General features: G+C 48.7%; 4 protein-coding genes, 1 long non-coding RNA gene and 1 other non-coding gene across 28 annotated transcripts; 3 read left to right on the top strand and 3 right to left on the bottom strand.

Annotated features, from left to right (window-relative positions):
- Positions 1–24131: 24131 nt before the first annotated feature.
- On the bottom strand, positions 24132–31310 carry PLA2G2D (phospholipase A2 group IID). The gene is made up of 4 exons (XM_001501688.4): positions 31133–31310; positions 27844–27988; positions 27028–27134; positions 24132–25670 (listed from the first exon to the last, which is right to left on the bottom strand). Exons 1-4 carry the CDS (start codon positions 31170–31172, stop codon positions 25525–25527), a joined length of 438 nt encoding a protein of 145 aa, XP_001501738.3. The 5' UTR covers positions 31173–31310; the 3' UTR covers positions 24132–25524.
- A 14436-nt stretch (positions 31311–45746) lies between these two features.
- On the top strand, positions 45747–55855 carry PLA2G2F (phospholipase A2 group IIF). Of its 2 annotated transcripts, XM_001501686.4 has the most exons (5): positions 45747–46019; positions 46718–46767; positions 50159–50303; positions 51229–51338; positions 53462–55855. In XM_001501686.4, the coding sequence occupies exons 1-5, from the start codon at positions 45904–45906 to the stop codon at positions 53671–53673; spliced, it is 633 nt and encodes a 210-aa protein (XP_001501736.1). In that variant the 5' UTR covers positions 45747–45903; the 3' UTR covers positions 53674–55855. The 2 variants fall into 2 exon arrangements, with proteins under 2 accessions (XP_001501736.1, XP_070108239.1); XM_070252138.1 differs by lacking the exon at positions 46718–46767 and having other exon boundaries at positions 45791–46019.
- A 13363-nt stretch (positions 55856–69218) lies between these two features.
- PLA2G2C (phospholipase A2 group IIC) lies at positions 69219–139266 on the bottom strand. Of its 16 annotated transcripts, XR_011432787.1 has the most exons (8): positions 86807–86977; positions 86580–86720; positions 83130–83244; positions 80614–80758; positions 80093–80194; positions 78735–78838; positions 69861–70144; positions 69219–69405 (listed from the first exon to the last, which is right to left on the bottom strand). XR_011432787.1 is itself a non-coding variant. In XM_070252092.1 (7 exons), exons 2-7 carry the CDS (start codon positions 83167–83169, stop codon positions 69389–69391), a joined length of 558 nt encoding a protein of 185 aa, XP_070108193.1. In that variant the 5' UTR covers positions 83170–83244; positions 91421–91560; the 3' UTR covers positions 69219–69388. The 16 variants fall into 16 exon arrangements, 11 of the variants coding, with proteins under 11 accessions (XP_070108193.1, XP_070108197.1, XP_070108225.1 ...); XR_011432779.1 differs by lacking the exons at positions 86580–86720; positions 86807–86977 and adding an exon at positions 91421–91560; XR_011432782.1 differs by lacking the exons at positions 86580–86720; positions 86807–86977 and adding an exon at positions 90377–91075.
- UBXN10 (UBX domain protein 10) lies at positions 90842–100982 on the top strand. 6 transcript variants are annotated; one of them, XR_011432771.1, is made up of 3 exons: positions 90842–91214; positions 96384–100648; positions 100767–100982. XR_011432771.1 is itself a non-coding variant. In XM_005607393.4 (2 exons), the coding sequence occupies exon 2, from the start codon at positions 96399–96401 to the stop codon at positions 97233–97235; it is 837 nt and encodes a 278-aa protein (XP_005607450.1). In that variant the 5' UTR covers positions 91077–91214; positions 96384–96398; the 3' UTR covers positions 97236–99351. The 6 variants fall into 6 exon arrangements, 5 of the variants coding, with proteins under 5 accessions (XP_005607450.1, XP_014592890.1, XP_070108182.1 ...); XM_005607393.4 differs by lacking the exon at positions 100767–100982 and having other exon boundaries at positions 91077–91214; positions 96384–99351; XM_014737404.3 differs by lacking the exons at positions 90842–91214; positions 100767–100982 and adding an exon at positions 93079–93181 and having other exon boundaries at positions 96384–99351.
- Positions 106507–113765, top strand: LOC138920869 (uncharacterized). 2 transcript variants are annotated; one of them, XR_011432797.1, is made up of 3 exons: positions 106507–106642; positions 112552–112674; positions 113341–113765. It is a non-coding gene; the product is annotated as an uncharacterized lncRNA (long non-coding RNA). The 2 variants fall into 2 exon arrangements; XR_011432798.1 differs by lacking the exon at positions 106507–106642 and adding an exon at positions 107110–107237.
- MIR9067 (microRNA mir-9067) lies at positions 110520–110664 on the bottom strand. The gene has a single exon (NR_128090.1). It is a non-coding gene; the product is annotated as a microRNA mir-9067 (primary transcript).
- Positions 139267–140941: the final 1675 nt, after the last annotated feature.

Here is a 140941-nt window from a genome sequence, read left to right as displayed (position 1 = left end):
AATAACAACAGACACCACAGAAATACAATGGATTATAAGAGAATACTTCGAAAAACTAAATGCCAACAAAATGGATAATCTATAGGAAATGGACAAATTCTTAGACTTTTACAACCTCCCAAAACTGAATCAAGAAGAAACAGACAATCTGAATAGACCAATCACAAGGAAAGAGATTGAAACAGCAATCAAAAGCATCCCAAAGAATAAAAGCCCAGGACCAGACAGCTTTCCTGGGGAATTCTACAAAACTTTCAGAGAGGATTTAATACCTATCCTTCTCAAGCTATTCCCCCAAATTAGGGAAGATGGAACACTTCCTAACACACTCTATGAGGCCAACATCACTCTGATACCAAAGCCTGACAAGGACAACACAAAAAAGGAGAACTATAGTCCAATATCGCTGATGAACACAGATGCAAAAATCCTCAACAGAATTTTGGCAACCCGAATACAGCAATTCATCAAAAGAATCATACATCATGATCAGGTGGGATTCATACCAGGGACACAGGGATGCTTCAACATCTGCAAATCAATCAATGTGGTACACCACATCAACAAACTGAGGAATAAAAACCACATGATCATCTCAATAGATGCAGAGAAAGAATTTGACAAAATCCAACAGCCAGTTATGATAAAAACTCTTAAGAAAATGGGGATAGAAGGAAATTATCTCAACATAATAAAGGCCATATATGACAAACCCACAGCCAACATCATACTCAATGGGCAAAAACTGAAAGCCATCCACCTGAGAACAGGAACAAGACAAGGATGCCCACTGTCACCACTGTTATTCAACATAGTAACTGTTATTCAACATAGTATTGGAGGTTTTGGCCAAAGTAATTAGGCAAGAAAAAGGAATAAAAGGAATCCAAATAGGGAGTGAAGAAGTGAAACTCTCACTATTTGCTGATGACATGATCTTATATATGGAAAACCCCAAAGAATCCATTGGAAAACTAATAGAAATAATTAACAGATACAGTAAAGTTGCAGGGTATAAAATCAACTTACATAAATCAGTTGCTTTTCTATACTCAAATAACAAACTTACAGAAAGAGAACTCAAGAATACAATTCCATTTGCAATCACAACTAAAAGAATAAAGTACCTAGGAATAAGTTTAACCAAGGAGGTGAAGGACTTATACAATGAAAACTAAGATAATACTGAAAGAAATTGATAATGACATAAAGAGATGGAAAGAGAGTCCATGCACATGGATTGGAAGAATAAACATCGTTAAAATGTCCATACGACCCAAAGCAATCTACAGATTCAATGCAATCCCAATGACATTCTTCATGGAAAGAGAGCAAAGAATCCTAAAATTCATATGGGTCAACCAAAGACCCCGAATTGCTAAGGCAATCCTGAGAAAAAAGAACAAAGCTGGAGGCATCACAATCCCTGACTTCAAAATGTACTACAAAGCCATAGTAATCAAAACAGCATGGTACTGGTACAAAAACAGGCACACAGATCAATGGAACAGAACTGAAAGCCCAGAAATAAAACCACACATCTACGGACAGCTAATCTTTGACAAAAGTGCCAAGAATATACAATGGAGAAAAGATAGTCTCTTCAATAAATGGTGTTGGGAAAACTGGACAGCCACATGCAAAAGAATGAAGGTAGACCATTATCTCAGGCCATACACAAAAATAAACTCAAAATGGATCAGAGACTTGAAGATAAGTCCTGAAACTATAAAACTCCTGGAAGATTGTATAGGTAGTTCACTCTTTGACATTGAACTAAAAAGGATCTTTTTGAATACCATGTCTTCTCAGACAAGGGAAACAAAAGAAAAAATAAACAAGTGGGACTTCATCAGACTCAAGAGCTTCTGCAAGGCAAAAGAAACCAGAATCAAAACAAAGAGACAACCCACCAATTGGGAGAAAATATTTGCAAATCATGTATCTGACAAGGGGTTAATCTCCGTAATACGTAAGGAACTCAACAAATGAACAATAAAAAGCAAACAACCTGATGAAAAAATGGGCAGAGGAGATGAACAGACATTTTTCCAAAGAAGATATCCAGATGGCCAATAAACACATGAAAAGATGTTGAACATCACTAATCATCAGGGAAATGCAAATCAAAGCTACACTAAGATACCACCTTACGCCTGTTAAAATGGCTATAATCACTAAGACTAAAAATAACAAATGTTGGAGAGGGTGTGGAGAGAAGGGAACCCTCACACACTGCTGGTGGGAATGCAAACTGGTGCAGCCACTATGGAAATCAGTACGGAGATTCCTCAAAAACTAAAAATAGAAATACCATACAACCTGGCTATCCCACTTCTGGGTGTCTACCTTAAACAACTTGAAATCAACAATCCAAAGTAACATATGCACCGCTATGTTCATTGCAGCACTATTCACAATAGCCAAGACATGGAAGCAACCCAATGTTGGATAAAGAAGATGTGGTATATATACACAATGGAATACTACTCAGCCATAGAAAAAGACACATTCTTCCCATTTGCAGTAACATGGAAGGACCTGGAGGGAATTATACTGAATGAAATAAGCCAGACAGAGAAAGACAAACACCAGATGATTTCACTCATATGTGAAATATAAACAAATACATGATGAAGAAAACAGTTCAGTGGTTACCAAGTGAAAGGGGGTAGGGGGTGGGCACAAGGGGTGAAAGGGAGCACTTATGTGGTGACAGACAAGAAATAACGTACAACTGAAATCTTGCATCGATGTAAACTATTATGAACTCAGTTAAAAAAAATAAAAATAAAATAAAAAACAAAGTCGGAGCAGGGCCTGAGAGCCTGTCACCTGCTGGCTCACCGCGTCGGTGTCAGGGAGCAGCCAGAGCGGCACCACGCCAGGTCCTGCCAGATCCCCTCCTTGAGCTTCTCTTGTTGAAGATTCGCCGGTGGTGAGATGCTGAAGGGTGTCCTAGGCTGTCCTCGTGGGTTCCACTCATCCTTGCAGTTCCAGTCTGCCCTGCCACTTGGGCCGCAAGACTTCAGGCGGCAGCACCAGCACAAAAAGAATCAGCCTCTCACAGACTTTCTTACTGGCTCCTGCAATCATGGAAAGTCAAATCTCTATAAAAGATCTCTTATTTTATGTGTAAGTGTCTCCTGGTGGTTCTGCCCCTCTGATCAAACCCTGGTTGATCCAGCAGGCTTCCCATGGCCTACTGGAGTGCTTGGCACATGCACGGGCTCAACTAGCGTTTGTTGAGTGAATAAATGACTGAATGAACAAATAAATGAATGAGACACAGTCTCTGCCCTCAAGGAGTTCACAGACCAGTATGGGAATCGGAACTGAGGAGTTGGGCAGACGATACAGTGGTGGTAGCATTTAGATCTCAGTCGTGGGGCAGCTGGACAAGCATTGGGCTCACCCATCAGCCTCCCAGTCACTGATGTCTCTCCGTCTGGGCTTGTGCTGTGTGAGGGGATGGGCACTTGGTTAGGCTGCCGTGCTAGGTGGTGTCCTCAGGGGTCCACAGGGAGATAACCCAGTGCCCTGATGTCCAGCAGGGGGGCGTGGACTTCCTGCCTGTCTCGCTCCTGAAGATGAGTTTCCAGCCAAAGCACGTGTCCAGAGGCTGCTGGCCAGCTTGAGGTCACACCTGCAGAACTGCTTCTGGCATTTGCTCCCAGGACCTGTACCAGCCCGGGAAGGAAACTGGAGCGCTCCCCTCTGGTTAGTGAGTCAGAGAGACTCATCGCCTCCCATCCCACCCAAGTGGCAAGAGCCTCTCTTGGGAACTTCAGAAATCCTGCCACCTCCTAGAGCCTCCCAGGATGGTGGCGGAATCCCCGTTCCTGCTGAATTCAGAAAGCCCCCGACTATAAAAAAGGTAAACCGCCTGGCAGGGTCATCTAGCCACCTTTCCTTTCATGCACTCCAGGTGCACACTCCTTTCCTCAAAGGCCTTCAATGGCTCCCCATTGCCCAGTTCTTTAGCTTGACATTTAAGGCCTTTACCCTGGTGGCGGTACCGTCTTTCCAGTTTGCTCTTGCAATTATTCTCTCCCTCTGAAACCCTCTGCTCCTTTGATCCTGCCTTGTGCTTCCCCCTCTGTCTCCGCTCATGCTGTTTCTTCTCCTCTGGGATATTTGTGCCCTTTCCTTACCTGCGAATTACATTTTTTCTTATCAGTAATAATAATAACAATAAAAGGTACCACTTACTGACTGCCTCCCATGTGCCAGGGACTTTCATACAGGTTATCACATTTAATCTTCCCCACAGCCCAACAGGTAGGTATAATTATCCCATTTAACGGGTGAGTAAATTAAGGCTGAGCATGTAACCTTGGCCATGCAACTGGAGAAAGGTCGAGTGGGGATTTGAAGCTGGGTCTGAGCAGATCCAGAGGCTGAGCTCACAGGGGCAGGGCTGGCGCCTCACGGCTCTCAGCACCCACTTCCTTCCTTGGCACAGGGCCTGGCACAGAGGGAGCCCCCGGTAAGCGTCCCCTGAGTCAGGCCCCCTGCATGCCGCGCCCTCATCTGTCTCTATCAGGGCTGCCTTAGATCATAGACGCCCAGAGAGCGGGGTTCACGGCTGTGTCTTCTCGGGACTCACACCCAGGAGCCAGAATTAGGAACTCAATACAGGAGACCTGGTTTGGGGGAACCTGGCCACCGAGACCCCTGGTGGCTCAGCGAAGACCAGGGGCCGCTGTAGTGAGCCGGAGGCACTGCAGGGCTCTGAGAGCCTTCTGAGCCCGCAAGAGCATGGAATTCGACTCCATCTAGCTGTCGGGATTCTGTCCCCCGAGAGCGGCCAAGCCCCTCCCACTGCTCAGCCGGGTTAGCATTCTGTTAATCAGAAGTTTAGGGAACTAGAAGTATTGGGAGCTAGACACCGGGTTCTAGTCCTGCCTTTGCACATGTCCTGGGTGACCTTGGGCAGACCCCTTACCCTTCCTGACCTCGGCTTTTCCATTTTACAAGAGCAGGTTTGATGGATAATTTTAACTGTAGCCCTGGTGCATTAGAGGATCAGGAAATCAGTTTAGAGGGTTGCATCTGGTGCGTGTGCGTGTGTGTGCGTGTGCGTGTGTGTGTGTATGCATGTGTTGATATAACATAAGTAATAAAGTGCTGCTTCAGCAAATTGTGTTTCTGTCGTGGTTGTGTACGTGCGGGTGGACTGGGTCCAGGTGTAAATTTTATTACATTCTGTGGGTTGCCATTAAAGTCTTCGAGCAACTCTCATTCACATGACTTCTTCAGGGCCCACCCAGCTCTGAAGTTGCAGGCATCTGGGTGGCTTCCGTGTCTTAGCCTTAATTATATGAAACCCCAAAGGCTCCCCTGGGGCTTGAGACCCCCGGACCCCTCAGCCTTCTCTTCAAACATTAGATCGGAATTGGGCTTCTGGCTGGGGATCTTCAAGCCTCTGGTGGCATCAGTTCCTAAACCTTCAACAGCCACCCAGAAGAGGAACTGGACATAAACACAGGTGTCTGGCTTCTCATCAGGAAACAGAGACCCAAGCCACTGAGTTTAAATGGTGGGGAGCTAGTGTTTAATGGCTTTGGAGTCAGATGGGGTCTCATACTGTAGCTCTGTGGAGTTCCTCACCATGTGACTTCAGGCCTGTGATTTGCATTCTCTAAGCCTTTGTTTCCTCAGCTGTCAAATGGTCTAATAACACCTTCCTCACCAGGTTGTTGGGAATGTTTGATGGTACGATGCACGTGAATTACCCACTGCCGTGCCTGCTTACAGTAGGCACTCAGTAAATGGCATCTGTCATGGGAGAGGACCACCAAAGCCAAGCCCAAGGGTTTTGACTCGAAACACAAGCTCAGGGGCTGAGGTTGGTGTCCAGAGCAGCAGGTGGCCCCTCTTCTCCTCGTCTTCCCAGGTGGCCCCATGAAGCACTTAGCACGTGGGATGTGGCCATCGGTGTTGCTGTGGCTGGAGTGGTCCCATTTAGGGGAGCACTGGCGAGCTGTCAGGAGGGTGTAGCAGAAGTTACGGGCAGGGCAGCGCCTGTGGGGAGATCCACACCACGCCCGGGGCAAGTGGCCCTGCAGCCAGTCCGGAGGCTCTGCCTTTCCACAGGTCTGGCCTCTGACTATGCTGTGCCCTGAGCCTGGGATGCCTGTCCTCTTCCCTTCCCATCTGCAGAGGCCCAGCTCAGATGCTACCTCTGGGTGACGTCTGTCCCAGCTTCCCCAGCAGAGGCCATCGTTCCTCTTCTGAGCTCCCACAGAGTACCAGTCATTTGTCTACTCCAACACCCACCATTAATCGTTCAATGCGCACTTATGGAACACCTACTTGTGCCAAGATGGGTTAGGCACTGCGGACACAGAGACTGAACAACAGCAACAAAATATAAATCTCTCCCTCAAGAACCTCGGACGAGGGGAGGAGAGAGACATGCAATAGACGAGCGCTCGGCAACACGAGGAGGGTGGGATAGCCGATGAAGGAGTTTGAGTTGAACCAAGAGGCTGTCATCTAAGCAGGAAGGGGGCAGGCTAAGGCTGGGGGCCAGCTCCTCCTCACAGATTCTCTTGGAGTCCCTTGTGGACTACTCTACTCTAACTCCACCAGAGCAAGCAAGGAGCCTGTGCACTGTGCATAAGGACCCGATTCATACACTCTCAGGCCTTGAAGAGGTCACTCGGCCCCATTCGCCAATGCAGGGGGGTCCTGTGACTCCAGCTCCAGACCACAACGTCCCAGTGTCATCCGCATCCTCTGTTGGGGTGGAGGGTTAAGAGTTTAGCTCTAGTGGAGAGGGCCAAGCTCTGCACAGGTGGACCCCGATGCATTTGCAGGCGGCTCCAGGGGCTGACAGGTAGAGCCTGTTTCAGAACTACCTGTTGTTAAAACTATAAAGCCACGAGCCGAATCAGAACCTCTGCAAATCTGTATTTGTAAACAAGCTCCTCGGGAGACAGAAGTCAGGAGCGGGGACACAGGGAAGCTGTATAGGTCACAAAATGTGAGCAAAGTGTCCTTGATCTATTTGCACATATCCCTGGGTGTAGACCAATGCCATCCACAGAGACTGGGACAACCTGTGGTCCTGGTCCTAATTTTATACATTTCTAAATTTGGGACGGTGACCCCAGGGGGAGGTGTGTAAGAGGTGTGTCCCCCTAATAAATACAGAATTATATATCACCATGATCATCCACTTAACATATGTACATTTTATAACTTTCTCTTTTAATTAAAGAAATTATTTATATTTTATGATAGAACAAAGCCGGCCCTGGTGGGTCTAGTGGTTAAGATTTGGTGCTTTCACCCCTACTGCCCAGGTTCGTTTCCTGGTCAGGAACCCACACCATCCATCTGTTTTTGTTGTACCGTGGCAGCTGTGTGTTGCTGTGATGCTGAAAGCTGTGCCACCGGGATCTCAAATGGCAGCAGGGTCGCCCATGGTGGACAGGTTTCAGAGGACTTTCCAGACTAAGACAGACAAGGAAGAAGGACCTGGCCACCCACTTCCGAAAAAACTGGCCATGAAGACCCTGTGAATAACAGTGGAGCTTGTCTGCTACAGAGCCGGAAGGTGAGAGCATGGTGCAGAAAGACGGGGCAGGGTTCCACTCTGCTGTCACAGGGGCACTAGGAGTCAGAATCCACTCCACAGCACTAATGACAGCAACAAAACACAATGATAGAACGTTTTCTCAAAATGTGTTACTCACCTCTCTGCCTTTTAAACAGAGTACAGGCCCTGTAACTCTGTTACTGGCAGACTCTCCTTAACCAAACTGTAGTCACCCTCTTCCAAGCCCTTTTCTGACTGGGCCTTGTCCTTGGGGCTTGTCCTCAAGAGCAAGAATCTTATTCAGTCAGTTTCGGCAGATCCCTCCGACCCTTACTGCTCTCAGTTTCCTCTCTGTTATTTTCCTCTTGGTAATTTTCCATCCACTGACGCCACCCTGCTCCTCGGCTGTAGATCCCCACTTGTCCGTGTGGGTTCGGAACCGAGCCCTGTTTCACTCTGAGGTCCCTTTTCCTCCATTGCTGTCATTCCTGGTTAGAATCAGCTTTTCGCATTTTAACTACTGCCTGGCTCTTGTTTTCTTTAACAGTTATGTGCTCGAGACTCAGATAGGATCTGATTCATCAGAGGATACCGGACCTCTCACCCAGGACCCCAAGTGTGCACCGTTGAAGCCCTTGTCTTCACCTCCGACTGCCTGATCGGGGATCTGTTGGTGAGTCCGACTCCTGAGCCAGTGCTCCAGACAAACATCCGGTGTAGCACGGTAGAGACACATTTTGATTCCTAAGGCTCCGAGTAGTCTCTAGAAGCTGGGCTGGAGCCCCGCGCACACAGAGGCTGGGTTGGAGTCCTAGAGCTGCTTCTCTGTGTAAGAGGCTACTTTCTGGAAGGAACAGATGCTGGGTTAGAGTCTTGAGTGACTCCGTTCGTAAGTGTAAGGGCGCCGTTAATTAAGAACGTAGGAGCTTCTCAGTCGACTGAAAACTCCCTTCTCGAACCCCTGCTGACTGTACGCTCCGTCACCTCTGTCTGCTTCCTTTCCTGGTGGAGCAACTTTACTAAGGATAATATGGAGCTTCAGGGGTCTCTGGGAAACTCGAGATCTCCCCACACTGGCTCTTCTAAGACTTCTCTCCTCTCCCATCTCCCCCGCTCACCACCTTCCATCTTCTCTTCAGTTCCCGTGAAACCTTTGATTTGACCCCCTTCAAACCCCTCCCTCCTCCATCCTTCTGTCCATCTCTGCCAGAGCTTTTTTCCTCCCACTCCAGCCCCTCAGTTACTTGAATATTCGCCCCCTGGCCCCCACTGGGGGCTCTCAAGGGACTCAGGGGCCCCTCATAGCACTGCCTGAAGCTGGAAAGGAAAAGCCTCATTGGAAACACACTGGATCCTGTGTCCACTCAGATGGACTTTGGAGACATCCGGGTAGCTGCTGGACGTCCCCTCGGTCCCTTGTCTCAGATGCAGGCCACAGCCTCCTTAAGGTGACCTATCAGGGCAAACGCAAATCTTAAAAGTCTCCTCCACAAATATTGGTACAAAGCTTTAGCCTCGCACTGAGTATGTTGCCTCAACTTGTCCTGCCTGGTAGAAGGGCAATTCAGATAAAAATATAAAGGGGAGCAAAGATGAGAGTGTATTACTGTGTTTGTCTGGCTCATGGCTAGAATTTTAGAAGGAAAGCTGTAAGGTCTCTATTTGTGTCTGTCTGTCCGTATGTGTATATATGTGCATGTTATGTATGTGTGATATCTTTCCACCTCCAGATGGTATTACCAAATTCACTTATGAAATCCCTTAAAAGAGTTCTATTCAAATTGGCTTAGAGATAAACTAGCACTTACATAAATTAAACATTCCTGAAACTCCCAGAATTGTGGAAATGAACCCAAATTTTTCAAGTTCACGTGTGTTGAGTAAATCTTCGGTAAATAAGATTAGCAAATATTTCTGGTTTAACAAAGATGGCTATATATTCTGAAAAAAATCAGCATTAAGTATAAAACGAGCACACATGGTAGTTTTATTTGGGTTTACTAGTCATCTAAGTTAATAGTATATCTACTAGATAGTCAAGATTATAAAATTATAAATCCAACCTAAGAACAAATGTAAAGAAAAGATGCAATAAAAATAAATTGCTTGGTATCCCTTACTTCATACATATCAAGCACAGCAGTAAACAAAAAATTCAAGTTCTTAAATAGTTTTAGGTTTTTGGTGGGTTGTTTTTTTTCTTTTGTAATACTTGCCTAATGTGCGTGGGCTGTAAACATAGCTAACAGGGAAATAACTTGAGATTAAACTTTGTTTAATATTATAACATATCTGCCTAAAAACAGTTTTCAAAATCATTTTGGTAACTTGCAATCTTAGACCTATGCTAAGTTAAATAGATAGTTATTAAATATCTAGATCATTTGTAAGCAAGATAAATTACTGAAACACTAATTATTGAAGATAAGTTTAAGTCTATATACTTTTGGCTTCTTATTTTTCCATAGTATAGAGAAGCTAAATATATTTGGGTCTGTGAATAAACAGGTTCTTTTTGCCAAGTTGGTAAATTGTGCTATAAAGAAACATGTCTCGGGAAATTGTGAGATGTATTCATAAAATTTGCTCGTCTGCAACAAAATGCTAGTGTGTGACAGTTCACAATTGTCTACGTCCTAGTTTTCTCTGGAAAAGAAAGGTTACTAATGGCTAAAAATTATAATCAAAATATGAAAATAAAATTACTAAAAATAATAAGAGAAACAAGGTATACAAGGAAATTAGGATGTGTTTTAGTAAGGAAAAGTATTCAAGGTATGAAGGATGTGTTTTTGTTAAGGAAAAAGAGAGTAATTTTGTCATAAAGTAAGATGACTGATTGTTCCAGAACGAGAAAGTGGAAAAGATAGGACAAAACCTGAATGGAGGGGCTGGTCCCATGGCTGAGTGGTTAAGTTCGCATGCTCTGCCGTGGCAGCCCAGAGTTTGGATCCTGGGTTGCAGACATGGCACTGCTCGTCAGGTCACGTTGAGGTGGCGTCCCACATACCACAACTAGAAGGACCCACAGCTAAGATATACAACTATGTACGGGGGAGTTTGGGGAGATAAAGCAGAAAAAAAAAAAAGATGGCGACATTTGTTAGCTCAGGTGCCAATCTTTACAAAGCAAACAAACAAACAAAAAAAGCCTGAATGGATATAGGAAGTTGTGGGTTTGCTGAACAAACATTTTATGTGTGGTCAAGCTGGCTAAGATTGAATTGATTTACTTATAAATTTTTTTTTAAATGAACTTGATATCAAAAGTATGCTGATGCAAAACTAGAATTTGGTTTTCTCTTTGTTAAAATGATAAAGAGTTCTTAGACTATTGCTCTGCTCTTAATAAGAGATTGTAAAAAGCAATCTGCCTAGGAAGCAAGATTTTGTCTTATCAGAATAATTTCCTATACTTTATATTAACCTTTATTATGTCCTTGATTATACAAGAGCACCGAGACTTCTCACTTTTAAAGGATCTAAGGGTTTTTACATTTTGACAATCTAGCCTTCTTAAAATCAAATCCTAAATGAAATCTTTTTGTACTAGACCGACTTTGAGATTTCTCAGGAGATCCTTGGAAAATCTCAAGTAGTTTATTCCCTCATTTTGTAAAAAGAGAGATGTTGAAAATAATTCAGTTTATTTGATATATTAAGTTGCATGGAAAGCATTGTCAAATAAGGAGAAATACTTAACTCTCCCTATGTTACATTTGTGTGGGTAAAACGTTATTTCATAAATTTTATGAATTTTCTGGAAATTTGTGAACGTCCTTGCTGTCCACTCTATCTCCTGATTTAATGTTATCAGTCATAATTCCAGTTATTATTTCAAAATGTTGGGTGCCACAGAAATTGCCAAGGCCTTTTGTCAAATGAGCTCACATCAGATATTTAAACACAGCCATTTCAAGCTTTTGTCAATCACAAATAGTTATTGTTCTATTCTGATTCTTCTCTGAAAACATTGCAATCAGCTGTAGGCCAGAATCCTTCATGGTGGTATTGCTTAAACAACTTCGAGCCCAGACCACTCGACTGAGTAAGGATTTCCAGAATTAATGGAGAAGCTGATGGGTTCATAAAACTGCTAACCCAAGGTCAAGCAGAACAAGAATTAATTAAATGGGACTGAATGAACTGATGAAGAGTGATTATGGTTTTAATCTGGAACATTCCTGGTTCTTTAATGTTCTATTTTTCAGATATAAGGAACCTCTTTCCTTTGTCTCTTAATGTATCTATGCTTATAACAATTTAGTAAATTCTATTTTTGTAAACATAAAGGAAACATTTATGTTTTCTCCTTACCTGATCCCTCCAAAATCCAGAAACTCTTCCTGAGTATTCTTATTTTCATGGCAATAAAATTTGTTCTCCTTGTAACAGGAAATAATTGGAAACGTTGGTTATATTACCAAGACTTTGACTGAAATGTCTTATTTGAGAATGATGTGTGTAAAATCAGATATGACCAGATAATTTTAAGGAACTAAGGTTGACTTTATGGAGCCAATGCTTACAAAGCCCTCTTGGAAAAACTAGTCTGGTACTCAGCCTTATAGGTGAGTACAGAAGGTCACTTCCTGGCAAGCCCAGGAGCCTTAGGATATCTTGGGGACCTCAAGAAGAGAGGCATTCACCCAAACCTATAGGCACTGAAGGCAAAGTCTGGTAGTGAGTTCTTGGCTTGTCGTCTTGGCCTTGAGAGGCTTTTAAAAGTCGAGCCTGAGGTTCCTCGTGAAAGGTTCCAGCAAAGCAGACTGAAAAAGGCGTGTGTGGTCAGTTATCATTCTTGCTGCCCTTAGGTAAATACTCATGCCAAATCTAGTGAGATCAGACTTATTTTGTAAGCAGGAATAACCTTACTTTGGTCATCTTGGATGAAAAAGGAGAGTAGCTAGCCGTAGAGAGAAATTTTGTGTTTCAACGGAAAACCATAGCACACCCTTGTGTGTCCTCCAATACCTGACTACCACTCTCCAGATTAAAGTTTCCAATTATTGTCCCACTTTCCTGACTTGGCATCACTGAGAACTAAAACTGAAGCCTTGCAAGTGGAAGTTGGGTGACTTTATCTAAACTTTGGAGAAATCACCCCAACAGACCACGTATGGGCAACCTTCGCACTTGTTACTGTGTGGACCACTCAGAAAGTTCACGGGAACACCTGATGCCGTCCCCAAAGGCATTCGAACTGCAAACCAGGAAATTTGTTAGATTGCCACTGCCATCCTCACTCCATCGTCTGAAGCTGCTTCACCCTCACGTCTAGAACTCTTCTCGACTGACTGCCCTCTGGACTCAGAAACCCGGTATCCAACCTCTAATCTTTGCTTTACTTTTATTTTAATAGAAATTCCCCCATTAAATGACTTACTGCTAGCACCATCCAGCAAATTTCCTCCATGACCAAGTTCCAACAGATGGTTTAGCTGATCTTTTTTTTTTAATTTTTTTTTGTTTTTTTTTTGAGGAAGATTAGCCCTGAGCTAACTGCTGCCAATCCTCCTCTTTCTGCTGAGGAAGACTGGCCCTGAGCTAACTGCTGCCAATCCTCCTCTTTCTGCTGAGGAAGACTGGCCCTGAGCTAACATCGTGCCCATCTTCCTCTACTTTATATGTGGGACACCTACCACAGCATGGCTTGCCAAGTGGTGCTGTGTCCGCACCCGGGATCCGAACCGGTGAACTCCTGGCCGCCAAAGCGGAACATGCGCACTTAACTGCTGCGCCACTGGGCCAGCTCCGGTTTAGCTGATCTTTAATGAACAAAAGGCGATAAAATAAGAAATTCACTTACGTTGTTCAGAGGAAAGAAGAATGTCTCTTCTGGGACTGACAAAGACTCCCTCCTTGACCAGACTTTAGTCGGGTTCCTCTAAGACCTTTTTGGACTAGGCTTCATTCTCAAGAGCAAGAATCCAGACAAGTCAGTTTTGCAGAACCCCCACCCTCGATATGTGATCAAACTCCCCATCCGCACCATCCTCCAGGCGATGTCCGATCACCCTGACCTGCCTTCAGCAAGAATCCTGTTGTGTCTGTTTAGCACGAATTTCTCTTTACCCCCAATGTTTCCTCTTAGTAATTTTCCTCCCACTGAACCCCACCCTGCTCCTTGGCTGTAAATCTCTGCCTGTTTTTGTTGTATTCAAAATTGACCCAAGTTTTATATGGAGGTCTCTTCCCCAGTTGCAATGTTCCGGGTTAAAAATCTGTTTTTATGGCTTAAACTACTGCTGTAGCTACTTTATGGTTCAGCTCTGTTTCCTTTGAGGTTACTGTTTTCTGGAAGATTCCTGGTCATTGTGTTAATCCCTCTGTACTTCAGCTGCCCAATTCCTGGTCCAGTAAGGAGCTGGGGAGAAAATGAGATGAATCTTGCAGAAAGAAAAGTCACGTCTCAAAGTCACTGATCCCTCAATTCTAAAATGATAGATTCTGGGAATTGGGAACAACTTAAATTATCAAGTCTGAGAACCTGGATCAGAGACTCTGAAAAGTTTTGGTTGCCATTTCTAAAACTCCGTGAATCATTAATTCTAAACAGCTGATTTAATAAATCTGGAATGTTGTGTAATTGGTTTTCTATAAATCAAAGTAAGCCAGCTGCTGGACGCTGAGATTACTCAGGTTTCAAAAGAACCTGTTGGTTGTAAACCTGGAGCCTGTTATTATCTTCTCTGAGGATCTATTTATCTAGAAACAGCTGCGCTATCACACTGAGCATCCAGTCAAAGCTCTAACGTGTTTGAGCTTGCAGACTTCCTTTCTATGTAGGACACCCAAGACCTTTTAATATTTTATGCTATTTGAAGTGTTTTCAAGTCCATGATCCAGTAGGGCCTCAAAACATCCCATTTTACAGACTGGGAAAGAGAGACAGAAAAGGGTCTTGCCCAAGGTCACACCCAAGCTGGTGGTGCAGGACTTGACCCAGGCTCTCAGACCCTGAAGTTTGGGATGGTCTCCCCAGCCTGAGCTGGTTCCCTGTAGCAGCGTTAGAGCTCCTCATAGGAACGGGAACCTCCTGACACCTGGGGCTGGGACTCCTTTATGAGCCCCACTGCCTTGCCTGGTGCCTGACACAATGGAGCAGATCCCAGTGTGGATGGTGGACGGTGTCCTGAGTGTCCTTCCCCAGGGTTCCACTGAATCCTCATATTAACTCATGAGGGAAGTACCACGAATGCCCCATCATCTGCATGAAGAGACTGAGGCACAGAGAGGTCAAGGAGCTTATCCCAGGAAACACAGTTGGTGACCACTGCAGAAGGCTATGAATCCCAGAGCCTACCCTCTTTTTGCCCAGGAAAAGTGAATCAAGGCGGCTGCTCCCTGCTCAAGATGACGCCCAGGTGAGGCTTCAGTTCAGACCTTGGCCCGCCCGCCTGCTGTCCCAGGAAGGGAGAGTTACAGTTGGTGGCATCCACAGGCTGCCCCTGGCCCGCAAGCCACAGTGACAGACATAGGTGAGGTAGCTGAGGAGGGGCCACGCCCCCGTGGCCTGCTTGATTATGCTGTAGAGCTCTAACAGGCTGACCTGGGTGAGGACCAGCCCTGCGGGAAAGGGGGAAAACGTCAATCAAGTGATGATGGTGATGCTGCTGCGAACATTCATTCAGCAACAGCCACAACAATTGCAACAATTGCAATGACAGCTGCTCTGTGTCCCACAGGCTAGTCTCTATATGCCAGGCAGAGTGCTAAGTGCTTTCCAGAGGTCTGTCATTCACCCCTCACGATACCTTGTGGAGACCATATTATAATTCCCATTTTATAGACAGAGAAACGGAGGCTCAGGGAAGTTCGACGACTTGTGCCCAAGGTCCCACATCCAGGAGTCAGGAGGCCCCAGAGCTGGCAACCCTTGTGTGTGGGACTCAGAGCCCACACTGTTGCCTATGATGTTAGAGCATTTCTCCTGCCAACCTTCCATGCAACACATTTTCCCCATAGAGTCAAGCTGGACCTACTGTTGTCATCATGTTTTATTTATTTTTCCTTTTAACATGAACTTTTTCACCTGGGCCACTTTGGGGTCAATGGGGAATTGCAGGCCAGTGTTGGTGAGGAAAAACTTTTCCTCTACCCTCTTATGTTTAGTGAGCAGAGGCCTGTGAATTAAACCAACAAAAGACAGATTAACGGGAGAAAAGGCACAGGATATTATTATTAATATTAATAATAAAAATATTATTAATTATTAATATTTATGTGCACAGGAGTTCACAGGAAAGAAGTAAAACTCAAAGAAGAGGTTGGATTCAGGAGCTTATCCACCTTTTTAGAAAAGGAAAGAGGGTTTGGACTTCAGGGGATAATAAACTGTGGGAAAATGACTAGGAAATATATGGAGGAACCAGTGGATGATAAGGGCTATTTTAGTAACGTCTGTTTATGCAAACTCATCTTGGTGTTGATGTCCGTCTTTGATGATGAGTTGCTCTTCTCTCCCTAGTACCAGGGCCACAGGGGCACAGTCCAGAAAGGGAAATTTGTGTCCTGCTTTTAGGCAGATAAGGGGAGGGCAGAGAGCTCTTCCCGCATGTCAATTCTCAGTTGCTTTCAGCTCAAAATAATTCTTACGCCAAAGTGGCATATTTCGAGGTGGCATATGCTGATCCTTTCTGAGGCCATGGAACAAAGGAGCGACAGGAGCAGACCTAATGTTGGGGTCTCCTGCTCCCAGCCCAGCACTCCTTGGCTGCCCTCTTCCCTGTCATGCTCGGGCTCCCCAAGAGCAGATGCCATGCTCTGCATCCCTCGTCTCCAGCACCTTCTGTGGTATCACCCAGCCCGGCGTTTCCCCTGGTGTGGGACTCCCCAGAGAAGAGGACAAATAGTGCTGGCTCACAGGGCGCCTGAGTGATTCCCTTTCCAATCCTCTTCAATTCTTCAGGCTACATCAAGGCGAAGGTGGTCTCAGCCTGGAGCCGGGTGTCCTCGGCTCCCCTCCAATGCTCGCTGTACTCGCTAGCTCACCCAACCACCGTCGATCATGCACCGCCTCTGTCTAATAGGAATTTTCTTTTCTTTGCCTTTATTTTTATAGTCACCCTCTATTTGTGACAAGCAATTATTGTTTTTCCCTAATGCCAGAGTGGTATGTTTCCTTCTTAAATAAATTTATTTAGATTAAGAAAAGCTAAAAAAAAGTAAAGTCAAAAAGTGCAATGTTGAACCAAACATGAGGGAGATGACGTGTGAAAGGCTGGAGTTTGGGAAGCATAATCCTCGCCCCCTCCTACTCGCCGAGGAAGCAGCGGAGGCCGCTGGAACCCGGCTTGCAGGAAGACAGAGCTGGAAGGTGGGTCTCGAATCTTTCCGCCCAGGGAGCTGTGGTTATACTTCCCTGCCCAGCCTCTGCCGCTCGCTGGGTGAGTTACCTTGGATGTTTCCTCATCTGTAAACTAAGGTCAACTTTACCCACCTGGCAGGGCCATGCACAGTGAATTGTAAATGAGAAAATGTATGTAAGGTCCTTAGCACAGCAGAACCCAGAAAATGGCATTTTCCCCTCTCCCTCTTAAGAAGCCAGAGCCACCATGGCTGAACGCTTTCCTCCTCCTTCTGCTCTGCGGGTCCCAGACCTGGGGTGTTTGGGGCCGAGGAGGTGCACTTGCCACAGGCCGTCGGCAGAGCCAGGACCAGCGGCTGCTTCATTTCGAGGCTGGGTCTTTGAGGTTACAGCCTCGGCTTCTGATCGCCCCAGCCCAGCCCGGCCCCGTGGAAGGGGCTCCAGAAGAGCCCACCCCTGGGGAATGACCTTTGACCCCACTTCCAAGGCCTCCTGGGAGTAGGGGAGTGTTTTTGGCATAGGGTGGGGAGCTGCTTTCTGATAGTCCTGAGCGAGAGGGCTGGAGAGTGATAAAACACGTCCCCTTTCCAATCCGCCCACCCTGGGATGAGATAAACAAATGCCTAAATGAGTAAGTGATGGAGAAAACTATCAGAAAGTACAAAGCAGAGAATTAAAATAAGGCGGGGTACATCATTTTCAAACATCTCCTCCCATTCAGTGGGTTGCCTGCTCATTTTGTTGATGGTCTCCTTCACCGTGCGAAAGGTTTTTAGTTTGTTGTCGTCCCCGTTTGTTTACTTTTCCTTCTGTTGCCTTTGCCTGAGGAGATAAATCCAAAAAATATTGCTAAAACTGATGTCAAAGAGGTGACTTCCTATGTTTTTTTTTTCTGGAAATTTTACAGTTTCAGATCGTACATTTAAGACTCTGAACCATTTTGAGTTTACTTTTGTATGTGATCTAAGAAAGTGGCTCAGTTTCATTCTTTTGCATGTAGCTGTCTAATTTTCCCAGCATCATTTGCTGAAGAGACTGTCCTTTCCCTACTGTATATTCTTGCCTCCTCTGACGTATATAATTGATCGTATAAACATGGGTTTATTTCTTGGCTCTATTATGTTCCATTCGTCTCTGCATCTGTTTTTATACCAGTTCCATACAGTTTTGTAGTATAGTAGTATAGTATGTAAGTCTGTAGTATAGTTTGAAATCAGGAAGCGTGATACCTCCAGCTTTGTTCTTCTTTCTCAAAATTGCTTTGGCTATTTCAGGTCTTTTGTGATTCCATACTAATTTTAGGATTATTTGTTTTCTGTGAAAAATGGAATTGGTGTTTTGATAAGGTTTGCATTGAATCTGTAGGTTGCTTTGTGTAGCATGGACATTTTAACAATATTAATTCTTCCAATCCGTGAGTATGAGATATCTTTCCATTTATTTGTGTCATCTTTAATTTCTGTCATTAATGTCTTATAGTTTTCAGAGTATAGGTCTTTCACCTCCTTGGTTAAATCTGTTCCTAGGTATTTTATCCTTTTTGATGCAATTGCAGATGGGATTGTTTTCTTAATTTCTCTTTCTGAGTATTTGTTATTAGTGTATAAAAACACAACTGATTTCTATATATTGATTTTGTATCCTGAAACTTTACTAAATTCACTTATTAGTTCTAACATGTTTTTCGTGAAGCCTTTAGGGTTTTCTATATATGTCATCATGTCATCTGCAAACAGTGACAGTTTTACTTCTACCTTTCCAGTTTACGTGCCTTTTATTTCTTTTTCTTGTCTAATTGCTGTGGCTAGGATTTCTAATACTCTGTTGAATAAAAGTGATGAGAGTGGGCATCCTTGTTTTGTTCCTGATCTTAGAGGACATGCTTTCAACTTTTCACCTTTGAGTATGATGTTAGCTGTGAGTTTGTCATTTATGTCATTTATTGTGTTGAGGTATGTTCCCTCCACGCCTGCTTTGTTGAGAGTTTTTATCATAAATGGATGTTGACTTTTGTCAAATGCTTTTTCTACATCTATTGAGACGATCATGTGATTTTTTATCCTCCATTTTGTTAATGTGGTGTATCACATTGATTGATTTGCAGATAGTGAACCATACTTGCATCCCTGGGATAAATCCCGCTTGATCATGATGTATGATCTTTTTAATGTATTATTGAGTTTGGTATGCTAATATTTTGATGAGGATTTTTGCATCTATGTTCATCAGGGATATTGGCCTGTAGTTTTCTTTTTTTGTCATGTCCTTGTCTGGTTTTGGTATCATGGTAATGCTGGACTCATCAGATAAGTTTGGAAGTGTTCCTTCCTCTTCAATTTTTTGATATATCTGATAAGGGGTTAATATCCAAAATATACAACTCATACAACTCAACATCAAAAAAACAAATAATATGATTAAAAAATGGCAGAGGACTTGAATAGACATTTTTCCAAAGAAAACATACAGATGGCCAACAGACACATGAAAAGATGCTCGGCATCACTAATTATCAGGGAAATGCAAATCAAAACCACAATGAGATGTCATCTCACACCTGTCATAATGGATATTACCAAAAAGATAACAAATAAGTGTTAGTGAGGATGTGGAGAAAAGGGTACACTCGTACATTGTTGGTGGGAATGTAAATTGGTGCAGCCACTATGGAAAACAGTATGAAGCTTCTCAAAAAATTAAAAATAGGAATACCATATGATCCAGCCATTCCACTTCTGGGTATTTATCTGAAGAAAATGAAAATACTAATTCAAAAAGATATCTGAAGCCTTAAATTCATGGCAGCATTATTTACAATAGCCAAGATGTGGAAGCAACCTAAGTGTCCATTGATAGATGAGTGATAAAGAAGATGTGGTATATATGTGCAATGGAATCTGACTCAGCCATGAAAAAGAACGAAATGTTGCCATTTGCAGCAACGTGGATGGACCTATAGGATATTATGCTAAGTGAAATAAGTCAGGCAGAGAAATACACCTACCATATGATTTCACTTATATGTGGAATCTAAAAAACAAAACAAATGAACAAACAAAACAGAAACAGACTCATAAATACAGAGAACAAACCGGTGGCTGCCAGAGGGTAGGATGAGGGGGATGGGTGAAATAGGCAAAGGGGATTAAGAGGTACAAACTTCCATAACATAAACGAGTCATGGGGACGTAATATACAGCATAGGGAGTACAGGCAATAATGTTGTAATAACTTTTTATGGTGACTGCTGGTTAGTAGACTTGTCGTGGTGATCATTTCATAATATATACAAATGTTGAATGTTGTACACCTGAAACTAATAAAATATTGTATGTCAACTAGACTTCAATTAAAAAATCAACTCATATTTTTAACCTGAAAAAATAATAAAATAAAACAAGGCAGGGAGACAGAGGGTAAGTGAGGGCGGGAAGGTGGTTAACTCAGGTTGGGAGGGCAGGGCATTTTCCTGAGTGACAATGGTCAGCTGAGCCCCTGACAGAAGGGGCCGGTTTTGCAAAGGGCCCAGGGAAGTGTCTTCCAGGAGAGACCCCAAGGTGGGCAAGGCTTGGCCAGGAACCTAAAGCAGAGAGAGAAGAGCGAGGAATCCCTCTGTTGCCTTCTCTGAACTGCTTTGAGTTTTTACAAACTGTCTTGAAAATCTCTTCTCTATTTTAAATGAAAAAGAATAGAGGACCATGAGCTAGAGAGAGCCAGCCAGGTTCTGACTCTGGGCTGTCAGGCTGCCCGGGGTCAGGTCGGCTTTCAGGTTGACCTCAGAAGTGAGCAAGGATACCAGGGACCCCAAGTGCAAATGCCCCATTCTCGCTCAAGGGGGCACTGAGACAGAGGGGCAGGTGGGGCACAGGAGCCCCGGCTCCACCTGCATGTCACAGCACTGGGGAGCACGTGAGAAAGGAGTATGGGATGTGGGGGCAGGATCCAGCTGGACAAGTAGGCAGAGACGTGAAGACGTCATCCGCCCATCCTGGCCCTGACCTGGGGCCCCGGACCCCGAGGCAGAACCCTGGATCCATGCGACCGGAGGGTTGGAACAGCCAATGGTGAGAAGGGGCTCAGTGCAGGATAAAGTGCCCCAAATGTGAGGGCTCTACTTGAGGGCGATTATTATTGTTGGTATGATTATTTCTCACTACTCCTTTCCCCCAGGATCCTGACTGGCCACACCCACCCTGACATCCTGGTCCCTGGGCATGGCTATTCCCTGCCAAGGGGCACTCAGGGCCGAGTCACCAACTATCCTAGTAAAGTGTGTGGGAGGTAGGGTGAGTCATTGCTTGGAGCCAGAGAAACCTGGGTTTGAATCCCAGCCCTGCCACTTATCAACAAGTGACTCAATCTCTAGTTTTAGTTTCTGCAGCTGGAAAATGCAGGTGACTATACCAATGTCCCGAGGGAGTTGAGAGGGGTGGGTGAGTGGGCACCACAGGTGTTCACTGTCAGGAGTTCAATGTTCGCTCTGCTTCTCCCCAGCGGGTGTCCCACTGCAGAACCTGACCCCAGAGGGAACAGGAAGCCCCGTCACTGCATCCTTCTGCTGCCTCCTACATCCAGTGCTCTTTGAGAAACAGAGGCCGAGAGCAGGAGCTGCCTGTCTCTCCTTTCTTTGCGCCTCATAATCAATTTCAGTAATTGGAAACTGGCCCAGGATGAGAACTCACAGGGTGGGAGGGTCCTGCTTTATTTGGGGGACTCAGTCCTGGCTGCCCTGAGACCCCATCTGCCCATCCCACTCCTGGTCCAAAGTCCCGAGTCTTTACCAACTTGGGATTCATTCATTCATTCAACAAATACCTATTGATCTCCTACTATGGGGTCACCAGGCCAGTTACCAGGTGCTTAGCTCACAGAGGGATAGCTGCAGGCCCAGCCCTGCTCCTGCCCCAGCCCCGGGCTTGCCCATCCTATCAACAACCCCACCAGCCTCAATTCTAGCAGCTACCTGCCCCTCAGAGACATCGACCCTGTCCTCTCTCAGGGGTAGATAAACCGAGGAATCTAGACCTACCAGGGTAACCCCATCACCCTGGGCCACCATGGTTTAGGGTGGCCAGACCTGAGTGGGAGGGCTGCTGGGTGGTGGTGCTGGGCTTATTAAAAAGAGGCATGGAAGAGACAGCTGGATGTTTCTCTGCTGGCTGGTATCATGTCCTGGCTTGAGGTCTGGACCACGGCTGCCGTCTTGGAGCAGGGAGGGGACCCACCCAGAGGGCAAAGCTGACACAGTGAGGGTGGCCGAGCCAGGAACAGGAAAGAAACCAGGCACTGATGACATCATCAAGCCGCTAAAAAGCCACCTGGACTTCTTGCCACATGAGATTATTAATGTCCTCATCACTGAAGCCCGTTGAGTCACAGTTTTTGGCTGGAAGCTTCCTGACCAGTAGAAATGGACCAGAGTGCCAGGGAGCAGAACGGGAAGAGTGTGGGGCGAGTCCCGGCTCTGCCTTTTGCTGGTTGTGGGACTTCAGGAGGTTCCTATTCCTGTTCTGAGCCTCAGGCTGCTGATTTATAAAATGGGGATAATAACGCCCATACCTGCCAACACTGATGTGGTCACAAAGCCACTAAGCCTGGCACACAGGAGCTCTTAGGGACAACTAGAAGTCACCAGCTCTTCACTGAGTGTCTTGAACAAATGGACGCCGTGCATCATTTAACCGACACAGCTTGCACAGTGGCGTAGAAGGGAGAGAGGAATGGGATGGAGAGAGGGGAGCGTGATGAACTATTTTCTCCCCCTGATTTATCTTGGGAGTGACTTCAGATTCGGTCACTACATAACAACAACAACAATAATAATACCGTTAACATTTAAAGAGGGATTACCATGTGCTAAGAGCTTAATACACCTTAATCTTCTTTAATACTCAGACTGACCTCCTCTTGTTTTCTTCTTAATTTCTTCTATGCTTCACAAAAGAGGAAACTGAGAGTCCTCATGTAAGGTCACAAGGCTGGTGAGTGGTACGGCTGGAATTTGAACCCAGTGCCCATAGTTCTTAATTCCTATTACACTGCCTTGCTTGAGCCACTGAGCGTCACGTAAAAGGAAAACTGCTCAGTCAACTGTGTCATAGATGTGTGTCACAGGCTAGAGGGTGTGGGTGGCTCCAGGTGCTCCAGCCCCACTGCTGGAGATGTGGCTAATGACATATGAATGAAAGATTGTGGATCCTTATATGAAAAAGTTATCCATCCACCCATCCATCCATCCATCCATCCATCCACCCATCTATCCATCCACCCATCTCTCCATCCACCCATCCATCCATCCATCCACCCACCCATCCATCCATCCATCCATCCACCCATCTATGCATCCACCCATCTATCCATCCATCCATCCATCCATCCACCCATCCACTCATCCACCCATCCACCCACCTATTCATCCATCCATCTATCCATCCACCCATCCATCCATCCATCCATCCATCCATCCACCCATCCATCCATCCATCCATCCACCCATCCATCCACCCATCCATCCACCCATCCATCCATCCACCCATCCATCCACCCATCCATCAATCCATCCACCCATCCATCCACCCATCCATCCACCCATCCATCCATCCATCCACCCATCCATCCACCCATCCATCCATCCACCCATCCATCCATCCACCCATCCATCCATCCACCCATCCACTCATCCACCCATCCACCCACCTATTCGTCTATCCATCTATCCATCCACCCACCCATCCACCCATCCATCCATCCATCCATCCATCCACCCATCCATCCACCCATCCATCCATCCATCCATCCATCCATCCACCCATCCATCCATCCATCCATCCACCCATCCATCCACCCATCCATCCACCCATCCATCCATCCACCCATCCATCCACCCATCCATCCATCCATCCACCCATCCATCCACCCATCCATCCACCCATCCATCCATCCATCCACCCATCCATCCACCCATCCATCCATCCACCCATCCATCCATCCACCCATCCATCCATCCACCCATCCACTCATCCACCCATCCACCCACCTATTCGTCTATCCATCTATCCATCCACCCACCCATCCACCCATCCATCCATCCATCCATCCATCCACCCATCCATCCATCCATCCATCCATCCATCCATCCATCCACCCATCCATCCACCCATCCATCCACCTATCCATCCATCTATCCATCCATCCACCCACCCATCCACCCATCCATCTACCCATCCATCCATCCAAAGTCAGTTCCCCTAGAAGCCAAGCCTGAGACAAGGATTCTTGAACAAATGAATGATTTATTGAGGGAGTGCTCTCTGGAGACACCTATAAGGGAACATGGGAAACAGGATAGGCCAGGGGATGAAGCTAAGCAAAGAAGTGGTTCCAGATGTCTACCCTCAGCCTGATCCCACGAGGAGCTCTGGGGCACACAATGTGCCACCCTGATGGTCCTGCACAGAGGCTGGGCAGTTCTACCCTTGATGGTGTTATACTCCCTAGTCATTGGTTAGAGGAAGTTGGAGTGGGGAGGGGTGATGAGCAGACAGGGGCAATCCTTAAGAGAAGGAGGCAGATGTGAGCATTAGCAGCCAACACCTGGCTTAGCTGGGGTTTGGGGGCTGGGCTGGGAGAGGATTAATTGAGCACCTATTGTTAGGGGGGAACAGAGGAAATAAAGATGAAACAGACACGGTCCTTGTCCTCCAGGAGCTCCAGTCTATTTGGGGGAGCCCAGAGAAGTCTGGACAATTACATACCACTTGAGATAAAGCTTGGGAATTGCAGACCCATAAAGTGCTCTGGGAGCTCGGAGGACAGAGTGAGTCCTTGGAGCCAGGAGGAATCAGCCTGGGGAGACTTCTGTAGGAAAAAGACTTTGGACCCTGAGGAGCCTGAGGAGAGCATTTCTGCAGAAGGCCCTGCCTGAGCAAATGCCCAGAAACAGGAAAGGAAAGCCAGGAGGACATGTGGCATGTGCTCAGGGACCTGGTGCCTGGGGAAGGGGAGCAGGCGGCTTTATCCAACCCCTCCCTCAAGAGGCGTTGATGGAGCCCTGTCTCCGTTCCAGGCTTTGGGCACCAGGGAAGCAACTGAGTAGAGACAGGCCTGGGCCCAGCCCGCAAGGACCTCCAAGCCTCGTTGGGGACGGGGACACAGTGCCAGACAGTGCGGGTCCCCAACTCCTGTGAGAGGCCCTAACCTGGGGCGGTGAAAGTCTTTGGGGTTTTAAGAAGTAGAGTCACATGGACAGAAAGATCGGTGTCGCCCTCTAGAGGGGCCGCTCTGGCTGCAGTTGGACAGTGTATTGGAAGGTGGCCTGGGTCAGGGAGGCCTGGTGAGTGGCCCTGTCAGGGAGAACCTGCCACACCTAGGCCTCCAGGCCCCTCCCCCACTGCCTGCTGCCCTCACTCTAACACCATCCCTGGGGGTTCCCAATCCACTCCCAGGGGAGACAGCTGCTGCCTCGGCTGGGAAATTTTAGAAGGTCCAAGAGACAAGATGGGGGGTGGGAGGGAGGCCGAGACCCTCCATCCTCCCAGGAGTATTTTAAAGGATCCAGGCTGGTTCAGGGGGGTAGACACTGGGGGCGGGGGTGTCAGCAATCCTACGGGACTTCCAGAGCTCAAGATGCCAAGGGGCGGAGGGCGCGGGACAGCTGGGGCTTCTCCTAGCACATAGGGGTCTGGCCCTTGCAGCGGGGCCGCCAGTAGAAACGCAGATGATTCTGGTAGGTGTCCAGGTTACTCTTAAGGCAGAAGGCCAGCTCCCTGTCACAGGCACACAGCTGCTGCTCGCACCAGCTCCCCTTCTCAGCTGTGGGGTGGAGGAGGTGGGCTCAGTGTCTGTCCCTTCCTGAGACAGAGCCAGGGGTGGGTCTAGGGCCCCTGGAGGGAGCCTCTGAAGACAGCGCAGTCCTTGCTCAGCTTTAGGGTACCCAGCCCAGCTGCTTTGACTCTAGCTGTGTGACCTTGGCACGTACCCCGGCCTCCCTGTGTGTCTTTGTTCCCTTACTTATTTATGCATCCGTTCAATCAACAATCCAGCACCTATCCTGCGGCTCGCCCTGGGGGACAGGACTGAGCAAAACGGACACACGCATGTCAGATTCACACTCCCATGGGGGCGGCAGATATTTGAGAACCACGGAATGAATATCACCGTGCTACACGGAAGCAGGGAAGATGCGGGGCCACGAGAAGTTAAAGTAGGGGCACCTGACTCCATGCCAAGAGTCACTGGAGCTGGGAGCGGAAGGGCCCACTCCCCCACGGACAGCCAGGCTGGACAAGGGTAGGTATTCCAGGCCGAGGGAACAGCAGGTGCAAAGACAGCAGGGACCACAGGGCTTTGGTTTCATTATCCTTAAAATGGGGACATTGGGACATTGGGAAGTGCTGCCTCTGGGGGCTGTCATGAGAATTAAAGTAAGAAGGCCTAAAGTGCTCAGCGCGTAGTAAGTGCTCAATAAATGTTGGGCCTGCTGTTATTATTATTAAGCTCTCAATTAACTGGGGCTGCTGTAATGAGCCCTGGGACCTGCCACCTTTCTCCCGTGCAAGGACCCAGGGGCCAGGTGACCTGGGTTCCAGCCCGGGCTCTGTCCTTTGCAGCAGTGTGACCCCAGGCAAACCCTTCATCACTCTAGTCAGTTTCCCGGTCTGTAAAATGGAGATTGGCAGAGCGGTGCCGCCTCCTGGCTGGGCTGCTGTGTCCTACTGTGGGCGACAGTAGGAGCAACAATATGGGCGGCCCGTGTGATGGATCAAGCAGGCGCTCTGCAGCAGGCATCTGTCATCTCTTGTTTTAGTTCTTGAATTAACTTTATGGCGTAGAAGACTGTTATCACCCTGAGTTTCCGGATGGGGATACTGAGGTTCAGAGAGGTTAAACACTGTGTTCAAGGTCACACAGCTGGTTGGTGGTAGGCAGGGAAATAAGCTGAGGTCCACCAGCCTTCCAGATCCTGAAGAGGTCAAAGCCCCTCTCGGACCTCTCCATGCTCCCACCTCCATTCCTGCCCCTCCTTCACAACTCAGCCACCACCATTGGACACATGAGAAAAACAGAGAGGTCGGGCAGCTTGTGCATCATCACACAGCACATGAAGGCAGTGAGTGCCAGAACTCCCTTCCTCAGCCTCCAACTCCAACCCCGAGGCCCGGGCACTCACGGCACTGGACGTCCCCCTCGGAAAACGTGTAGTGGTAACGGTCCCAGCGGCGACGGCATTTGTGGTACTTCAGATGAGTATAGCAGCAGTCATGGGCATGGCAGCACCTGGAGGGAGAGGACAGAAGGTGGGACAGGCAGAGAGCACAGCTGCACGCTCCTTGGCTGACTCAGGTCTCTGGCTGCCCCTGCTCCAGAGGAGAAACCTTGGAAGAGCTAAGTCCTGCAGAGTTCTAGTCCTCTTTATGGTCATGCTAGTTAACACTTATTGAGTGCTTCCTGAGTATCAGGCACCTCCTTTATGTCTGAACTTTCTCTTAATCCTCGCTACTCCCTATAATAGAGATGCTAGTATTATTCCCATTTCACGGATGAGGAAACTGAGACTCAGGGAGGCCAAGCCACTTGCCTAAGGTCACACAGCCTGTAAGTGGTAGATCAGAGAAGTGACCCTGGGCCTGGCTGGCTTTCATCCTTCCTCTGGCTCATTCCCAGGTTCGTTGTGAAGATCACATCAGATAATGGCAAAAAGAGGTGGGACTTTTTAAAGACAACATGCAATGGCAGTGGGGAGTGTGTGGGGGTATTCTATCTAGATTAGAGATTGGAGTGCAAGGGGGTCCTTCAGAGTCTCTGGGGAGCCCTCTAGAAGGCAAGATCCAAGAGAGATGGAACTGTGCCGGAGCTCAGCAGAGTTCCCAGCACAGAGTACAAAACGAATTTGTGGAATGAACAAATGAACAGAGAGGAAAGGGGAGAGTCCCGGGGAGGGGGCAGGACAGGATTGCCACTGTGGGCCTGCCTGCGAAGGGGTTACCAGTCCGTGGCGTCTTTGGGCTGGCCTTTGCCACGGAGTCCACAGTGACAGCCGTAAAACCAATAGGAGAAGAAGGGTGTCTTCCCGGTCACTTGGCGGATCATCTTGTTCAGGTCCAGAATTCCTCCCTGGGTTGGAATCACACCTGCCAAGGAGCCCAGCAACAAGGAGAGGACATGAATCTCAGGGGAGGCCAGTGGGCCACAGGCCTGGCACCTCTGTTCTGCCCAGCTCAGACTAATGACCTTGATTAATAAAATAACATCACACACAATAGATATTAAAAATATAATGACAGTTGGTGAGTGCTTACTATGGGTCTTTTCATGTTGTAATTTATTGACTGCATCAATCCCATGAGGTAAATTCTTTTTTTTTTTTTTTTTTTGCTAAGGAAGATTCACCCTGAGCTAACTTTCACTGCCAATATCCTTCTTTTTGTATGTGAGCCACTGCCACAGCATGGCCACTAACAGATGAGTGGTGTAGGTCTGTGCCTGGGAACCAAACTGGGGCTGCCAAAGTGGAGCATGCTGAACTTAACCAACAGGCCGTGGGGCCTGGCCCTAAATACTACTTTTTAAAAAATAAATAACCTTTTATTTTGGTGTATTCTAGGTGTATAGAAAAGTTGCAAAGATCATTCAGAGAATTCTCATATACCCCTCACCCAGTTTCCTCTAACACTATTATCATCTTACATAATTGTGGTATATGGAGGAAAACTAAGAAACCAACATTGGTATGATAAATAATATTTTTAATCCCCGTTTTAGAGATGAGCAGACTGGCGCTCAGTGACTTGCTCCAGGTCACAGTGGCTGGTAAATGGAGGAGCCAGGACGAAACCCAAGGCGGTTTGGCTCCATTCCATGTCTCTGGGCATTGAGTTCCCATTCTATTATAGGAAGGATAATCAGCCTCACCCTTCTTCCTACACTCCCCACACTCCCCCTCTCCCCCCTGCATCCCATAGAGAAGTCCGCTTATTAAAGATCGTGCACAGCGGTCCTGGGAGGCAGTGTGCTTTAGAAATCAATCATTTTCATGGATGTTTTTCCATTTCAGTTATAGCAGCTGCGGTTAGAATTGATCATAAGGGAAATTTATTTTATTGGGAGAGAGGAATGCATTATGCTGAGTTAGGAGGAATAAAGTATATTAAGTCCATGAATTCAGGGGAGAGTTTGGGAGAAACAGACAAGATAAGAAGGAGACGGCAATGTGTGTGTGCAACCACAAGAGATGATTCGAGAACACAGATGGAGCCGAGAGTTTCAGCAAGACTGGGCTGGGGAGGTCCCTAGTTTTGGAAGACACGTACCCCCCATCCTCTGGGAAATGATGTTATAATGAAAGCTCCTCACACAAATGAAATAGGGTGAGCCCCACATTGGGGGTCGTTGCGGTGGGAAGAGGGGGTTGGGAGGGACTCGTACAGTGGACTCAGGGTGAGATCACAAGCAGGTGGTCTCGAGCTGCACCTCCAGGGACTGGTGGTGTCCGGTACTTGCAGGCCTGTGTCCCCAGTGTGTCCCTTCAAGGTTAGGGAATACACGTCGTCACTCCTTTGGCTCTAGCTGCACTTGATATTAATGGGAAACCTTGCTAAGCTTCCGCAGTGCTAATGACCGATCCCAGGCCCTCTGGATTCCCAGATTCAGTGATAAGAAACCCAAAGGCAACCAATGGCAAAGAGAGTGACAGTCCACCGTGCGGGCCAGCCAGGGACCTGGATTCAGAATCTTGTCTCTTTGGTATTCCTCCACCCCCTTTTCTGCCCTAAATCTAGCCCTTTCCATTGCATCTCAGAAATACCCACACAGATACACTCACACCTGAATGGTGCAGCTCTCTCTTTCCAGGCAAGCAATAAATTCAGCTTTGATTCAGAATGCTTTAAGATGGTCTTATTTCTAACAATTTTAGAGTAGGTGAACCCAGCCCTGAGAAATTGAGGCACTCAATCTGTGGATATGGGGCCTTTGGGGAACTGGCTTAGCTCGTCAGCAATTCCTGTCTTGTTATTTTCCCAACCTTGGCTGCCATCGGAAGGGGATGGAGCCCCTTCTCCCAAGGGTTAATCACAGCCATGGGAGGCAACAGCGCTCCCACCTCTTGCATGTGCTGCGTGTTAAGCTATTGCTTGCTTAATATTACTCACACTTGCTAAACGCTTTGTATATATTTTCTCATTAGAGTCCTTCTAACAATCCTGTGGAAAAGATGCTATTGTGCCCATTTTACAGATGAAGATATAGAGAGATGGGGTGACTTGGCCAAGGTCATACTACTCTGAGATGGTCGGGCTAGCGTTTGAATGCAGGTTCATCTCTGTATTCTATCTCTACACTGTATTGCCTCTTTACGTCTGAGAGATGAATTTCGGTAGTGGATTGCAATTTTCCTACTGGTTTTCAGTGTAACCCTGGAGATCAGTTCCTCTCAAGAATTTGGGAGCCCCAAGATAACATAAAACCACATTTAAAAATGCCAATCCTTCCTAAAATCACATATTTTGAGATGGGTCAAGAAACAAAACTGCCAGCTTGCTAACAACCACATTCTTTTTTTTTTTTTTCTGCTTTATCTCCCCAAACCACCCCCCTGTACACAGTTGTATATCCTAGTTGCACGTCCTTCCAGTTGTGGGATGTGGGACGCCGCGTCAACGTGGCCTGACAAGCGGTGCCATGTCCGCGCCCAGGATCCAAACCTGGGTTGCCGCAGCGGAGCGAGCGAACTTAACCACTCGGCCACGGAGCCGGCCCCTAACAACCACATTCTGACATTTGATCTGCTAAAGACCGAATGGACACTGCTCCATCTCCCTCTGACAGTCAACAGAGCCCTCTTCCCAGGGTCAAGGGGGAGAATGAAGACGAAAGGACTCTAGAAAGAGAGAGAGCTGTGCCTATGCCAAAGGTCGCTATTATTCAGTCAAATGAAGAGAGGGGTGCAGGAGGCGGTGGGAGATCCATTTCTGTAATTTGTGTCCGTGGTACTATAGGGGTCAGCTCAGCAGGCCCCCAGTTTCTGAACCTCTAGCTCTCCCCTTCACAGCAGTCCAGGGGCATGCCACATAGCTTGGCTGCCCAGAGCTCTCTGGCTGGAGCCCCCATTCTAGGTGCCTGGGAGCCGCTAATGGCTCCTTACAGGAGGTGGAAGGGTTGAAGCCTGGGGGGCCAAGGTAGTGGGGATCGGAGCAGCAGCTCAGTCCAGGAAGGAGATAAAGGACCTCCTCACATCCTCCCTCACCTTCTCAGCTGTGGGTCCTGCCCCCACTCACCAGCAAACACCACCAGCACGCACAGCAGGGGAACCTCCATGGTCCCAGCGCAGAGCGATGGAAGCAGCTGCTGGAAGTCCCCTTCCGTGTGGGCAGCTCCTTATATCAGCTGGACCCCCTGCGCCCACTCCCACTCAGTCCAGCTCCAGCTCTGGTGCAGCCCACTCCTGCTCTGTCTGTTCCTCTTTTCTGCCCATTGGGAACTTCTTTCTTTTTGAAATATCTGGTTTCTGGGCTTTTAAAAAATTTTTCGATTACAAAACAAACATACATTCAGTATAGAAGATTTGGAAAACATCAACAACAAGAAAAAATTTAAAGTCACTGTGAATCCATTAAGCACCATTAACTTTTTAAAATCGAAATATATTTGACATATAATATTGTGTAAATTTAAGGTGTACAGCATGTTGATCTGATACATTTGTATATTGTAACATAATTGCCATGACAGCAACAATTAGCACCTCTATCACTTCATATAATTATAATTTCTTTTTAGTGGTTGACATGATTGACATCTAGTCTCAGCAAGTTTGATGATTACAATACATTGTTCCTTTGTTCACTGTACTGTGCGCTAGATCTCTAGGACTTATGTATTACTTGTTGCAAGTTTGTACCTTTATACAACAGACATCCTGTGCCCTCTCACCCCCCCATCCCCAGGTAACCACGATTTTATTCTCTGTTTTTATGAATTTACCTTTTTTAGATTCCACATGTAAGTGATGTCACACAGTATTTGTCATTCCCTGTCTGACTCGTCTCACTTGGCATACATAATGTCCTCAAGGTCCATCCACGTTGTTGCAAATGGCAGGATGTCCTCCTTTTCATGGCTAAATAATATTCTATTCTAATATAGTATAATTATATATATATATATATACACACCACACCGCATCTTCTTTATCCATTCATCCATTGATGTGCACTTAGGTTGTTTCCACCATTAACATTCTGGTGTATGTTCTTCTGGTTTTATTGTTGTATGTACAACAATATATATTTCCATACTTTTCCCTGACTAAATTGGGAAAATGTTATAGGTCTTTGCAGTCTGTCTTCTCATTTACCAATATATTGGACACATTTCTAAGTTGTTAAATATTCTTCTGCAGTAACATATTGAAAGGTAATCTTGTATTCCATTATACATCTATGCCATTCATTTAACAAATCCCCCATTGATGGATATACCGGTTGTTTTCGATTTTTCACTATTCGAGACCGTACAGGGAAAGGAATCCTTGAGGCTGAATCCAGTCCATTTCCAGAATTGTTTCTGTAGAATGTGCTACTGAAGCGGACTTGCTGAGTCAAAGCACAAGCCACTTTGAAGGCAATTGATGTGCGTCGACACCTTACTCTGCAGAAGTTCCGCCCCATTTCACGTTTAAAAATCCTGGTGAGGCAAACAGTGTGGACGCAGCCTAGCTAGGGTGGAGGTGCTGATGGCAGGACATACCGGCCTTACAAAGAGGCATCTGCCACAAAGGCTCCACCGGTAACCTTTCAAGGTTTAACAGCGAGTCCCTTGATAGCAGAAATTGCTTTTCTTCCATGCCTGTTAGATGGCTGTTCAAGGACATGGTGCACAGGCTGACCTCTTTGCTGCCAGCTCATCGGTTCCCCCAAAAGAGTGTGCCAGCAAGAGCCCCTGCTGGGAGTTATTCCCTCTGTCCCTCTCAACTCTCTTTCCTCTCTCTGTTAAATCTCATTTTTGCCTTTATCCTTTGACTCAGTCACCAACTGACCACCTCATGTATGAGAAAACAATCTGCATACAAAATAAACAGCAGGCAAAGTAAATGTCTCCGGCATGTTCTTTGACATACCTCCCCCATGCACGCTCTTACCAGTGTAGGACCCTACCCTACAAGAGATCTTCCACGTCTGGGCCGTTGATAGGGGCACAGAGCTACTTCCCAGAGCCCCAGCTTCCCCTGATCTGGTACTGTTTGGGCAGGAGGAAAAGCAGCCAGGACCACTTGTTGACCCCAGAAGGATTTTCCCTAGGGGGAGAGAAGACAGGCTATGGATGCTGCAAAGGGACCTCAAAAACAGTTGTCCCTGCGCCTCGAGAGGCCCCAGGGCACATCTGAAAGGCTGGGTTTGAGCTCAGAGGGAACTGGTTCAAATTCCGGCTCCTTTTCAGACCAGCTGTGGGACCCTGGGCAAATCTCTTGACCTCCATGAGACTCGGTTTCCATATTTGCAGAATTGGGACAATATGGGGACAACAGTCCCTCCGTCCTCTGGTTGCTGTAGGGTTTAGAGGTCACATGCATACAGCACACTGCACCAAGCTTCACCTACACAGAGGATGCCATTGTGGTGACCGCCACACGGGCTGTGAGCATCACGCGGAGGTGAAGAGGATGGGGAGGTGGGGGTCAAACCCAGGTCGCCTGGATTACGCTTGGGCTCCCTCCTTCCAGCTGCTTCACCTGGAGAAAGTTGCTCAACTCTGTCTTTCATTTCCTCGTGTGTAAAATAGGGGTGGCAACAGTAACTACTTCACGGGCTTCTTGTGGAGATTAAACGAGATGGTATGTGAACGGGGCTTGGTCCACAGCTAGAGATCAATAAATGTTAGCTTTGGTTACTCCCATCGTCATCATCTTCATCCACACCGTCACTGCTTAGAATAAATAGAATAAATGAGCATTTCTTCTGCGCTGCCCGATCTGCTGTTAATCCCATCTGCTGTATCTTTCATCTCAGGAGGTGTATTTTTTCTCTCTAGAAATTTGATCTGGCTCTTTTTTACATCTTCTATGTTTCTACTTAACATTCTCAAGCTTTCCTCTGTCTTCCTACATGTATAGAATACAGTTATAATAACTGTTTTAATGTCTTTATCTACTAATAGTCCATGATTTGGGCCACTTCTGGGGCCGTTTCTATTCATTGATTTTTTTCTCACTATGACTTTAGGTCACCAGCACTCATTGCCATGGATAGCACTATGACGATACAGCTTTGTCTATTTTGAAAGGGTGGTTTCTTTAGGCTGGATTCCAGAAGTGAAATTGCTGGGTCAGAAGATAGGATTTGTAAGGCTCTTCCTCTCTCTGAAGTCTGTGGGAAATTAGACGCCCGTCTGCTTCTGCCTCCATCAGCAGCTCGTGGGTACTCCTTGGATGTGGTGGGTCCTTGAGACTTGTCAGCAAGTCTGTGTGTTTTTACTTCCCTAGAAAAAAAAAACACATGATGATACTGTTAGGCCACAATCTGTCAAGATCTCCAGGTAATGGATGGGAAGGAGCAGGAGGGGGCTTAGGTGCTGGAGTACAAATTCTATTAAGAATAGTCACGATCGGCTGCGCCTTGACCACATGTCCAACAGTGGGTTGATTTTTCACAACCACACCATGAAGGAGATACTGCTATTCCCGTCTTACAGGTGAGGGAACTGGAGCTCAGAGAGATTGGAAACTTGCTCAGGATCACATGGCAGGTAAGCAGCAGAGTTTGGGTTAGAACACAGGTCGGCCAGAGCTCGCCCTCCCTCTGGGCTGGGCCTTGTTCTAAGTGGTCCCACATAGTAAATGTGAGTAGAGGCTGCCCTAATCCCCATTTTACAGATGAGTCACTGTACCCAGGGGCTCTGCCGGACTTTCTTGCCCTCTCATTATAGATGGAGGTAGAAAGGAGAAGAGCTGGCAGAGCCTGGAACCTGCTGCCCCCATCCTCACTGCAGAAGAGAAGAAACAGGACCCTCGTCATCGAGATACCCCGATGGGTGGGAGCGCGTCCTCTCAGCCAGCGGACAGAGTCCTCCCCCTGACCCACCCCTCCCTGCAAAGCCCCATTTACTGGATGGTCCCACTGCCTGGACTCCATGTATGACGTCACCTGCCAGAGGGTATTGGAGATGAAGCTCAGAATTACTGAAGGTTTGCAGGATATGGGAAAGTAAAAGGAGCTGGGCTTCCCCAGGCGTTCTGAGCTTCAGATCTGAAACACGCTGGCAGGGGAAGAGGAGGGAGGAAGAGATTTGAGACGTCTCTGTGGGAGAATGACCCACTTTTCTCCAGTTGCACCCAGGCAGAACCAAAGCCAGTGGGTTAAACAACCAGAAACCATCCAAATGTCTGTCACCTGCACAATGGATAAATGATGGCAGAGCCACTCCGCTCTTGCTAAGAGGGCTTTGGGGGTGCTGCTCATGTGTTCCTTTGACTGGGTGTTGGTTACACTGGGGTGTTCACATTGTGAAAATTCATCCAGCTATTTTAATTTGTGCGTTTTCCTGTCTATATTTTATACTTCAATACATTTAGGTAATGATGACAATAATGATAAAAGCAAATGGGCTCAAACTTCAGCAGGAAGTATTTCAGATACCCTTCTAGATGATCAGACAGCCTTCCAGATTACAAACTGAGGTTATGTAGCAGAAAGAAAAGCCCAGCTTTGATATCAGGCAGATGTGGCTTTGAATTCTAGCTTAATAATGGCATCGCCTTGATTACATTACATTTGTCTCTCTGAGCCTCAGGTTTCCCATCTGAAAAATGGGGCAATTTATGGATCCTCTGCAGGCTTGTTGTCATGATTTCAAGTGGAATGATTGGCACACTGTAGGTGGTCAGTAAATGCTTGGCACCTGGTGACCTCCCCCCAACCAGGAGGAAAGAGTAGAAAGTTCTGACCAAAGCAAGAGGCTGGGCCAGTGGACATCCCCCCCAGCCTCAGGCCCAGAGACTCTTGTTTCTGAAGGAGGCAGAGCTGGTCCCCCACCGCAGGGGGATTTGCACTTTGACCTCTCAGTTCATTCAGAGGGATCCAAGTTCAGACATGAGGCCACAGAATGTACTTTCAAAATCACTTGACACTCCCACACCCTGCAGCTTCCAGATGGTCATTGCCCAAGGTTCTTCCTGTTTTGAGACGCCCCAGCCCGCCGCTGCCTTCCTCAAGTCACCTTGGGCTGTGAGGCAGCAAAGCCCGGGCGTTCAGAAAGAGACTTGGGGGTCAGACGGACCTGATGTGGACCCTGACTCCCCCTCTGCTTTCTCATTTGTTAAATGGGGTGGAGGAAAATGGGAAGGCCCAGCTGTGAGGACTCCTCTGAGGGTTCTGAGACATGGGGCAACATACACCGTGCTTGGCTTGTACACAGCAAGCGCTCAGTGATGGTAGTGTGTGGTATTGTTATTAGTAATAGCTTATGGGAGGCAAAGACTACGCTTCCAAGAAATCCCACAGGAGCCAGCAAATGATTCCATTCAACAGGCCTTTCCGGAGTGCCTACTACATGCCAGCCCCTAGGCAGACCCAGCACCCTGTGTACGGTGCAGAGAGGAAGCAGTCAGACCAATCATTTTCAGGCTGGTTGGAACTGGGGCTGTGCAGACCCCCGGTGGCCTGTCCGGTGGGTGGGGTGGGGGGGGGCTCACACTGATTTGCACAAGTGGATTTGCATGGAGGTGGGTTGACCTGCCTGAACAGTCAGAGTGAGGGAATGAGTGTGGACAGCAGGATATTTGTCTGGTGGCTTTAGCCTGAGCCCTGCGGAGAGAGCCCTGTAGAAGCTCCAGGCACAGGCTAGGGTCACCCGGAGGGGCTCTGCAGGGCCCAGGGGACAGCCGGGTGCAAACATGGCAGGGAATGGGGCTGAGGGCACGCCCCCTCCTCTGTGCAGAGCACAGTATGCTCTGAGGCTGGAAGGTGGGGGAACTCCACCAGGCCCCCGAGAGCCTGCAGCTTGGGGCGCCGAGTCCTCTGTGAGGTTGGGGGGGGGGGGGAGTGGGGCAGGGCAGAAGGCTTCTCCCAGGGCTTCTCTGCAGGCTCCCAGAAATAACAGCAAGACTTTGTTTTGGGGGCATAGGGGAGGTGCTGACTTGTGTGGGCTGGACAAGAACCCAGAGGTGTTTCTTACTGTGAATCTGATCCCCCGGGGGGCCGCAGCCTCTTGAGAGCTGGGAAGGGGCTAGCCCAGAGGGATACACCCCTGACTCTGCGGGAAACAACATGCTCAGGCTCACACCCAGCCTTTGATCTCACTCCCTCCTCAAAGCACAGCTTACACGGTGGTGGGTGTTATTTGTCACGTCTGCACGTGGGATTGGCGTGGCTCCAGAGGGTCAGCCACTGCTCAAGGAGAGGACCGAGCAGACTAAGTCTTTGCACTCCCAAGTCTGATTTTGGTCCAGTGGGCCACAGCCATGGGCCATACGCCTATTGCTATGGGCTGAATTGTGTACCCCTCCCCAAATTTGTGCGTTGAAGTCTTAGTCCCTAGAACTTCAGAATGTAACCGCATTTGGAGAGAGGATCTTTAAAGAGGTAATTAAGTTCAAATGAGGTCATTAGGGTGGGTTCTACTCCAGCATGACTCGTGTCCTTATGAGAAGAGGGGACTCGGATTCAGGTACGGAGGGAAGACCGTGCGGAGGAGAGAGACCTCAGAAGAAACCAGCCCTGCTGACACCGTGATCTCCGACTTCCAGCCTCCAGGACCATGAGAAAATACATTTCTATAGTTTAAGTCACCTAGTCTGTGGTTCTTGGTTGTGGCAACACAAGCAAACTAACATAGGTGTTAAGAGAGCCCAGAAAAAATAAGGGATGCTCTGGCAGGCTTCCTGGAGGAGGTGAGCGGCTGTTAGTCATTGTCTCTTTCTTCTGCTTGCTCCCCTCCCCTCCCCCTCAGTGCACACACACGGTCCCTGCAGTACAGAGACCTGGTCTGAGGGACTGGCCTGGTCTCTCGGGCCTCCTGACTCATGAGGCTGAGACACGTGGCTTCCCAGCTCGGTGCCTCAGTTTCCTCCTCCATCAAATGGCAATAATGTCCTTTGACGCCTCCCTCCCCCAGAGTCAACGGTTTAATGATTAGGAATTATTTGGCAAAACAATCATTATATATATGTATATATAAAAATTTTTGTTATGAATGTTTTAACAATAGGTGTTTCTTATAAACCTGTTTTGTTTCTTTTAAAGTCAACTTTAGTGAGGTATAATTTATATAAAGTAAAATGTAACCATTAAAATTTGGTGAGTTTGGACAAATGTACACACTTGTAGAACCACTTGCCCAATTGAGATAGGAAACATTTCTGTTACCCAAAAAAGTTCCCGTGTGCCCCTTGGAAGCCAACTCTACTCTGAGTCCCAGCCCTAGACAACCAGGATCCACTTTCCGTCACTCTAAGTGAGTTTCACCTTTTTCTAGAATTTCATGTAGATGGAATCACACAGCACGTAGACTTTTGTGTCTGGCTTTTTTCACTCAGCAAAATTCATTTGCAATTCATCCATGTTGTTGTATGTAACAATAGTTCATTCCTTATCATTGCTGAGTAATATTCCATTGTACGAATGAACTTAAGTTTATTTATCCTTTTTCCAACTGATGGATATTTGGATTGCTTTTAGTTTTTAGCTATTATAAACAAAGCTGCTATGAACATTTGTGAATGAGTCTTGTATGAACACATGCTTTCTTTTCCCTTGGGTAAATACCTAGGAGTGAAATGACTGGGTCATATGGTTGGTGTATGTTTAACTTTATAAGAAACTGCCAAACTTTTCTCCAAAATGGTTGTACCATTTTACATTCCATTCCCACCACAAAAATACAAAAGTTCTAATTTCTTCACCTTGCCACCAAAATTTGGTATGACCAGTCTTTTTAATCTTAAACACTCTAACAGGCATGCGGTAGAATTTCATATGGTATTAATTTTCACTTCCCCAATGGCTAATGATACAGGGCCCCTTTTCTTTGTGCTAATTTGATTTATTTTAGAATTTAGACGTATCTTCTTTGGTGAAGAGTCTGTTCAAATCTGTTGCTTATTTTTAAAAATTGGGTTGTTTTTCTATTATCGAGTTTTGAGAGTTCTTTATATATTCTGGATACAAATCCTTTATCAGATATGTGATTTGCAGATATTTTCTTCTGGTCTGTGATTTGTCTTTTCCTTATCTTAGCAAGGTCTTTAAAAAAGCAGACGTTTAACTTTCACGAAGTTCAATTTATTGTGCTGTTTTCCTCTTACATATTTTGTTTTTGGTGTTGTATTAAGAAATCTGCCTTATCTAAAATCACGAAGATTTTTCTCCTATGTTTTCCTCTGGAAATCTTATAAGGCTTGGGTTTTACATCTAGGTCTATGATCCACATTTTTCATATTTGTTTTTAAAAATTTTGGTAATACATAACAAAACACATAACAAAATTTCCTGTCTTAACCATCATTAAGTACATTCACATTGTTGTGTTAGCATCACCAACATCCCTCCGTCCATCCACGGGACACCTCTCATGGTGCGAAACTGAAACTTTGTACCCCTTAGACAGTAACTTATCATTCTACCCTCTTCCCAGCCCCTGGCAACCAGCATTCTACTTTCTGTCTCTGAATTTGGCTACTTTAGAGACCTCATATAAGCAGAATCATACATTATTGGTCCTTTTATGACTGGCTTATTTCACTCACTGCCCTCAAGGCTCAACCATGTGGCATGTCAGAATTTCCTTCCTTTTTAAAGCTGAATAATACGATCCATTTTTAAAACAGCTGTATTGAAATATCATTTGCATGCCATACAATTCATTCATTTAAGTGTACAATTCTCATTAGATGTTTTTTTGTTTATTCACAGTTATGCAACCATGATCACAATCGAATTTTAGAACATTTTCGACATCTCCCAAAGAAGCCCTGCCCATTAGCAGTCACTGCCCAAACCCCTCTTCCACACGCTCCCTCACCCTGGCCCTCGGCAACCACTAATCTACTTTCTGTCTCTATAGATTTGTCTATTCTGGACATTTCATATAAATGAAATCGTACAATATGTGGCCTTTTGTGACTGGCTTCTTTCATTTAATTTAATGTTTTCAAGGTTCATCTATGTTGTAACATGTATCAATATTTTAATCCTAATCGTTTAATCCTTTTAATTGTATAGGAATACCACATTTTGTGTATCCATTCATCAACTGATGGACATTTGGCTTTTCCCACTTTTTGGTTATTATGAATAATGCTGCTATGCACATTTACGAGCAATTTTTTGATGTGGATGCATGTTTTCATTTCTCTTGGGTAGAGACCCAGGAGTGGAATTGCTGGGTCATAGGGTAACTCCACGTTTAACCCTTTGAGGAACTGGCGAGCTCTTTTCCAAAGTGGCTGAACCATTTTACATTCTCATCAGCAATGAGATTTCCAATTTCTCCATATCCTTGCCAACACTTGTTATCATTTCTCTTTTTTATTACAGCCATCTTCCTGGGTGTGCAGTGGTATCTCATTATGTTTTTGATTTGGCCATTTGTTTATCTTCTTTGGAGAAATGGCTATTCAAATCCTTTGCCTATTTTTAAATTGTGTAAACTTAACCGCTGCGCCACCGGCCCTGCCCCTCTTTTTGCTTTCTTGATGGTATAGTTTGCAGCACAAAAATTTTTAATTTTGATGAAGTTCAGTTATCTTTTTTTGGTCACTTGTGCTTTTGTTATAATATATAAGAAACCATTGCCTAACCCAAGATCACAAAGATTTACTCTGATGTTTTCTTCTAAGAGTTTTATAGTTTTAGCCCTTACACTTACATCTATCATCCATTTGGAGGTAACTTTTGTGTACGGTGTGAGGAAGGAATCCAGCTTCATTCTTTTGCATATGGGTATCCACTTGTCTCAGCACCATTTGTTGAAGTCTTCTTTCCCTGCTGAGTTGCCTTAGCGCCCTTGTTGAACTATGATCCATTCTGATTAATTTTTGTATGAAAGATGAGAAGTATGGATGGAAATTCTTTCTTTCCTTTTTTCTTCATATGATAGCCAACTGTTCTAACAATGTTGTTGAAACATGATCCTTTCTCCATTGAATTTCCTTTGCATCTTTGTCAAAAATAAATTTTCCGTATATGTGTGGGTCTAATTATAGATCACCTATTCTGGCCCATTGATCTATTTGTCTACCTTTATAACAATCCACACCGTCTCTTACAGTGACTTTATAAGTCTTAAAAATCAGGTAGTGTAAGTCCGCAACTTTGTTCTTTTTAAAGTTGATTTGATATTCTAGGTCCTTTTCATTTCCATATGAATTTTAAGATCAGCTCATCAATTTCTACAAGAAAAGCCTACTAGGATTTTGACTGAGAGCGTACTGACTCTGCAGAGCAAATGGCAGAACTGATGTCTTAACGATGTGGAGTCCTGATTCATGAACATGGTATGTTCCTGCATTTATTTTCATCTTCCTTGATTTCTCTGAACATTGTTTTATAGTTTTCAGTGTACAAGTCTTCCAAATATTTTGTCAGATTTATGCCTAAATATTTCTTAGTTTTGGATGTTATTGTAAATGTATTTTTTTCAATTTCAATTTTCAGTTGCTCATTGCTAGCGTATAGAAGTAAAATTATTTTCTTGTATTTTCAGCTTATATTCTGCATTCTTGCTAAACTCAGTTATTAGTTTTAGCAGGTTTTTTGCAGATTCTACAGGACTTTTTACATGGACTGCCATGTGAAGTTTCAGGTGTACAGCATGATTCAATATTTGTATATATTGCGAAATCATCACCACAGGAAGTCTAGCTAACATCCATCACCACACATACTTACAAATCTTTTTTCTTGTGATGTGAACTTTTAAGATCTACTCCCTTAGCAACTTTCGAACATACGGTACAGTATTATTAACGATGGTCACCACGCTGTACAGTACATTCCAGGAACTGTTTATTTTATCTCTGGAAGTTTGTGCCTTTCAATCCGCTTCACCCATTTTGCCCACCCAACCACCAATCTGTTCTCTGTATCTATGATTTCACTTTTTTTTTTTTTTAAGATTCCACGTACAGGTGAGATCATGCGGTATTTATCTTTTTCTGTCTGAGGTATTTCATTTAGCATAACGCCTTCAAGTTTCATCCACGTTGTCACAAATGGCAAGATTTCCTTCTTTTTTATGGCTGAATAATATTCCATTGTATGTATATATACATATATGTATATGTATATATACACCACATTTTCGTTATCCATTCATGCGCTGATAGACACTTACTTTGCTTCCATGTCTCGGTATATTGATCAAGTTCAATATAAAACCAACCTTTTGTTTCTGGGATAAACCCCATTGGGCCATGGTATGCTTTCCTTTTTACTTATTGTTGGATTCTGTTTGTTAAGAATTTTTGCATCTAAGTTCGTGAGGGATATTAGGCTGTAGTTTTCTTTTCCTGTAATGTATTTATCTGGTTTTGGTATCAGAATCATGGTGGCTTAACAGAATGAGTTGGAAAGCATTTCTTCCACTGAAATTTTCTGCAGGAATTTGTGTATAATTGCCGTTATGAACTGAATTGTGTCTCCCCCAAAATTCGTATGTAGGAGGCCTAAGCCTCAGCATCTCCGAATGTGACTGCAGCTGGAGACAAGGTTTTAAAGAGGTGAGTAAGTTCAGATGAGGTCATTAGGATGGTCTCTAATGCAATATGACTGGTCTTCATAAGAAGAGGAAATTTAGACACATGAAGAAACAGAAGGGATGTGCATGTACGGAGAAAGACCATGTCAGGACACAGTGAGAAGGGGCCACCTGAGAGCCAAGGAGAGAGGCCTCCGAATGAACCTGCACCTGCCAACACCTTGATCTTGGACTTTCAGCCCCTAGAACTGTGATAAAATAAATTTCTGTTGTTTAATCTACCCGGTCGTCGTCCTTTGTTACGGCAGCCCCCTAGCAAACTGTTACAGTTGGTATTATTTCTTCCTTAAGTATTTGGTTAAATTCACCAGTGAAGTTATCTGGAGTTTATTTATGAGAAGGTTTTAAACTACACACTTCTTTAACAGACGCAGGGGCTGTTTCCAGTTGAGTGAGTTTGTGTCTTTCAAGGAAATTGACCATTCCATCTTCGTTGTTGAATATATTGTCTTACATTCATTTAAAAACAAAAAAAATTACAAATAAGAAAATAAAACTACCAGTTATCCTACTGTCTAAAAATAGCCATTACTAATATTTGGCTGTGTATCCTTCCACATAATATTTACATGTGTGCACACCAACCTCCTCACTACCCCCCCACCTTAATATCCAGACTTTTTTTGGTTTGGTTTTGTTAAAGCTTTGAAAACATGATTATGGATAGATGGTTAATAATTTGCCTAGCTAATTTGGGGGAGTACATAAAGAATGCCACAGTCTGCATCCTTTTTCATCTGTCTCTGGGAACAACTCAGGTTTACATCTCGGTTTATAGTTCCCGAAGTGGAATTACTGGGTTGACCAGTTTACTATTGACTTCTGATATTGAGCACCATGTGCCTGGTAGGGGGAGGGTGGCGAGAGGGAAGAACGCATCCCCCCTCAGGGATCTACCTCTCTGCAGACCGGCCCAACCAGCTCAGCCAGCGGGAATGCGAGATAAGAACATGGCAACAGGGCTTCTCAGGTGCTCTCAGGGGTCCTGCGCTCCAGCCGTGCCCTCCTTGGCGTAGATCTAAGTGACTCCTGGTTACCTGCACGTTGGAGGCTGTATCTGCAGTGTGTGGGCTGTACTGGGCCCCACTTCTTGGTTCCTCCTCCTTTGGAGTGAGTGAGGTCATTAAGAGGCTTGTGCAAAAACTCAGGTGAAGACTGAAGCCAAGCTTTGTGCAGACAAGTGAAGGCAGAGCCCAGCCTTATCCGTCCATCACTCTCAGTCCTCAGGGAGTTCCCAGTCTGACGAGGCAGGTGCAACCTCTGTCCCATGGGGAACCCCTGGGCTTTGGAAGGAAGTTACTGTCCCCTGTTCTCCGGGAGCCCCAGTCTGAGTGAAGTGTCAAGGTCCACAAACCAAAATGTGTACAGTCACCTACGAACGGCCGTACAAGCAAGTGCAGACCGACGCCTTCCGTGCAGGGGTGTGACTGCACGCAGGGGGTGGTTTCCTAGGATAACTTCCTGGGAAAGAGAAGGGCCTGGCTCCAGAGAGAGGAAGCTGGGTGGGGGAAGGACGGGGCCTGGGAGAAGGGGGAATGACCGGTGGGATCGGCCACCTGGCTGTCTTGCCAGGGCCAGAAGAGGAAGTTGGGAAAGCTAGAGGGAGGATGGGAAGTCCCAGGGGGTCTCTTCTGTCCTTGTCAGCAAGTTGGGGACATTAGGAGAGAAGGGCCAGTGTGAAGGGGGGGATTGTTTGGAGTTTTAATTTCCAAGAGTACCTTCTCTCCCCCTCCCTTGTTCCCCTTTCCACCACCTCAAGGCTGGAGAATGGGCTTACGCTTGACAACTATCAGATCTTTATCTGAACACCTACTCATCACAAGCCCCATGCCACAGGACACCTGCCACCTGTTAGCATAATCCTCACTCAGGAGGCCTGGTCCCATCCGTGCTACGGCGGAGGACACAGAGGCCAGGGAAGAGAATGATCCTGCCGGGATCTCACAGCCAAGAAGTAGGGGTGCTGGGATCAGAGTCCCTGTCAGCGCGACAGTGTGAACCTCCAGGGGCCCTGGGGCTCCAGCGCCCCCTGCTTCTCTCCTGTCTGTCTTTCCCACACACATGCCACCTGCCAACAAGAGGCAAAAGGCACCGACTCCCAGGCCACCAGGCTCTCAACCAGAGGTGACTGTGCACCTCAGGGCACATCTGGGCGATGTCTGGAGGCATTTTTAGTTGTCACAACTTGGAGAGGTGTGGGGAGAGAGAAGCATGGGGAGGGAGCTACTGCGGGGTCTAGTGGAGGAGGCCAGGGATGCTGCTCAGCACCCAGGATGCCTAGGACAGCCCTCCAACAGAGGGGTGTTGGGCCATAGGACAGTGGTCCCGGGCCCCTCCAGTCTCAGCCAGATGTGGGCACCAGCATGCTTGCAGATGTGGGCAGAGAGTTCTCTGCAGATTCTGGATTAAAGCCCTTCCAGATGTGGAGGGGTGCCTTACAGACACGGCACATCCACACGGAGGGCCTCCCTGACAAAGATTCTGTCCTGGACCAAACTCTACTCAGGCTTCCTCGATCTCTTTTTCAATTAGGTCTCAACTTTTGGACTCTGGGTTCCTCTCTGCATTGTCTGATTTTAGCAAGAATCCTGCTGTCAGCTCAGCCAGGATCCTCCTCAACATCTGGTGGTGTTCTTCACTCGCCACCCACCGTAGGTGTTGTCTGATCACCCCGACCCACCACCAGCAGGAATCCTGGTGGGTGGGTTTAGCCAGAATCCCCTCTGCCACCGATGTTTTCTCTTGGTAGTTTTCTATCCACTGCCCCTCACCTGCTCCTTGGCTATGAACCCCCACTTTTCCTCGCTGTCTTTGGAGAAGAGCCCAATCTCTCTCTCCCACTGCCAGACCCCGTTGTAGTGGTCCCCACACACATCCGACGGCCCCCCTTGAACAGAGTCTGCATCACTGTATTACTGTGCTTCAGCAAGTGTCATTGAATAATTTTTCTTTACCACCCCTTTCAGATGGAAATAGAGAGGCCTTTGGGCCAATTTCCTTCCAGATGCCCGGGGAACGGTCAACTCCTGGTCAGGTGCTTAAACTCGTACTCCCTGCAGGCCAGGGCACCCTGGTAGGACTGGACCAGGTCGCTGTGGGCAGGGTGGTGGTGGTGGGAGGAAGGGGGTGGAGCCTCCTTTTTTTAGGGTGTGTGTCACCTGCCTCCTACCCAGGGGCATCGCCCCGGCACTACTCTGCCAGTGTGCGTGGCAGCGAGCTGGGGCCTGCTCCCCAGGGCCTTCGGAGCAGATTGCGGACCTTGCGAGCCCTATGTTGCTGGCCTCTAGGAACCCAGAACATGGCAGATGGGGCGCAGGCCAACCCCAAAGGGTTCAGGAAGAAGGTGCTGGTTAGCTACCCCTCTGGGCGGAGGGGCCCAAGTCTCAGGGCCTCTTCGCCTTCGAGAACCTCCAGGTACGTGCCTGCTATCCTGGGACGGAACCTCCATAGAGTGGTGCAGGGATGGGGTGGGGAACTGACTCCCAGAATCCCTTTCTCCAGAAAGGAGAGCTCTGAGTTTCTGAGCGATGGCTAAGATATGTCACTGCAGCTTTAGCTCTAGAAGGGCCTGAGGCATCATCTAGTCAACCCTCAGAGGGCACTGGAGACCCAAAAAGGCTAAGGGATCTATCCACAGTCACACAGCATTTTGGAAGCAGAGCCAGGATTAGAACCCAGGGAACCAGGTCTCTTGGCTCCAGGTGCAAGACCTAGCCCCCAGATTGGGTCACGTGACTCCCTGCTACACATGTGGAAGAGAGGTTGGTTCCCATCTGCGACAGTGGCCCAACCCCGTGAGACAGTGAACTTCCTGTCTTGGACGCTGATGCACGGAGGGGATTCCTGCTCAGGGTGGGAGGGGAGGAGGCTCCTGGTGGCTCCCGGTTCTGCCATCCTGGGGGTGTTCCTCCCGGAGGTGCCGGGCAGGCGGGAGGTGCTCAGATCTTCCTGGAGGTGCTAATCACAGAGAGGGACAGTAGGGGAGCAGGACCCGAGGCATCAAGGGACAGCATTGATGGCACCTATAATGAGGCCCAGGAGGGAGCAGCAGGCCCAGAACAGCAGGCAGGTGGAAGGGACCGACTCAGGACTTGGGTTTCCTCGTCTCTCAGATCTAGCCTGGCTGCGAAGTTCTGCGCCATTGCCCTCCTGGCCGGCTGCGGTGAGTAAAGGCTCTGGGGAGATTCCACCTCCTCTCCCCCCTCAGCCTTTCTCCCATGACCTTGGGCGCCCAGGTTCTCATTCCACTGACTGGTGGCAAGACCTCGGGCCTGTCGTTTCTCTCTCTGGGCCTCCACTTCCCCGCTCAACCCCTTGTCAGGCTTCATCCTCTCTCCGGGGCTGTTTACTCCTCCAGCCACCTGTAAACACGCCAGGGGCATCCGGCTTTTATGAGCCTCAGGTGGGCAGGGCTCAGAGCTGAGCAAGCCTCATAAAGTGGTGCCATTCGCTGGGCGTCTGGGCACCACAGCAAACCTGGGTGTTTGCGTAGATGGGAATGCATGTTTGCATATGTGTGTTTGTGTAGACAGGAGCTAATGAGTCTGTGTGTGGATACACACATGTATCTATGTGTGAACAGGTGTGTCTGAGCATATGGTGATGTCTCTGTGTAAACATGTCAATAAGATGTCTAAGTGTGTGTTAACTGCCGTGTGTATGTCTCTAGGGTGCATTTGAACCTAGGGGTGCACATACCTGCAGACAGTGTGCGTAGCAGCGGTGACTATGTGTGAGTGTACAAGAAGACGGTGGAGCAGGTCTGGGGACGCCTTTCCCAGGCATGGCGCTCCCGGGCATGTGGATCCGGGAAGCTGAGGCTCCTGACACAAGTCTGACCCTGCCCACATCCAGATGTTCCAAAACAGGTGCCTCAGGTGGGCGCAAGGTGAACCGAGCCCCTCACTGACTTTTCACGGAGCCTGGTAAACATCACCGGACCACAGCCGGGCTTGGGGGAAGGAAAGAAAGTCCAGAAATAAAAGAAGGTTAAATGTGGCCAGACGCATTGGTTGAATTCAGGCAGTGTAGCCTGTTATTTACAGAATAACCACTTGAGTTCAGCCCAAACCACTGGCGGGGACAGAGTCTTCGGCCTGACTAGACGCAGATGTCATTCCTGTTGCTTGGAGTGGGAGTGCGGACGTGGCCTCAGCTTCAGGCCACGGATTCCACTCTGGGTGCTGTGTGTGTCTGTGTGCGTTTGTGATGAGTGTGTGCACACATGTGTACAAGTGTGTGGAGAGTGTGAGGTGGGTGAGAGTATGTTTATGTCTGTGTGCATGTGTGAGTGTAAGAGCGTGTGTGCACGCATGTGCTCATATGTGTGTCCACCGTGTGTATGCCTAGATGAATTTCTTCTCGCAGCCTGGGAGCCGATCACTGGGGGACCCTGGGGGCTGAAGCTGCCCCTCGGGGGTAACACCTGCACAGTTAGCAGGTGGGTGGGGGGTTGGAGGTGGAGGGCTTCAGGCTGGGGGAGCGAGGAGGCCAGGACTTCACCGGGGGTGGTCCCTCCTCCAGGCACCCTCCCCGGGGTGCCCTGCAGGGGAGTGTCATTTACTGGCCGTCCTCAGACTTGGGAACTGAGGTCACAGAGGTTATGCAATGGCCCACGGCCTTAGGGTGCTGATGGAGAAACCTGTTGGTCTGCCAAACCCGGGTCTGTCTGCCTCCCAAGCTGCTCGCACGTACATTTTCCTACAGCAACAAGAGCCCCGCAGAGTAGGAGGAAAGGGTGGAGAGGAGCCAACGTGCCCGGGAGGGTCCCCTTGGCCCCTGTCTCCTTCTCCTTCAACAGCCATCAGGCCACATCTTCTGTGTGCAGCTCAAGACGCTCCGGCCCCTGGACTCAGGTCCTCTCTCCCTGCCCTGGACCCCAACGTACACATTTAGATGGCTCTCAACCATCCTCTTTGATCTGTCATTTCTCCCTACTCCTGCCTCATTTCCTCTCTTGTTTGTTCCTTATTCTCTGTAATGATGAAAATCCCTAAGCCAACAGACAGGAAAACTCAAGTGGAGCAGGATTCCCAAAGTCAACCCACTGACAGGGAAGGCAGCCCTGGCGCAGGGTCTCCACAAGCCCCAGGAGGTGGCGCCGTGGAGGGATCGAGCATCTGGCCCAGACGCTGAGCCGGCATTGGCCTGCCTGATCTCTGGCGGTCAGGATTGTTATTCCCATTTTACAGAGGGGAAAACAGAGCCCCCGGGAGTTTTAGTTATGGGCCCAGGTCTGTCTGACTCCAAAGTCTGTGCTCTTCCCTCTAAGGCATGTTGAGGTGGTGAGCTCCGCATCAAGAGAGATGTTGGACAACCACATCTCAAGAAGTGAGTCTCTGCGGTCTTTGGGGTTCTACCCAGGTGCCAGTTCCTGAAATTCTTGGTTTCCTCCCTCTCACAGTACATTTCCTCTTTTGGGCCATGGAGGAGGGTGGGGAAGGTGGAGAGAGTAGGGGCCAGGATGCTGAACTGGGCACCGAGCCCTGTGCACAGCTGGCGGAGCCCCAGGGAGGGGGAGGCAGGAGGGAGCTGCACCACATGGCGGTTAGCATCCCAGCCCTGGGGCACGCAAGCCAGGTTCAAGGCTGGGCTCTGCCACTTCCAGGCTGTATGACCTGGGCAAACCTTTACCTTCCTGAGCCTTAGTTTGCTCATCCGTAAAATGGGGCGAGAGAGGCTCTCCTGCCTGTGTGTGGGGAGGCCTCGCCCAGGTAAGGATCTAAGCACAGCCTCCGTGTTCACTCAGCAATGAGCCAGGAGGCAATGTGGGGGAAGCACGGGCCGCCAGCCCAGGAGGCAGGGAGCAGGGAGGGGAGGCAGGCCTGCCAGGCACCGGGAAGCTGATTCTGCTGGTATGGGAAGCTCGGTTGCACTATTGTTTCCTGTGAGACGGGGACAAAGGGAGAGACGTGTGCGTGTGCACGCGTGCGCATGTGTGTGTGAGGGTGTGTGTGTGTCTTCATTGAATGACCAGAGCATCCTATTGTCTCTAGATTAATCCTGAGATGCACCAGCCCCAGGACTGTGATGGGGACATTGAATCACCATGGGGGCAGAGGGACCAGGCCAAGCTGGAAGGGCCTAGAACAAGCCCCTGTGTTCAGAAGAGCACGTGGCCTTTGCAAAGCTCCTTACAGTTTACCGGGCTCTTGGGCTCTCTCTGCCCGGGTCCAAGCTCTGTCTCCACGGCTTTTCGACAATGTGTTCTTGAGCAAGTTACTCCGTGCTCTGGGCCTCAGTCTCCTCATCTGTAAAATGGAGGTGATAACGGCACCTGGTAGGTTGCAGTGAGTGCTCAGTGAGTTAATGCAGGAAGCAGCTGAGGACAGCGCCCGGCCAGGAGAAGCCCTCCCCAAATGGTAACTACGATTCCTTTCTCAGGGCCGTAGGGCTTACTGTGAGAATGTGGGTAACGCACCATACTCCATGCTTTGTAGGTTCCTTCCTTCCTTCCTCCTGCTCTACCTCCCTCCCCCTTTCCCTGGCCCTGGGGTGTGGGGGGCCGGTCAGTGAGATGGCAGGGAGCTCACAGCACCCCTGTTCTCTTGCAGTCCTGCCCGCTGCCCACAGCAGCCTGCTCAACCTGAAATCCATGGTGGAAGCCATCACGGGGAGAAATGCCATCCTGTCCTTCGTGGGCTACGGCTGCTTCTGCGGGCTGGGGGGCCACGGGCTGCCCATGGATGAGGTGGACTGGTAGGTTCCAGGGCACCTGGGCTGACGTTGGGAACCGGGTGGGGGCCGCGAAGGTCAGACTGATCTCCATCTCTAGGAGGCAGGAGAGGGCCCTTTCCCCAGAGGATGGGGCTCGTTCGATGAGTTAGTGACCAGGAGCCTGGCCTGTAGACACTTTCTGTTGTCCATCTCCAAGGTCTTGGGCCTGGAGACATTTGAACTCCCATTCTCATGGGAAGGAAACTTTGATCTGCTCCCAAACACATATGAGAGCAGCTGCCACCCAGCTCATGCTCCACGAAGGTGAAGGCTGTGATCCCCACCCCCTCCGACTGGAGGCTCAAGAGGGGGGACCATGCTTCCTCCATCAGACTGGGACTTCCCAGAAGCCATGGCTTGTCTTCTGCTCCTACTTCCCCAAAAGAAGCCAGCACCACGTCTAGATCACTGGGGCCTTAATAAATGCATGTTGACTAACTGCCCTCCCTCCACTGGAGGGGATGGGGACAGTTACATCGCATTTGCTTCCTGTCCCCCACCCCCAACCCCCACTCAACCCTCCAGACCTTCATCCGTCTCTGGCCATCGTGCACAGCTAAGCATGACCTCTGCAGATAGCTGGTCTCCTCTGATGACTTAACCCTAACCCTCCCTCCCACCTGGACCACATTGCCTGACCTCCCCCGCCGCAGCTGCGGCCAGGGATCCAAGAGTTTATAAAGCTGGGAGCCTGGGCGTAGGACAAAGAGGCAGGATTGTGGACAAGAACCTGGAGCACAGGCCCAGCTCTGCCTGGCTCTCCGACCTCGGGCAAGCAACTGGCCCCCTTTGAGCCTTCGACTGAAGGTCTGACTCGTGAGGACCTGGAGCAGATGATCAGTATCTCTGCCCGTAGGAGACGGGCCAGCCTGGCTACACCTGTCTGCTCTCCTCTACCCGCCCCCAGGTGCTGCCACGCCCACGACTGCTGCTACCAGAAGCTCTTTGACCAGGGCTGCCACCCCTATGTGGACCACTACGAGCACACCATCGAGAATAACGCCACGATTGTCTGCAGTGAGTGTCCCGCAGCCGCCATCCAGCCCCAAGAGAAGGGCGTGGAGCGCCAGCCCTGCCAGCCTGTGCTGGGGGCTGTGCGCAGGGTTGCCAGATGAAATACAGGATGCCCGGTTCGATTTGAATTTCAGATGAACAACAAAAAAATGTTTTCACATAAGGCTATCCCAAATATTGCACAGGACATACTTATACTAAAAATAAAATGTTAGCATAAAACTCATTAGTATAAAATTGAGAATTAGCATGAGTATGTGCGGTGCAAAATTTGGGGCGTACTTATGCTAAAATATTCATCATTTTCTGAAATTTGAATGAACCAGGCTCTTGTTTTGTTTATTTGTCTGCTACATCTAACAACCCTTGCCATGGTTCTAGCACTTCTCTGTGATGTGCTCTGGTCCTGCAAACTGAATTGGTACCTTGGTTCTCCAGTCCCCAAGATTCTTAAGCTTTGGGGAGCGATGCTGATTCAGCGGGTCTGGGTGGGCCCAGGAATCCGCTTTCAGCCAGATCCTCAGGTGACTCTGAGACTTTGTGACCCGCTTACCTGGGAGTCAGGAGACCTGGGTTTCAACCTGGGTCCTGCCAGCACCTCCTCATGTTGTAACCCTGGGCAGGGTCATTCCCCACGTGGCCTCAGTCTCCCCATGGGTACATGGAGGGGGTGTGGATCAGAGCAGATCTGTCCCCTCTTCATCTGTCATTGGGGCCCCACCAGGCGGTAGCCCCACCCCAGGATACGCAGGGTCTCTGGGCATTGGAGGGATGGGAGCCCAGCCCGGTGGGGTCCCTCCTTTCCCACGAGCTCTTCATGGTCGTCCCCCAGCTGTGGGGTGCGGCATCCAATCTAATAGCCCAGGTGTCCCTGCCCTGTCCCTCCGTGCTGCCATGGGTGGCCCGGGGCTCCCTTTGTCTCCTTGTCTCTCTGTACGTCGTCCATCCCTCACTGATAGCGAACAAGCAATGCCAGCTTTGCAAAGAAACTCTCCTGTTCTCTGGGAAAGAGTCTGGTGGGGAACTGGGCACGCCTGGGGCTCCCTGGGAGCCAGGGCCCTGTGGTCTTCGTATTCTGCTGCTCGAATGTGGGGTGAAGGACTGGCTTGAGAGAGGGGGTGTCACCCCAGGAAAGCAGTTCAAGGAGAGAAATCTGTCCCCCGCCCCAGCAGGCCCTGGATGAACCCAAGAGTGGTTTTCATGCTGGTTCTGGGGATTCTGGGGCATTGGGTCAGCTGCTGCAAGATTGGAAGGGGTGTCCCTGAGTGGTCCAGTGGGCTCTGTAACATATACTATCGTTTAAGTGGCTTCTCTTTCTGTTTTATTTGATATATTAGCCTTACTGCAAGGAGTTTCGTTTAAGAGAAGGGATTCTGCTGATGGGAAGTTTGAAAAGTTTGCAAACCATGGGGCTAGTGGGTGATTCTCAAAGGGTGTTCCCCGAACCCACAGCACCAGCATCATGTGGGAACTCGTTAGAAATGCAGATTCTCAGGCCCTGCCCAGACCTGCCGAATCAGAAGCTCTAGGGGTAGGGTCCACAGTCTCAGTCTAAACAAGCCTTCCAGCTGATTCTAAGCGCACCTAAGGATGAGAACTATCGGGTAGGTGATTTCTGAAGGCTGATAATAATACCACCAGCAACAGCAATGGCAGTTGCTAGTTATTAAGCATTTGCTTCATGGCAGGCACCGAGCCAAGCTCTTTATAGGTGCTTTTCTCACTCATCCTCACCACGAATTCCCTCCAGGATGGGTGTTCTGTGATTTTGTGACTTAAGAGAGGAGGCCTGGGGTGGTAGAAAGTAACCGGCCCGGGGATGGGGCGTTCCTGACACCTGAGTTCCTGTCCCACCTCTGCCTGTGGTTCTGGGGGACGTAGATAAACCCATCCTCCTTTCTGGGCCTCAGTTTCCCCAATTATACAATGTCCTGGTGGACTTCAGTGGTTCTCCAATTTTAACATTCTCCAGAGTCACCTGGAGGGCTACCGACACAGACTCCTGGGCCCGGCCCAGAACTTTTGAGCCCCGCAGGTCTGGGGTGGGCCTGCTGATGCTGCTGGCCCCAGGACCACATTCCAAGGGCCCCTGGAACCTCAGGGTCCATGTGCTCTCCTCCCCATAGGTGAGCTCAACAAGACAGAGTGTGACAAGCAGACTTGCGAGTGTGACAAGAGCCTGGCTCTGTGCCTCCAGAGCCAGACGTACAACGAGGAGCATCGCAACTACCTCAACATCTACTGCCATGGCCCCACGCCCAACTGCAGCATCTACGAGCCGCCCCAGGAGGAGGCAGCATCCATACATATCTCCCCGGAGCCCTCTGCACCTCCCTAGTGCCTTCTGGGGTCTGAAGGAGAAGAGGGGTGGAGGTTCAGGCTCTGGGGACCCGAGGGATGGAGCAGGTGGAGTTGAGGGCAGATGGGGAGCCCACGGGCTGCCTTCACCTTGCCCTCTAGCGAGACCTGCCCCCAGAGGACTCAGGAAGGCCTGGGCCCTGACTGTGGCCTCCTAGCTCCTCCAGCCCAGCACTGGGTGTGGCTGCATCCTGGACTTGGCAGGGAGCATGTGGCTTGTTCGGGTCTCTCCTGAGTGTGGAAGGGGAGGCCTGAGAGAGAGGAGGCTGGGGGCTTCTGTTGCTGGCCCTAGCTTGACTTGCTCAGCTTGGGCTTCAAGGTTGGGCCCTGGTGTCTTAGAGACCAGACCCTGAGCGGCCAGCACAGGCCCAGAGCTTGGTGTGTCTGAGGACCAGGTTCCCAGGCACACAGACTGCTGGTCACGAGGCCTGGGTTCTGGGGGCCCCTTGGCTGCTCCTGCAGGATGAGTCAGGATGATCCCTGCTTTGGGGGCCTTGTGGCTCTTTCGAGCCCCATTAGACAGCAGGTGGCCTATCCTGGCCTTCGTCAAGGTGGCCCAGGAGTCCAGGTCCAGAAACCACAGGATAGCAACAGTGCTTAGTGACCCAGCTCTGCAGTCTGGCCTCAGTTATCCCAGTTGTCTCAGAGCAGGCTCCTGGCACTGACGGAACCCACATGTGCACCTGTCGGTGCACAGGGACCAAGATGGGGCACACTCGCAATGCCCCTCACACTCACAGGTCTTCCTCTGCCTCCCCCACTGACCCTCTCACATAAGAGTCACATCCTGGCCCTGCAACATTGCACTGCTCCGAGGGGCACCCCAACCCCGGGATTCCCGGGTCCCTGACAAACATGGGAGAGGGCAAGGCCCAGGCCCCTCCCCATGCACTTCTCCTCATGCAGCTGCTGGGCCAGTGGGTGGGAAGACCCCAGACTCTGCTCTCCCTGGGCAGGGAGAGGCGAGGCTGCAACCCAGCATCAGAAGCCCTCTCGACAGGAAGGAGGCTGAGGGCTGGGACCCTCCTCTGTGAAGAGGGAAGCAAAGCAAAGAGACGGGGTCCAGGCAGGAGGCCGCATGGATGATTCAGGAAGGCAGGAGGGAGGGAGCAAGATGCAAAGAGGGAAGGGAGAGGAGAAGGTTGGAGAGAGGTGAGACCAGGTGAGGGTCGGACGTCCAGAACAGAGTGGTCTTGGCAGGGGAAGCGGGGTAGAGGAGATTTGGGGGGCAGGGACCCCTGGGATTGTGGCCAGGGGTGGAGGAGGACAGGCCTCAGTGGGCCAGCTTTCTTGTCTCTGCCCAGCACTTGTTTCTCCAGGTGCACCTCCCCCGTCTCTCTTGCCTCATCTCTTGACCTCAGGGTCCGTGGCCTCCAAGTAGCCAGTGTGCCTGCCTCACCCCCACCTTCTGCCTTCATCTGGTGTCAACCTTGAGGACCTACTGACACAGCGCTGCGACCCTCCTGGACTCCATGAACAGCCACCAGGAAGCTCAGCCCACCCCGCCGGTGCCCCGTGGACCACTGTCACTGGGGGAGGGGCAGCCAAGAAGGACGGAGGCAGGGAGAGGAGTGGGGGTGGGGAGAGAGCTTCTACGGAAAAGATGGCAGGACTGGACGGAAACAGAACACGGGCTTTGGGTACTGAGGGTGAGGCTGCCGGCTGACGTCAGCTGTCAGTGTGTGGGAGGAAGCCCTTCCACCGCTCACCTCCTGCTGGCCGGCCATGGTGGGATGGCTGGGTCCTCTGTGTGCCCTGACCTGACCTGTCCAGTCACTGAGATCTTCTTCTTCTACCCTCTCAGGAGCCCAGTTAACAAACTACCTTCTTTTCGCCATTCTGGGCTGGCCCATCATCACTGAGCAAAGCCCCCACCAAGCAAGCGTGGAGCCAGCACAGTGCACCAGGCGTCGCCCCGGAGCGAGGACTGCGGAGGCCTCGGCCCCTCGCCTGTGGGAGCCCGATTTCTGCTGTGCCCCTCCGCACGTGCACACATCCTCATCTCCTGGGAGTCCGGCCAGTGTGTCGGGATGAGACTCTGCTGCTAAGGAGTCCTGCTGGCCTGGATCTCACCCCAGACCCTCCCGGATGCTGCAACCCCCAGAGATTCTCCACGGGACTCGGCACCCCCTCTGCAAATGAATAAAGGCCTCCTGCCTCAACTCCCCGCTGCTGGGTCCTCCTTGGCATGCACTCAGTGGCCCAGCATCAAGGGAGGCTGCAGTGACTCCCTCTTGGGTCCCAGCTCTGGGGAAAGCAGGTTGGCTGACACCCAGCATGGCCTGTCCCCTCTTGTCCCTGGCCTGAGCGAAGTGGCCCTGCTCCAGCAGAGGCAAATGTTGGGAAGGTTGGAAAGTGGCACTGAGGCTGCAGTCACTGTGGTCCAGCAGTCAGACAATGATAACTACTGCTAGGCTGAATGTTTGTCAGGCGTCAATCACCACAATGCTCTCCCTCCACCCCGCCCTTCGCTGTCGAACCCCTGAGGCCCGGAGAGGGAAAGTAATTTGTTCAAAGTCATACAGGTCACGTGTGGTGGGGCTGGGATCCGAATCCTCAGCATCCGACTTTGAAGCTCCCCTCCTCACACCTTCATAATGATGACTTGGGCAGCTGGGGGCAGTGCGAGGAGCGACTGGGAGTCCAGCAGATCCTGGGGCCCAGTCCTGGCCCCTTCTCCGACTCGAGTCTCTTCCCTGTTATGGGCCTCAGTTTCCCCATGCGCAGAGTGAGCACAGCGGCTGTTTCAGATGCTCCCCAAGCCATGAGTTTCCCTGGAGACATCCAGGGGAGATCTCCAGGGAAGGGGAGGCTGAGCAGATGGCACCCTGCCTCCCTCAACTCAGCCTTCAGTGGAGCAGCCCTGCCGTCCCTGTCTTGTATGTGGAGCTTTCACCTGAGTTACTGTGAGAAGAAAAGAGACTCTTCAGCTAAAATTGTTTAAAAGTTTGAAAACCCTAGGACATGATTGATCATCCATTAGTTCATTCATTCAACGGACCTCTATCGATGGTCTCCTATGGACCAGGCATGGTGCTGGGCTTCAGGGTGGACGCCACTAATCAGACACAGCCTCTGCCTGCGGGAAGCCCACAGCCTAGGGGGGGAGGCAGCCATGTGGACTGACAGCCTTGACACATGTGCCAGGTGGTGTCAGGGGAGCGCAGAGGATGAAGCCCCAGTGCATCCATGACAGTCCTGGAGAAGGTTTCTAAGAGGATACGGGGGGGGGGGGGGGGGGTGGGCGGGGTGGGTAGAGCTAGGATGGTGTATTGAGGTCCCTGGAGGTGGAGAGGAGGAGCAAGGGTCACATTTTCTGAGAAAGGGGGCTCTTTACTTCTATAGTCCGGGGGGCCTCTCCTTCCTCAGGGCTCCTTCCAAGTTAGTGAGATCTAAGGCATGAGTCTGTGCTGAGGCTTGAGGAGGGGGCCGAAGATGCTCTGGTCTGGGGGCTGCCGCTAACAGACTCCCTCTTTGACCAAAATTTAGTCAGGCTTCTCTGAGACCTTTTCTCAACTAGGCCTCAACCTTTGCGTTTCCACGTCCATCTTTGCATCACGCAGTTTTAGCAAGAATCCTGCTATGTCAGTTTAGCAAGAAGAAGGCTGAGGCCCATGACTCAGCCAGGATCAGATTCATCACCGGCCCCCAGCCCTCTGACCCAGGACCCCAGTGCACATCTTTGACGCCTCTGTCATGGCTCCTGACTGACTGATCAGGGATCCCTTGATGAGTCTGACTCTGAGCCAGTGCTCTGGACAGATGTCTGCTGAGGCACCGTGAGAGCAGCTGTTGATTCTTGAGATTCTGCGCACACTCTCTGAAGCTGGGTTAGAGCTCCAGGCTGCTTTGTCTGAAAGATATCCACTGGGCTGGAAGTCTTTCTTCTTGCCTCTGTCTTTTGAGTGAGGATTCACTTCCTGACTCCCTGGACCAGAACAATTTCCTGGCTCTTTGGGAAGCCTCTGTTCTCTCTATTTGATCCGGTTTCTCCCGAGAGAACTTCTCGGCCGACTGAAAGCCCTGTTCTCGAACTTCTGCTGAATTTGGAACTTCACTGGCTTCTTTGGGAAACCTGAGATCTCCCCAAAGTGGCTCCTGTAAGACCCCTCCCCTCCCATCTCCTCTGCTTACCACCTTCCACCTTCCCTTCAGTTCCCTTGAATCCTTTGATGTGGTGGAGGAGGAGGAATCTGAATCCTCAAGTCCTTGAATCCATCCTTTTCCGCCCCTGCCAGACCTTTTCCCTGTCCGCTCCAGCCCCTCAACTCCCTACAGGCATTTGAACTCTAGGCTCCTCGGTCCCCCCTCAGGGCTCTCCAGGGACTCAGGGGCCCCTGAGAGCAGCTACCTGAAGCTGAAAAGGGAAAAAAAGCTCATTGGAAACACATTGGATCCTGTGTCCACTCAGATGGACTTTGGAGACATCTGGGTGGCTGTTGGATGTCCCCTCAGTCCCTTGTCTCAGATGCAGGCCACAGCCTCCTTAAGGTGACCTATCAGGGCAAATGCAAATCTTAAAAGTCTCCTCCACAAATATTGGCACAAAGCTTTAGCCTCGCATTGAGTATGTTCCCTCAACTTGTCCCGCCTGGTAGAAACACAATTCAGATAAAAATATAAAGGGGAGCAAAGATGAGATCCAATTGTTTTATATAAACCAGTGAGTTTGTGTCACTCTGTTTTACTCATTCATGGTTAACATTTTAGAATGAAACCTATTCAATCTCTATTTGCATCTGTCAGTAGGTATATGTATATACGCATGTAACACATATGTGATACTTTTCTACTCAAGATTGTATTACCAAATTAATGTATGAAATCTCTTAAAGGAGTTCTATTCGAAACGGCTTAGAGATAAATAGCACTTAAATAAATTAAGTATTCCTAAAACACCCAGAAATAAGGAAACTAATCCAAATATTTTTCAAGTTCATGTGATTTGAGCAAATCTTTGATGAAGAAGACCAGTTTAACATCACTTGTTTAATGAAAACAGCTATGTCTTCTGAATTATCAGCATTAAAGTATCACGTGAGTACACATTTTATTCTACTTGGGCTTAGTAACTAAATAGGGTAGTGTCACACCTACTAGAAGTTTACGATTATCCAAGTTATAAATTCAATCTGGGAACGAATGTAGAGATGAGGTAAGGCAGTAAAAACGAATTGCTTAACGTCCAACACATCGTACAGATCAAGCAAAGCGGTAAAACAGGAAATCCACGTCTTTAACTTTTTTTAGGTTTTTACTTTTATGAAACTTGCTCAACATGCGTGGGTTGTAAAAACAGGTAACAGGGAAATAGCCTGAGATGAGGGCTTAGCTTTGTTTAACGTTGTAATTATGTCTGCCTAAGGACAGTTTCCCAAATATTGTTAGTAACTCGCAACCCTAGAGTTGTGCTAAATTAAATGAAAATTAATATGAAATGAAAATGAAATGAAAATTAAATAAAGTAAATATTTATTACTTCATTTAATTTAGCACAACTCTAGGATTGCGAGTTCTAGATCACTTCTAAGTAGGATAAACTACTGAAAAAATAATTACTAAGCATAAGTTTAAGCTTACATACTTTTGGCTTCTTGTTTTTATATGGTATAGAGTAATATATTTGAGTATGTTAATAAACATGGAAAGTTGTACCAGAGGAAGCATGCGTTTCTAGAAATCGTGATATGGTATACCCATAAAACTTGCTAACTTACTATAGAATGTTGATATGTGGAAGACAGTTAGCAATTGTCTACTTTCTAATTTTCACTGAAAATTAAGGTTACTAAGGGTTAAGAATTCTAATCAATATATGTAAATGAAACTACAAGGAATAATAAGGATGAAGAAAAAAACTATATGTAAAATAGGCAAGAATGTAGGATATATTTTTGTTAAGAAAAAAAGAGTAATCTTGTCTTAAAGTAGTTGTTTAGAGGTTGTTTAAAAGTTGTTCTAGAATGAGAAAGGAAAATACAGGATGAAAAAATTTGAGTGGATATAGAAAATTGTAGAGGGTTTATGGAGAAAGAATTTTATGGGCAGTCAAGCTGGCTAAGAGTGATTTGTTTTTAAGGTTTTTAAAAATGAGCCTAGTAGCATACTGATACAAAACTAGAATTTGGTTTTCACTCTGTTAAAAGAACAAAGTTTTCTTGGATTATTGGTCTGCTTTTAATAAGAAATTGCACAAGGTTTTTCTTTACTTTTTGATTTACTGCCTAGGACACAAAAGTTTTCTGTTTTAACAGATTAATTTATATTAATCACATCACGTCATTGATTATTTAAGAAAACCCAGACTTCGCACTTTAAAAAAACTTGGGTTGGGCCGGCCCAGTGGTGCAGCAGTTAAGTTGTCACGTTCCACTTTGGTGGCCCGCTTTGGTGGCCCAGGGTTTGCCAGTTCGGATCCCGGGTGTGGACATGGCACCACTTGGCATGCCATGCTGTGGTAGATGTCCCACATATAAAGTAGAGGAAGATGGGCACAGATGTTGGCTCAGGGCCAGTCTTCCTCAGCGAAAAGAGGAGGATTGGCAGCAGATGTTAGCTCAGGGCTAAGCTTCCTCAAAAAAAAAAAAAAAAACACTACGGTTTTTTTTGTTTCATTTTTACATCTTTGACAATTTCACCTTCCCAAAATCAAATCCTAAATGAAATCTTGATCTCAAACTGACCTTGATCTGGCCCTTTTCAGAGGGCCCCTGGAACATCTCAAAGGATTTGTTCTTTCACCTTGTACAAAGAGTGATGTTAAAAACAATTTAGTTTCCTTGACCTGTTGAATTGCATGACAGGCATTGTCGAATAAGAAGAGATTCTTAAACTTTTTCTGTTATATTTGCATGGGTAAATATTTTTAATTAATATAAATATTTTAGAAATTACATGAACTTCATAGAAACTTGTCAATGCCCTTGCTATCCATGAAATGTTCTACCATAATATTATCAGTCATAATTCCAGTTATTATCTTAATATGTTGTATGTGAGAGAGACAACCAAACTTCCTTGTCAATTGTATTGTAATGAACTCTGATCAGATCTTTAACCACAGCCATTTTAAGCCTTTTGTCATTCACAGATACTTACTGTTTTCCTCTGATGCTTTCCTGAAAACTAATGCAATCAGCTAGTTGGTAAAGTGCTTTGTCTTCATCAGAAAGGACTATTTCAGAGACCCAGGGAAAGGACAATGACAGGTATTCTGGGGAACAGACTTCTGATGACACTGGATAACTCTGATCATACCATGACTAAGGATTTCTAGAACTAGTAGAGAGGCTAGTGGGTTTATAAAACTGCTAACCCAAGGTTAAGCAGGTCAAAAATTAATTACATGGGACTGAATGAACCAATGAAGGATGATTTCAGTTTTGTGTGGAACACTGCTCGTTCTTTAATGTTCTAGTGTCTGGATTTAAGAAACTCCTTTCCCTTTTATCTTAAGTTGTCTATAACTCATCAGAATTTAGTAGATTATACTTTTGTAAACATAAATGAGACATTTCTCTTTTCTCCCTGCCTGATCCCTCCAGAATTTGGAAACTCTTCTTGAGTATTCTTATTTTCACGTCAATATAATTATTTGCATAAGTTCAATAAGAAGATGCTTCCTTAGAATGTAATTGGAAACACTGATTGTGTTACCAAGGCTTTGACTGGAATATCATATTTGAAAATGATGTGCATGGAATACGATTTAAGCAACAAGGGTTGACTTTATGGCACTAGTGCTTACCAAGCCCTCTTGCAAAAACCAGCCTGGTATCTGGCTTACAGACTCCCAGCGTTACAGGTCAGGAAGGTCACTTCCTGGCCCACCTAGGAAGGTTAGGATACCTTGAGGTCCTTGGGAGCAGAGGAATTCACCCGATTTATAGGTATTGCAAGAAAAATCAGGTGGTGAGTTCTTGGCTTGGCTTCCTAGCCCTGGGGGATTTTTAAAAGTCTAGTCTGAGATTCCTTATGAAAGGTTCCAGCAAAGCAAACTCAAAAAGACCTATGCGGTCAATTATCATTCTTACTGCCCTTAGGTAAATAGTCATGCCAAATCTAGTGAGATTAGACTTATTTTGTAAACAGGAATCTAAAAGGGAGGTGATTATAGAGAGAAATTTTCCATTTCAAGGGGAAACTATAATGTACCCTTGTGGGTTATTAAATTATAGTCCTCTTCATTGTCTTTGAGCTATTTTTCACCTCTTGGTTAAACTCCATTCTCCTTTCTACTTTGTTATCTGCCTGTAAACTGGACTGGATCCTGCCGTCTTGCACATTTTCTCACTTCTTCTAGTTTCCTCCAAGATCTGGCTACAACTCCCCAAATCAGCATTACAATTTTCCTCCCACCCTCCTGACTTGGAATCACTGAGAACTAAAACCCAACTGCCCCGATCCTTACTGGGACCATCTAAAGAGTCCCTATGAGCTGAAGCTGGACGCTTCCACATTCTTCTCTGAGAAACAAACCTGACTGTGACAATGATGACTGCGCCATCAGCAAAGACATTCCAACTACAAACCGGGAAGTCTTTTGGCCTGCCCCTGTGGTCCTCACTTCACCATCTAGAGATGCTTCCAGCTCAAAACTAGAAATCTCAACTGGCTGCCCTCTGGACTTAGAAACAGCAAGAGGGGGACTGAGAAAGACTCCCTCCTTGACCAAACATCAGTCAGGCTCCTCTGAGACCTCTTCTCAGCTAGGCCTCAAACTTTGGGCTTCTGTGTCCATCTTTGCATTGCCCAGTTTTAGCAAGAACCCTACCATTTATGTCAGTTTAGCTAGAATCCCCACCCACCCTCAATATCTGATCAAATTCCTCAACCTCCACCATATCTGGTTACCCTGACTTGCCTTCAGAGAATCCTGTTAGGTCAAGAGTCCCCTACCCTCTTAGCAATTTTCCATCCATTGACAGGCCCCCACCGCCTCCTGCTCCTCAGCTATAAAACCCCTCTCTTCTTTCTTCAGTTCAGAATTGAGCCCGGTTCTGTACTGAGACCTCTTTTCCCCTATTGTGATAGTTCTTGAATAAAATCTGTTTTTACCACTTTAACTTCTGTCAGCTCTGATTATCCACAACATCGTCTCTGCCCAGGTCGAGGTCCTTCCTCTCCATTTGGAGAATCACCCCCCAACCCGGCCACTCTTCAGACTCCTCCAGGGAGCAGCCACCAACTCTTTTTTAGAACTTGGGTGACACCTAGTGGTCATGATAGGTCACCACCAATGCTGTGATCCACACTTCCTACTCCTCTGCTTCTGGACCTAAAATGAGAGAACCCGCCCCAGGCTGGCAATGTGTGGGGAATGATCAGCGTCACCTCCACCATCTTATCATTGCCGCCAACATCGCCTCTCACAAAGAGCAGACTGGGTGCAACCTCTGCTCTGCCACTCGTGGGCCACGTGGCCTTGGGCCCCCACTTCACCCTCCCAGGCTCGGTTTGCCCCTTCCGTAAAAAATGGGTAATAATGAAGAGCACGGTGCACGGTTTGAGGATTACATGAGGCCACGGATGAGCACATCCCTAGCACAGGGCCTGGTGTGGAGAATGGAAACTGTCAGTGCTGGTGACTGGGGCCCTTGGCCGCATGTTGGGCCAAAGGTCCTCAGGGCCAAATTGGCAAACAGCCGTAGGTAGAAGGAAGGAGGAGCAGATGGAGGTGGACAGCCCGTGGCATTCTCCCCAAAATGGGAAACTGGCAGAAGCTAAGCTGTGGTTCAGCGAGAAAATCTGGCCCCCTGCAGGCGGGTGTGAGGAGAGAGGCAGGAGAAGGAGGTGGGGAAGGAGGCAATAGGAGGCTCCAGGGGCACCTACTGCCCAAAACCCACAGCTGGGCACCTGGCACCTTGCCCACCTGGTCTTGGCTCGGCCGAGGGGCCGCCGCTCCCTTGCACTCAGGACTGACTATGAATGCAGACAGGCGGCTGTTTCCTCCCCAGAGGATGGCACAGCAACACTGGCTGTCAGCTTCCCCAGTTGCAGTTTCGTAACAAACAGCTGATGCCACTAAGCGTGACAATAAGCAAAGTTGGGCATCGGGAGGCAGGGGCGTACAGTACAAAGGCACAGGCATGTGGCCCCGCCAACAGCAACCCTGCTCAAACACCCATGCTCCGCCCCGGCAGGCAGTCCTGGATCTCAGGACATCAAGGCCCAGTAAGAAGAGCAGGATTTGTTAAGCACCTGCTGTAAGTCGAGGTTTGTGTGTGCCATCTGTTTAACCCTCTTAGCAACTCCGTGAAGTGGAGCTATTAATAGTTTGTTTATAAAAGGAGGAAACTGAGGCCCAGAGAAGCCAAGTAAATTACTCAAGGTCATGCAACGGAAGCAGAGTTTGACCCCCAATTTCAGAGCCTCCGTCTCAGAGAGCACCCAGTCAACTCCCTCATTTTGAGAATGGGGATGGGAAACAAAGATTTAGAATCAGAAGACATGGGTTCCCATTCCAGCCCCACCTGCCCTCTTGGACCCTCCATTTTCATCTGTGAAATGGGGATGAATAATTCCTGGGATCCCTCTGATGACCAAAAAGACAATGAATGAGAAAGAAGGTCAGGAAGGGTTTTCTTTATGACGATGAGGAAACCAGGGCCCAGAATGAGGAGGGGACTTGTGTGGAGTGGCCTTACTCCAGCTTCCTTCATGGAGCCCTGGGCCTTCTCTCCAGCCTCTCTCTCCCTCGCCTCCCTCCTGGCCTCTGCTCAGCCCATTCCCTCTGCCTGGGGCACTCTCCCCTTCTCTCTGCCGCCTTGCCAACTCCCACTTAACCTTCAGGTCCGGAAGCCTTCGCTGACCAGGAGGTCTGGGTGGGGTGCCACCCAGGTGTGCCTGCATCCGGGGCTTCCCACTCTGCACCATCATCACCTGTTTACCACTCTGTCTCTACCTGGGCTGTGAGCTTCAGGTGGGGCAACCTCTCCTACTCCCACGGGATCCCCAGAGCCCGGCCCAGTCTTGGCACCCTGGATATTTGTGCAACAGGCGGATGAATGCATGAGTGAAACCACACGACAATTTAGCCGCTTAGCCAGAACCAGAACCTGGGCCTCCCTCCGGGGCAAGCATTTAAAGCCTTGGAGCAGCCTCCTTGCTTACTGCCTCCCCTAAGACTCCCCAGCATTGGGTTCCTTCTGAGACAAGCCTGCGGAGGGGACTTTTAGCGTGAAGGGAGTCAGACAGTCTTGGACTCAAGTCCCTGCTCCGCCATGTGCTGGCTGTGTGGCCTGAGCCGCAGCAAACTGGGGGTTTTAACAGCACCTGTCTGAAGATGGCTCAGGTAGACTATGTAGGAAGGTAGCCCTGTGCCTGGACAAGGTGAGTGCTCAGAACCTGGAGGCTGCTCCTTCCAGCAACTAAGGCTTGGGGGCGCGTCTGGACTCCCCTTCTCCCTACTCAAGTTCTCGGAGCCTGGAACCCCACCCTCCAGCTCTCTTTGTTCTCCCATCTGGACACAATAATGCCTGGCCCATGCCAGAAGCCAGCAGCCCGAGCACTCACTGACCTAGAAAACCAGTCACTTTCCTCCCTGCCACACCCCAGCCGGCCCCCCAACCCCTGGCCCCCGGCCCGCAGCCGTGCCCAAGCTGCCTCACACCATACTCCCCACATCCGCTCATCTCCGTGCCTTTCATCGCTTTGCAGACACCCCAGGAATGGGAACGGGGGACAATGATTTTGCCTGCCTCAGCTCACATGCACACAGTCAGCCCAAAGCATGACAGCCTCTCCCCCATGGGGCACTGAGCCCAACACACCAGCCCTTGGTGGAGGTGCCCATCGCGCCTCCTCCCTCAACGTCTGACGGCTACAGCCAGACAGCAGGAACCATGGCTGGTGGAAATCTAGAGAGCTGCTGTAGAAATCTCTCTCCTTCAAAGGCTGTCCCCTTTGGGGCAGGTCGCACGCGCCAACAACAGTGCCAAGTGGCGAGGGGAATGAACATCGAGTCCCTATGATCACCACACATATTAGTTCTCACGTGCCGTGGTCTCAGCTTTCCGTTTTGCCCACAAGGATGCTGGGGCTCGAGGAGGTTGAGCTGCCAAGTTCATGCAGGTGGAAAGTGGTGGGCTCCTCAGAGCATGGGACCCCCACTGCTCCCAGGATCAAGCCAGACCTCAGAGTGGCCACAAGGCTCTCCTTGATCTGGCCCTGCCCATCCTGTCTCTTTGGTTTGCCCTAAAAGCCACCGCCCACATTTCATGCTCCCCACTCTGGGCTACTTGCAATTCCTTCACATTCCACATTCTCTCTTGACCTCACGTCATTAACATACACGTCAGTGATAAAAGAAGACAAAGTTCCTCGCCCTCATGAGCTCATTTTCTAGAGGGCTAGACAGACAACGAACAATGAATACAAGTGAATGTATAGTGGGTTGGATGGCAGAAGAAAGAACTGGAAGGACAGGACGAAGGAGAGGGAAATGCCGGTGGAGGGTGGGCGGTATTGAATAGGGCGGTCAGCATCAACTTTACTAAGAGGGTGAGGTTTCGGCAAAGACTTGGAGGAGGCAGAGAGTGAGCCATGTGGGAAGCGCCTTCCAGGCAGAGGGGACAGCCGGGGCAGAGTCCTCAGGAGGGAGACAGAATCCTTAGGAGGGAGCATGCCTGGTGTGTTCCAGGAACAGCAGTGGGGGCCAGGGTGGCTGGGGGGAGTGAGCAACGGGGAGGGGAGGGGATGGGAGGGGAGGGGAGGGGAGGTGGTCAAGGTGCAAGAAGGCCTTCCAGGCATTAGACGGATATTGACTCTTACTCAGAGGGAAGTCAGAGAGTGTGAGTCGAGGAGTGGCAAAGTCAGACATTGCATGAAGAGACTGCGAGACTGCAGGGTCCAGGTTGGACGCTGAGGGGCAGCCTCAAGAAGCAGGCACGAGGGGCTGGTGGCGCAGATCATGATGGCAGCCGTGAAGGTGGTGAAAACGGGTCAGATTCTAGATCCTTCCCCTCTTATTTTATTTTTTTAATGTGTACATTGTACTGTAGTATTTTATTTTTAAAACTTTTTAACATGTTAATATTTTATATTGACTTTTATATAAACATGTAGAGATAGACAATTAAATTGGAGTTATGCTGTAGTTTTTTAAAAAATCCTATTTCTGTCATTTAACAGTACATGATAAACAATTCCACATGTTATTAAAAGTATTAAGAAATTTAATGCATAACTTTCCGGGTACAGATACACCACAATCCTTTGAAGGATTATTCTCTTTTTGGACATTTAGAATGTTTACAAATAACCAACTCCATAAATAACGATGTAGCATATTTCATCATTCATCAGCGTTTGATTTTACATATATTTTTCAATGACGAAAGCTTTTTTATTGTTATGGAAACCAGAAATATATAAAGAAGATCATTTTATAATACAATTAGAACGTGTTTTGATTCCATCTGGTTGATTTTTAAGAAGCTATAATTCTTGAAGGTAATGCTTTTTCCATTAACTTTGGGTTTTTTGTTTTGTTTTGTTTTTATTGCCAAATAATATACCACATTTTATTTATCCATTCGTCGGTTGATAGATGAAGTATTTTATAAATATGGAATCTAGATGCATTTTCAAGTTAGTGCCAACAGATTGAATGTGGGAGGCAGGATGTGAGAAAAAGAGTTTGACACGCGGGTTTGCAGCCTGGGGGACCTGCAGATGGAGGAGGCCCCTCGGCTGGGATGGGAGAGGCGGTGGCAGAGGCGTCTGTGTTTGTGTTACCTTCCATCCCCTCCTGGGAGGCTCTGTACACCCCACTGGGCCTTCCCAACTCCTCCTCATTTTTTGGAGGAGTTGTCAGAGCCCCCCATTCCTCTGGGAAGCTCGCCTGACCCTCTCGGATAGCGGTCATTTCTCCCCAAGTCCAGTTGCAGCATTTCCCAGGCTGCTTTGTAATCGCCTGTTGACTTGTGTGCCCCCTGGTCTGAGAGCAACTTGGGGCCGGATGCTTCTTTATTTCTCGGCTTGGAGCAGGCCCTCAAGGTGTATTTGAGGGGGTGAATGATGACCCTCCCAGGAGAGCAGGCTTTCCCAGTGGAAGTCAGTGACCCCGCCTCCACCCCACAGTCCCACCTCGCTCCTCTCAGAATCAGGGCACGGACACAAGTGGGGCTTGGCTATCATCACGGGTCCATTTCCGCTATTTTACAGATTAGGAGCCAAGGCCCAGGCAGTGGAAGATGGCCTGGATCTCACACTGGAAGCCCTGTCCCCCAGCCCCTCTCCCTCCTCCGTGTCAGTCAGCCAGATACCTCCACGGTCCTGAGCTGGTCTCTGCTGTGGCCAGGAACCCCCAGGGAGGGGAGGTGCCCAGCTTGGGCGCAGTCTCCTGGTTCCGTATCTGCCTTTCTGCAACCACTACCCTCAGAGGCCTTTAAGACCCCCGTGGAGGATGCCCGCAGTCCTCAAGCTTCCCTTCTGCACTTGCAGTTACTACAGTGTGCGGGCGAGGCAGGTGGCAGCGGTAAAGCAGTTCCCGCGTGGCCGTGAGAGCTGAACCAGGCAGAGCCCAGGAGCCCCGGTTCCCAGACCCTCTGCCGACCAGCTGTCTCTGGCTTCCCTATCTGTCAGCACGCCAGTGCCAGCATCACTCAATCCAGACTTTAAGTGTCTGCACTTGAACTTGTAACAGCTGTTATGGCTCTCAGTGTTCTCCCCAGCATAGTCAGATGTGATTTTGTTTGTTTTCTTTAAATCTGACTCCCTATTGCCCAGCACCATGCCCGTTGCAAAGCAGGGGCTCAATTCGTGTTGGATGCCTGAGCGATTACAGCCCTCTGTGTGTTCCCCATTATTACATGACTATGGCCTTTCTCCTTTCACATCTATAAGGTTAAGGGGCAGGGGTTGTGTCCACAATGTTTCTACAGCCTCCGAGTGCAGCACAGTGCTGAGAACCCAGGAGTCTCAAGGAATAAGACCCATCATGTCAGTGGGTTATGCTGTGTAACAACCACACCAAAACTCAACACAGCAGCCTTTATTTAGCTCTCAAATCTGCAAGCGGGCAATTTAGCCTGGGCTCAGCTGGGTGGCTGTTTTGGTCTCAGCGAGGCTCTCTCCTGTGTCTGTGGTCAGCTCTGAGTTGGCTTTGCTGATCTTTGCTGAGCGCCCTCCCATGCCTGAGGTCTCAGCTGAGACAACTGGGCTGACGGACTCTGATCCAGGTGGGCTCCCCTCCTCCAGCAGGCCGGCCCAGGCTTTTTCTCACAGTGGACGTGGACGTCCTGAGAGAGTGGTCCCCTGAGGCCCAGGCTTGGAGACCGGTAGACCATCCCTTCCACTACATTCTATTGACCAAAGTAGGTCACAAGGTCAGTTCAAAGTCCAGATTCCAGGGGTGGGGAAAATAGACTGCACCCTCGATGGGAAAAGCTGAGTGTTACATCGTGAGAGGCGAGGATACAGAGAGGTAAGAACAATTGCGGCATTTTTGCCTTGTGTATTTCACGGTCAGTCTCCCTCCATAGAATGCCAGTTGGGCATTATAAAGATCAGAATGCACCCAGGTTGGATCACTTTAATATTTATTCGAATTTAAGTCTGATAGAAACAGGAGCTTCTAGATTTGGACAGACATTTTGGATCCCTCTGGTGCCCTCTCCCACGCCCTCTTTCTCCATTTCTTTGACGTCTTCCTGGCCAGGACATCCACATGGCGGCAGCGGGTGTTGAGGTTTTCATGATGCTCTGTCTCCTGAGAGGTGAAAATGGCATCAGTTTTCTCCTACCTGAGGGTTTTCAGAAGGCAGAACTTGAGAAAATGAGAAGCAAACTGCAAGAGAGCCTCCTGGGTCCTTGGCACGGGTGCCGAGACCTTGTTCTCCGGGATGTCTGCCTGAGTCTGAGCTAAATCTGGGTCATGGGCCTGGTTCCCAAGTGCGTCCTGCATCCTGATTTGGGGGTGGGGTGGAGGGAGAGTGTAGGGTAGATCCTGGGGCCTCTCTCCTCCTGGAAACTTCCTAGGATTCAAGCTGGGGACATCTCTCTACCCTATCACCTTGTTTGATTGCTTCCTAGCATATATTACTGGTGGAATGTATCATTTATTTGGGTGTATATTTATGGTCAGTCTCCCTCCAGAGAATGCCAGGATTTTGTTTTTTCCATTGCTAATCTCCAGCCCTCCGATGCCGAGGGACGGAGGAGTACCCTAGGCCAGATGCTGAAAGGTGAGCTGCAAGAACTGGAGCCTGGTGGAAATGACGTAAGAGGCTTCCTGGAAGATGCTGGAGCAGGTGTGACCGACAAGGGGGCCCTGTGGCCTCCCTAGCACTGGAGCTTACGCCTGCCACACCGCGGCCGGCTGGAGAACTGCTTGAAGTTTTTCTCGTAGGTGGGCAGGCTCTCTTTGAAGCAGTATGCAGATCGCTTGTCGCACTCGCAGGCCCTCAGCCCACAGAGGCAGCCGACACCAGGACCGAGGGTACATTCACCTGCAGAGAGACAGAGGGTCACTGGGGGCTCCCGGCCCACCCCCAGGGTTTGGTCCTAAGGTTGGGGAGAAACAGGTTGCTCACTGCCAGGGATCAAGGGATGAAAACAGAAAGGAAAGAGCCTGGACATCCTTTCCCTTCACTCTCAAGCCCTTCCCCGATCACACGTGGACATGCCCCGGCACTGGAGTGAGGAGAAGCCTAGAAGGAAGCAAGAGAAGCGGGGAGTGTGGGCTTCACGCAGGGTGCCCTGAGCTCGTGCACCTGGGCAGCACACAGAAGAAGGCAGCGGGACCCATTTTCTCAGAACTCATCTCCTATTTCCAACAGCTTGCTTGACATCTCACTTGGACATCTCAGGCACTTCCAACTTAAGACGCCCAAAAGGGAACACTTGATGTAAATGCTCCCTCCACCCACCAAGCCTGTCCTTCACCCACACTCTCGGCTCTGTAAATGGCACCACCTCCTACTCGAGCCAGAAAACTAGCAGCCAACCTCGATTCCTCTCTCCTTTCACTTTTCACATCCTGTCCACCAGAGAGTTCCATTGATTTCTCTATGTTTAAAATATTTCATGCTCTGCCCTCCTCTTGCCATCTTCTTGGCCACTACCCCAATCCCCGTCATCACCAGCTCTCCCCTCCCTGTTGCTGTCACCGCCGTGGGGTGGATTCCGACTCTTAGCGACCCTGTGGATGGCAGAGCAGAACCCTGCCCAGTCTTTCTGTGCCATCCTCTCACCTTCCAGAGCTATCAGACAACGCTCCGCTGCTGTTCACAGGATCTTCATGGCCAAGTCTTTGGGAAGTGGGTGGCCAGGAGTCTGTCTTAGTCTAGAAGCTCTGCTGAAACCTGTCCACCGTGGTGACCCTGCTGGTATTTGAAATCCGGGTGGCATAGCTTTCAGCATCACAGCAACATGCAGCCACCACAGTGCGACAACTGACAGGTGGGTGGTGTGGTTCCCTGACTGGGAAACGAACCCAGGCCGCAGTGGTAAGAGCACTGAATCTTAACCACAGGCCACCAGGGCTGGCTTCTCCTCCCCTAATGGGAGGAAATAAACAGGGAGCTTCTTAAACTGTAGCCTGCATTAGCTCCACTCTCCTGCTCAAAGCCCTGCTGTGCTTTCCTCCTATTTGGGGAAGACATCCCAAATCCTTGCCATGACCTGGCCCTCGCCAACCTTTCCATCCTCATTGTCCTTCAGTCTCCCTGCTCCAGGCACGCTGGCCTCTTTATGTCACATGTCTTGCCCAGGGCCTTTGCACTTGCTATTCTTTGTCTGAAACATCTTTCTGGGATCTTCACGCGGCCGGGTCCCTCCCATCCTTTGGGTCTTGGTCAAATTTCCCCTCCTCAGAGAGGCTCTGTCTGACCCCCTATCTCAAGCTGTCTCCAGTCGCTCTCCCTCACGTCCCTGTTTATTTCATTCCGAAGACTTCACAACCTGGTACTTCTCTTGTTAGTTTACTTGTTTGTGTCTGTCTCTCCTCAACAGAGCGTACGCTCTGTGAGGCTGGGACCTTGTCTGTCTTGTCATCACAGTGTCCCCAGCATACAGAACAAATGCTGGCCCATAGCGGGTGCTCGACAAACAGTCGTGAATAAACGAGTGAAGCCTCTATGGGCCTTTGGGACGTGGTGTCTGCCCTTTGACCACATCACCACTACATGGCTTTACTTAGTGGTTAGAGCTGCAGCCCTGCCTGTGTGTCTGTGTGTCCGGGTGTCTGTGTGTCCATGTGTGTTAGTGCGTGTGTGTGTGTTTGTTGGGGGTGTCTAAAGCACACCTTCCTCTTTCTAGATAACTCCATGCCAGCTCCACTCTCTTTTGAGGGTCGGCCGTCAGGAAGGGAGGCAGCCAGAGTCCCTGGTTTGTTGACCTTGGGCAAGTCAGCTTCAGGATCCTTGTTTATAAAATGGTGATAAAAATAAAAGTGTCAAGAATAAATAACAGTTTCTACATCACAGGATGGCTGTGGGGATTTTCGCAGCTGTTTACAGATGGAGCGGTGGGATGGGCCCGGCACAGAGAGTGCTCTGGAAATGCTTGTCCGTGTTAGGATGGGGCACCTCAGCCACACACACGAGGACAAAGAAGAGCCTGGCTGCGGTCTGTCTGTCTGTCTGTTTGTCCATCTCTGGAGTCCACAGTTCCCGCAGGAAGCTGTCCTCCCACAGCTCCCAGGAGACCTGATTTCTCAGGACGTGTTGACACCCACCCGACGCTTCAGCTGCCCCTCCCCGTTCACCCTCATGAAATGTGCCAGCGATGTTCACGCCTCCGGCTCTCGGCTCCTGCCGCGCCCACTGTTCCTGACGCCTGGGTCACCCTTGCCCGCGAGCTCCCTCTTCTCCATCTGTGGAAGCCCATCAAGCCCCACAGCCCCCATGAAGTCCCTCGCGGCCCCCGTCCCCGTCCTCTTCCAGGTCTCTCGCCTCAGCTCTACCCAGCATGCCCTTTGCTTCCCTCCCTGGGCAGTAAGCATGGTGTGCAGGGCCCACTTGGTCCAGCGGCTGGTCCTCTCAGGGGACAGGGCCACCTGAGTGCAGGGTCCCACCCCATTCAACCTCGCTCTCCTCCCAGAAGGGCCTGGTGCCCCGTGCTGCCACTCACCAGGCGCTGTCGCTCTGGAAACCTGAGAGGAGATGCTCTTCACCCCACCTCGGCCACCTCCTCTCCCTTCTTCTTTCTCGTCCTTCTCTTTCCGTTTATCTCTTTGTCTTCAGCTCCTCTCTTCTTCTTTTCCGTCTCAGTTCTCCAAACCCCCTCCTTGCTTTCTCTCACGTCCCTCTCCCTTTCTCGCTTTGTCTTCAGATCCTTTCCAGCGCGTGGAGTATGATTCACTTCCGACAGTCAGCTCCACTTCGCGTGGCTTACCTGGTCGCAGACCTTCTGGGACTGACCTTGAGCAGTGGTCTGTGGCTCTGGACTAGCATTTCCACAGGCATCTGGAGCCGTAGGAGGATCAAGCCTGTCACTGCCTGGAAGAAGAGGCCGCCCTAGGCCAAGAAACACCATCTACGGAAGCCATCTTTTCAAAACAAGCCTAGGTCCACATCCTGCAGCTTCCAATTTGCTAATGGGGAAACTGAGGCAGGAAGAATAGAACTGACAGCCTCAGGATATTCTTTCTCATTCCAGGAAATATATTTCCTCAAAGGAGACAAAACAAGGTCTACAATCCTGCCTACGGCTAACCCAGACCGCCTGCCAGGCCTCTCACCGTCTGCGCCCCTGGCCTCCGTCCTGGTCTCTAAGGTCTTGTTCAGTCTCAGGGCCGTAGGTACCATCTGAGCACAATGACTCTCCAGTTCTCATCCCAGCCCAGACGTGTTCCTTGACCTCTAGACTCCAACACGCTTACGTCCACTGGACTCCCCCTGGGTGTCTGACACGCCACTCAAACTCAACCTGGCTCATGCCAAGCTCTTGCTCTGTCTTCACAGTCCGCTCATCTGCCATCCGCACAAACTCAGCGGGTGACACCATTATCCATGGCTGCTCAGGCCGAGAACCTCGGGTTCAGCCTCTCCTTCCTTCACACCCCACATCAGTCCATCTGCAGGCCCTGTCAGTTTACCTCCAAACACACGCAGCCTCCGACGCTTCTCTCCATCTCCACTTCACCGCTCTGACCCAAGCTACGCCCACTTCTCCCCATTGCCCACTCACGGCTCCCTCTCTCTCCTCCCTTGCTCCGCAACTGCCCGTCACAGTGGCCAGAGTAATCTTTCTAAAGCAAAATTAATGCATATTGCTCCCTGTTTCAAATGCTCCGATGGCTTCCCCCTACAATTGAAGTAGAAGGCAAGCTCCTTACCCGGTCAGCCCAGCCCCGCGGGACCCAATGGCAGCCCCCCTCTTCCTGCCTCCTCTGCTTCTACCACGCTGGCTAAATGCCACCTCCTTCGAGAGGCCTTCCTCGGCCACCTAAAGCAGCCTTCCTTCCTTCCCCCACTGTTGTCGTTGTTTAGCTTGTCACCTTGTTTTAGATGCTTCATAGCACTTGTCACGACCCAAATGTATCTTTATTTCTGAATATTTTATGGTCTGTCTCCCTCCCCGAACACGAGACCCTTCCTGGCAGGGAGCCTGCTTTTCGTTGCAAATCTTCAGCCCAGAACACACAGCAATCGCTCCCTCGCTATTTCTACTGCCTCTACTGCACTTACACGACCTGTGGGGCAGTGAGGGGAGCCCATCCCAGGAAAAACGAAGCCAGGCTTCAGTTCCAGATCTGCCACCCGCATGCTCTAGGATCTCAGGCAAGTTGCTTCTCTCCGAGCCCGTTTCCTCAGCTTTCAAACGGGGGTAAAGATATTTGCATTGACTGTTTCCTGAGTTTTCCCATTCATTCACTCATCAAACAAACAGGTACTGGACTCCTAACATGTGCCTGGGCTTTGGCTAGGAGCTGGGGGTAGAGGTCTGAGCAAGCGGACCCCACATTGCATAGCCCCAGGGCATCCTTCCCTGTGGGCCCTGTGAGCATGAGTGCCCCCCAACGAGGCAGGCGTGCTCCCCGCTCTCACGGAACTCACATCCTAGCTGGGGAGGGAGTCGATGCAAAAGTAAACAAGTAAACAAGATACCGTCAGCTAGAGATGCTAGGAGAGAAAGAGTGAACGGTCAGTGGGTGGAGGCATTGTGAAGAACACATTCAGTACAAAAGGAGAAAGATCTTTGCAAACTGCAAATTCCACGCGTTACCATGTTCACCTTCCCCCTTTGGCAGAGGGAGAAGTCAGAGGCTCAGAGATGGAAGTGACAGTGGTACCGTTGGCTGGAACCCAGTCTCTGCCTCCCACAGCCAGGCTCCTCCCTGCACAACATATGCATGCATGTGTGGGTGGAGGGGGTGTCACCGCTGGCTGCTCTTAAAGTCCCTTGCAAATGCCAAGTGCTTATGTAAGCCCACTCAGAGGAGGGATAACAACCTCCCTGGGTGCCCAAGAATGGCCGTCCCCACCGGCCCCAGGGCTCGGGTTACAGGCCTTTCCCTGCACTGATCTCCCAGTGACATTTAGAGCCATGGACAGACCCCACTGTTTTTTTCCTTTTCTTCCCCTGCTCACCAACTTCATCCCCAGCAGCCACTGGTTGCTAGGCAACCTGGGACCAGGCTTGGGTGCAGATTTCAGAATTCGGAGGCTGGGGAGGTGGTTAACCCTTGCAGGGCAGCTCTTTGAATGGCAGGGTGACTTGGGGTTGGGGAGAGGTTTCTTCTGTCATGGGTGAATGACATTAGTTCGTGGGGATGCAAGTACAGAGCGGGTGCTTCAAAGAGATCTCTCAACAGTAAAAAAAAGAATCCCAGGGTTTTTCCATCAAATAACGGGAAAAGAAAACTGAGATGAAGAAAGACATCTCAACTTCTAACAGGAAGGGCACTAAGCCCCTGCTATGGGCCAGACCCTTTGGGCAACCCTTCCAGGACCGTCTGAGGTGTAGATCATGGTCTCCATTTTACAGAGGAGGCTAAGGCCTAGGACGGTCGTGCAGTCATCCAGCTGGAAGGCGGGAAGCTGGGATTTGGACCCAGCTCTGCCTGACTCCAAAGCATGTGCTCTCCCGGGGCCTCTTAGCAGGGCACCCAGAGCCAGAATAGAAAGATCTGGGGCACTACAGAGGAGTAAACTCCATCTGCCTTTCTCTGCCTGCCGCCTGGACCAGGGCCGAGCATCCTGACCAGCGTGCTGCAGACAGTAAACTCGCATTTGTCTGGACCCTCCGATCAAGCACATCTCCACCTCCCTCCCAACCTCCGCTGCCCCTGGGCAGGGTGGCGTGAGGCAGGAACACCAGCTCTGGGGTCAGACGACCTGAGTCCGAATCCCAGCTCTTCTTTCCCCGGCTGTGTGATCTTGGGCATCTCTCTTAACCCCTCTGAGCCTTAGGGTCCTCTCCCATAATGGGGAGAATGATACCCACCTCCAAGGTTTACCACGGGGGTTCAAGGTGCGTGTGTAAAGCATCTGTCACAGATGCTCAGCAACCGCAGCTGTTGCTGCTACACCTATTTTATGGATGAAGAAACTGAGGCCCGGAACACCCAGGCCAGGCAGGGTGTTCCAGAGCACTGGAAAGGCTCAAGACGCATGTGTTTTAATCTTGCCTGTTACTTGGATCAAACCCTTGCCCTCTCTGGCCTTAGTCTCCTCATCGCTACAATGAGGGGTTGGGCTGGATGGTCTCTAAGGGCGCTTTCAGCTCTGGAGAATGCCAAGGGAGCCGGGCCTGAGGCTGCTTCTTCTGTGCCCCTGGCCCCTGGCCCAGTGCTAGCCTTGGATGGGCACCCAAGGGACACTCAGTCAATACTGGGCAAGTGGACGGACATGCGCTGGTCTCCCTTGAGGTCTCAGCACATAGCAGCAGCAGACCCAGGATGAGAACCCAGGTCACCTAGCTCCCAGCCCTACTCCTGGGAGCAGGGGCTCTGCAAGGCAGGGGCGGGTACTCACTGGCTGGGTCAGCTGAGGAGGGGGCTGCTGATGTCCTGGCGGTGATGGGGAAGTGTCTCCCATGCTACCTTCCTCAGCGGGGCTCTGGACTCTGGGAGCCCCGGTCAAGCTTCAGGAGCAAGGGGCTGCTGCTGCTTGGCAGGGAGCAGCATCTGCAGAAAGCACCGCCCAGGCCGCGAACCTTCTAGTCCAGCTTCCAGCCCTTGCCGGCACCTCTTGCATGTGCTGAGGTGAGGTTGTTTCCGTGTGTCACCTCCCAGGGCTCCAGGCTCTGCCCCAGGTCCCCCTCCTCCACCTCCTCCACCTTCTGGGGTCCTGGGCAGTGGCTCTGGTCCCCACATGGAGAGTGAAGAAGGCCAATAAAGAAGCTGCTCCAGGCGCAGAGTGGTGAGGCCAGCCCTCGTGAGCACAGCCAGCCCGCAGGAGCTGAGGGCAGAGGCTTGGTCTGAGCCCCGGACCGCAGTGCGGGAAGCCCCGTGGCACCTACTGACACTCCATTTCCTTCCTCAGAGCACTCTTCCCTTCTTCCTTGGCCCCTGCACTTTTGGGGGGCGTCAGAGGAAAGAACTCCTTGAGTATGTTTTCTCTAAAAGTGATGCCTTTTCAACCATGTTAAGGTAACACCTGACATGACAGATGTTAAGATGAAGACAAAAAGAGGGGAAAAGACACCACGTGAAAGCGAGGGCACGAGTCAGGCTGAGAAGAGTTGGGGGTACCTTTGTTGCATGCCCCCTCCCTCACCAACCAACAGCCACACTGCCCCGTGCCCCCCTCCCTGCCCCCACGGTGCAGCTGAAGGGGTGGGAGGAGGTGGTCAGCACCTCGGTCCCTGGCCTCTGGAAGGCATCTTATGCATAAGGAAACAATACTTCGGGGACCACCTCCTCTAGTGCCTCCTCCCCCGCCCCGCCTCTCGGCCCTGATCCCTGCCCATCTCCTGGACGTGGCCTTGGGGCCTCACAGAAGACACTTCGCTTTAGGCCTGAGGCTGGTCACAGCCAGAGAGTCCAACACAGGAAGTCTCCTTGAGCTCACACGGAGAAAAGGGGGCTCTCTCCCCGTTGACAGGGTACCTAGCCATGGGGCTGTGGAGGCCCAGACGCAGAGCTGGGGCTGGCCCTCCTCTTGCAGGGGCCCGAGTCCTCAGGCCACCATATTTCAGGTCTCACCATGGGGACCAGCGAGACTGCACAGTCCTAACTCTTGGGGGGTCTTGGTGTATCGTGAGCTGGAGCCCCGGGTGGGGCTCGCTGGGGAGACCTGGGGTCTGAGTGCTGAGCACCCATGATAAGGGGGGAGATGAGGGGACGGGAGATGGTTCCCGACCCCGCAAGGAGACAGATGAACCCTAAGACACACTCCCAGCTGTGAACAAATACAGCCGGGGGAAAGTGGTTTATGCAACTCCACCAGGCCAGACAAGAGGTGAGACGCACGCTCTAAGGGCATTCAAATCACTGGCTCCACTGGAATGAATGGCATTCACAAGACAGCTACGACCCAGCGCCTTCCAATGTGCTTGTCCCGCCCCCCCAGCCCAGCAGCCCAGAACAGGTGCCGGGATACTGGGGGCCACTCCCCACGTGCTGGACACTCAGTCCTTGCCTGCCGTGTCCTTTGCGCTCCTCCTTGCATGGCCTCGATGCCATGTGACTTGCCTTCCAGGGCGCCTCCTATTCACTTTTGTGTCCCCTCCGGCACCTATCACAGTGCCTGGCATGCAGTCCCCTTCACAAATGTTTGTTCAACTGAAAGACAGCCGAGCTGCTTTGTTAACACATGACAGACATAAGGAGGAACGTTCTCAACAGCAACAGTTGCCAAGCGAACCTGCAAAATTCAACATAATCTCAAGTCAACAGCTATTTATTGAACACCTACTATACGCCAGACTCCGTGCTCCCAGAAGGTGCTGGAGATACAGCTGTAGACAGGGGAGAGCCGAGGGAGACCAAGCAAGGACTCTCAGGAAGCTCTGATCCTTGGAAGTGGCCCATTCCATCCCAATGCACACGGAAAAATCTCATTCCCTAAAAGTTCTCTGGGTCCACGGGGAGGCAGACATGAAGGAAAGGCTCAGGTTCAGAGCCGTTTCTCCGCAGAGAAGGCTACTCACAGGCCACGGTCCCATTGACGAGGTGGAACTGGTAGGTGTTCAGCACCGGCTGGCAGCCCAGCTGCTTCAGCTTCTCATAGCAGCAGTCATGCGCCAGGCAGCACCTGGCGGCCAGAGCAGAGGGAGACAGTGCACACCTGGGGGCGGGCCCCTGGGGAATAAGCTGGAGGACCACAGGTGAGAACCAGAAAGGACTCACCTGCCTCCTCCCCTGGGCGAGAAGGCACTGCAGGTAGGGAGGTAAATTCCTGATCATATTAAAAATAACAAAAACAACCACTAACATGGAATGAGCCCTTTCTGGGACCTCCTGCCACCCTGTTAGCTCCTCGCAGCAACTCTGCAAAGTGCAATCATTGTCTCCATTTTCTAGGGGCGGCCACTAGATTCAGAGAGCTGAATTTCCGCAAATTATCTATACAGCTGGAAAATGATAGACTCAGGACTCAAACCTAGGTCCATGTGACTCAGGCATTCACTTAATGACTTTTTACTGAGTACCTACTATGTGCCAGGCTCTGTGATAATTTCTCAGGAGACAACTGTCAGCAAAAACATACAGAATCCTTCAGTCCTCGCTCTCATGGCACTCAGAGTCGGCCGGGGTCGGGAAGAGGGAACATGCAAGGAGAGAAAACAGCTGGGGAACAGCCTCAGCTCATTTCCTAAACCAGCACTCCAGGGCCAGGCGTGCAGAGACCTGCGACTGGATTCTAAGACAGAAAAAGAAAACATCTTCCTCTCTCCCCATCTCCATCTGCAAGCGGGCTCTTTGCTGACTGTCGGCTTTGGCTAAAAGTGTCAAAATTCTCAGCAGGCTTTGGAGTTAGAAGGACAGGCACAGAGCATCAAAGGGCCCAGACTTTGAAACAGGCAAATTCTTGTTCGAATCCTGACTCTGCCACTCAGGTGCTGTGTGTTTGGGGCTTTGCCACTTTGGTTTCGTGGGTCCTCATCATTGTCACCAGTGAAATGGGGATGGTAACACTGCCTCGGCCATTTGCTGCGAGGATTAAGTTAGGCCCTTTGTGCAAATTCTGGTGCTCGACACATGATGGGCATTTCATCAGTTCCCCTCCAGGGCTCCGGGGTCCTTCCAGCTGGAACACTCCACCGTCTCATGAGCCCAACCCAGAGGAATCCAGCTCCAGGAGTGGGCACATATTTATCCACACTAGATTTAGAGTGGCAAGGAACATTTTGCTTCTGATTTCTCCAGATGAAACAACATGCCAACTACCCTGTGTGTTCTTCCCCTGGCCAGATTACACCAAGCTCCACTTTTTCTAGAAACTCCCTCCCCCTCCCTCATCCTCAGGAGGAGGCCTGGCAGCCGAGTCTGTGCTAGGTGACCTCACCCAGACGGACAACTTTTCCAAAGTGAGCCCCTTGGATTCTTTCTCCCGGAATTCGGAATCAGGACTGGGAGACAGCGAGTCAGCCTTGCTGCGCCTATATTCCTAAAGAATGGGGAATTGAGAGGACCATGTTTGCCATGAGGACCGACGACTGAAAACGTTTCTAGAGCTCTGAGCAGGACTGACTACATAATTTGCACCGCCTCGTGCAAAGTGAGAATGCAGGGCTCCTTTGTTCAAACATTATTAAGAATTTCAGGATGGTGACAGCAGAGCAGTCAACCACGTGTGGGACCTTAGGAATCCCAGCTCTGCAACTGCACCGGCCACATATAAGGGAGGCCAGCCCAGGCCCAGGGGTCCTCAAGCCCCTCCTCCCACTCCCATTCAGTTTTTTTTCTTACACTCACCTGAATTGGTTTGTTACTTGCCATGCAAGAGTCCCAATCTGTCGCTCTCACTTCAAGCATGGATTTCAACACGAATCAAATGACAGGAGGCCTTGGAGCCTCTGCACTCACCTGTCAGTGTCGTCCACGGGGGTCCCTTTGCCCCCAAGCCCACAGTAGCAGCCATATCCGTAATATGAGAAGAAGGCACTCCGCCCTGTGATGTGTTTGACCATCCTTTGAAATTGCCAGAAGCTGCTGTGGGTGGGGGCGATCACTGCCAACAAGAAAATAAGGAAGAAGGAAAGACCCAATGAGAACCATGACACCTTGGCATCCCCTGACCAGAGGGCTCTGCATTCGGGCCCATCAGGAACCGCCCCCCCCCCCCCCCAAACGGCTCATGGGCACGGCTGGGATCATCAGCCTCCTTAATGGAAAACAGAATCGGATCTACAGCATCACACAGCTGGCTTCTTGCTAGCCCAGGATGAGAACCCAGTTTCCATGATGTTCAGGGCAACAGTCTACTGTCAACTACAGTCTTCCCCTCAAAAGGAAAAAAACAGAGGGCCGGCCTCATGTCTGAGTGCTTAAGTTCACACGCCCTGCTTCGGCGGCCCAGGGTTTCACCGTTTCGGATCCTGGGCCCGGACACGGCACTGCTTGTCAGGCCACGCTGAGGTGGCGTCCCACATAGCACAAACAGAAGGACCTACAGCTAGAATATCCAAATATGTGCTGGGGTGCTTTGGGGAGAAGGAAAAAAAAAGATTTGCAACAGATGTTAGCTCAGGTGCCAATCTTTAAGAAAAACAAACAAACGAACACCATCTTAGGCAGAAACACCCCAGGTCTGATGAGAAAGTTTAACGGGAAAAGTTCAAAGCAGAAATGCCAGTCCTTACAGATATAATGGGGCATTTACAATCTCTCTGGAGAAACAAAATACTTAAGGGGCAGAAAAGATGCCCTGAGTCCATTTTTTTAAATGGCAAATATACATGGACCCAGCAATTTTTACTTCTACAAAATGCTTATGCAAGTGGGGAGAAAAAATATATATGAGGATGTTTGCTGCAGCTTACTTGTCATATCAAAAAACTGGAAACTACCCACACATCCACTGACAGGAGGATAATAAGTAAATGATGTCTTAAAAACATATCTTTTAATAGCACTATCTCTAGGCAATGGGCTTAGGGAAGTAGGTGGAGAAAATAACAGGCAGCATTTATTTTATAAACTTTAATGCAATTTGATTTTTTTCTATACTGAGCGTGTATTACTTTTCTATTAAATGTTCGAAATGTGTATGTGCGAAGGCCTAGGGGCATGTATATAAACTCTGCAGAATGGCCACATCTGGGTGTGGGCAAAAGATTGGGGTCTGCAGGGGCTGGCCACGTAGCCGAGGGGTTAGGTTCGCGCGCTCCGCTGCAGGCAGCCCAGTGTTTCGTTAGTTCGAATCCTGGGCGCGGACATGGCACTGCTCATCAGGCCACGCTGAAGCAGCGTCCCACATGCCACAGCTAGAAGAACCCACAATGAAGAATACACAACTATGTACCGGGGGGCTTTGGGGAGAAAAAGGAAAAAATAAAAAAAATCTTTAAAAAAAAAAAAGATTGGGGTCTGCGAAGGACTCTATAGTCACTTATTTGACTTTTTAATTACAAGCATATATATTTTGCAATAAAAATAAAATAAAAACATGAACTTGAAGAAGAAAACCAGAGACAGAAGGTTTGGGGAAATTTTCCCAGGAGCATTCTCATCTCACACGGTGGTTCTGGATGCCTTGTCGTCACAAAGCACCGCAGAGGGGGCCGCAGCCCAGCAGTGGTCACTGCTGCCTGAGCAGCCCCTGGAAAAAAAGTCAGGCACTGATTTTCAGGGCACATTGTGGGGGCTGCAGAGGCGGCTCTCCCGCCTACAGGTCCCCCCACACTATGATCGTGAAAACTTGAAGTCTACCACTGACTAAGGGAAAATAGGAACCCCATTTTTGACATTTTGACTTAGGGACCTAAAATTATTTCTACGCAGCCGAAACAGACAGAAAAATGCATTTAGACAAATCTCTACTCAACTAATAAAACCAGAGTCAAAGAGTTTCCCAACAGACCCAATACTGTTTCCTAGTAAGTTCTCTTTCACTTTGCAGAGGTCTGTAATCTGATCTCCTGGTAGCAATGACTTATAATTACCAATTATTCCATAAGTCACCGTGAGAACGTCTGTCTCTTAAGAATTAATCGTTCCTCAATTAGCTAGATATATGCCTGCGTTTCAATTCTAGAATCCACATGACTTTAAATAAAGGCAACCAGCATCCAAAGGACCAAAAAGACTCCGGAAGGGGCTGCGTGCGGTAAAACGGCAGTCAAATGCCCCCTTTCTAAGCAAACGGTGAGTAACCTTCGATTTTCCAAAAGTTCTGTGAGCTCCCAAGACTTCGAATCAGCCTATTTTGCAGAAGAAACAGAAGCAGCAGGACTCGTGGGGGCCTGCTCCACTTCTGATTCTCTTTTCAGTGACCCATGATTTTCCCTCACCCCATGCCGCCTCAGGAGGGGCTGCCCCAGACACCGGCACCCAGATGGGAGGAGGGCACCCTGGAGCTCTCCCGGCTGCTTGCCACTTACAGCAGGAGGCGAAGATCACGAGAACGCCAATGATCTTCATTCCCGAGGAGACCACGGGGCCAAGGTGCCAGGATCACCCCTTCCTCTGCTCTGGAGGGGTCTGCCAGTTGAACTCCTGTTTGGGGAGGAAATGACCAAAATGAGGCAAGGCCGTGTGGATGCAAAGCCCCCACCACAATGCAGGCCTTCCAAAGCCCCCCGTGGAGGGCTCAGAGCAAAGAGAGCTTTCTCAAACTAATTGTCTCTGAATATGATACCCCGTCTGGTATTTAGACCTCAATATAAAGATAAAAAGGGCTCAATAGCTGGAAAAGTGCAAGTGGTTTTTTTTTCTTAAATTTCTTTCTTTGGCAACACTATCCCTTCACCTTTTTTTTCTTTTGAGGAGTCAGTATTCCCCCGGTTCCCAAGTTTAAAGGCGTATACCGTCAAGTGTCGCTTAACGACGAGGATATGTTCTGAGAAATGCATCGTTAGGCAATTTCATCGTTGTGGGAACACCACAGAGTGTACTTACACACAACTAGACGGTATAGCCTACTGCACACCTGTACTAATCTCACGGACCGCAGTTGTAGATGCGGCCTGTTGTTGACTGAAATGTCGTTATGCAGCACGTGACTGCGTAGGGTTCATCATGGAGATCCAGCACAGGAAAGCCCAGCCCCATTTGCACGTCGGTCCTCGTGTTTTCCTTCCTTGATGCCCAGGTGTCTTGTTCATAAACCTAGCCCCTCTGAACCTCCGTTTCCTCTCCCATGAAGTGAGACTAAAATTACCCACCAGTAATTTCAAACATTTAATAAGAAATTGCTATACACCAAGTGCTGTTTTCTTTAAGGGCTTCACGGGTATTACACCATTGAATCCTCACAATAACTCAAGAAGCTCTATAATCATTTTAGAGGTGGAGAAACTGAGGCCCGGAGAGTTTGGACAACTTCCTCACGCTCACGTAGCGCCCTACTGCACAGACTTGGGGGACCAAGTGAAACCACACAAGTAAACGGCTTTGTACTATAATTGCTGGAACAGGCAGACACACCCTTCTGATTGCCGTTAGCAACGGCAGTGGTAGCCGTATTCGGCACAGTTCCCACAGGAGGACAGAGGAGAACGTGGGCTCCGGGTCCCACGTCACTGGGCGGGGGCCCCACGGGTCAGTCAACAGCTCTCTTCAAATACAAGTGGTCTTTATGCGCCCATCATACATCAGACTAAATCTGATAACTCAGGACTTGGAGTGTGAACAATGGCTCATTTGAGCCTAGAGGATTTGGCAGGTGCAGAGCTCCAGCTAGATTTACACTCTGCAGAATGAGCCTCCTGCCGCAGAGCCCTGGAGAGTTCATCAGACACCTTTGCTCTTTTTTTGCCCTCTTTGGCAAAATTCTGGTGGATGCTGAGCTTCTGGGCCCTGACCAGGCCTGGTCCCAGCCAGCCTTCATTTCAAATGCTGCGCGAGATGTTTCTAAATTAGGTTCCATCTCTACAGGCTGGCTTCCTTTTTCTCTTTTGAGTCTGAAAAAATAAGCGTGTGACGGTTTAGTCCATGAAGAAGGGACGCACATCTTTCAAACTGGCAGGTGAAGACACTTTGGAGACAAACAAAGGGACCCAGGTGCGTTACCGGTAATGAAATTTTACGGGCTCTTATTAAGGACCAACTCTCCGCTCATCCAATGAGACAAGATTCTGGCCCAAGGAGGGCTTCCGAGCTGCTGGAGAGACGAAATGGGTCAACAGAAAACGTGGATCACGAGCCCCATGCGGGCAGAAGTTCTACGTTTGGTTTTCCATTGTTTCTGGAATGCTTAGCACGGTGCCTTGCAGCTCCCCTCTCCAGGGCTGGAATATCAGCTGCTCCTGGGAGTTGCCTCTGCTCCACGGAACAGTCTAGTCAAAGGTTATGACCCCTCCTGGTGAGGAGGGGAGGAGTAGCCAATGCCTGGCTGAGGCGAAGATTTAAGGCGCAATCCCTGCTCTCCTTCAGGACAGCTCTGAAAGGCCATCCCAGCCCCAGAGCTCCCTGGAGGACCAGCTGAGGCCTCAGCAACTGCTTCTGTGTGTCAGCTTCTCCCTCTGAGTGTCAGCTTCTCCCTCTGTGGGTCAGCTTCTCCCTCTGAGTGTCAGTTTCTCTGAGTGTCAGCTTCTCCCTCTGAGTGTCAGTTTCTGCCTCTGTGTGTCAGCTTCTCCCTCTGTAGGTCAGCTTCTCCCTCTGAGTGTCAGTTTCTCTGAGCGTCAGTTTCTCTGAGCGTCAGTTTCTCTGAGAGTTAGCTTCTCCCTCTGACTGTCAGTTTCTCTGAGCATCAGTTTCTCTGTGTGTCAGCTTCTCCCTCTGTGGGTCATCTTCTTCCTCCCCTCAATCTTGCCTTCCTTACTTCCTGACAGGTGTCTCTCCTGGAAGCTTCCCGGCAATATACTTCTTTGTCTCAGAGTCCGTGTCCAGGAAGGACAATTTAAGCCCGGGTAGCGATGAGCATTACTCTAGTCGTTGTGTAAATAAATGCCTTTGAGCTCAGTGGAAGGAGCAGTGAACTCACCTCCAAAAGGATGCAGCGTTTGTGGGGGCCTTGAACCTTAAATTCGTGTTCTGCTCCTATTTACTCCTCGCTCCCACCTCACCACAACAACACCCTACCAGGTGGGGACTATCACTTTCTCATTTGAGAGTTGAGAAACCAAGGCTCAGAGAGGAGAAGTGACTTGAAAAAGATCCACACAGCTACCAAGTGGCAGGGCCAGGACTCAACCTCGGGCACCTAACTGCAGATCCAGTGCTCTCTGCACCACGCCAGGCTCCCTTCCTGGACCTCTTGTCCGTGTGGCATTTTGAAGGTTGCAGAGCACTTTCACAGACACTGACCTTCACGGCTATGAGTTAGGTGAGATGAACATGGTTCTCTCCACTTGACTACCATTTGTGGGTGCTCTGGATTGTGCTCAACCAAAACCGAGAGCACAGAGATATGATGAGGGGTGAGAACGTGGTAGAGACGGGGGCATGGACTCCCCTAAACCAGCAAGTTGGCAGGTCCCTAAGATGCCCTCTCAGACTCATCAATCCATCTTATGTAGACAGTGAGGAATCACTGGTTGGCTTTTTTCCTGTAGACAAAATAAGGAGGAAAGAGCCTGCAAGATCCGTAGGCCACAGGTCAATTTATTTTGTCCACCTAGCATCTATCTAGCACAAACTAGTACTGATGATGATGGTGGGTAACACTCGTTCACACTTATTTTATATCTTGCACAGTTTCTGAGCATTTTACATACATTTACTCATTAAGTCCTTACATCCCCCAGCTAGATAGACATTATCCTTAATTTACAGAGAAGGAAACTAGGCACAGAGAGACAGGCAGTACATAAAGGTTTGAGGAATGAATGAATGAATGATCAGAGTCCTATCATGCTTCAAGTTACAGAAATAAAAACAAAAATTACAACCTACTGAGAACCAGCACAGGGCTAAGCACGGCACATGGGTTATCTCCTTGAATCTTCTTTCAGTACTCTCAGCGAGGCGTAGATGATCAACCCCAGTTTACGGATGAGGGAACAGAGGCCGGCAGAAGTTAGTACTTTTCTCTGCACATTGACAGAGACAGGACTTAACCCAGGTGTGTCTGACCACAAAGGCAGCACCCAAACCCCTTGGCAGTCCTCCTGCTCACCTGTGGGTGGTGAGCCAAGCACTGTTCTTATCCAAAACACAGCTGAGAAACACAACCAAAAACCGAGCATGCAAGCAGACACCACAGCATCTTCTTTTAGACGCAATTCTAATGAGGCATCAGCCTCTTTTTCTCAGACCCAGAAGATGAACAGGAGTGAAGCTAGAGTGGCTGCTCGTAGTAGGAAGGCAAAGGGGAGGGAGCAATGATTAAAACGAGAACTGATCAAGCTTACAAGCCCTGGGGCCGTTGAGTGTAGGGGCAGAGAGCTCCAGCCACGGCACCAGCCCTGCATCTGGAGCACAGTTATTGACTTCCAGTGACCAAGAAAATGTTGCATTGTGCAAGAGATTGCAAAGGTGGAGAGCAAATAACTCCGGATCTATATTAGAGAAGAGGGTTGCAGTAGAGCTCCATCACTTCCTGGCAGAGCCGTTTATGCTCCCCGAGCCTTAGCTTCTTCATCTGTGAGGTGGAGACAATGACCCTGGCCCCCTACGGATCACAGGCAAGACTCAACAAGCTCCTGAAGGCGAAAGCACTTGGTCAACAGTAGCCAAGGTGAGTTGTGGTGTTTGATATGTTCTGCTTAAGAAGACTGGGCAGTAGGCAATATAGTTTGGATATTTTCTCACAAAATGGGGAAAATAATAAATAAAAAACTAACTGTGGTACTTCAAGGGGTAAGTTTCATTATCCAGAATCTTCCCTCTTGCAGGTCCCCTCGGGACGCTGATCCACCAGGAGGCACGACTAACTGTGCCAGCCTCTTGGCCTCTCTGCCAGAGTATCCATCCAGTCGACCTTCCGCTTGAAGGTTATCCATCATCTCAATCAACATGTCTAATGGGATCGAGGACAGACAGAGGAGGACACTGGGTATAGACTCCAAAATCTAGAAGTCACTAGTTCAAAAAGAGGCCAAATGCTCTTTGGGGACAAGCTGCTAAGAAGCTGACGCTTCTGCCTTCAGCCCGGGCTGGGGGGAGGTCATTTAGACTTCAAGCCAGAAATCCTCGTGGGGTCACCAACGGCAGCTTTGCTGGATCTCTCAGTAGAAAAGCCAGCTGTGGAATCAGCATCACCATCATCATAATTTAATTCTCATTTACTGAGCACCTACCACGAAGCAGGCACTGTGTGGGCAAAGCAGGAGACTCAGACACAGGCAAGTTCCCGCCCACAAGGAGACGGAAACAGGATGAGGATGAGTGTTAACCTTCACCAATCCTTTACCATGTGCCAGGCACTGTGCTAAGACCTTGACATGTTATCTCATTTCTCCCTCACAACAATCCTATTCTTATCATCTCCATTCTACAGATGTGGAAACTGAGGTTCAGAGAAGTTAAATCAGTTACCCAAGGTCCTCGGCTAGCAAGTGGCGGAGCCGGGATTCCAACTCAAGCCTTGACTCCAGAGGCCATGGCTGCAACCCCTATGACCTGTGCAGCAGGCAGGTACAGATAAAGTCCCATGTAGGAATGCCGAGTGCGGACAGGGGTCTGGGATACAGGGTGGGCTTTGGAATCAGCCGGGTGGGGTTCTAAAACTGCTCTACCACTCAGTAATTTGGGGGGCCCTGAGGTTCAGTTGCTTTCTTGGGACTGTTCTACTGGACCCAAAGGAACCAGGAAAAGCACATGAGTTTTGGGGGTACAGGGAGGGGCTGGTCAGAAACGGCCTTCATGAAAGAGATGACTTTTAAGATGGGCCTTGAAGGATCAGTAAGTTTGGATTAATTTCAAGGAAGGGAGCAGGGTGGGGCAGGAATGAGCAAAGACCCTGGAGATGGAAAAGCTGAGGGCCCATTTGGGGAACAAGGTGACTGATGCCCAGGGAGAGAGCTGGGGAGCAGAGGGAACCATGGCCGGAAAGGAGGGTGAGTCCACATCTAAGCTGGCAGAGCAGTGACCTCTGGCCACGTTTACTAAGAATCCACTGCGCGTGTGTGCCAGAGACCGGGCATTATCGGGTTCCTCCTGTGAAGACACCCTCTCTAAGGAGGGACAAGGACAGCAGAGTCAGCTGTCTCTTTAAGGAGCAGGTGGGCACAGCAATTGACTGGCCAGCTTCCTTTCCTTCCCTCCAGCCGCCCCCGGGACTGTGCATTACGTGGCACCGGAGAGCAAAAGGCACATACTGCGGAATATTCAACAGGCCTCAGGCATAAGTACCATTTCACTGCATGCCCATGTGGGGACACACACACACATACACACACACACACACACAAAGGGGATGAGAAGCCAATTTGATTTTCCAGAAGATTGCATAATTCTTAGGTGATATTAAAATAGCTGATGAAGAATCCACTTTCATCTTTTTTGGGTGGGCGTTGAAAGGCTGAAGTGCATTGCTTAGATATTTCTGACAGAATCATTTACAAGAAATAAGCCACCAGCACCGAGCTGCAAAACCATCAGATCCTCAAACCGCCAGCTCCTGCACCTTCCTGGGGCCTCAGATGCCTCCTTGGACATCGAGGGTAGGCGAGGAGGCCACCCAGCATGAGGCCTGCCCAGCCCAGGCCCTCGCCAGCAGCTCCCACGCATCAGGGGCTTCCTTCCTGAGATGGGCAGAAACAACACCATTGAAAGGATTCTCTCCTTTCCAGGCCCCAAAGAACTTTCTGCCGTTGCCAATCACTTGGCACATAATCACGTCCAGCCCGTGCCTGCTCTTCCACCCTTGGCTCAAATGTATTGAAAATACTCTGATTTGTAACCCTCTATGGGTATGAGATGTGTTTTCTCAACCAACTGTGAACATCTCATAGGAGGGTCAGAGTTGTGCTCTGTCGCAATCCTGTGTCCATGCGTCTGAGACAGACAAGACAGCAAATAGTTTGCCACAATTCCAGGTAATGAATCCTAATTCTTTCCTCTGATAATATGGCTCTTGAATGTCTACTAACATTACCTTTCAATAACACAGTCACTAAATTATTCATCTGCATATTCCAAGAATCTAGAACAGCGCCTGGCAGACAATAGTCCAGTTAGGACTCCTGAAGCCACCTTAATTCCATTTTGCAAGAAAGTGTTCATCCATTAAGTTGGGATCTGAAGGGCAAGTGGGCATTTGGCAAAGGAAGGAGAGGAGGAGTTGGGGAGGGTGAAGAAGAATCTTCTAGGCAAAGGTGACAGCAGGAGCAAATGCCTGGAGTATGGGAAGGGTGTGTGTACGTCAGGCCCTGTGGCAGGGAACAGGCTTCAGGGCAGTCGTGGACGGGAGTCAGTCTTGGACAAAATCAGAGGACGGTTCCCTCCCATTAGAACAGAGGAAAGGAGGAAAGCAAGGAAACAAAAGTAGACAAGTCTGTAAGTTTCCTGGCAGAAAGCTGACAGCCTTCCCATACGATGGCTTCCAGCTTCTCTCTGAAGAGGGGAGGAAGGATGCCTTCTGAATGGGAGGAGAGAGGGGGCAGAGGGGGGCAATTTCAGGAGAGAGGACAAGGTTTGAAAGAGCCACTGAGGAGAAAGGAGACAGAACGGAGCTGGGGAAAGTGGAAGGATTTCTGCATAGGGTTGTATGCCCAATTGAGGTTGGAGATCACGTTCCCGTTACCTCAACGTCTGGGGCTGGTCACCATTTCTTCAGCACCTGGGTGTAGGTGGACTGACTGGGGTTCCATCAGGTGGGAGGGATGGAGAGACAGCAGGACAAGGGCATATGGAGGATTCTTCAAGAGACTGGCTGAGGCAACCGACCACAGACTGGACAGGATCGGGGAGAAGCAGGCTGATAGGCAGGGAGAAAGCAGAGGGCCATGAACTGGAGTCTGGAAGATGCTGAAAGACAAATGAGGTGGAAGTGACCAGAGTTGCTGGAAGTACAAGAGGTCTTGGTTGGAGAATCAAAGCAGATGTGGTTGATAAGCTGGTTCCGGATGTGGCCTGGCAGCGGGAGGCTGATGTGGAGAGGAGGAGGACGAGGAACTGGTGTGGAAAGGGTTGCACTGAGGACAGAAAAGGCAGACAAGTGATCCTGAACTCAGATGCCCAAAGAGCAGCCACTCAGATTCCAGGGTTCACAGAAACCAGTCTAGCAGCTTCATGACACGAGAAGATCAGGGCCCAATTCAAGATTCAAGGTCACAGGGTTTGAGTCAGGCGAGACTGTTCCCCTCCCTTAGGCCCCCAGGCCAGGGCTCTCCGCCCCTTGATGGTCTCTCCCCTCGGAGGTGAGCAACCAGGCAGGCAAGCGAGACCAACTGGCGCCCTGTCGCCACCAAGGCCTCCGCCCCCGCGCCCAGCCCCCTATCCCACCTCGCCAGGCCAGGCCAGGCCAATCCTGCCAGACCGGAAGCACGTGGCCCCCCACCAGCGCGGTTGCCCGGGAGACCCAGGCTGTTTACCGGCGGGACGGAGCAGGGCGACGGCGGCGGATGGAGCCGAGCTGCGAGGTGAGCGCGGCCCGGCCTCCCTCTAGAGGCCTGGACGGGTCCCAGAGAGGTGGATCCGAGCCCCCCCCCCCCCCCAACCTCCCCCGGTACATCGCCCCGATGGGCATCTCCAGACCCCGCCCTGTGGCGAACCCCGGGAGACAGGCGAGGGCCCGTGAGAGAAGTGGCTACTCCCCAGGGGCAAAGCCAGCCTGGCCAGAGCTCACCCTTGCTGGATTAGGACACCTGCCGGGCTCTGCGGAAGCCAGAGGGCCTAGGAAAGCGCTGGGCCATGCCCTTCTGGCTGGGCAGTACAGAGGAGGGCACAGATCCAGAGGGACAGCAGGATGTCCTGTCACACGGAGAGACCGGAACCAGATCTGAGCCTCCCCCAGACCAAGCCTCTTTCACCCAAGGCAACTCTCACTTTCTGGATGCCTTTCTTGCCCTCCCCCAAAGCCCTCCTTCTACTGCTTAAGCTTGTTTCCTTCCAGAGCTGCCAGGCCGTGGAGATAATTGAGCTGCCCCCCCACCCTTCCACCTTTGGAATCATCCCCAGTTCCTTTTCCAAACCTTTGATCACTTGGTGGCTTGTGGTCCAATTTCTCCACTCCCCCTTTTAAATGTGGCACTCTGCATAGGACAGTGCCTTCTAATCATTAGCCCGGGTGGAACTGGGAATGGTACCAAAGTTTTCTCATTCTCAGGCCAGCTACCATCTCCTGTTGGTTCTTCTGAGTGTTTTCATCCTGAGCCTCACGAGGAGGAGGGGGCATTGGCAGGGGGTGGTATTAACTGATGAACAGTTTTAAAAGACCAATTCAAATGCATGCATCCTTGGTATATACCAGCAGATGGGATGTGGGTGGGTATATTTTATTGCATTTACTGTCAATTTAGATTTAGGTTGTGAGTGAGAAAGGGTGAGCTGCCCCTCTGGTGGGAGGTGGGTGCCTTTGGAAAGCAGGAATATGGCTTTAGCTTTTCCTATCAATGTTTCCTTCTTTCTAGTTGGTTGGGCAATTAGTCTGAAGGAGTGGGCACCTGCCCTTCTGGCGGTTCCTTGGAAACAGTTATCAATGTTTGTTTCCTGACTCCTAGCAGCCCTCGGGGGTGCAGCTATTATGTTTAAGTAAACAGGCCACTTGCCTCTTCAGCTGGCAGCTTGATGGATGCCTACGCCCAGATCTTGTCAAATCACTTTGTGGTTGAGAGTCTGCCAGGCCTAGAGGTGGTGAAATGAGCTGAGCAGGGACAGTGATGGGTGCTGTAGAAGCCTCCCTGGACTGAGGGGGGCAGGCAGAGTCAGGGACCCAAGGTGTGAGTTGGTCCAGGTCCCCAAACACCTGTTTCCGTGCCCTCCCCTCTCTGTGAGATAGAGGCTGGGGAGAGTTGGTGTTCCCTCCATGCAACAGATGGTCCCGCGCTCGAGAGGAGGCAGTGGGTTATGAAAGCAGGTTCGATGGAACGGTTTTACCTGAAGGAGGTGTTAGTCTCTAAATAACCATGAGTGGGCTTATAGGAATTAGTCATAATTGAGGTTTTTTTTTTTTCCTCTGAGCCAGCTCCAAGTCATGTTATCTTATGACCAGGGTGTCTTGAATATGACACCCCCTGAACATGGATAATTATATAGTACCAAAAGGTATAGAAAGTACATGCACATACTCAAGTTTTACTGTTAAAAATAACCCCGCAGAGAGCCTATGAGAACACATGACTTTCCTTATCAAAGTCGTTAAGGAAGAGGTTTCTAAGTTACCAAACTTGCTGACAGTCGAGCCTTCCTGAGGCTTGTGTGGGAGTTGGAAGCCAAGTCTGTGATAATTCTGTCGAAGCTGTGGCAAATTAATAGCCATTCCCCGGGGGGGAGGGCAGGCCAGGCCGGGAGGGGAGGCGCTTTCCCAGTGGAGCTTGTCTTAGCAGAACGGTTGGACAATTAGGACCTGCTCCTGCCGTCTTGAGTTCAAGTGCAGAGCTGCTTAATTGTAAGTGAGGGACTTTAGAACTCAAGTAAAACTAAAATATGTTTATAAAAAAAACCACATTCTTCACAGTTGATGAGAAGATAGATTAAATTAACAAGGAGCTGGGCAGGCTTTTTGGATGCCAAGGAGAAGGCTCCTGAACTCCCAGCTGCCAGATTGGGTGTGAAAGACTGGGAGAAGTGGAAAATGTGGACAGACTCAGTCTGTGAGCAGAATCGGGAAACAGGCCTTTGAGTTAAGAAAGAGAGGGTAGATTTTGAACTGAGTAGGACTTCAGGCATGTGTAGGGCTACTGTGTGTTGTTTAGTTGTGGTTTTAGTGGGAAAGAAGAGGATGCTTCCTAAAATTAGGCAGTAATGATAATGTGCACAGAATGTTAGAGTGCAAAGCTCAGAGGCTTGAATGACATCCTTCAGGACTGGGTGATGGAGGTAGCTTGGAGTTAGTGAATTTGAGGTAAGTATAGGATTAAAGTGTGGAGTTAGAAGAAATTTATTAGAAAGCGTTTCTTTTGCATTTTTGAGGCAATTTCATAGGCAGGAGCTCGTTGAAACCAACCTTCTGGCATTTCTGCGCAGTGGGCAGGGTAGGCACCAGTGCCCTGATTTACCCATCTGGTTGGAGGGTGACTAGGAGTGCAGCCACCAAGGATGCCCTGGGAAAAAGCTCTGAAGCAACAAGTAAGACTTTTGGACCTAAAATTATAGAAAGCACTCAACAAACAGAAAAACAAAAACAAAAGGAAAAAAGCCTTACCACTTAATTAAGCCTTGGCTGTGTCCTAAGCCTGGTGCTTACAGCCTTACCTGCATTATTTCTTATTACTGTCTGCATGGTGCAGATAAAGAGACTGATGTTCAGAGGTGTTTAAATAACGTCTTCTAGGTGATATAGCCAATTCTGTCATTGAGGAAAGTGATGCAGCAGAAAGGTAGAATGATCGCCCCGTGGTCACATAGCTAGCTCTTGGCAGAACCTGAAATAGAACTCGGGTCTTATGACATCAGGTGCTGTGTCCTTTGCACCCAAACACGCTGCTTCTTGGGGACCATGAGGCACTGGGAAGTTACCAGAAGGTCTTTAGAGGGCTGGGAGAGACCTGGTCAGCTTGTGGGCAGAGAGAGCAGCAGTCACAGTAGTGGTCAGGATTCAGAGGGAGGTGGGGAGCCCAAGACGTGGCAGTGTCCTGGGAAGGATGTAACCAGGAATGGGGAGGAGGAGCTGGTGGTAACCGTGTCAGTGGAGGGCCCACCAAAATGGCGAGGAAAGAGGGGGAGATCTCATTTGGCAGTTCTGGGCCTGCATAGAGAAATGCTTACGCCTCCCGCCGCACTTCAGAACATGCTTCCATGTGATTTCACTGGTAATGAGCACCCTGTTGGGAGATCCAAGTCTGGAGGCCCCCAAAGTGTTTACAAGGTAGGTGGGAAGACAGAAAATGATAAGTGCTGGGGAGACACCAAGCCCGGTCCTCAAGAACAGGACCAGATGTCACAAGACCTGGGTTCTGTTTCATGCTCTGCCGCTAGCTGGCTTTGTGACCCTGGGGCAATTGCTCTGCTTTTCTGGCTCGCACATTTATAGAATTAGCCTGTGCCCAGAGTCCCCTTTGGAGCTGGGCTAGCACAGAGTTTGGTAAGTGATGGCTCACCGCTCAGATCTGGCCCACCACCCATTTTTGTGTGGTTCGTGAGCTAAGAATAGCTTTTACATTTTTAAATGGTTGAAAAAAAATCAAAAGACGAATAATATTTTGTGCCACATGAAAATTATATGAAATTCAAATTTTAGTGTCTGTAAATGAAATTTCATTGGAACACAGCCACACTTGTTCATTTATATACCGTCCATGGCAGCTTTCACACTACAAGGGCAGAGCTGAGTAGTTATGACAGACTATATGGCCCACAGAGCCAAAAATATTTACTATCTGGCCATTTACGGAAAAGGTTTGCTGACCCCAGTCTGGAACCTGAGCATCTCCCTGAGTTCTGGCCAGTGGGCGGGTCCGCAGAGGGGCTTCCTGCTCCTCTCCCCGAAACCCACTGGTGGCAAAGTTAGGGCAGTGGAGGTATGTTGCGTTAAAGTAATTTGTTCAGAGCCACCTAGCAAGGCTGAATGAAAAGACAGTAGGAAGGAACATGAAGTAAGGGCAAGCTATGGGAAGATGGGGAAAGAGTCAGAAAAGGAATGAGGGAGAAAGGGAAAATGGGAGTCACCGAGGGTGGCTCTCCCACAGTGAACCCTGGACCGGAGCCGCTGGCAGTCCCTGTTTAAGAAGCTCCTTAGATGGGGTGCGGGGAGAAGTTGTCATCTGCCTCTCAGCTCTTGAGTGCAGCTGAGTCTGTTTCCCTGCCTAGTATCTTAACAGCGTTGCTTTTGCTCTTTTAAGCAAAGGCAGCTACCGGGAGCACTCCTTTCTCTGCCTCCATGTCAGTGGGAGGGAACAGGCCACGCCTGGGGGCTCCCCACCCCCGGAGCCCGCAGATGCCTCAGAGCACAGCAAGCCCGGCCGTGCCTTGGGATTTGCCCTTGCTCTCCCCTCGCCTGGAAACTTGCCCCCTAGATCAAGGGTGGGCAAACCATGGCCTGTGGGCCAAATCTGGCCCACCTCGTCTTTGCAAATAAAGTTTTTTTTTATAGGAACACAGCTGCAATCGTTAGTTTATGTATTGTGTATGGCTGTTCTTATGCTACAGTGGCAGGGTTCAGTAGCTGGAACAGAGACCACGTGGCTTCCAAATCTGAAAATACTTACAGAAAAAGTTAGCTGACCCCTTCCCGTAGACTGGACCATGGCTTGTTCCTTTTCATTCCTCTGGTCTCTCAGCCTAAAGGAAGCTCCCCCAATAAGCATAAGAATTAGTCTCCCACCCTAGTCACTTTTGGTCCCAAGGTTCTGTTTATTTTCCTCATTCCTTATTACTCTTTGATAATATCGATTTACTTGTGGGTCTTTCCTCACTCGAATAATTTAAGTTGTAAGGACTTTGGTTCATTGGTAAATGCCAAGTGCTGAAATGAATGAATGAATTGCAACTGACGCCCCTCTCCAGATGCCAAAAATCCAGAGAAGCCTTCTGCCACCGACAGCGGCTGGTTGGTTGTTGGTTGTTCTGGCACCTGGAGAGTGAAGGGCTCGGACCCAGAAGTCCCAGAAAGTTTAATCGATGACCTTCTCTCTTTTCTCCTGCTTTTTTAGGGGTCTTGAGAAGCAATGGCCACAGAAGCTCCTGTAAACATAACCCCCCCTGAATGCGGCACTGTTATCAGCACAGCGGCTGACAGCTTCGTTTGGCAGCCAGACATGCACGTCATAAGGCCCAAGTCCGCCAAGGGACGGACGCGGCCCAGTCTGCACAAATCCCAGGGCGCAGAGGTGGGCTCTCAGCGCACACCGCCTTGCCTGCCTCCAGCCATTCCCTATGAGTTGCCAAGCAGCCAGAAACCAGGAGCCTGTGCACCCAAATCTCCGAATCAGGGAGCTCCTGAGGAGGTCCCGGAGCTGCCGCAGCAGGTGTCCTTCGGGGGTTCGTCTTCCCTCAATAAATACCCAGTTCTTCCTTCCATCAACAGGAAGACCCTGGAGGAGAGGGCTGTGGAAACCGTGGCCGAAAAGGCCGGCTCACTGCAGCTGAGCGGCATCCAGGCTCTGTACCGAGAGGAGTCCTGCACCAGGAAGATGAGCACAGAAGATTCCAGAGCCCGAGCTCGTTCCCCGGAGAGGAAATTCATTGTCCAAACCAAGAGACAGAGCCCCTCCGGGCCTGGAGACCTGGAGGAACCATCAGATCAGGAGCCAAGGCTGCTGCTTGCTGTCAGATCACCCTCAGGTCGAAGGTTTGTACGCCATTTCCGGCCAACCGACAACTTACAGACCGTTGTTGCTGTGGCTGAGCACAAGAACAAGGCCAGCTACCGACACTGCAGCGTTGAAACGATGGAGGTGCCCAGGAGACGTTTCTCTGACCTCACCAAATCTCTGCAAGAGTGCAGAATCCCCCACAAGTCGGTGCTGGGCATCTCCCAGGAAGATGGGGAGGGGTGGCCATGAGTCTGCAGCCACCCAGCTGGGGTCCTGGGTCTCTGAGCAAGGAGCGTGCTCGGGTGCCATGGCCTCCCAGGCAGCTTGGTTCGAAGTGCCATGTGAACCTGGTGTGGCTGTGATGCTTGGGACTCTTGTCTTCACAGCATCTCCTTTGAAGCAGTGAAATTTGCACAGGCACTGGGTGCCTTAAGAAGATTCTCTTCCAGTTGTTAAATTCTCTCCACCACTGGGATGAACTGGCAAGTTCCCGAGGCGGTTCCTGAAACAGCTGCAACCAGGCCTTCTCCTTTCCAGAGTTTTGGGTCCCTCTGGAGCACCTGTTTGCCTTTACAATGAACTCTCACTCTCTTGAAGCCAATGGTTTGCCTTTCTGTATTTGATGCGGGATTAAACACTTCCCAGAGAGGATTCTAGTCTGGTAAATAACCAGGGTTCAGGAAATGTCGACGTGGCATTTGTATTTCTTGCAAGCATCTTTGAGAAACAGGCGGTTGACCCTCTCGTGGAAGGAGCCCCTTTGCTGGGCTCGACGTGTCGAGGTTTTTGGGGATTACTGTTTGTGTGAGGTGGCTTCAGAGGAAAGAGCAGCTCTTTTGCTAATACAAACATGCGAGCACATCAACATTGCTAAGTAGTCTGAGAGCTGGAAAGTCACTTGCTACCACAACCGTGGATTAGCCAGTAGCTACTTTTTAAGAGAGACTGACGAGATTTTACAACTTTTGGTAGGTACTCACTGTGTGCAAAATTTTTCCAAAGCTGAGAAAAGCCGGTGTAATCTGATTCCCTTTGCTTTTGTCAGTAATGGAATCTTTTGTTTTTAAAATGCACAAGGCTCTAAGTCTGTACAAGTTTATACTCAAGGCCTCCTTGGCTTATCTGGTTGTGGGTACATCGTGTTATCTCCCAGTTTCAGTGTCTCGCCTACTTCAAACACAGAGGCGCCCCTGAAGCGACAACAGTGCCCCTGTTCTCTGATTTAGAATCCTCCGGAGGAGGACGGCGCCTCAGTTTGGTGTCACTTTGCTGTCCCTGTGCTGGGAGACCATGTGCCCGAGTCTGGTTGATGGGCGTGAAGTGCCTCTGACTGCCTTAGCCTGAAGCTGTGTTGAAGACCACAGAGTCTTGTTTTTCCAACTCTGCAGTGGTGACGTGGACAGTTTGCCAAAGTTCTCTTGTACTGTAAGTTCAGCAAGAGTGCCACCTCTCCTCTGGATCCCCTTTATGGCCAAATCACCGTTCAGAGTAGGGAACACTTGTCCCCCCAAGCTTAACCATCACAAAGCCCCGAGTACTGCTATGGACCCCACTTCCTGGGTACACAGAGAAGGCAGGAGTCCTTTCTGGGTTGCTTTCAGTGTTGCTACCTCAGCAACAAGTGTATCTTGTGCATAGATAAGGGATGTGGTTGGAAATGTGACTCCCAGCAAATCGATACTTAGCCATGGAGATTAGTACCACCATCATTTCCTCTGAAGAAGGCTCTCCTTGTCCTGGCTGCATCCCACACCAGCCAGATCACTCTAGAAGAGATTATTCCTAAATGTTTCATGAAATTTCTTAATACCATCCTTCATACCACTTCTTAAGACCATTTGTTCAGCTGCTCCTTTGCCTGCCAAGGTCGGCTGGGGCTCTCAGTGCCTTGAGCAGGCCCACGCAACTGGCCACCTCTCCCAATCAGTGACCCTGGCAGAAGGGCCTGGTGGCTCGAGTCTGGTCCTCCCGGTACAGGAGTTCCACCTCCCAGCCAGGACTCAATCTCCTAACTCTGCCTCTGATGTAGGAGCAGGGGGAAGAGCCTCCCACAGACCCACACCTCCTCTGTGGTAAGAATAAACTCCCACCCACCTGGGACTCGGTAATTGCTCGAGGCAGGAAATCTTTAGAAAACTTCAGTGCAATGGAGCATGTTTGAAGGGGTTGGAATCTTCCACACTTCGGGGTTTGCTGCTGCTGTTTACCTTAGAATTTGGGGGTGGCGAAAACAACGGAAGGCATAAAGCATAGAAATATATTAGGATATGTGAATAAAGCTAGATTTGAACCACCTTAATAAACACTTTTGGGGGGGACAAAAGATGATGATACTAACAATAAAAACCGGTTTGTGTGAAACTGAGTCAGTGGAGAAGCGTATCTTGTGTTTTAGCCCAGACTTCCACTGCCACTCTTAGTGGTCAGAGGGGCTCGTGAGTCGGATCCTCAGGTTTCTCCTTGGCAAAGCACTTGGCTCTGCCGTTAAATCCTAGTCCTCTTGCCCAGGGTTGCAGATGCCCACTTTCCCCTATCTCTTGCTTTCCGCTTAGATCATAGCACCACGCTCGTCTGTGTGGCAAGAGATGCCTGAATTTCTCCCCAGAATAATTGCACGTACTCTCCTTTTGAAGTTGGCAAGAACAGACTATATCAGAATTTCAGAGTTCTTGGTGGCTCTGCATCAATTAGGCACCCTGGCCTACTGGGCTAAACTGGGCCCAGTGTGCTACTCTTGGTGGCCCTGGGTAAGTCACTTTGCCCACCCTGTGGTCACAGACCTCAGTCATCCATTTAACCAACAGTCACTGAGGGCCTACCCTCTGCCACACTTGGTGTCAGGCGTTGGTGCCCTAGCAAGAGAGCATGGGCAAGAAAATCTGAAACACCTCTGGACTCTGAACTCAAAGCGCTGGAAGGCAGTAGCTGGAGCTTCACCGGGAAGGCCCCTGGAGTGAGGATGAGGCTGGCTCTCTGCCCTGTCTTCTCCCCACCTCGTGGAAGTGCCCGGGGAACTTGTCTCCACCTTTTCTCGTGCTGGCACAAGAGGTTGCTCATTAGGGACAGAACTTTGCACAGGACAAAGCTTCATGACGAGTTAGTCCAGTATATCCCTGGGAAAGTCCACTAGGTAAACTAGTCCTGGCAGCAGGAGGAACAGCAGGAGAAATAAGTGACTCATCGAGAATCCAAAAAGTTTTCACCAACAGATGGCAGGTGGTTTTGACACAACAGTCCTTGCCCTGAAAGGACCTGGAGACCCAGCCAGCAGCCGCCAAGCCAGGGCAGTCCTGCGGCAGAGACCCGGTGAACCTGACCGTGGCCAGCAGTACCCCAGAGCTCCCTGCTGCGTAAGATGCTTTACAGACAGAGAAACCAAGTCTTGAGGCTCCTGCTCCAATTAACCTTACACACTGGTGAGAGATCACTATCACTGTCATGTGTCGCAAAAGTGGGCATTCCAGGCGCTGAAGTTTGCTCTTGTTCATGCTTTCATCACCGTTTTAAATGGGTTTCTAACATCATATAGAGCCAACCCACCCCGAGAGGCAAAGAAGTTTCTCTTTACGTGATTTTCTGTTGAGGTCTTCCTAATAAGGTGAGATCAAAAGATGCACAGTTTCCTGCGGTTTGGGCGTTATTTTAGATGAGCCCTTTATATGGTAAGATCATCTACTTTTCTACCTTTTAAATAGAATTGCGAAGATAACGTGGTTATTTTACTTTAGCATTGGTTTGGAAATCGTTCTGAGAATTAAGCAGGACCATCTGTTTTCTTAGTCCCCTAAGGCAACACACGACAATGAAGATAAAAGTTCTCGAGCCTGTTTAGCCTCGCCCCGAAACCAGAACGAACCCAAACCCCACTATATCAGCAGCGAAGGTCAGAGGCCACTGCGGAGGAGGCAAGCCAAGTGGAGCGGACTTTCGGCGACTCGCCAACACACAAGACAGTAACTCATGTTACAAAAATAAAGTTGGGTGTTTTATTTTGTCTACACTGGTGATGTGACATTTTCCTCTCCTGATTAGGGCTGTTTCTGCCAGCCCTTTCTGACGTCCCTCTGTGCTGCTCTGCCTTGCGACAGCTTCGGAAGCAGCCGCGCTCCCAGGCGATGCAGAACAGATCTCTGGAGGTGTTTTGGGACACACTTAAATCCTGCCCCGAGAGGTTGAACAACTGATGTGACAACTGCCGATGGGCACAATTAAGCAGCCTCATCCTGATGGTCCTGCTCAGAGGAGCGCGCTGGCTGCTGTGTTGAGTAGACTGTAGGGCTCACGGGGAAAATGGAAGACCAACTACTGGGCCTTGACAGTAACCAGGGGAGAGACGATGCTGGCTTGGGCCAGGGGTAGCCATAGATGTCACGAGAAGTGGTCAGATTCTGGACACGTAATCCATCTTTTTAGGGAAAAAAAAGCAAGCTAATTTGACAAGTTGGGATTTACCCAAGTGGACTTAGCTTGACCATATCACCAATGTGGAGTTTTTCTGCAAAAACAGACAAACAAACATGACAGCAACAAGACAAACACGTAGTGGGCAGGGGAAAAACACTGCCCAGCAGCGATGTTCATGGGAAGGAAATGCATGAAGGGTTTTGGACAGAGTGTACAGAGAATCCAGTGCTATTAATTGCTTTAATTAAGAAGAAATGCAACTAAAAAGGTTGCTATTTCACTTAATGTGTAGGTTAAACGAAATCAATTACCATCTAACTCTAAGGGTATGACTACAGACCAAGGTTACTTAAGAAATCCTTCTTCCAGTAAAATAATACATTATTTATCTATATCTCCCCTCTTCCTTCCCTCCCTCTCTTGCCTCCCTTCATTCCTTTGATTCAAATGCAGCATTGGGATGCATTTCTCCTCTGGAGGACAAATAAAACCGCTGTCCTTTGGCCTAGTTAACAAAGCTCCTAGTTTCATAATTTTCATGCGCACCTGTTCTTCACAATGAAGAGGTCTGTGCAGTAAAGGCCTTGGTCCTTTTTGTGACCAGCTGAGGACCATGCCTCTCTGACATCGGCCCTCTGAGGAGAGGTAGGGATCATGGGTCTACTCTTTTGGGTGAGTACTGACGCAGGCTTGGCGAGCCGAGGAGTTGAAAGAAAGATTTCTGGGACTCTCAAGGTCTGGTAGCAGTGCTCCTTTATTCAGAGAATAGCATGGGGACAGGACCCATGGGCAGTGAAGAGCTGTAGGCATGGGGACAGGACCCATGGGCAGTGAAGAGCTGTAGGCATGGGGACAGGACCCATGGGCAGTGAAGAGCTGTAGGCATGGGGACAGGACCCATGGGCAGTGCAATGGGTTGAGGGTAGGGCTAAATTTATAAGGCACAGGTATGAGTTATTTATTTACAAGACAAAGGAAGAATCACGTAAAAAAGTCGTTAAAATGGTATCGGTGCAGGTGGGGTCTGGTTATCTGGTGGTCGTATAACTTGGGATACGAATCAGGTCGAATCAGGCCAGGACGTCCTATACTTCCCGGAGGATGATAGATGGCATGTAGGCCAGGACGCCTTGGGCTTTTCTCCCTGAGGCAGCCTTGATCCACATCAAGTACCACCCACAGACATCCTGGGTCAGCTCCAGCCCCAGCCCACTGTTAACAAGAGTGGCCAGCCACCTTCAGACAAATCATAGGAGAAAGGCAGCAACTCTCATCCTCCCAACTGGGAAGGACAGTCTGGAAATCACCTGCTGCCGCCACCCCATCGCCTGCATCCAGCCCAGGGATACTGCAGTGTCAACCCAGACCAGACTTAAATGTACCATGCCCTGAAGATTCTGGATCCAGACTCTGCAGAGAGTTTGTTAGTTTCCCCAACCCAGGCCTGGACCTCAGCTAGCTCTTTTTCTTCTTACTGGAGTTCCCAGCAGGCTCTCATCTTATTCAGAGCTTCTGTAACAAATTCATTCAACAAATATATATTAGGCACCTAAATGCCAGGCACATATCAGGCCTATCAGTGAACAGAGCAGACCAAAATTCCTTGCCTCTATGGGGGTTATGTTTTACCCCCTACCGTGGGGAGACAGAAAAGAAACAATGTACATAATAAGCTATATAGTATGATAGGAGTTGTGGAAATTAATAATAAAAAAAACTTCACTAAATTGGAGTCAGGAAGGCCTGTAGGGGGCGTTCTTATACCTTATCACACATCGTGAGTTATACCAAACAGGAAGAGCCCAAGAGCTTGCATCTTGGACAGGAAGTAAAACTACTTTACTACTGAAGGAAGATTTCTCTCCCCACCTAGGAACAGCCCAGCCAATGAAAAAGCCGCAGCTGAGCCAATGAGAAGCTGTTTCCACTCTGAACTGTTACTTTCCCCGCAATGGACTTTCCTTTAGAACAGCGCCTCCCTATCCCCCCTTTTTCTCTAGAAAGGCAGCTCCCCTTCTTTGTCTTCTGTACTTGCCTATGGTTTGCCATAGGGCGCACATCCTAAATTGCAATTCTGACATATATGCTCAAATCAGCACTCTGGCTCTGAGAACAGGCAAGGATAGAAGATGGAAGACCAAGTAGAAGCTATTACTTCTATAATCCAAGCAAGAAATGAAGACCAGAATGGTAGCCACACATGTCATGAGAAGGGCTCAGCTTCTGGGTGTATAATCCATTTACTTTCTAAAAAAAGTAATATTTAATTTAATTATAAAAATAGTATTAAAGTAAATACTAACCCATAATATGCATCATCATCATAAATTATTTTTCCAGGCGGAAGAGGTTCCCAAAACAAAACATGTTTTTTTTAATAGAAAACTTGGAAAATATAGAGAAGATTGAAGAGGGAAATAAAAATCGTCCATAATCCTTTCAGTCAGAAATAATCATTGTTAATATTTGGCATATATTGTTTCATTCTTAAAGATTAAATTTATTTACACATTATTTTCTTGCCAGTAGGCACACACGCATATTTTTAACATTTATAATTCTAGCAAACACAGCAGTTTTATATTCTTTTTCCAAAATTCAACAGTCTTCATAATTATTTCAAGACTGAGTAATATTTCCACATATTGCTGTATTGTGGTTTATTAAACTATTTCCCTTTTATGGAACTTTACATGTTTCCAGTTTTTTTGCTATAGAAGTCAATGCTGAAATCTTCATTTATGTAGCTTTTTGCATCTTTAGAATTATTTCTTTAGGACAAATTTCCAGGAACAGGATAGGTTGGTCAAATTATATTAAAAACTTTATGGATTTTACTTTGCTTTTCAAAGGATTATATTGCAAGCACCTGACAGTGTCATTGCAGCATCTTCAGTTTTGAGGTTACTGCTTTTTATAATTTTCCTTACTTTTGTTAGTTGAAAATAGAAACTGAAAGCTTTAAAAAAATTTTTTTCATGTCTTTGATTGTTATTAAATAGTAAGACTTTTACATATCTTTCAACATATTTTTAGTATTAAAATTAAAAACTCAAGGTGCAGTTAATTTGTTGTCATATTGGACACTCTATTCAAAATAAAACCAAGGAAAGTGGGGACTGATGAGGGGCTGAGAGGTAAATTTCTTTGTTCTTAACATTCACATTTGTTGATATATGCGTTACACTTGATATAAGCATAGACTTTTCAAAATCCGTATAGTCGGGGGCCGGCTCCGTGGCCGAGTGGTTAAGTTCGCGCGCTCTACTGCAGCGGCCCAGGGTTCGGATCCTGGGCGCGGACATGGCACGGCTCATCAGGCCACATTGAGGCAGTGTCCCATATCCCACAACTAGAAGGACCTGCAACTAGGATATACAACTGTGTACGGGGGAGGGTTGGGGAAATAAAGCAGAAAAGAAAAAAAATCCATATAGTCGTGAACTGAACTGTACGCATGTTGGATTTTTATGAATCAAATCTTATTTAAATATCTATCTTTTCATTGAGCCAAAAAACTGAACACGCACATGCACCAGACATGGAGCATAAAGATGAATCAGACTGATCTTTGCTCTCAAGGAATTTCTAATCTAGTGGGAAGAGGCATGTAAATTAACAAATACCATACATGGTAAGTACTGTACTAGTCTTTTATCTCATTTCACAATCTGAAACCAACTAAGCAGAATAGTGGCAGAAAATGTTCCTATTGATCTACAACAAATAGTCTCAGAAGGATATCTGAATGCTCAACTTCACGGGAGCCTGGTCAAAGCCATGAACATTCAGTCTGAGAACCTGGGCTACCAAGACACTGTCTTCTAATGCCTTTTAATTTGGGTTTAAAAAGAGGGTGGAGGAGGTGCAAGAGGCAGATTGAGCCAAAGGCCAGTCTGGGAGCACTCTACAGAGAGTATTTGCCCCCAACTGTCATTTATACTGGAGAGGGGCCATTGAGGGCATACTCCCGGGACTTCCTGGAAATGCTCTTGAACTTGGTCCTGGCTGTTCAGGTTGTGCTATGCTGCTTAAATCATCCCCAGGAGGCCAAGGTATCTGGTACCAACCAGTCTAGATTCCCCGGTCCCCTCCTCCAGGAAGGCCAAGGTGTGAGCCCTCTGCTCTAGAGAGAACAAATCAACATACACACTCACCGCCAACTCCGGAGGCTATCCCTTCATTGCCAGGCAGAGGAGTGGGAAGACCAGCGTGTAAAGAGGGGTGTGCAGCTGGCAGACAAGAGCTAGGCTGCGAGCATTGGGGAAAATGCAGACCATCCCAGCAAACCTTTGACTCAACATAACTACAAATGCCTCCTAAAAGGCGTCTGAACTCTAAGACTATCCAAAAGGGAAAAATTGAATAATGGATTTTAAAAGGGGACTGCGGCATGCAAAAGGCTCTGGAGCTTTTTCAAAAGATCTGCCCCAGATCTTCTGATTTAAAGTTTCTGGAGTTGGAGCCTAGGGACCACCCTTTTAGAACTGCCCCCCTCCCCAAACACTCAGAGGAATGCTAAGGGTCAGCTAGACTAAGAACTGCTGGGCTGGGCTAGGTCATTTCAAGGTCCTTCCAGCACCCATGGTATATGGCCCTCTTCCTCTCAATCTCAACAGGCCAGACCAGTGACTGGCCCCCAAGCCTGCCCTGGGCCATCCTCCCTACCAACCCCTCGCTCTGCTGGTCAGGAGCCACCTTTCAGTTCCAGCTTCAGGCCCAGCTGTCTCTCATGCTCTCTGCTGAGGGTGACCTCTCCCTTCCCTGGGTTCCCCCAGCTCATTATTCCCTCAGATTCTCATAGAAGACACACTCCTGTGTGGAGTAGAAAGAGCAAAGGATTTGGCCTCCAAAGTCCCATGTTCTACTGGGTGGGTCATACTTTGCCCAAGCCTCAACCTTCCCACCCACAAATGGAAACGATTGCTTCACAAGGGGTTCTTATGAAGAACCAGATGAAGTAACGTTTACTGAGAATGTTTTGACACCTGTAAAAATATGTATAAATGCTAACTTTTCTTTTAGTAACTACCCATCTTATATTGTTGTCATTTCTCTCTTCATTTGTTCCACAGACATGTACTGAGCGGCTGCTCTGTGCCAGGTACTGGGGATGCACGAAGGAAGAAGTGCTCCCCGCCCTCAAGGAGCTCCCCGTCCAGCGTGGGGAGGCAGATGGGTATGCAGAAAACCAGAACATCGTGAGATTAGCACAGCTGTCTAAACAGGGCCTGGCACACAGTGGGCACCCAGTAAGTGTTTATGGAATTAACAAATACATTAAAAGATATCATGGAATCACAGATGGAGGATGGGGGAAGCTTCTAGAAAGTAATATGGGAGCTGAGGCTCAGAGGGCTGGGTAGGAGGGAACCAGCCAAGGGAGGAGCGATGTCCTGGAACCAGCGTGCAGCTGGCCTCTTTTACAAGGCTTCCAGGCCCTTCAACACTGGCCTGTGACTCATTCCTCTTTGTGCTCCTCCGGGTGCCTAGGGTGCCTAACAATAGACTCTGTACAGGGCAGGTGCCAACCTCCCCGAAATGAAACTGTTAAATATCCTGCTTTCAAAACAAAACAACCACTCAGCATCCCAGGCATAAAACTAACTGGGGTCATTTGGGTCACCCAAGCCCTTCCTCCAGTTCACAGTGACATGTCTCACAATGATGCCATCCTCGGTGAGCTTGGCATGGTTTTCAAAGTCCTTGCAGTGCTCTGTGTAGAGCTGGCAAACACAAATTAATTCAGTCCATCTGCTTTGGTCCTCATCCACCTGTTTCAGAGCACGTCTCTCATTACCTTAATCAAGATAATATATTCTTAGCAGCGAGGGACCATGGAGACAGGTAGGTTCCTGTTCTCTAAATATTTTACATTTTCACAAGAACACAAGCCCGATCTGCAGGCGAGACAGCCGCCATTTAAGTGCATGTCCCTCTCCGGGATCACGTTCCTGAATGAAAACGGACCTGGGCTCCGAGACTCTATCTAAGGCAGAGCTGTAACGCTGAGGACATTGGGGGAATAGATTTTGGGGGTCCCTCTGTGATCTCTGTCTTTGGATATATCCAAGAAGAGAAACGGAGCCTTGTGACCAGAATGGTTTACATATTCTGTGTCTGAAGACAGGCTGGGCAAGCTCTCAGGACCCTTTCCATTCTGTGACTCCGCAGCCCACCAGGAAGTGGGTCTTTATTGCTTGTAATGGGCGACTTTGCTAAAAGCAAGCACTACTGCTGAGCTGTAGCACAAACAGGCTCGTTTCTGCAAAACACTCAGATCTGAGGTTCAAGTTCCACAATTGCCATAGAGCCCTGCGACTCGGCCAGCTGCCCAGCCTGAATGGGGCTGCGTTTCTGCACCATCTACACCTGGGGCCAGGTGGGCAGGCAAGGCGCACAGGCAGCCTGACCACGCTCCAGGGCCTCTGGCACTTGGAGAACAAGTCCTCCCTTATTTAATGTATAACCTGTGCCTGAACTGATGCTGTAACAGGAAAGAGTGGCTGTGCAATGAGTGTGTGTAGAGGTTGCTGTACAAGTGAGATGGCTTTTCCTCCGCCTGAAGGAGATCACAGAATTAGGAAACATTTAGTTCAGAATTCATAGAGAAGGATCTGCCTGCCGCACCAGCGCGTTCATCCCTCTCTCCCCTTCCCCTCCTCCATCTACAGTCAGTCTCTACCCCACGAACCTCATTAACCTGCCTTTCCTTTCCTTCACTTTTTATTATTACCTGAAATTTTCTTATTTATACACTCATTGATTAGCTGTTTTCCCAACCCCAATAAGTTCCACGAGAGCTGGGACCTTGCCTGTCTACACCCCTCCTGGTAAACATGTAACAAATAAATGAGTGAATGCCCCATGGCCCAAGACCATACCCCCAGTACACTGGTTTTTGGCCTCTTGAAAATGGCAACCTAAAGTTACATCATCTAAGAGGCATCGGAACCCCCAGCTTCCTGGAAGAATCTTCTCTACGCGGTACTGCTGGCTTAACCTCAAAGACCTAGGGGGTAACATGAGCCACGTGAAGTTATTGAAGCTGCCAGGGCAAACTGAGCTTTGCGTGGGGTGGTGAGTGTTGAAGCACGTGGCCCCTGGGGCCAGACCACCTGGGCCCACCTACAGCCAGGTCACCCCAGGCAAGTTCTCTAGCCTCTCTGTGCCTCAGTTTCCAGGTGCTTTTAGAGAGTAGTTAGTGTACTTAGCTCCCAGGGTTATGGGAATTAAACGGTTAACACACAGGAAGCACTTAGAATTGAGTGTGGCATATGGTCACCACTCTTTGTCAACAATCTGCAAGGAAAACAGAGAGGGGTGCTCTCGTGTGTGCTCAAATACAGTCTTAGAGTCAGAGGGGTGCCCCTGAGCAGGGCACCTGCACCTGACGGCTGGCGGGCCACCAAGGGCTCTGTCCACCGCCAGCACAGCCCTGCATCAGCGGTCTGCTTCTCCCTCCCTCCCAAAGTGCTCCTGCTTTGGTCCCTCCACAGCGCCACCTGGTGTACTTTCTGGAAGAGCTCTGCAGCCATTCACAGGCCAACCTACACCCCGGTGATTAAATCGAGCGGACACAAAGGACACTGGCCAGAAATAGTGGCTAAGGCCCCAATTCTTTGAATAATATGCAAATATGGATGCGAGCTAAATCTATGGAACCCTCGCCATCAAGTGTCCGTGGGTAGAGCTTTTCCCAAGCAGTAGAAAGAAGAGGAAAAGAGGCAGCATTTCACCAAGGCCTCCAACCCTCTGGCTTGACCGGTCCCTCTGTGTCACGGCTGCCATGCTCTGAGAACTTCCTTCCTTCTAGGGCTGCCCCGTGGAACCTGGGGTGATTTCTGGCTGAAGTGAGGAAGGGACAAGGAGAATGGAACTAACTTGCTTTTAGTGTCCATTAAGAACTTCACAGATAGAATCTCATTGGCTCTTCAGTATATTCCTCTGAGGCAGACGTTACTACCTCCATTTTATAGCCGAGGCAGTGGAGATTCAGAAAGGAAGATTTGCTTTGCCGAGCATCCCGGTGTCGCAGATGATGAAGCCCTGCTCAGTGACTGGAGCAGAACAGGGGTGGCCGAGGGGTGGGCAGACAGGCGGGCTTGGCATCTGTATCCAATCTATGTAAGAAACCCCCATGGGTGACTCTGAAATACCTTGTCTCCCACCCCTGTTGAGAACCCCTGCTAGAGTTTACAGAACAGTTCCATTCGAAATCCCAGTGCTTCTCCATTTTGTTACCACAAAGAAGACGAGACGATTTAACAGTGTTTTTTATCCCCTAATCGTCAGTTACACAATTTCCATGTCTAGGACAATTTCTGGTGTAAATATTCACACTGTGTCTCTTAAGGAGGTTGATGTGGACAGCAGGTGACAAGTTTGGAAACATGGTCCAGGCCAGGCTACACCGTTCAGCGGGACCCCAGCCCCGTGCAGAAGTGGGGGTGGTGGGGGGCAGGGGCCCACTCTTGAATACCAGGAAACGTCTCGACACCAGCAGCAGGCTCCTGCTCGCAGAGGAGAGTGTGAACCTCTGCTGGAGAAAGTCAGGAAGGCCACCCAGAGGGGGTGCTCCTGCAGCTGGGTCTTGAATGATGAAACAGGAGTTTGCCAAGCAGAGAAGTGGGTAGGGGTGGCCTCCAGGTGGTGGGAAGAGCATGGGCAGAAGTCTGGAGTCAGGAAAGGGCCTGCCCTACCATGAAGGGTGAGTTCAGAGTGACTAGAGCGTGTCCTTCTGGGGATGGTGGGTGGGGTGATTATAAAGGGCTCTGAAGGCCACACTGAGGAGTGTGGACTTGACCTTGTAGGCAAAGGGGAGCCAGCAGAAACTTTAAAATAGGGGTGTATCATGACCCAAATCAGAAGATGGTTCTAGAAAGGCCTCTTGGTGGCTGTGTGAAGGGTAGAGGAGGGTGAGACAGCCTGGAAGCAGGGAGACCAGTTCCGAGGGCCTGAGCTAAGCCTGTTGCAGCATGAAGCATGGCCTTACTCCAAGCCACTAGCCAAGTAATAGGGTTCTTTATAAAGGACAGTGTGGAGCTTTTGTATTTACAACCATGCTAGCGGGTCAGCAGTGCTGTCTTGGCACAACCCAGATGGTTGAAATGCACGGGAGGGCTGGGACTACAGTGGAACAAGACTGACCAGCAGCCCACCGACGTGCAGCCTGAGCTCTCTCCGTCGCTGTCCCTCCACTCAGCCTGGCCTGGAAAGATCAGCCCGAGTGTAGCTGAGACCTTGTGCAGTGGCCATGGGCAACAGCCCTCCCTGACCGCTGCCTCTGTTCCCTCACCCGCAAAAAGGGACACAGCTCCTCCCGTAATGTTGATGTGATGAGTGACACGGGCAACAAATACCCTCAACGTTTGCTGTGCACCAGGCACTGAGAACAAGCTTTGTGTGGATTCTCTCTTGTAACCTTCAACAACCCTAGGGGCAGGCCCTAGAAGAGTAAGCAAAACCCATCATGACAGAAGGGTCCTTGCAGAGAAGGAGAAACAGTCCAGAATCACCTGAACCCTGAAATCTCAAACCAGCTGCTCTTTGCTAACATCCGGTACACCATGCAGAGAAATCTCTTCCTCCTCTTTCTCTCATCCCTCCACATCCCATCAGAAATCAGGGGGCTTTTTTGAAGGCTTCTGGTAAACGCTCTTTGTCTATCAAAAATGTCTGCTAAATATGCATCACACTGAGGAAAAGCTCTTCATTAATTGGCGGGGTGGTCTTTCTTTGGGGATTTTCATTTCTACCCAGCCTGGGAAATGGCTCCAACATTTAATGAGGTGGTCTGTGGCTTTTACAGCGTGCTCATTAGTCACACTTCTCAATTCCTGGTTTAAAAAAAGACATTGAACTCCTCCGCACAATGAATTCCTTCACCCCAACAGTTACCCCGCTGGAATGAGGCCCCAGAAAGGGCTTGGAGGGGAATTGTTTCACGCCAAGCATTTGCCACATGCAACAATATTTGGGGGTGCCAGTGCGCACTACAGCTCGTCCAGCTGGCTAGAGATGAGTCAAAGCAATACTCTCCTGTTATTCACCTAGGAAGACAACTCAGCTGGCAAAGTTAACTAAGACCAGAAGGATTCCAGACCACTGCTTTTGCAAACTTTCTCACGTACCATTTTAAGAAATGCTCCATGACTAGCTGGGAACAGGTGTTTGTCATGGGTGGAGGTTTATGTTGCTAAGTTGAGGACGACAGTTCTTTGTTCTTCTATGAAAAGACCAGCAGAAAGTTCAACCATCATGAGGGTCGTATGCCCAAAAAGCTGCCCTACGCAGTGCCTGAGAAGGAGAGGGTCTCAGGGTCTGGTCAACACGTCCACATAATCCAGAGGCCAAGGGTGGTCGGGAAGGAAAGCAGCCTCGGGGCAAAGCTGCACCAGCCTGGGGACCAGAGAGTGGAGCTCCTGAAGTCCTTGGTAAACACAATTGTTGTTTCCCTGGGGAGCCGTGGGGATTTAGAGGGTGTAGTTTCCTCTCTGGTCTTGTGGAAGCAGAGTCAAGAACCACCTAGAGAAATGCCCATCAGGGTTCTGTGGCTCTGTCCTCAGGGACAGTGGTTTCTAGTGGGCTGGGTGCCTCTACCCAGCCATAGGTCAGGATCAGCCTCCCATGAGTTCCTAGGAAACCTAAAGTATTTCCTAGGATAAGGTTAACGAGAGATACCAGAAATACGCTTTCACCAGCACAACTGCCTTGTCTGACCCAGGCCGCTCAGAAGACCCCCCAACACACTGCGGGGTGGTAGAAAGACGCCCACCTCGGCCCTGGGAGACCTCCCTCCAGTCTTCACTGTCACATACAGCTCAGCAAATGCATGTCCGGAGTCTTCTCTGGCCTCAGTTTCCTTCTCTACGAAGTGGAGCTGTTAACACCTGCCCTGCCCACTTTCCAGTCTGTTCTGAGGAACCAAGACAGAATGAATGTGGAAGCACTTCGTCCGCCGTAAAAGCTGGGGCTCCAGTTCGGAGGTGAAAGGTCTCAGTGGCTCTTCCCGACCTGAGCCTCTGGGCGTGAGCACCCGAGCACTCCTAGGACTCGATCGCACACCGAGCTGGATCTGAACCCCCAAGTCTCCTGTTTCCCCTTGACCAAACCCCTGCCAGAATCGTCCTTAAAGCTTGGGTGTTGGTCTTAATTTCAGGGTTCCCCGGATATTCATCTGAAACTGGTAAATCTTTCCAAGCGCCGTAGTGCTGAAAGGTCTGCTCTCAAAAACAAAGAATGTACCACAGCTGCGACGGAAAGCATCCAGCGTCCTCAGAAGGTGAGAGTACAATACAGGCACCCTGTGGGGACCTAGCTTATAAAGCGGGATCTAGCCTCCCATCCGTCTCTCGTGACCATCAAGGTCAAGGTCAAGGTTAGAAGGCCCCTGAGCCGTTTTCTTTTGGAGGGAGGTGGTAGCCAAGACCAGCTGCTCAGAAACCGAGGGGAGTTGCAGGACAACCAGGTGGTCATCTGCCCAAATATAGAAAGAAAACCTCTACCCAGATTCTGCTTCCAGAAGGGATTCACATTTCGCACTTGTAAAACTATTTCCTGGCTGCGAGCTGACCTACATCGCTGTCCCTGCCCACACTGGTAATTGTTTACCACGGGGTGCCTGTTCTTTGGCCGCCGGCCTTTCTCTGGTTTTCAGTCTGTTAATTGGTTTCCAGTGGTTCTGTTGCACCAACTGTACCGCATCCTCCCTGTGATCTGTTCGCTGGCTTCCTCGAGCATGCCCAGGAAAACAGATGCCCCCAAAGGCATCACAGTGACCCCAAAGAGGCATCCCGCCCACAACAACCGTCTTTGAAGAAGAGGTCATTTGTTCTTGACAAATGTTTGTGACCACATGGGAGTGGAGAGGGGAGGATGCGGGGGGGACAAGCGGGAAAGGCAGGCAGGCGAACCTGATGGAGAGGGCTCTCTCTTCTCTCTTTCTCAGGACCAAAGAACGGTCAAAGCAGAAAAGAATTGCGAGGGTCGAGAGTGGAGTCGGCGTGAATGCCCCACTTAAGGAGATGCAGGGAGCTCTACTCGCTTGGCTGGGAAGCCGAAGATTCTAGAGTATAAGAAAGATCACAAACCAAAGAGCCCTTAGATGGTCACAGGGGTGAGTCCTTGTCTGGGACCAAGTCCAATCTTTTCATTCTCCAGATGAGGAGACTGGATCAGAGAGGCAGAAGTGACTTAGCCGGTTAGTGGAAGCATCTAGACTAGCTCCTCAGACTTCCAAGCCAATTATCTTCCTGCTCATTACATCCTCACTCGAGCCCCAAGTGGATTTTTATCTGTTTTATTCACAGCTATATCCCAAGTGACTTGGAAAGTACTTGGCACATAGAAATCAATAAATACCTTTGGAATGAATGAATGCCCTTTTTAGCTACCCTGTCCCCTTAAGGCGGAGCGAATTGGGGTATATTCAGACTGTTGGAGGGCTCCAACCTGTAAGAGCACTGCACAGGGATTTTCTTTATATGCTAATCACAGTCCAGGCTCAGTAATGCGGGGAGGGACGGGGTCATGATGATCTGGGGTGCTGCTCGTCACAGCGTGGGTTATGCCAAATGTGGGGGTTGGCGGGAAAGGAGAGCACTGAAATCGTAAATTGTTCAAAGGTCTTTTAGCTAAAGGAATTCAGTGAAGAAAGGAGAAGAGCCAGCTAGTGCGGAACAACGAGGGGGCTAACAGCCTCAAGATCAAGGGCAGGAGAGGAAAGAAAGGGCTCCAGCCCGTGCGGCGGGGAGGGAGAGCTCAGCTCAGGAACACTGAGTAATGAGCTGAGGGCTCTGCCAGCATCAAGAGAAAAAGGCTTGTCAGAGATTTTCTTCTGATAGATGATTACAGAGGTTTGGGGACATATTGGCTTTGATGACATGCTGCTGGAAATCACGGTGATTCATTTGAAGCCACGACTCTGGTTAGAAACGCACCCCAATTAGAAGAGCGTTCCTATAAGAAAATATGATCGACATCCTGAAGGTCCTCTTTAGAGCCCCTTTTCCAGGGATGTGCTGAGCTGAAAAGTGGGACTGTCTGTGCTTCTACAGCTCAACAGACTCCTGACAGCGCGACAAAGCCCAGTTTTAACCAAGTGCTTTGGAGGAGAGTGAATTTTGGAGGGCAGGACAGTGACGGTGGAGAGGTGTCGAAGCAGGACCTCCCTTGGGGTGGGCTTTCTGTTTGGGGGCTGCCAGACCCAGGCCTTCAGTGCTGGGCATCTGTAGGCTGTTCATCCAGAGAACTTGGAACGTTTTTGCCCGGGGTGAACCAGGCTGTGCGATGCTGCTCTGTGACTCAGACAGTGCCCTGGGCACCGAAGGCTTTGTCAAATCTTGGCCGGTTCAGGACATTCCAGGCCACAGAAGTCCCTAAGTCAGATTCCCTGGGTTAGAAAAACAAATGGCATTAAAAGTTTCCCTTGCTCTAATTAGCTTTAAAGAAATTAAATGAAAGGAGTGAGTTTAACAGTTAAGAGCACACCCTTCATGCTCACATTTACAGCTCAGGACTCTGCCAGTGACCTTCAGTGTAAGGCAGGATGGGCTCATCTTGCCTGCCGGAATGATGGTCCGGGAGTCAAGGAAGGCCAGCCTCTGAAGGAAGGGAACACAGCCAAGAAAGCCTTTTGCTGTTTTAGGATATCCACGAGAAACAGGATTGATCCCAAAGCATCGCCATATGTTTCCAGTCAACATCTAGGATTTAATTTTGAAGGAATGAAATGAGGCATTGACTTTCCCCTCCCCCCACCCCCACACTGACACTGAATAATGCAGCGTGTGCTCCCCTCCACCATCGTGGGGAACACTCGGCTCAGTGTAGTGCCTTTTAGCTGCAGCCTGGCTGAGAAGCCCACATGTCATGCACTGTGTCACGGCAGTCTGCGTTAACCCAGGTCGCGGCAGTCCCCAGAGGGCAGAAAACGAGGGTGCTGCCCCCGCCCCCACCCCCACCCCACCCCTCTTCTGGGATCTGGGGACCTAGCCTGGGCACCTGGGGACCAGGAACTTAGAGTTGTAGGGAGTTTCTAAAAGGTGGGAGAAGGAAGTAGGACCAGGGTCAGATGCACAAAATTTTCCTTAGCTGTAAATAACACGGGCTGGGAAAGACTGGGCTGGCAGCCCACAAGCTCTTTCTCTTCTCTCCACCCAGGGCACAGGACACCTGTGGCATCTCCTGCTCCCTCACCCAGTGCAATGCACCTGGTCTTATCTTGTGCTGAGTTTCATGGCAGATTTGCTGGGAGGGAGAGCAAGGTGGACAACTGAATTTGCTCTGGCCTTGCACCCATGACTGAGAGAGTCCAGCCAAGGCATTCGATAGTGAATAACTGACACCATCTCTTCAGACGCTGGCCCCCGCTTGTGTTCACCTCCACCTCAGCAGAGGTCTGAAATGCCACTCAGCCAAAACTAGAAGCTGTTTTATCCTCTGGTTTCTTTACTGTGGTATAGTGCGGAGAATGCTGGACCAAGGCTCAAATGATGAGGCTCTGTAGTGTCAATGCGGCCACAAGCTGGCTGTGTGACATTCAGGAAATCCATTTCCTTCTCTGGTTATCAAGCTCCTTTGGTAGCAAATAAAGACAGCTGATTCTTTGGTCTATGGTTCTCCAGTAACTTAAAAAAAAAAGCGATGGAGCCTTTTTTCTTTTATCCGCTAGATGGCACTGTGCCTCCAACTGCAGCTGGCCAGGGCCTGCAGCACTGTGGGTGTCGGCTGCGCGGTTCGGCTTGGCCCAGCCCCCGAGAAGGCGCTGGTGGCAGCTGCTCCTTCAGGACCAGGCAGAGATGGTGCAGTCGGGCTCTGCAGGTTGAATCAGGACAGAACAGGAAATGGTCAGGAGCTTACACTTCAAAAAGCAATTTGGTTTTAAAAGGGTAGAGCTCGGGTTGAGGTTGGCCAGGACAGGCAGGTCCCTGGAGGCAGGGCCTGAATCGCCTGCGTCGCCCCGTTTTCACCAGGACAAGGTGCCTGAATCGCCTATGTCACCCCGTTTTCACCAGGACAAGCCGCCAGAGGATTCTGGTGCAGGCTCTGTGCTGGACCTCCATTTACAGCTCAGCTTTTTAGAACGTCAGCCTCAGAGAATCAAGGCTCAGAAGCTTTAGAAAGACCCTTCGAACAAGACCCCTCTGCTGGCATCTCTGGCCTGGAGTCCCAGAGATGAGTGTGCAGGTCACCTGTGACCAGTCCCTTTCCTGTCCGTTCAAGTCAAAGATGGCAAGACTGACGTCTCTTTCTTTTCAGCCATAATCCTGATATCATTATTTTTTTTGAGAAGTTCAAATAGTTCGAGTCAATAACTTTCCAGAATGACCATGTTTTAAAAGTAGTCAGTAAACCCTTTTTTGAATATTTGAAACAATAGTGTATCGGGTAAAAATACTTATAGTCTTTTATGGGGCAAAAAACTGTATAAATATATCTAAAGCTAGATTATGTTAAATTTTGTGTATATATGAGCAAATATTCGAGTATAAGGAAAAAATAGAAAGATAGCTTGGTTTGTGGCATTTGTGTGATTATGCAGAATTTTTTTCTGAAATTTAGAATGTTCTTAGTTTTGCTATGATATTTGAAACAATATCAATAGCAAATCCGTAATGACCAAGATGTACTGACTTCTAAAAAGCTTCATGTATTTCCCTAAAAATGTGTTTCTGTTTTAAAACCCCTTTCAAGTTCTCTGCCCAAAGGTCAGAATTTCCATCCAGTGTGACTGGTCTTGAGTTATTCTTGAAAGTTCCTTTTCTGAACCTCACCATTGATGTTTTTCCCATTGATTTTTAAAAATGTACTGTTTTGGATATAACAAAATAATTCTTTGTTCTCTCTTTAAATTGAAGGCAACACAATATTGAAAAAAATATTTCCTAAGAAATAATTCATATTCTCACCACCGCAAAATAACTACCTTCAGGGGCTGGCTCCGTGGCCGAGTGGTTAAGTTCGCACGCTCTGCTGCGGCGGCCCAGGGTTTGGATCCTGGGCACGGACATGGCACTGCTCGTTAGGCCATGTTAAGGCGGCGTCCCACATCCCACAACCAGAAGCACCTGCAACTAAGATATACAACTATGTACCGGGGGCGCGGGGTGGTTTGGGAAATAAAAGCAGGAAAAAAAAAAAAGATTGGCAACAGTTGTTAGCCCAGGTGCCAATCTAAAAAAAAATAAAATAAAATAACTACCTTCACCATGCATATTCCCATCTGTATACGGGACACGTATATAGATATTTTTGTATAGTTGTAATCATAGAGTACACGCTATTTTGCAAAATACTTCTTTTTAAAGACTTGCCAAAATTTATCCAGTATCTGGCTGACATCGTTTCCAATGCCCAAAGTGTCAATAATCCAAAGATCCTTCAGCATGATATTGGATTAAGGCTAAAATGAAACTGGGGAATTACATGATCTAACTTGACCTTTTTAGTTCTTAGAGACAGTAATACCTGTGAGCTCTGATTGGTGTGAAAGGACCATGAGGCATCCACATATATGATTCTGCCGTCCTCTGCCTGATCCTGTTAATTGCCCCTTCCTCTGCGCTGCCCTGAGTCTCTCTATTTAGCACTGTTGAAGTTCTCTCTCGCTTAGTTTATTGTTTCCCTATGTGTGTGTGACAGAGCTGGAGCAGTGCCTCCTGATCTTTCCATCCTGGTCCATTGATGAGCACAGCACCTTACACTCTCAATGGTGTAATGAGTGGGAGATTCCTAGGAATGCGTCTTCTTTTGTCAGAGACAATGGGCTGCAATCTATGGCAGAAATTGGGCTTCTGAAAGAAGATACGAAATAAAAAGGAGCCATCCGTCAACTCCCAGCATTAGGGAAGAGCTAGATATATTCGCAAGTACCAAGATTCTGCCTTCTTTCTCCCAGCCGGTAAGAAGGAATGGCACCAACCACCACAGTCACACAGGTTTATACACACCATTAGTTGCCCCAGTCTTTCTACAAACTCAATGTTATCCTTCACTGGTCTGTGCAAACCTAGAGAATCCAAAACCGCGCCTTTTCTCAGGGGGGTGCTGTCTGCTCGCTCACCCACACCGCGGGCTGTCTCCAGCTGCTGAGGCTTCCCCAGAAAGGGCCGGGGCCGTGTCAATTAACTCATGGCAGCAAAGGCACAGGGGAGTCACTTCAACACCGAAAATATTTCTGGCCTCACAAAATCACTTTATAGCACAATAGCCTTGCTTTAATTACCTCCAGAACAAGTCAAGATCAGAGCTAGTGTTTAATTAAAACAAATACAAGATAAACTACTGGTGTGTCCTTAGATTTTGTTCAGAGCAACCTTGCAAATAATGTAATGAGACATGGCAGGCCAGTCATTAGAATGTAGACTTTGCTTTCATGCCATTTACAGGGTAAGAATGGGCACGACATCACGACATGCTGAAACGCTTCCATCTGATGATAATTACTTGATACTTCTCTGCAAGCTTGTACTAAAGCATTCCATGCAGCCCCAGAGGCCAGGACAAAAGAGATACCTTTTCACAAAGCTCTGTCACATAGTCATCTATTTATATTCTGCCTTGACTCAGAAAGGATTTGAGGTATAACCAATAACGACAATGACAATAGAAATAGCTGCCATTTGCGAGTAACTACTACATGTCAGATACTGCATACCAGGTGTTTTATTTACATTGCCTATAATTTTACAGAAATCCCTCCAGAAGAGATATTATTAGGGAGGCAATAGGCACAGAGGTTAAGAACTCAGGCCGTGGAGTCAGACTGTTTGGCTTTAAATTCTGGCTCCATCACTTACTAGCGCGGAGACTTGCCTAACCTCTGTATGGCTCAGTTATTCATCTGCGTAATGGAGATGTTAGCAATTACTTCCTAAGGTTGAGGATTAAATGAGATGAATACGTGAAGCGTTTGTCATCGTGCCTGGCACACAAGAAAGGCTCAGTGAATGTTAGTAACGTGGCAGGGACTGCTCATCCCGTAGCCCATGTGTTCTCCTGAACGTCTGTCTTCTTGCAGTTAAACAAAGCCATGTGGTTAGTTTGAGTCAATGAAATACGAGTGGAAGTGACATGTATCATTTCTGGACACAACATCTAAGAGCCCGGGCCTGACCTTTTAGCTCTCTCTTCCCTGCTCAGTGACCCCAGAAGCCACATGTTGAGAGGGTGACAACACTAGACGGATGACATCTGCCTCTCAGAGACACCAGTCGGAAGAGTGCCCACATGACGCACATCACATTTTGTAAGAGCAAAAAAAATCCATTTTTGCTGTGCTCAGCCAGGGATATTTCAAGCTCTACTTGTTACGGCAGCATAGCCTAGCCTAGCCTGACTAATGCCGCTCCTATGGTTCTCATTACTTTCTTTTTATACTTTGAAGAAACTGAGGGCCAATTCGCCAAAGGGAGAAGCTCCACTCAAACCCAGGTATCTACTGAACTCCAAAATTGCATCTTCACGTTAGCATTTGCCTTTTCTTGGATCCCTGCAAACTCTTGAGTGCTGTGAAAAAAAGACATCCTCAGTTAAGCACCGATAAAGATGTCAGGGATGGAACTGTAGGAGAATATGTGTGTTCGCCTCCTCTGAATCTGGACTGTGACTACCTTTAAAAAGCACATCAGAAAACTGGGGAAGGACAGAAGCTTAGAATTGTTTTATCACTCTAAGGAGGGTGTGCGTTGGATCCTAAATTTGAAAGTTATCCTAGGTGGGCTGGTGTGCTGGAAACACCAGAGGCATGGAAATCCGGGGGACTGGATTTCCACAGAAGAGGAGCTCGGATGGTCTGTTACAAGGGGATGCAAAGAGTCCTGGATACACTGATCTGGCGGGAATCCAGCAAGCAGGAGTTGAGGTCACTTTCTCTGGATCCTCATAGCCTCCTACCTACCCCACCTCCAATCTAATCTGTAATAATTTATTAGACTCCCCCCTTTTTCGTTTGAAGGCCCTCAGCAGGGATAATGTTATATATTAAACTAAAAGGCCCCTCTGGAACATGCCCCATGCTAAACAAGGCATCTTTCCAAACGTTAGGCCAACTCAGTGCTTCACGTCGGTTTCTCCTTTGCCAGGTGGTGGACCGCACACCGTTTCTAAGGTCCTTGCCCAGCCTAAATGTCTGTGCTTCTGGGGATGGGTAACAGTAGCAATATGTCCTCACGTAGGCCCTAATTTCACAGTCTAAAAACATCAGTAGAAGCAAAACACAGTGTTCATTCTGTGCCTGTTTTTTTTTTTTTTTTTTTTAATCCATAAAATCATTACAATTCCTGCTGCCTACCACACAGGGCTGGTATGAAAATGAGCTCAGCTGCTATAAAACACTTTAAAACCTCCCATGAAATGTTATATAAGTGCTAAGCATTAATATCCAACAGCTGCCACTTGCTACCATTTTTTAGTTTAATGGTTCTACCACCGTCCCCTCCCTGAACCTACGAGATTTTGTCTTTACTTTTGTTAATAACACTTTTACCTAAATTGAAGTTATTAACGTGCACTATGAAAACTTAGAAAATATGGGGAGATATAAAGAATAAAATAAAAATCACTTACAGTCCCACTGCCAAGTAACAGCTTTGGTACAATTATCTGCTTGGCACATTGCCTTTTGGTCTTCATCTATATACCTTTTTAAATTTAAGTCAAGATCAGGCTCACCTTACAATTTTATGTCCTAGTTTAACATTATATCATAGATATTTTCCCATGTCTTCCATTAAAAACTTTTTATAAACGCAACTTTTAAAGGCTGTATGAAACGCCCTCTTATGGCATGTTCCAATCTCCCTAACGACGTCCTCTTTGCTGGGCATCTCAGCTGTTTCCAGTGTTTTCCTATTGTGAGTAACGCTGAGATGACTGTGCTAAGCTTTTTTGGTGTGCCTGATTATTTCCTTCGGGTTTACTTTCATACACAACTAGTTTGTACTAAAACAGTTTCCGGCAAGTACTCAATATTGAAAAAAAGGAAAGAGAATCCAGCCATTGTATTTGATGTTACAAATGGCCTACTCAAGTAGCAGAGCTTTCTTAGGGAGGCCCTATGAATAGGAAAGTGATGGCTTCCCGTAGAAAGATTCAAAAACAGAGTGACCCTACAGGTTGCTCTTAAACTGATGTTAAGATACTATTATATGGCACCTCTTAACCAGAGAGCTATTAAATCAAAATCAGACAGTTTAAAAAGTATAATATTTCTATTCAAGGGAAAGAAGCTGGCCACCCACATCTTCCTTATAATTCAACAAGCTCTCTAAAAAGCACATACTGCCTACAGACATGAGCTGAGAGACACAAAGAGGTCTTACCTTGTGTGCCCTCCACCTGAAGGCAGAGCTCTGGGAAGCTCAGCTCTGGCCTAAACTGTTGCCACGGATACCCCGAGTAGCTACGGAACCAAAACTCAATTAGTCCAAGTGCCTCCCTCGGTGAAACAGTTTTTCTTTTTGTTTTGACAGATGAAATCATATTTTTCAAACACAAAACAGGCAAGATACACAACGAGATCTGGGTTTCATTCTTTGTGTGTGTTCAGCTACAAGTAACTACTTATCATGCTAGAATCTCTCTTTAAAAGAGACACCCCATCAATACGCATGTTAACAACAACAGTAATTTGAGCTGCAAACTGTTTATCGCACCAAACACTTGCTTCCACAGAACGGTGGGTACACAGATCAATCATAACCATTTTGGATGTGCAACCAGGATTAAAGCAAGTGAAATTCATGATTTCACCTGAAAACATTTGGTTTAGGAACAAACGTTGATTGGGTGGCTCCACGGGCCAAGCCCTCTGCCGGGGGCTTTGGATACATTTTCGCCAATCCTCACAACTACCAGGTAGGAAGGTGCTAGTAGTCCCATTCTACAGAGGAGGAAACTGAGGCTCTCAGAGGCTAAGGGGCAGACTGCACGCTGGTAAGTGGCAGAGCGGGGGGTTGAACACAAGTTCCAGTTCTGAGTTCCAGGTCTTTCTTCCCACTGCCTTCTCCACTTCCTCAACAAAATTGGTAGGGTGACAATAATTGTTGGCCAAGAGCTGGGAAGCGGAATAGTGTGAGAAGGGGAGATCTAAAGGGACACAAATAACTGACCCCGGGAAATGATAAAGGGCAGGGAGAAGCGAGCAGCCAGGTTCTCAGGCCCTTTGGTCTGTTCCTTCCAAATTGGGGACCGTGGCACTGCCAGCACTAATGGTGAAAGAGACGTGCTTGCAGCTTTTCTATTCAAGGATGGCCCTTGAGAACCCCTCCTCAACCGGTCTTCAAAAAAAGAACCGTTCCTCTGGCTCCAAGGAAGAGAGGCCAATTTTACTTATCCCTCCGAGGAATTTCCTAACCCTTGTCCACACAGAGAAAGCTCCAGAGCCTTTATATTGGAACCACTCTTGGGCCAAATCCTGTAAGAGGAGATTAAAAACAAACAAAGCATTCGCACTAGAAAATGTGAGAAGCGGCCCTTTTTTGAAGCTAAGAATTCGAAGTGACGGGGAATCTGTGAAGGAGCCAGAACCGTGACAGGTGGCGAGGACGAGGAGGAGAGACAGTCACACTTCTACTTAGGAAAAATGACTCCAAAGAGAATCACTTTACGCCGTGGGCCTGGTGGGTGATACTGCGATAGCGCCGTCTAAACCGGCTAGAGCCACCTACAGCTTGCAGACTAAGGAGAGTTTTCTCCAACATTTACATATTTATTCAGTGCTGTTAACTGTAGAGCACTGAAGAAGAGATCCTAAGAAAATTGGACTGGAACTCGGGAGTCTGGATTCCAGAAGCAGGTCTGCCACTCATGCGCTGGAGCTGACCCTCACCTTTACGGACGAGAGGAAGCACTGTAGACTGACTATCCGCGGGCCCTTCCAAGTGTAATTCAATGTAATTCAATCCAACTGGGCAAACACTTATTCAACACCCACACTGTGCCGGGTACTATCTCGGCTTTAGTATGTAAAGACTTGGTCCCCGCCCTAGAGAAACTCGAAGTCTGGGAGGGGAGAAGGTGTGTGAATAAATCTGAGCAGTCCGTGCGATGAGGGCAGCAGGAGGCAGCACAGGGGAGGCACGATCCGTCCTGAATGCGGGCCTAGAAAGATTCATGAAGAAAATGGTGTGGAAGCTGGGTTTCAAAGGATTAGGAGGCATTTCCTGAAGGGAGGGGGTGGGTTGAGAATACTGATACTTTCTAACCTGGAGAACACAGAGGTCAGATTTCTGTAAGCTCCTTAGGTGCAAGGGAGCTGACGGATCATGGGGCGCTGTGGTGCGCAGCCTCAGAAGAGAATCCAAGATGATTCTGCCAGGAGTAGTCCTGGGCTCTGTGGGCCAAGGGGCTCTCCTCTAGGGCAGGGCTGTTCCAACGTCCTTCCAAAGAGCCTTGGGGTTCCGAGATGGGCGGTGGGGGTGACCAGGGGATGGCTGAGTGAGCAGGACCTCAGCCCAGCCTCCACCTTTCCAGGTGGCATCCACATAAGATTTTACTTTCAGGTGGATTCTGCTGCTTAAAGGTTTTTCTTTCTTTTTTTCTTTTTTTGGTGAGAGAGATTGGCCCTGAGCTAACAGCTGTGCCAGTCTTCCTCTATTTTGTATGTGGGACACTGCCACAGCATGGCTTGATGAGTGGTGTGTAGGTCCGTGCCTGGGATTCGAACCTGCAAACCCTGGGTGGCCGAAGCAGAGTGTGCGAACTTAACCACTTTGCCACCGGACTGGCCTCTGCTTAAGTGTTTTTGAAAACCAGTGCTCTCAGGCCTGAAGTGGTTATCAGTTCACAACGATCTTCTTGCAGAAAGCCTTGGAAATAAAAACCATCTCCAAAAAAGGTCCTCTCCAGATTTCTCCTCTTGTATTTGGCAGCTCCTTCTTAGTTGCCTTGGCTGAGTCCTGATTCCTCCTCTGCTAAGGAACCATTAAACGTTGGAATTCTTCAGGGCTCAGCTCTGGATTTGAGCCTCCTCTTGGAGGAGGGAATCTCCTGCCCTGCAAGGGAATTTTGTGGAGCGCCAGAGATTTATAGTCTGCTGTTGGCCGAGGACTCCCACATCTCTAGCTCCTGCAGGCTCCAGACCCGCCAATCCCACTGCTCCTCATGACGTCGCCATTTGATGCTTCAAACTAAACACGGCCAAGACTTGAATCATAGTTGCCCCATGCCCACCCCCAGTTCTACTCTCTCCCCACCACTCCTAATCTCAGTAAATGGTCCCACCTTAAACCCAGTTGCTCAAGCCATACCTTAGGAACCATACCTTTAGGAAAGGACTACTCCCTTTCCCTCATTCCCAACATCCATAACCACCAATTCTTGCTCATTCTATCTTCTACATGTCTCTCACATCTATCCACCTGTCCCCATCCCCACTGTCGGCATCCTAGTTCAGGCCATCATCGACTTGCACTTGGACCACTGCGAAAACCTAAATGATCGCCCACTTCCCATCCAGACCTCTTCTCATCAGTCGTCCACATAGCTGCTGGGCTATTTCAAGGACACAATCTGATCATAAGAATCACCTGCTTAAAACCTTTTAATGCTGTCCCATTCCCTTATAGTCCAAAATCCTCCGTGGAGCTTAAAAAGCTGTGAGTGATTGGGGACCGCTCCAGCCTCGACCCAAGAAATCCTTCCCTTCTTCTCTCTGCTCCAGCATGTGGGGCTTCTCTTAGCTCCTAGAACAAAACCTGCTTTTTCTCTCTCTCCTGCTTTCGTGTCCTATTCCTGTAATGGGGACTCTGTTCTGGCCCTTCTGCCCAGCCCTCTCTAGCTTGACCTTCACTTCTCAGCTTAAACTGCATTCCTCGGGAAGTCTGCAGTGTCCGTAAAGGACATGCCCACAGCACTCAGGATTTCTGTTAGGCGGCACTTTGCACACTGTAATTTATTTATATTATTTACATTACAATATATTTACAGTTTATTGTCTGTCTTCCAAACAGTCACGGTTTGCTCATTGCCCTATAATCTATGCTCAGCATAGTGCCTGGCTCACAATAGGTGCTCAATATGTATTTTAAAAATATTTAGTTAAACCACTCATGTATTTGGCTCCTCTGCAGTAGTGGTACGCGCTGCCCTCGGATCGCTGCCTCCCTCTCCTCGCTCCCTTATCTCACCGTCTGCTTCCGGACCTCGGGCCCTTCTGTTCTAACGCGGGCCTGGCTTCACAATAACCCTCACACATTGAGCAAGATGACTGCAACCTAGAAAGCAACTTTATTTTACACTGAGTAATGCCTACTATGTCAGAATTCTCCCACTATTGTTATTTTTACAAAAATAATCATCAAAACTCTAGAGTTCTGTGTCTAGAGTCCAGCATCCAGGTTAGCACAAAGAAAAAAAGAAGAAACATTATTTAAAACATTTATCTGGTTTTAATTCTCCCTGCTCCTTTTTCAGGTAGATACATATGTGTACTATGGGGGATGTGGTGGTTAAATGATAATTCTGCTTAGTCAGGATCTTTAGCTGTTATCTCAGAATATACGTGGTCAGGAGCGGGGCTAGGTGAGCAGAGCAACCCCCTCAGAAGTGTAAGATTTATAAAGCATCAAGCACAGAGAAAGGAGAACCTTGCTTTACAAAACCCAAAGGCTTTCCTCCTGCTGCAGTGCAGCCTCTCGCTGGCACAGGCGACCTGACCGGGACAGAGGCTGATTGGTTCAGCAAATTGTTTCAAAGCAATTAAAAAGAGAATGTCATCTCCTGTAGAGGCTGCAAACAAAAGGCCACGGACGCTTCTTCCTTTTTTAATTGATCTGGGCTGTCAACTACTTCATTAGCAACCTGATTAGGTGCTAATTAGCACCCTAATTAAGTGCTTTTAAATCAGAACCTGAGAGCAGAGTGAACTGGGAAGTGAAGGTGGAGGCAAGTTGAAGAGGACCACTTGCAAGAAAAAAATGGGTTTCTTAACCCCAGGCAGTGGCACAAACTTTGTTCTTGCAAGTGGATTTCCAGATAGAGGGAGTCCTGTGAACATTTTATTTCTGAAGTGAATGGTTCAACCCCTTGCTTAGAAAGTCTCGTCAGTAAAGCACAAAGAACTAGCTGCTTAAGAACAACATGGAAAAATAATTGGAAAATATTTCACAGGCAGGAATAAAAGGAGAAAGCGAAACGGATGCTTTTGGCTCACAGTCTGTCCTCGAATGTTCTCTAGGATGACTTTCTTTGACCTTATGAAACCTTTGGATTCTAGGCAACCAAGAAGAATCTTGGAAAGACCTCTCAAACCTAAGATTCATGGAAACGCAGCCTCATTTTTTGCAGTGCCACATCGAGGCGAGCATAGATCCTAGCACACACTCCACTTTAAAAGTACTTCACATCTGAGATGTCTATTCTCGGGCGATGGCCGTTGTTTATTGCCTGTATGTTACTTTCACTGCCTATGCTGAGTTTCCATCACGCTCAGCTGAACAGACTGTGGGCCGGCGGCCAGGTCAGAGCCCCACAAAAGGCCAGCATAAAGCCTTGGGAATTTTATTCTTCAAAACCACAAGTATCAGATTTCAACTGCTAAGATTATTTTTTTAAAAAATCAAGCACAGAGGAAAGGAAACATCTTTATTTCTTGCCTAAACTCTCTTCTTCAAAACAATTTCTCCTTCTTTTCATGTCTTTGTAGCCATCATAAAAGGCCATCAAATAAGAAATGGTTCGGTAGGGCTCCTCACATAAGCAAGGAGGTTTCACGCACGTGTGATGAAAGGATTTCACTGGCTGGCCAACACAAGGCCTTATCTTAGCACCCAGATATTAAAACCCCACCCCGCTTCTGGAATTTTCTAAGCTGGAGAGGAGATTGAAAGCAGCTTCAATCCATTTGGCTACAATGGATTGAACCAAAGATAGTATGAGATTTAACAGACCTGAAGCTCTCCAAAGGCTTTTCTGAATTAAGGGGAGTGTGTACATAGTGTGTGTGTGTGTGAATGGTATGTTGTGTGTGTGTGCATGTGCATGGTGCGTGTGTGTGCGTGCACGTGTGCATCTGTATATGGAGGGAATGGATGTCGGACTTGAGGGAGGGGGTTATGAACTCATCATAAAACTTCAATTGGTTTGTGTTATAAACAAATCAAGGTCACTACTCAGGAATATCCTGTTTAATTGTGACCTTGTAGCACTGTCCCTACATGTCACAGGGTGAGGACAGAAACTGAAGGTGACCAAGGATCTTGGAGTTACAGCATCAGAGTCCCTGCTCCTCACCAGGCAGCCCTTCCAGCCCGGTGGGGTGTTTAGTGATGTGGATTAAGGCTGCCCCAGGTAGAGAAACCCAAGGTGACCTGACCTACATGTCCATCTATATGAACGGGTGGATTTTTATGGTGTGAATTAGGGCTGCCCCAGGGAGAGAAGCCCAGGGCATCCTCACCTACATGCCGATCTATGTGACCAGATTCATATCTAAAGTTATACGACCACACAATAACCAGACCCCATCTGCACTGACATCATTTAACGACTTTTTACATCATCTTTTCTTTTTCCAGTAAAAATAAGTCATGTACCCATGCCTTATAAATTTAGCCCTAACCCTCAACACATTGCTGCAGCAGCAGCTCTGACTGCCCATGGGTCCTGTCCCCACGCTATTCCATACTATTCTTTAAATAAAAGAGCACTACTGCCAGACCTTGAGAGTCCAAGAAATCTTTCTTTTGACTCTTCGGCTCACCGTCCCCGCATCATTTTGGACGTGGGCTTTGGGATCAGGTGTCCTGAGGGTGGCCTTAGGAAGGATTTTCAGGTGTTCTGAGTTCCTGGTTCCTGATCTGTAAATGGGGGCTAACAGACTCTATGCTCACTGAGGTTTTGTGGATATTAAATGAGTAAACATTTGTCAGGTGCTGAGCACATGGTAATGACTAATAAATGTTAGTTCCCGTCTCCCCTTCTCTCCTCACATTTGTCTGCAGTATCCTCTCCTCTCCCGGGCCCTCTTCCTCTTCCTCTCCTAGAACCACATTGTTTAATCCCAATTTGTGACGTCAGAAAATATTTTCTCACTGACTTAGCTGTAGATCAATTGAATCCCAAATAGGCCATCAGTAGAATTTCTTTCTCTTTTTTTTTTTTTGAGGAAGACTTGCCCTAACATCGGTGCCCATCTTCCTCTAGTAGAATTTCTTGTATAGAATTTTCATGGATTTTATGCTTTCCTGGAAGTCTTGTAATTCGTACGTAAACAAGTGAGATTTAAGGTACTTAGTCTAAAAGTGAAGTCCTGAGAATAACAGCTCATTGTCCTCATTATTCCAGGAACTTCACAGAATCCCTTTACCCTGTCTCTTGTCAGAACTTCAGCCGGTCCTTCCCTTTCTCTCCGCCTCCTCTTGCCTTCTCTGCATCATCAGCCTTGACAATAGCGCTGCTGATTACAAGCCAGGCAGGTGCCCTTACTCAAGGGCATAAGTTGCAAACAAAATCACTAACACAATTCAAAACCTTTGACAGACTGACTTTTGGAGCAGCCAAAATGGGAAACGCTCTGGTCATTCATGTAAATGACAGGTCTGCCCATCCTCCTGATAAACTGCACCTTTTAAAAAATACAGCCCGCTTCAAGGGCCACTCCTTGCACTCAAGGGCTTGCAGGCCACATCCGGCAGAGTGGAGGAGACTGGAGAGAGAGCACGGAACAAGAAAGGAAGAAGTGGGGAAGGGACAGAACCTGGAGAATACCCAAACTGAGAGGAGGAGGAGGAGGAGCCAGGGAACAAACAGAAGACAAATGATGAGAAAAGTGGGTGAACCAGGAGAGTGTGATTTCGAGGAAACCAGGGAAACAGGGAACATGGAGTTCTCAGCAGGGTCTGCTACTACTGATGCCTGACATTTACTGCCCGTTACCATGTGCCAGGCTCTGTTCTAAATGCATGACCCAAGCTACCCCCATTCCCACAGCTCATGAGATAGCTACTGTTCTGATGCCCGATTACAACAAGGAAGCTGAGGTTCCGAGCAGGTGGATCAATCTGCAGGATCACACCGCTAAGTGGTGGAGTGTAAGGTTCTAATCTGGCCCCCGTGGCTCATAGCCTTTCTCCATCTCCCTTTAGCAGGATGCAGGCTTATGCACCAAACAGGGAGGGACCAGAATATGGACAATTCCACTGACTATGCTTGCACTGAAGGCTGGATTCCCTGAGCAACGGATCTCAAGACAGAGATTTGTACGAGAAAGCTTATTGGAGGGTGTGCCCCGATCACAGCTGTGGACGAGTGAAGGCCGAGGTGCGGGCAGGAGAAACAGAACTGCAATGTAGTCAAAGCCAAAGCCTCAGCCGATCCCACGGCGGGCCTGGCGCTGGGGTGGCCCTGCAGAGTCGTGCTGCACCGAGGCAGGCAGGCCAGCGGAGGGGACTCTGCTGAGAGCTGTCAGCCACCAACAGTCCCAGAAGCTGGAGGAATGAGTGCTTCAGTCCTGAGGAGGTGGGAGGCGGGAGGCGGGCGGTGGGCGGGCAGGGTGGGGTGCAGGGGAGGCCTGAGAATCTAAAAGGAGGGGATGGCTTCCTAACAGGGCGTTTGATGGGGGATTGGTCAAGGGCCGGGGTTTGCCTCCCAGCTCGGTCACTTGTTGGGTATATAATCTTAGTAACTTGCTGAAATTCTCTGCTTCTCCATGTCTTCATCTGTAAAATACAGATGACAAAGCCTATGTCATAGGACTGTTGAATAGTACAGGAGATAGTGTATATAAGTCCATGCTATGTTTCCTCCCCAGTTTTGTAGAAACCTAACACTCCAGAGAGCAGGAACAAGGTAAAGGGCTGCTGTAAATTCACAGGACAGACGCATGACAGGCCATTAGGGGAACCCCAGGTTTTGGCCGTATAACCTTATCCTTTTGAGGTTTGTGCCATGAAAAACAACGACTTCCTCTCTGCTGGGATCCCGTCCTGCGCTGTCAGGCAGGAAACAGAAGCAACAAGGAGGAGTGACGCTGGCAATTCCTACAGTCAACCTACCCTGACGTTCCAACGCACAGGAAAGCTGGCCTGACACAGCCAGAAAAAGTCAGAAAATGCCACGCAGGACAGACTGGTGGCCTCAGCAAATGTCAGATGTCATGACATCTTCTCTTGTTGCAATGGCAACAGGCAGAAAGCCCAAAGGTTTCTTAAAGAAAAAAATCAGAAAAACTTCGGCAAGCTATGAACCACAATTTGCTGGAGAATAGGAGAAACCACAACTGGTCACGGCACTCCCGACGTGGGAAAGATATTATATTCCCACCACCTGGCCCAAATACGCATGGTCTCAGCCCAGGTCCTCCAGATTACATCAGTCTGGGGGAGGGTGGGGAGGCAGGATTGGAGGTCGCGTGTATGTGCCAAACTGGGGAGGAGGAGGGAAAGGAGAAAACCATCACTTAATGAGCAGCCAGCACGTTGAGAGGTACTCAAGCTTCAGCACATTTCATCTTCAGCACAACCCCGCGGCGGGGAGGGGGTACTGGCATCACCCCTGTTTCTCAGATTAGAAAAGTGAGGCACAGAAAGGTAAGTGTTTTCCCAAGTTTACTGTGCTAAACAATTTACTGGAGTAATTGGGATTTGAGTTCAGGCTTCTCTTTCTACCACTCCAGTGCCTGTAGATGTTCTATAGGAGGGCAGGGTGCTACTCCAGTCGATGACCCAGGACAGCCTCAGGTCCTGGCCCCTTCTGCCACCCACACCCCCCAACAGGCCCAGCCAGTAGTGCCTCCAGCGGGGAGGCGGCTGCAATGCACTGCCACAGCTCAACGTGCAGAGGGGGAAGCTGCCGCCAGCACATGACTGCCAGCTGCCAGGATCCCCGACTGCCCAGTTCCAGGCGCCTGGACCACCCCCTCCACAAGGGTGTCCAGGCTTCTCAGGCTGCTGAGGATCTGAGTGACTCAATGAGCTCGAGGACCAGGAACTTGAAACAGAAAACCCGAGCAAGCACTCTGGTGCTCCTGGGCAGGCCCTGTCATCAAGCCTGCCGAAGCTGGACACATTTCTCTCATGTTTCTGGAGAAAGACTTGGTTTTAACCCTGTCTTGGCTTTAACACTCATTAGATGTCCAGCCTTGGGTAAGTGATGTGACTTCTCTGAGCTTCAGCTGTCATCTGTAAAACAGGGTAATGACAGCTCCCTGCAAGCTTGTCGTGGGGCAGTGTTTCGCTCAGCAGGAAACAGACGGGAAGTTATTCGGTGGTATATGGATGGGGCATTAAAGAACATGGAATTCCAAGAGAGAATGTTACTCTTTTCCCAGTTCTCTTTCAGTTGTTCACTTAAGGCCAGAAGAAATAGCTGTTTGGTTCTCGATGTCTGCAAGGCATCTCCAGCACTTGCTAACCTCCCTTTTTAACAGAGAACAGGCCTCAGGCCCAGAGCATCATCTAGCGGGGACTTGACAAGCCTGCTTTGTTTTAATTGTACTTACTTTACTGGTCATCTCCTATTTATGGTAAACGATGCTGACTTTCTATTTACAATAGTGACAATTACTTTCTTTTAAAACACATTTACTTAAGTAATAAGGTGAACCAATTTTTAAAGAAAATTACATAAAATAATGATAGAGGTGGTATACAGAAATAGCAAAAATTGTGAAGACAGAACACAAATGACTGAATTTTGGAGATCCCTGTTTAAAAGATTAGAGAATGCTGCCAGTTGCCTCGCACGCACCTACCGTACAGCGGGGGCTCAATAGATATTAGCTACCACATTATAATTTTTTTATTATTAGCCTTGGAGTGTAATTGCATAGCTCACTGCCAAAATACCCAGGAGCTCCAATTTCTTTTTCACAGTGCTCTGGCACTAACACAGCCTCCTTTCTAGTAAAGGAGGAGAGGAAGAAAAGGATATAGATTCAAAAGATTTGAATTCACAGTTCAGTTCCATCACTTACCAGGTGTATTTCCTTGCATAAGCGAAGTCAGCCGGCCAAGTTCCACCCTCCGTGACGGGAGCTCCCCTTCCTCAAGCACTTGGAACACGCCAAGGCACTGGGCTAAGGGCTCCCCATCAACCATCCTGCTTGAATCTCACAATGACCCTGTGGAGCGGGGACTATTATCTTCATTATATAGCTAGAGAAATAAAACTCAGAGAGGTCACTTGAGGTACTTCAGGTCACACAGCTGGTGAATGGCAGCACTAGTATCCAAACCCAGGTCTTTCCGACTCCATACCTACCTCCCAGAGCTGACATGAGGATTCAAAGATACGGTAGAGAGGATGTGCCATCTACAGAATAGGCATTGGATAGCGGCTGTACTGCAGGACATTGAGAACATCCCTGGCCAAGGCACCAAAGGAATGTTATTTTCCCGAACTGGGCTCAAGAGATGCACAGGAGGAAAGGAGGAGGCACCAGCTGCTGCTTAGGAGGAGTGAAGTCAGCGCACATCCGGCTTTTAGCATTTGCAGCAGGACTGGAAGTTGCACTCCGCTGGTGATTTGCATTGAAGAAAGACAGCTAATGAGGACGAGGACGAGGACGAGGACGAGCACGGGTGGGTGTGCAGGGCGCCTGTGCACCTGCCGACCGCATGTTCGCTTTAACGCTCGGGGCTGAAAAGGGAGCACCGTGGGGAGGAATTACCCACATCCAACCCAGAACAGGGACCGACGTGTAAAGTGCTGCACAATGCTGGGAGGCCAGGAGAGGGCTGCAGTCAGAGCCAGGCATCCCCAAAGAGCGACGACAACATAAGCACCATGTGATTAAGAGAGTCGAGAGTGGTGCTGTTCACTGTTGTCTACACTCGACAAAGCACCCTCGGAAATAGAGAACGGCCCTGATGTAAGTGAAAAGTTAGGTTCAGACTGCTGGTCCCACGCATCAGGGGCTTGCACTGTATCATTGATGACATCATTATGATGAGGTGAAATGCTTAAGTTTAAAAAAAATCATCCTAAAAAAGAGTGCCTTAAATCTTTCATATGCTGGTGATGATTTTTCAGTTTTGCTGAAAACTAAGCTTGGAAAGGGAGCAAGAATGTAGTCCATTGGAGGGAGCACCCAACGGAAGTGGACAGGACAGTGAAATGGGAGATGCGGGAAGGCCAGGAGGACCAGGGCAGCACGCACCATTTCTCTACCTAGCCGGGGAGGGAAGATAGGAGCATCTTCACGGGAACGGGAGCGAAGGGAGAACTGGACGACTGCAGGCTCGCTGTCGGGGAGACGGGAGGAAGACCACGCCACGGAAGCACTCATGAGACGACTCCGTTAATTGTGAAGGGCATGAGCTGATAAATGTTGATTGCATCGGCTGGTGTGTGTATTATGCAAATGAGCCCAAAGGGGACTGATAACGCTTCAGGGTCACCACCTGTCATATTCTCGTACCTCGCATTTTAAAAAGGGTTAAGAATGGCTGACTTAGTCCTTAGAATACCTGAGTGGGAGTCAACAGTTTTGAATACCATTATTTCAGATCTGACTCATTGTGGGTAACGTTAATTTCCTATTTACAGAAACCACTTGCCAGCACATGACAGATCCTATTTATTCAATTTGCCACCTACATATCTGTCAGATGTTACTGATGTCCAGAGGCTTTCCAAATCCTAGTCTTCCCCACACGTTTGGAAAAGCTATGCTTTTTCAATTATGGTCTGAAAACGATAGCATTCAATGTTTGTCTCAATCACATTCAATTAATAGATGGGCCATGAATTGTCAAAAAGGCTTAACAGTGCTGGAGGGAAAAAACCCTGATCAAAGTAGGTCAATCCATCAGATGACAATCTTACCACAGGATACTCCCACACTAGCCAATCCCCTCTCTCAGCTGAGGTCACGACAAAACAATTCAACATTCTCGTTCACAAATATGTATTTAATGGTCTCTTGGCTCGATGGAGCTTTCACAAAGTTGGGAACTCAGTGACCAGCCAGCTCTCAAGAGTTTACACTAGAAGACAGACAATGGTTTAGGAGCTGCATTTCCCTCACCTAGGAGACTATGCAGTAGAAGAAATGACCACAGAATAAAGGTAAATAAACATTATACAGATTCCTTTCTTTAGCCCCACTTTCCTCAAGCTCCTCCCTCTTAAATTGGATGAGTAAGGACTATCATTTTTCTTGTCTGGCCAATACTTATTAAAAAGTTCAACAGAGCCATGTTCTACTTTGTAACGTACCTCTTGGTGCTATTACAGAAAAAAGCCTTTCTCTCTTTTTTTTTCTTTTGACAAGTCCACATTTAGAGGATATAAGATAAACTGAAGACAATATTTACACATCTGCCAAGGGCTGCCTGCCTCTTTAAGAAGACACAGTAGACTACTATTTCTCCCTTTTTTTCTTCCTTATTGTTGCTGTGATATTATTTGTGGGCTAAATAAAAACCAAGAGAAAAGCAAAAAAGAATCTGGTCTTTTTTTAACCCATTTTTTTTTTATAACAACAAATTCAGAAAGAATTAAATCATCCTAAACCCAGAGAGATTAACAATCCTGCCAAGTTAGCAGCCTTTCCTTCACAAACATACAGCAACAACGGCTCCTAAAATGAAACGATAAGAGTCTTCTTCTGAAATGGCAGAACGCGCCCATTTACGGTCAACGAGACAGGTGTGGTGTCCTGGACACCTTCTATCCGTCATAAGTCCTCTCCCCTCTGATTTCTCTCTATGGAAACAATTCAGTAGATCCACGTGCACCTTCAGCAAGCAGAGCTTTCCTGTTAGAGACATTTATTGGTTTGGGGCCCAGCCTCCAAGGACCCTGCTTCCAGCCACAATCTTGTTTTCATTTGAAAATTCACTCCTCCTCTGTTCTCATTCAATGTAGTTTGGTCAGGGCTGACCCCACCCCGAGCTGGGGAAGGGGGGACTGTGAATTTGAACTAGGCCTAAGCCACTTGGGACACTGCATTCCTCGGGTGACTGGTCCTGAGAGGTGTACATGAACGAAACCAGGTTGTCCCAGCCATCAAGACTCAATTCTAGGATTGTTATTGGAGTCACTGGGAGAGTTGATGATGTTTTTCCTAGACTCTAGCCTTGAAAGACGTGATCTTGGAGCTGCTGCAACCATTCTGTCACCATGAGGGGAAGCCTGCCAGAGAAAGGAGCCTACTCAAAGGATGCAGAGCAGAGAGATTCAGAAAGAAACCAGTTACATCATTTGAACTGCTGGATCAAGCTATGCCTAAAGTATGCCCTATCCTTGGACTCTCCAGGTGTATAAGCCAATAAATCCCCTTTTGCCTAAGCTTACTTGGGATGAGTTCCTCTCGCTAGCAACTGAGAGTCCCAAAAGACATATTTCTCATGCCACTGACTTGCAAATGTTACCATTCCTGCTCAAAAAATACCAATGGCTTCCTATTGTCTGCAGAATAAAGTTTAAATTCCTTAGCCTGGCGCCTGAAGCCGTCCACAGATGGCCTCAACTTACTTCCCCACCTTTATTTTGAATCCTACCTTATATGAAATTGTTCTTCTGTCAAACTGGTACACTCTTTGTCCCTGAATATGCAGAGCCATAGCCACCTCCGAACAAGTCTTCTGTTCTTCTCTAAGAAATAACTCACCTCCCCCACCCGAGGCCCAGTGATCTCTCCTTTCTCTGAATTCTCATCACATTCAACGTTTTGAGCTTTTCTTTGACACTTGGCATAAGCTATCTTACTGCTCTCGTTCTTTCAACCATTATTTAATGGGCATCTGTGTATTCTAGGCACAGTGCTGGGTGCTGAGGCAACGTGCTATCTGTTCTCAAGGAGCCTGCAGATTAACGGGCAAATCGATGACCAAATACTCATGCAAAGAGTACTGTATAATTATAATTAAGATAAGGAGTACAAAAAAAGAGGTCAGGATTTCATCAGAAGGCATAACAAGGGAGCCTGACCTAAATAGCAGGGGGCAGGGAGGGCTTCCCTGAAAAAGTGACCATCGATGCACAAAAAGAAGGTCAGTGTGGCGGAAGGAGCTAGCTGAGGGGGCAGCGGAAGGCGGTGGAGGTGGAGAAGTCAGCAGGGGCAACTTACATGGCCTGTCTGAGGGCTGGGGAATGACTCCAAACCTTAATCTGCCAGCAAAAGCACTGGGGGATTTTCAGCAGGGAAGCGGCCTGACCAGCTCTGTACCTAAAAAGATCACTCTTGTCGCCACGTGGGAAATGGATTAGGGGAGAGGGCCGAGAGGCAGCTGTTATGGTGGTTCAGGGGACAGATGACCGTGGCTTGAACTCAGGTGGTATCACTGGAGGTGGAGAGAAGTAAGTGCTGTACGAGCTGTACGCCTTAGTGATCTGTTGGATGCAGGGAGGGCTTAGGAGAGACAGGAGACGACAAGGATGAGTTCCGGGTCCTTGACTTCCCCACTCAGGGAAGGCGGGGAACACTGGAGGGAGAGCAGGTTTGGAGGGCAAGAGGGCTGGTTGCAGATAAGCCTAATTTGAGGCAGTTGTGGAATAAGTGCATTTGCTAAGTAGGTGGTTGGATATATGTGTTTGAAGTTTCCATGGCTGGACGTTAGATATAAATGTGGCAGCCTCTGGAATGTAGTGGGTAAAGCCACGGAGGTGGATGAGTTCACCCCAGGAGAGTGTCAAGCCAAAAGATGACCTGGACCACACCCCAGAGAACTCCAACGTTTAGAGGTGTAGTTGTTGGCACAGAGTTGACACCAATAAGAGACAGATATCACTAGCTTCTCAGATCGACTGAAACTTCTTGAGAACAGGAACTCTGCCTCATCTATTCTTTGAAGAGACAGTGCTTTGAACTTAGTATGTATTCAAGAAATACTTATTGTGGACTACACCAAACAGTGGGCAGAACACTGGCTGAGAACCAGAAGACACATATTCCAAAATTTTATGATTCTGGGTGAAAGAGAAAACCTTTAGTCCACACTCGTAATTTAACTGTATGTGACAGGCCCTCATTCATTCAACTAGTATTAAATAGAACCTATAGACACAAACACTAGATAGGGCTGGAATAGAAAATACAAAGGTGGGGAGGAATGAAAGAAAGGTACTTCCCATCTTATTTAATTTTCCCTACGTGCCTAGAGTAACAATTCTGCAGAAGATAGCTTCTACATGTGATAGCTGAAAAAACCGAGGTTCAAAAAGGTTTCAATCACATAGCCAATAAGCAGCAAGACCAGAATTCAAGCTTATATCTGTTTATTTCCCAAACTTGTGCTTTTCCATTTACTGTACCTTGTCCCCAACTTCCTGCTCAACAACACACAGTTTATAATGAGAGTTAACTAACAAGGCAAAGTGGGCTATGATTAAATGTCCAGATAAGAGCCGTGGACTGTGCATGTTACAATTTAAATAAAGGAAAGATCAATGTGATACAGATGATTAGGAAAGCGTGGCAGACTAGCTGTACCTTAAAAGAAGGATAAAAGAGCTTAAGAGTCAGGAATGCATGTTCACAGAACAGGGTAGCAAATGCCAAAACGGTAACAAGAGAAGCAAAATTAAGCCTCAGAAATTCTCCTTTTACGTGCCTGACACAGGTCCTTTTAGAATATGTTCCCAGAGTCAGGAGCATGTCTGTGATGATGGATAGTGGACCCAGAGTGGGTAAAGCACTTCAACTCTTCTTCATGACAACTAAGGGACTGGGAAAGCATGTAATTTGGGTTCTAAACCATGTTCACTGAGAAACATGACACCAATCATGAGTAAAATAAAACCACCAATAGCGTTAACAAACTAATGGATGTTGTCTGTGAAATCCCCATTTAGTCCTAATTTAACTCTACTTCTATGAGATCCCCTACTACCTTCTTTCTCAATACAGTAACTCCCTGAGAGCAGGGACTACATCAGAGTCCTTTTCTCATGTGCTGAGGGCTTGGCACAATACCCCGTCCAAGTTAGTTATTGTATAAACATGTTCGAAGCTACTAGAAAATAAATATTACACTATATGTCGACAAATGGAACACTGAGCCTTATAAATGAAGAGGAAGCAATGAGAATGCCAGGGGTGCTTTTCCTATTACTGGTTTTTTATTAACCAAACGGGGAAGGAAGGGAACAAATGTTCCATTTCAACATCAGCAATTTTCAACCTCCCAAATTAATTAGGAGACTGAAATATATTCCGAACCTGCCAGAGAACTACGCTCAGAGTGGTTACAAATTACCAACTCACTTTAACCCCTTTGAAGGAGTAGCAAAGATAAACGGAACAGCGACGGCGGCATCACAGTCACCTCCCCGCACTGAGCCCATCCTATTCTCCACTCTTCCCGTGACTAACTGGACCCACCGACAAGGAGTCCGGCCAGGGAGGGCGGGGTGACCCGAGGCCAGGAAACGACAAAGCCTGACCTCCTTCCTAATAAAAAGGAACCGCAAACACGGATGGGGGTTCCTGGGAGCTCACATTTACAACGCGCTTAACGGCAAGCCAAGTGCTTCCACTCTGGGCATCTCGTTAATAAGTGGCACTCAGTGCCCAGTGAACGTCATCAGCATCCCCGGAAGGAGCAGAGTCGGGGGGCAGCCGCAGCCGCTCGACCCCCGCAAGGATGCGGAGCCTAGGCCCAGGGAGGCAGAGCGAACTCGGTCCCTCCCGGTCCCCCAAGCGCGCTGTGCGCGTGCGTGGACGCGCTCCTCCTCGCGGCGCGGTCCCATCTTCAGCAGCCCCTCCCCCCCCCTCCCCCCGCCCCGGCCCGGGCGGCGGCCATCCCTGCCTCGGGGGCCCTCTCGGGTTCCGCGTTTTCCAGGCCTGCTCTGGGTCCCTCCGCCCCAGCCCTGCGGACCTTCGCGGCCGCCGCCTGCCCTCTCCCACCTCGAAGGCCACGAACGCGGGTCGGGGGAGGGCGGCCTGGCTGTCGTACTGTGGGGCTGCGGACCCGGCGGCAATACGGACGAGGCCTCTGCGCCTGCGCAAGAGGCGCCTCCATTCCCGCCGGGCTGGGAACCCAAGCCGTAGACTTCAGTTCCGAGGCCAAACTCTCCCGGCCGTCCTCTCTGTCTCTGACCCTGATGGGAAAGAGCAGCCGGCAGGACAGACAGACCTTCAGGTCACTGTTCCGACTGCTGGCTGGAAAAAGCAGGTTGAACTCTCGGGCAAGTGGTAGCTCCTGAAAAGGCAAGTTAAGAGCCAGACTGTCTGGGTTCAAATCCCGACTCCACTGCTTAACTACCTAGGTGACGTTGGGCCTCAGTTTACTCATCTGTCATGTGAGTTTTAAGTGTGTTAATGGACGTAAGTCTCTTACACGAGAACAGTCTGGCACAAAGTAGGCGTTAGATAAGTGCAAAGTTTTATTATCCCAAATATTTTACTGGACAGGTTGTGAATGCTGCCCTTGAAATCGCCTTTTTGGTATGGTTAAATGAAGATTACGAAATTTTCCCTCCCCGCTCTTAATTACCAAGAAGTCTTCTCTCCTTTACCTGAATATTTCACCATCTTTCACCATTAGATTTCTCCTAATCTGCTGACCACAAGGCGCATTGCTCCAAAAGAGGGGTGTCTTAGGTTGTGCTTGTGTATAAAAGAAAGCTTGTAATTTTGTTGTATAAAGACACTGAAGTGCAGTTGTCACTCAACATTTGGCTAGTGATGGCTCTCCCAACATTTTCATCTTCTGTATAGATTTTTCAAAAAACGAAAAAGCCTTACTTTGACTTCTGCGTCTGTGGACTTGCTTTCCATAATACCTGTGGTAGACTGCAGAAACCCTCCCAGCCCTGTGTGCACTCTGCTTTGCAGTGTGTGTGTGTCCTGCATTTCCCATCAAGAGATGGAGTCTGGTTCTCTACCCCCTTGAATCTGGGCTGGCGTCTGACACTCTTTGACAAGTACAAGTCTCACCATGGAAGTTCCGAGCCTAGACCTCAGAGGCCTTGTGACTCCCACTCTCTTCCTTTCTTGCAGCTAGAGTGATCAACCATCCTGGTTTTCCCAGGCCCGAGGAGTTTCCTGTGATGTGGGACTTTCATTGCTAAAACCAAGATAGTCCCAGGCAAAGCGGTATGGCTGGTCACCCTACGTTTTGCCCTGAGGCTGCCGTCGTGCTTGAGGATGAGAGATCCTGGGGAGGGAATGGCCCAGTCATCATCCGGCACCACCAGCATTTGGCTCTTCCAGCCCTAGACTGCTTGCCAGATGATAGCAGCCATGTGAGTTAATTCAGGTGAGACCAGCAGAGTCACCCAGCTGAACTTATCCCGCATTTTTGTCCTACAGAATTGTGAGCAAATGTCATGGTGGTTGTTTTAAGCCACGCAGGTTGGGTATGTTATGCAGCAACGAATAACTGATACAATACTGTAACCCATTAACTACAGAGCCTTATGCTAAACACCTAAGGTCCCACCTATTCCAGTAAGAATCATAAGAATCACAGATTGCTTAACCACTCCTACTTTGCCCGTGAATTCTCCCCATCCCGTACAAGAAAGCTGTTCCCAGGTTCTTACTGAACCAACATAATCAATACACTAACTTCTAGGTTGTACTTGCTGAAGGGTTCTTCAGTATTAAATATTTCAGCATCTGATCAGCCATTCATTCAACACACAGTCCTGGGCACTGA

This window comes from Equus caballus, chromosome 2 (genome assembly GCF_041296265.1).
Source record: "Equus caballus isolate H_3958 breed thoroughbred chromosome 2, TB-T2T, whole genome shotgun sequence".
Classification (NCBI taxonomy): Eukaryota; Metazoa; Chordata; class Mammalia; order Perissodactyla; family Equidae; genus Equus; species Equus caballus.
This window is presented reverse-complemented; position numbering and strand designations above follow the sequence as displayed.

Excerpts from the sequence above, each read along its gene's own strand:
- UBXN10 (XM_005607393.4), top strand. The coding sequence starts at position 96,399 with ATGGCCACAGAAGCTCCTGTAAACATAACCCCCCCTGAATGCGGCACT.
- PLA2G2D (XM_001501688.4), bottom strand. The coding sequence starts at position 31,172 with ATGGAGGTTCCCCTGCTGTGCGTGCTGGTGGTGTTTGCTG. Across the intron at positions 27,989-31,132 it reads CGTGCTGGTGGTGTTTGCTG|GTGTGATTCCAACCCAGGGA; the intron begins GTGAGTGGGGGC and ends GCTCCTTGGCAG. Across the intron at positions 27,135-27,843 it reads CCCAAAGACGCCACGGACTG|GTGCTGCCATGCCCATGACT; the intron begins GTAACCCCTTCG and ends CTCTCCCTCCAG.
- PLA2G2F (XM_001501686.4), top strand. The coding sequence starts at position 45,904 with ATGGCAGATGGGGCGCAGGCCAACCCCAAAGGGTTCAGGAAGAAGGTG. Across the intron at positions 46,768-50,158 it reads TGCCCTCCTGGCCGGCTGCG|TCCTGCCCGCTGCCCACAGC; the intron begins GTGAGTAAAGGC and ends GTTCTCTTGCAG. Across the intron at positions 50,304-51,228 it reads CCCATGGATGAGGTGGACTG|GTGCTGCCACGCCCACGACT; the intron begins GTAGGTTCCAGG and ends ACCCGCCCCCAG.
- PLA2G2C (XM_070252104.1), bottom strand. The coding sequence starts at position 83,169 with ATGAAGATCATTGGCGTTCTCGTGATCTTCGCCTCCTGCT. Across the intron at positions 80,759-83,129 it reads CGTGATCTTCGCCTCCTGCT|TGATCGCCCCCACCCACAGC; the intron begins GTAAGTGGCAAG and ends TCTTGTTGGCAG. Across the intron at positions 80,195-80,613 it reads CCCGTGGACGACACTGACAG|GAATATAGGCGCAGCAAGGC; the intron begins GTGAGTGCAGAG and ends CCCATTCTTTAG.